Genomic DNA, 143,206 nt, shown 5'->3' with positions numbered 1-143,206 from the left:
AGAAGGTTTGCTCCATGCCAGGGGCACCTGCCTGTCAGGGTCTCCTGTCTGGCGCTCGGTTCAGCTACCTACCGCTGTGTACCCAAGAACCCAGCACCTGGACAGCAAGGTGTCACGACGTTCTCTGACCGTCTGAGGGTCACCTGGGCTCAGGTGGGGAATCCTTGCCTGGAGTAGCCCGTGGGGTCAGGTGGAGGGCAGATGAGAGACCTGAAGATGCCCGGGTCAGAAGTCCCGGAAGGCCATGTCATCACACGGCCACCCCCTTAGCCACTGTGTCTGGAACAAGAACAGTCTGGGGGTCTCTCTCATGCATCTGAAGATTACCTGAAGGGGCAGGCTTCACATGGGGGTTACAGGGTGCCCAGGTGCCCAGGATCCAAGTACCATGGCGTGGGGGCGCTGACTGAAGGCCCGGTGTAAAGCTTGGCCCTGAGGGAGAGGCGCAAGTCCAATCTCCTCTGCAGGAAAAGCAGACCTGCCCAAGGGCTCTGGCGGTGGCCTCGGGGCCTAGCGCAGCCTTGGAGGCGTGGAAAAGGTGCTGCAGAGAAATCGCCCAGCACGGGGCTCCTCACCAACCTGAGAGAGTGGGGACACTTGAAACATACTTAATTTCCCTTAGAAATGACAATCAGTTACACTTCTTGTACCTGAGTGTCAAGAGCAATGAATATCTCTAGCTATTTTAAGTTTCCATAAGCCACAGAGACTGTTAAAAATACTGGGTGGATAGATGGGGGGCTGGAAGCGTAGATGGATAGATGGATGGATGAATATATGGATGGGTGGAGGAATGGATGGATGGATGAGGTAGATGGATGGATGGGTGGGGTAGATGGATGGAGGGATGGATAGATGCAGGGAGGGAGGGAGGGATGGGCAGGTGTTAAATGGACATTTAGGAGCATGACATCTCTCTGAAGATGAGTTTTCTGATCTTAAAAATTCGAATGTGGTCTGTTCACTGACTTGTGATGTCAAATGTGATGTCGTGATGTTTGGAAGAAAATAGTTTCAACTACTCACTTCTTTCCTTCGCACTTCAATGACGCTTTGTCATGTAGAACTGCCTCCTTTTCCACAATATGCGCTCTCGAATCAACCCTGGCACTCCTGAGCACTGCAGACCAGCCTCGTGGGCCAGAGTTGGTCTCCTTGGCCCACCTGCAGTTCTACGCATGGGGCAGCGTGAGTCCGGTGAGACCCAGTGGCCTTGAGATGAGTCAAGTGCGAGTTCAGCCCTTCTCTCTGCAGCTAGCTCTGCAGGCTGGGTCTTCGTCCAGACGCTTGGCCTTTGAAAGTAAGGTGATCTAACTGGGACACAGTCAGGAATGCGCGGCTGGGTGCCCTGCCAGCTGCCTCTGGGAAATGGACAAAAACACATGCCACGCGGGAGAGCGTGTCCCCTCTGGAGTATCAGGTCACTCTGCAGCAGCATCCCCCGTGATTGTGTAAAACGGGAGAGCAGAGCAAACATGCCTAAACACAAACAGGCCAAATGAAGGTAAGGGTTTGGTAGGATTCTCGCTCATTAGGTGTCAGCCTGGGGTGCTCGAGGATGCGTCAGCCACGGGAGCCCTGAAGCCGCCTCCACTTTCCGGGATCTCCAGCGGAGCTTGTCGGACTCCAGGGTGCTCAGGTCCCCGGGGCCTGTGAGAGTGGAGATCTTGTTTCAGGAGGCCAGGGCCGGGCCTGAGCGGCTGCATTCCTCACAAGCTCCAGCTGAGGCTGATACTGCTGTTCATGAGCCACACACAGAGAGCAGGGTGCAAGCCGAGGCGGAAGGGGGCTCTTCTGAGAGGGCCTGGGGGATGGCGGGAGCCCACCTGGTCCTGACGCAGTTGGCACCTGCTCCTTTGCGCCCATCGCCTGCCCCTCTGCGCCTGACTCTGCCCCCTTCTCTTCCCCTGTCACACGGTCTCATCCCACTCACGGCTCAGCTGAAATGTCCCATCACTGGAGGACTCCCCGGGGCGCTGCCCTCGTTCACAGCCCCTGGGACACCGGGGAGTCAGGGACACTGGGTTGTGACCCAGCCCTGGCCCTGCTGCGTAAGCACAGACTGTCGCCGGGCCCGAGTTTTGCGCTTGTACACCCGGAACCGGGCAGGAGCTAACGCTGTAGGAGCAGACGTTCTTCAGAAACTAGTGCAATGTGGAAAAGAGACCTCAGAGTAGATCTGGACCCAAATCAGAATACAGTGTGGACACGAGGGAACTACAGTCGAGAAGCGGAGTGAGATTCAGTGGACGGACAATTATAAGAGCTAACATCGGGGTGAAGGGGCTCTGGCTAAAGCAACCCAACAGGATTCTTGCTGAAGGCAGGCCTGGGAGGTCAGACATCCCCCGGGGTGGTGGTGGTGGGGAGGTAAGGACCCCAATCAGACATGGAAGGTGATTAGACATGGATGGTGGGTTTTTTGGTGAAACTGACCCAGCAGGATTCCTACTAAAAACGGATGTTACGGGGAAATGCACGCATGGGCCCAGGAGAAGGTCTGGGATCCTGACTGACGTCTGCTCGAGCTAAGAATCTCTGCACCGCCTGAGAGGCCAACCTTCTGCACAGAAAGCCCTGGAAAGCTTTATGCAAATTCAAGCGAAGTGAAAGTCGCCCAGTCGTGCCCGACTCATTGCGACCCCATGGACTATACAGTCCATGGAATTCTCCAGGCCAGAACACTGGGATGGGTAGCTTTTCCCTTCTCCAGGGGAATCTTCCAAACCCAGGGATCGAACCCAGGTCTCCCACATTGCAGGCAGATTCTTTACCAGCTGAGCCACAAGGGAAGCCCATTGCAAATTCAAGAGACTGTGAATAATTTTGAGGTCTCTGTCAGAGGGCTTCCCCTCCTTAAGATGCTAGAGGGCGATTGCAGGCCCTGTGGGGCCTCAGCTCAACGCTGTGCAGGAGAAGGGCGCAGCCAGTGCCCCTGGGCCCTGCCCTGTGCCGCTGAGGACAGGACCTTCCCAGAGGACAAGGGGCCTTCACTTTTCTCACCACCCCAGGTCATTGGAGGCCCAGTCGGCGCCCCAGAACCAGGTCGCCCTCCCTGGTTCTCCCTTCCGTCCGGGTGGTGGTTCCGGGTCCTGCACCTGCTGGGGGAGGCGGGCCCGTGGCACACACCGCGACCACAGGGCCGCCCACGCTCGCCGTGGGCCTCCGGGCGGACGCAGGCTCAGCCCCTTGACGAGCCGCACAGGCTGCGGGGATGCGCGGGGGGCCGCGAACCAGCCGGGGGCCTCTGCCGGGAGCTCAGCCCTGAGTAGCACTGGCACCTCAGGGGCTCGGAGGGCGACTCGAGGGATTTCTGCTGCTAGGAAAACGTGGAGTGCTTTCAGATTTGGAGAAGCACAGGCTTCTCAGATCTGCCGCCAGAGACCTCATCCTCTGGTCAGAAGGGACTCTAAATGGATTTTCTCCTCTGGACAGGAGGGAGTTTCCACTCCACAACAGGTGTCTTCCCCAGCCCTGCTGCTCGGGCTCCAGATCAGAATGGTCTAGACTCGGCTCCTGGCCTGGACCACCCAGCTCGTGGGGTCGCAGGCGTCCTCTGGGGGCATCACCTGGCCTCCAAGCCTTCTCTGCCGGGGGGGACAGGACGGAGCTGAGTCGGGCTGGCTGTGGTCGGCTGACTGTTGTGCAGTGGGCGAGTGGACGGTCCTCCCGAGCCCTCTCCCATATAAAATGGAGAGGCCGGAGCAGGCGCGGTCAGAGCCTGTTTCCCGCTGACGTTACGCTCTGTGGACAGGCCTGCCTCTGACACCTCTGTGTTTCCATGTGCCGAGTACATGGGTTTGAATGTGTTTCAACACTGCAGAGAGTGTGTGATGTAAAGTGTACGACTGTGCAGGGTCGTTTGCTCCAACCCCTAACTTTCTCCTTTTACAGGGGCCTCAGGGTCCTTGTATCTGCTGGGCTCAGTCTCTATGCATTTCTTTAAATCGCAGAAGCAATTTGAAAATGTCATTGGCTTGAAAGGACTTCTCTGTGGTGCTTTAGGGAAACAGAAGAGAGAGATGGAGAAGTCTTCCTTGCCCTTCTGATAAAGGCACTAATCCCATCATGGGCCCCACCCTAGTGAGCTCATCTAACCCCAGTCACCCTCTCAGATAGTGCCTCCTAACACCACCACTCTAGGGGCTAGGACCTCAACATGTGAATTTAGGGATGAGACAAACATTCGGTCCATAAGGGTGTTGTTAACAGAAAAAGATATTCTTTTATGATGAACTGTTTCTGTACTGCTGTTATCAGCTTCCTTGTCTGGAGCAATTACAAATATTCATAAAAGTCACTTCTAGAAATGACCCTGGAAGCAGGAACAAATTCCATTCCATGAACACACACACACCCCCACACACGCACACAGCCTGCTGTGAAATTCCAAAATGTGTTACATGCAAACACACGTGTTACCATGCTTCTTCTAAGCTCACCATCACACATGACCATGCACTCCTCAGAATAAGACAGAAGAGTGGGAGACAGCGGAGATTTTCCTGCCGGAAAGTTAGTGTCAACGTCTCAGCGCTGTTTCTGCATCTCCGAGTCAGCCTCGGGACGTGTCCACACCCACCTCTCTCCTCCCTCGGACGCCACCCCTTGCTGGTCCAAACCTGAGATCACCATTTTCCCTGCGGACAGATTCTTTCCCACTGCCAAGCCTTCGTCCCCTTGGCCGATGGCCCCACCCTGCAAGGCTCCCATGGGGCGTCCAGGGCTCCTGTTCCCCACCCACCCCCAGCACCCCACCAAATGTGCTCACCTTCTCCCACCCCTAGAATCCGCCCCTCCCCACTCCAATCAGGGCTCCTGCAAACACCAGGCCCAGATGCCAGGGTTCCTTCCTTTCCCATCCATCCACCCTCCTCCCTCCAGCTGCAAGGGGGAGTTTTCTGAAAGAGGAATCTGTGCTGGACTGTGGCTCCCATGCCCTCCGGATCTCAGCTGTGTCCCCTGACATGCAAGCTCCCGGTGACTTGGGTTTGCCTCCCTCTCCACCACCTTGCTCTTAATGGCCCTGACGTTCGCCCATTCATCAAACGCTCAGGATCTCTAAAGTGTTGAATGAAGAAATGAATGGAGGAATGAATGAAGAGAGCGCTGAGGGCCTCAGCCTCCCAGCATGTCCTCCCATGTCCCCAGCCTGGAATGCTGTCCCTCCTCCCTGCAGGGCTGAGTGTAACCAAGGACCTGGATTGTGCCTGGCTGGATTTCAGAGCTGTGATGGGCCAGGGGCTGCTGCTGCTGCTGAGGCCCTCCCATACCCTTTCAGAAGACAGGGTCTGGAGAGGGCTGTCCCACCTGCCATCGACTAGGCTTGAAGACCCCCGAGTCGTCTTAGCTGGGGCCTCACATAGAGTGGAGCAGAGACAAGTCACCTCCATCCCGCTGGGTCCTGCCTTGATTTCTCACCCACACGAGTGGCAGGAGATGATGAAACAATTGCTGCTTTAAGCTACTCCATCCCAGGTGATTTGTTATTTGGCGAGCGGTAGCTGACACAGCCGTTAATGTTGCAAGTCCCGCCAAGGGCCGGGCAGTGCCCGCAGGGGCCAGTGCCCAGTGAGCTCAGTCGCCACCACTTCCGTGTGGGAGGGGCTGCTACCCACCCAGTCATGGGCGAGGAAACACGTGCAGAGGCTCAGGTGCGCTGCCCAGGGCTCCACAGCCCGTGAGGGCAGACTGAGTGTGACAGTTTTCCAAATGCATCTGAAGAGCTTCAGACTCTTGAAACCAATGGGCCTTGCCTCAATCAGATGTCATGGGGTCATTCGGGTGACCTGCAGCGTCCTTCTCTCTCCTGTTAGCCGAGGGCGGAGGTGATCCCTCATAGGAGGCAGGGTGACCGGCTCCCGTCAGCTGCTGGAAGAGCCTCTGTGCTTTCAGGGAGGCAGGTGTCCAGACCTGCAGAGCATCACCTGGGAACAGGCCTGCTTCCAAGCACCTGCTCTGCTCTCTCATCTCGGCAGTGAGTGAGCCCCCTCCCGAGCCCCGGAGTCTGCCCGCTTCACCCAGGTCCCCTCCCTGCCCCTTCCCCATCACCCACCCCCCACCCAAACTGGCCTCCTCTCCGGCACCCTTCACCTGGAGCTCTGTACACATCATTCACCCACTTGCTCCAGAGACCCTGGGACCCAGGCTCCACCAGAGCAGGACATATCTGGTCTGGTAGGGACATGCCTGATCCCCCAGTGTCACCAGCGCCCAGACCGGAGCCGAGCGCGAACTTTACATTAGCCAATCACTCCCCACTCTCAGGGCACAGACACATGTGCCCCTCTGCGGGATTGCAGCACCGGGGCCGCTGAGGGGGCCGTGAGGGCCTGGGGCCCGTGACTCGATGTGAGCAGGCTGCTGTCCCTGCCAGGCCCCGCTGGAGGGAGGAGCCGGGGGCCGAGCCCAGCCTCGCGAGGACCGCGGCCTCCCGGCACCTGCGGATGCGTCCTGACTCATCTCCAGGCTCCCGGAGGAGAGTCTGGAAGGATGGAGCAGAGACGGGGTGGGGTGAGGGGGACCTCTCTGCGGGCACCGCCCTGGCCAGGACCGTCAGGTGTCGTTGTGAGGACGGTTAACGGGAACAAGCAGCGGACGAGTCAGCCGAGGACACGGCAGCCCCCTTGCCCTCTGTCCTCAGGTCCTGGAGCGCCCGCTGGGTGAGGACGTCCCTCCTTTAAGATGGAATCCTCAGCCTGGAGCGTTTTTTTAATTTATTCATTTAACTGGAGGATAACCACTTTACAATATTGTGACTTTCTGCCATACATCATCATGAATCGGGCATAGGCATACGTGTCCCCTCCATCTTGAACTCTGCTCCTACCTCCCTCCGCACCCCACCCCGCCAGGTGGTCACAGAGCAGCCGCTTTGGGTGTTCTGCGTCAAACATCAAACTTGCACCGGCTATGTTACATTGTTTGGCATTGCCTTTCTTGGGGATTGGAATGAAAACTGACCTTTTCCAGTCCTGTGGCCACTGCTGAGTTTTCCAAATTTGCTGGCATATTGAGTGCAGCACTTTCACAGCATCATCTTTTAGGATTTGAAATAGCTTAGCTGGAATTCCATTGCCTCCACTAGCTTTGTTCACAGTGATGCTTCCTAAGGCCCACTTGATTCTCACTACAGTATGTCTGGCTCTAGGTGAGCTGGATTTAGAAAAGGCAGAGGAACAAGAGATCAAATGGCCGACATCTGAGGGGTCATAAAAAAAGAAGAGAGTTCCAGAAAAACTTCTGCTTTACTGACTATGCTAAAGCCTTTAACTGTATGGATCACAACAAACTGTGGAAAATTCTTAAAGAGATGGGAATATCAGACCACCTGACCTGCCTCTTAAGAAATCTGTATGCAGGTCAGGAAGCAATAGTTAGAACTGGACATGGAACAATAGACTGGCTCCAAATAGGAAAGGAGTATGTCAAGGCTGTATATTGTCACCCTGTTTATTTAACTTATATGTGGAGTATATATCATGTGAAATGCCAGGCTGGATGAAGCATAAGCTGGAATCAAGATTGCCAGAGAAATACCAATAATCTCATACATGCAGATGACACCACCCTTATGGCAGAAAGTGAAGAAGAACTAAAGAGCTTCTTGCTGAAAGTGAAAGAGGAGAGTGAAAAAGCTGACTTAAAACTCAACATTCAAAAAACTAAGATCATGGCATCTGGTCCCATCACTTCATGGCAAATAGATGGGGAAACAATGGAAACAGTGACAGACTTTATTTTCTTGGGCTCAAAAATCACTGCAGATGGTGACTGCAGCCATGAAATTGAAAGATGCTTTCTCCTTGGAAGAAAAGCTATGACCAACCTAGACAGCATATTAAAAAGCAGAGACATTACTTTGCCAACAAGGGTCCATCTAGTCAAAGCTATGGTTTTTCCAGTAGTCGTGTATAGATGCAAGAGTTGGACCATAAAGAAAGCTGAGTGCCGAAGAATTGATGCTTTTGAACTGTGTTGTAGGCGCAGACTCCTGAGAGTCCCTTGGACTGCAAGGGATCCAGCCAGTCAATCCTGAAGGAAATCAGTCCTGAACATTCACTGGGTTAATGCTGATGTTGAAGCTCCAATACTTCGGCCACTTGGTGCAGAGAGCTGACTCATGGACAAGACCCTGATGCTGGGAAAGATTGAAGGCAGGAGGAGAAGGGGATGACAGAGGGTGAGATGGTTGGATGGCATCACTGACTCAAGGGCATGAGTTTGAACAAGCTCCCGGAGTTGGTGATGGACAGGGAAGCCTGGTGTGCTGCAGTCCCTGGGCTCACAAAGAGCAACTGAACCGAACAGGTCTATTTTATATTTGGTAATGCATATGTTTCAGTGCTAGTCTCTCAAATCATGCCGCCTTCTCCTTCCCCCACTGTGTCCACAAATCTGTCCTTTACATCTGTGTCTCCTTTGCTGCCCTGCACATAGGCCCGGAGCGTTTACCCAGACAGGCAGGCAGGGACCAGCGGGCCTCCTGGTCGAACAGAAGTCCCGCCTGCCCCACACGGCTCAGGAGTGAGCAGCACCCCACTTGGAGGTTCAGACACAGGCTGGGACCTCGTGTTACCTCCTTCTCCAGGGTCAGCCTGGCTGGACACCCTGTCGCCCCTTCCCCAGCATTTCTGCAGCTGCCGCCGCCTCGGGGCCTCTCTGGGCAGCAGGTGGGAGTGAGGTGGGCCCAGGTAGGAGGCACCAGGCCCAGTGGGGAGAGGCTCACACTCTTGTCCAGCAACCAGGACAGACGCCAGGCCTCCCCGTGTGTTGCTGAGACGTCCCTGCACAGCAGTGTGGTCCTGGAAGCCACGATCACAGTCCTGCCAGTTTCTCCTTCTTCCGTCGCGACCCCAGAGTCCCGCCACTCCATGGGTGCTCACGGATGGCTTACCTCACACTTCCTGAGCCCTGTCTGCGAAAGGGGCCCTGTCCATTTTAAGAGCTTGAAGGACGCTGTGTCCAAGTTAATCCCCTTCCACGGGAACTGTAAGAGCTTAAATCCTTGCAGCAGAAAGAGAGCATTTGGCAAACCGGGGCTAAAATTCTCAAAACAAACTTATTAGTTAATGCAGCCTGTCACCATGACAACCAAACAGCCTGGAAACAAACCCTTAGCACACGGATTTATTACTGTGGAAGGTTTAGCTAATGCCGTTCCAGAGGTGTATTATTTTCCACTTTCAGTTATAATAAAAAAACTAATTTAAAATCCTGCATGAGAGCACAGTCTGTCAGAGACCTCCGTCCACAAAAGCAAAGCCCCCAGAGCACGCAGCTGGGTATCTGCACCTCCCCGCCCCCAACCGTCTCAGGTGTGCAAGGGGTGCAGGTGCGTCCTCCACAGGTGGCTGCCCTCCTTGGCCAGAGTGACGCACCAGGGGTCAGTAGGGACCACGAGTCCTAGGCCAGGGGCCCAGCTAGGGCTCAGGGCTTCCTTCCCAAGTTCACTCCAGGAGACACCGATGGGACCCAGTCCTGTTTGCAGCTCATGAAGCAGTCACTATGTGACCGGAAGGTGGGATGCCGCTCCTGAACCCTCCCCCACCTTGTTTTGGAACTCTGATTTCTTTCCAGAAGAGGAACCCCACCCTGAGGGGTGTGACCAGGGGTCATGGCACCCCCTTTCCCTCTTGGTGCTGTGACCTTCCCCATGACCTTCCCCCCACTCCCCCGTGGCCCCCCAGAAAGCCCCTCTTTCACCCCACCCTTCCCTTGACCCAACAGCGTCCAGTCCAGCCAGGGTCCTGACCGGGGTCTGACTGTACCACATCCCTGTGAGACCCCAGCCCCTCAGCAGATGGCCCAAGTGCAGGGGAGGGTTTTCAGGGACGGATCTGTAGACTGCAACCCTGCAGGGAATGAAAGGGCCAGGAGATACGAGGCTGGTCACCTTGGAGACCGGGATGGCTGGTGTGGCACCATGGACAGGACTGCCAGGGCAAAGGGTGGTAAGAGTCGGGGCCAGGAGACACGTTGCTGGCTGGGGTCCGTCTGTACTGACCTGGGCCCATCACCACTCTGGTTAACGTTGGCCTTGACCGGGAAGGTGGTGAACAGGGACAAGAATGTACCGTGCTCAGGAGGGGGTCAGTCTCTTTACCTGCCTGAGTCTGACAGCGGGCCTGTGAAATACCGGTAATAACAGCGGGAGTTAGCAGAAGGGTTATGCCGGGTTCTACCGGAAGTGTTCCTCAAGGGTCAGTTCACCTGTCCACCAGGTATCAGGGTCAGGACTGTCGCTACCCCCGATGTACGGATGCCCTGTCTCTGGGCTGAGTGTTTGCCTCCATCCTTGGAGCCCAAGCCCCAGCCAAGTGGAAGGGCCTTAGGGCTCGAGCCGATGGCAGCAGACCCGTGCCGCCGCCCACCTCCCAGAAGCCCGTCAGGCAGGCCTGGAGCTCTGGGGGCCGATGGAAATCAGGGCTGGAGTACAACAGGGAAGGCTGGAGCAGCTGACACTGAGCGGCCAGCCCCTGCTGCCTCCCAACCCCAAGCTCAACACTAAGCCCCATCCCACTGGGCACCCCCATCCACAGCCTGACATGATGGCATCCGCCTCTAGGGCAGCGGGGACAGCTGCCCACCCCCAGACCTTCCCCAGCAGTGGCCACAGTGGTGGGAGGGACTGGCCACTGAGTTTGATACGTATCACCCCCCACTCCTCCTCCAAGCTGGATGGGGCCATCACCCGAGGGCACTGCTGGGCCAGGCCCACTGCTGGGCCAGGACTTGGCCAGAGGGAAGGTGGACACACGGAGCCCTGGGGCCTACACCAAGGCGGGAGCAGGTGGGACCCAGGGTGCCTGCATGACGGACTGCCTTTCTGGGCTGGGCCTGGAAATGCAGACACGAGTAGGAGTCTAGAACAGAGCTTCTCTCCTGGACAAGGAGGTGTCCGACCTGAGGGGAAAATCCAGGATCCTGGGCTGAAGCTGGGAAACGGTGGGGCTGGCAGGAGGTTAGAAGGTTTAGACCAAAGAGGCAGGAAGGCCATATCCAGATGGGAGACACCGAGAGAAGGAGCATCCTTAGAAGAGGCAGGTCCTGAAGAGGGGAGGAGGGAGGTCAGAGGTCAGACGGGACCTAGGGATGGTGGGGAGGGGCAGGCGTCCAGATCTCCAGAGCCTGGAGGTCACAGGGTCAGAGGAGCCTTGGGGGGTGGGGTAGGGGGCAGCCCCCTGCAAGGACATGAACGCAACAGAAATGAGGTGACGATCAGTGGAAATGGTCCGTAAAGAGCTGGGGGTGGATCCAGGACACAGGAGGGATCTCCACGAAGGGGAGGGCTGCAGGGAGGTTCCCAGTGGGGCTGAAGGACAGTGGGCAGGGTCTCCCCTGAGCCAACCACTCAGAGGAGTGTAGCACCAGGGCCTCTGCAGAGAGGGCAGGAAGCTGAGGCAAGAGTCTCTGAGCAGAGAGCGGGATCTTTTCTCCTGAGGGGCAGGAGAGAGACAGAGATTCCTGCGCAGCCCCGGGGGCAGCCGGGCCTGGAGCGCCTGCGCAGCCCCGGGGGCAGCCGGGCCTGGAGCGCCTGCGCACTGGGCGCCGAGGGCTGGTGTCTGCATTTCACCCGGCTGAGGTCAGCATCCTGAGAGATGAGCGGGCAGGGGAAGGGACGTGGGGTCCCGGTACTAGTGGACCGGCAGTGGTGGGAGCGGCTGCTGTGGATGAAAACGTTCCTGCCGAATCAGGAGACAGGAGGCTGCAGCCATCAAGCCATCACACAACAGCCGCCCCCAGAGGTGCACCTGCGAGGACTCAGGATGAGACAGCTGAGGACGCTGACCCCAGGAGCTGAGTGCACAACCAAGGAACGGTTGCAGTGAGCCCGGACCCCTGCATCTTCCCATCCACAGAAGATCGTTTAATTCTTTAACTTGAGATGTCTTTGCCACGCTCAGTCACTCAATCGTGTCCGACTTTCTGCGACTCTTTGCGACCCACTCTTTGTGGACCCACGTCTCCTGCATGGCAGGCAGATTCTTTACCATCTGAGCCAACATGGAGGTTCCCAATAGTAGGCTCTATAGGCCATATGTCTTGCATAGTTGCAGATACTCTACTCTGCAATAGAATTCTCAACACAAGAATTCTATCAGCTTCCTGATGGCTCCAATGGCAAAGAGTCTGCCTGGGTTTGATTCTTGGGTTGGGAAGATTCTGGGTTGGGAAGATCCCCTGAAAAAGGAAATGGCAACCCACTCCAATATTCTTGCCTGGAAAATCCCATGGATGGAGAAGCCTGGTGGGCTACAGTTCATGGGGTCTCAAAGAGTCAGACACAACTGAGTGGCTGATACACACACTCTCTACTCTGCCATGGAATTCTCCAGGCAAGAATACTGGAATGGGTTGTCATCCCTTCTCCAGGGGATCTTCCTGACCCAGGGATTGAACCCAGGTCTCCTACATTGCAGACAGATTCTTTACCATCTCAGCCACCAGGGAAGCTCATGGTGTCTAGTTTTCTTTAATTAACAGTAATCCTTTGATGTTCCAACTACCTGGCCTTGGTTGCAAAAACTCCTATACATCCTGCCCCGCTCCCCTCTCCCACCATGCCTTGTCTCTTTGGAGCTGTCTACCAGAGTCACCTGAGATGCTGTGTCCCACATTTAAGGCCTCAATTTTGCCCACCAAATGAAACATAACTCTTGTCTTTTATGCTGTGCGTTTCTTTCCAGTTGACACTCCAGAGGGACTACTGCTCGGTCCTCCACTTGTATTGAGCAAAGCGCCTTCACTTGGCTCTGGGGAGGAAGCAGTCAGGGGGGCATCATTGGAGAGGGCGTGCTGTGGGTGCCACTGGGTGAAAACAGCAAAGGCCTGAGGCCACGAGAGACATCGAGAGATGGATGAACACGACCCCGTCATTTTTCATTTTATTGCCAAGCCTGTTTTCCCATCACCTTCCTTGTAGGAGCAACACCCAGCTTCTCTAGGGTAATTCCTCCCCCCTCTCCATCCCACTTGGCTCTGCAAGGACCAAAGGCTGTTGTGGACTTTGCCGTTTTCATCTGGGCTCATTCTGACCTTGTGGCAAACGCTTTGTTCTGTCAAAGACAGAGGCTCATTCATCGTTAGTGAAAGAACTGAATGAGACGTAAAATTCAGTTGTGGACAAGAGCAATTATCCAAGGGTAATTACATGCCATTTTTTCAGTACTAGCTAAAAAAAAAAAGCATTGGATTTTCCCCCCAATTCAAATGTATTATTATTGGTAGAAATAACATAAAATAAAGTCAACAAAAATTGAAATTGCATGCAATAAAAATTGTTATAGATAAAAATTGAACAACAAAAAAAGTCATTGTTAATATTGGGAACTATGAAACTGAACCAGGGAAAATGAGAGCTGGTAGAAATAATTAACAGAAAATGAAACTGACATTACGTAAAAATACACATGTTAAATTCGTTGATTCAGATTGACAGAAGAATAAAAAAAATTCTTAAAATTTTGATCTGTGCAAATTACCCAAGAAATTTGGCTTTGTGGAAATAATGGCCACAAAAGAATACACATTAGCAGAAGATACAATTGTTGAAATTAGAGATCATTAAAAAACAAAAACAAAAGCCTAAAAAACCCCACAAGAATGGGTGAATCAAATTGTCACTGAAAAATGAAAATGGAAAGAGTCTGGTTAACTGCTCTGTGTAGAAACTGATCCCAGAAGTAAACCGACTGAATGGGATCAGCTTCAGAAAACGCTTTCCTGGCAGACCTCCAGAGCTGCTGGTACAATTCTGATGAAGATGATGGTGCATGGACGTGGAGTCAGAAACTTTCTCAGGATGAAAAAGTCTACTGGTCAAAATGGTGAGGCCAGACAGCTTAACTGGACGGACCCTCAGTGACCAGCCAGGCTTCCCCTCAGTACTGGTGGGGTTGGTCCTGCCATGCCTGCAGCCATGACCGGTCCAGTGACCACGTGAGAGCCAAGCACAGCCGGTGAGAGCGCTTTGATGAGATTTAACACTCGACCTCCGCCAGAAGGAAAGTCTCTTTCTTTATTCAGGGTCGCAAGCCAGAAGAATCCAGAATTGGGCTCCAGTGGCCACCGTGGCAGCCAGGTGGAGACATGCTTGAAGAACAAAGTCTGTCCAAACTGAGACAGAGGAGGAGAGGGGACAGGAGAGGGGGGCCTAGAAAGAACAGACCACCTCCCCCGAGCCCACAGGTCCAGCTGCGCTTGCGGCCTTCCGTTCTGTTTTGGGCAAGCCAGTCACTGAAGTTGGGTTTCTGTGACTTGTGACCCAAAGGGTCTGAACAGTACAGGAGTTGACCTCTGGCTCAGGTCACAGGGCAGGTGTCAGAGGGTGAAGATGCAGGAGGCAGGAGGCTGTGGTAGAGACCATGGGTACAGATCCAAGTCTCAGTGTGATGCCAAGACACAGCTCAAGGTCATGAGCATGTCTGCTTGGATAATGGTGAAGGTCAATAATCTTCAGGAAGCTGCGGGGCTGGAGCGAGGATGGGGAATGTGCGGCCCACGGGGGCCTCAGCATCGTCCAGAACGGTGCCTGCATTTGGTGGAGGGATGATAAACTGGCCTCTGTGGTCCCTGGAGGTTGGGGGAGGGCTGGTCAGGAGCTCTGCCGGTGGCAGTGAGGAAGGGCCAAGGGCCGCATCCTTGGATATCACGTGGACACGAAGGAGGGCCACTCACGGGTCTGATTGGCAGAGTCCTGTGACGGTCACTTCACCTACTAGGTTACCGTGGGCTGCATTGTGTTCCCGTCAGGATTCACTGTGTGTGTGTGTGTGTGTGTGTGTGTGTGTGTGTGCTCAGTCAAGGCCAACTCTTTTTGACCTCATGGACTGCAGTCCACCAGGCTCCTCTGACTGTGAAATTGCCCAGGCCAGAATACTGGAGCAGGAAGGGGACGTATGTATACCCATGGCTGATCCATGTGGATGTTTGCCAGAAACCAACACAATACTATAAACAGTTATCCTTCAATTAAAAATAAATAAATTTTCATTAAAAAAAAAAAAAAAAGAACACTGGAGGATGTTGCCATTTCCCTCTCCAGGGATCTTCCCAACCCAGGGATCAAACCCTCGACTCTTGCATCTCCTGCGTTGGCAGGTGGATTCTTTACCCCTAGCACCACCTGGGAAGATCCTCAAAATTCACATTTTGAACTCCTGACCCCCCAGGATGTTAGCAGTGACCTGATTTGGGAACAGGGTCATTGTTGATGTTATTAGCTAGGATAAGAGTGGTGTGGATTAGTTACGCTAGAGTAGTGTGGTCCTGAATCCAACATGACTGGTATTCTCATAAAAAGGGGAAGTTGGGGCCAAAACAGGCCCCCAGAGAGAGTCCTGACTGAAGATGGAGACGGAGGTCCACCTGCCAAGGACCACACAGCTCATCAGCAAACTCAGAAACAGGAGGGACGCCTGGAACAGGTTCTCCGCGTAGCTCAGAAGGAGTGTCGCTCTTGGACTTCCAGCCTGCAGATGGTGAGGGAACGTGCTCATGGGAGGTAGGCCTCCGCTGGGGCCCTTGCTACGTCAGCCCTGGGGAACTAAAGCAAAAATATCCCTCCACGGGGAGTGCTCCCGTCAGAAGGAGTATGATGTCCAGATGGGCGTGTGTGCGCGGCAATGGGGAGCGGGGGAGGAGGGTCTCGAACTGGAAGCACACTGACGTCACGAACACACGTGGACAGACAAGTGACCCTTGGGTGAGCGTGTCGGCCCCTGACTTGGGTTCCCGGGGGCCGAAGCAGAGGTGGCAGCTGAGCGGGGGCTGCCCGCCAGGTGGGGGCGGCCGTCTGGGGAGGGAGCGCGAGTCTTCCCGGGGAAAGCGGATGCAGGAGGGATGGGGGGTACAGAGGCGCTGGGGACGAAGGGGAGCCCCGGCCCGCCTGGGCAGGACCCCAGCCGGTGGGTTTACGTCTGCTTGCCACAGCCCCCCTCTCTCAGCGACCGCTCCGGGAGGCCACTATCACCGCCCCAGTCCGAGACGGTCCTCAGAGCCGCGCGGCCGTGCCTGCTTCGCACGCCCCCATTCACAGGGCAGACCCTCCGCCCCGCTTTGGTCTGGGAAGACCCAGCTCCTGGCTCCTCCTCGCATGGTCCCTCAACCCCGCAGCCTGAGAAGCCTGAGCTCAGGCCCCCTGCCCAGGGCAGGGCTTTGACCCCTCAGCTCCGACAGGCTCTGGGGGTTCAGACAAATCTCCCAGGGCTCTGGAATGGTCCCTTCCCGTGTAAAACAGAGAGCTGGGATTCTGGAGGTCCCTTCTGTACAGTGATCACTGTGTCACCATCCCCATCTCCCTGCGATTTGTTCCCCTCCCACCAGGGTACCCCCTCCCGGGGTCCTGTGAGCAGAGGCAGCACCTTGTGGTGGGGCGGCGAGGATGCTACTGACGGCAGGGCACCGGGTTCAGGCAAGGACAGGGCCAGGCTGGGGGGCCCGAGCCGGGTTCCGCGCCCTCCTTTCCCCTCACAAATACTCAAGCCCAGCCCGGCGCACACCCCCGGGGTGCCCTGCAGGCTCTGCGTCCCCAGCCCAGACTCTCCAGGAGGCCTGGCCCTTTGTCCTCACCCTCCGCCCCCCGGGGAAGCCAGCCCAGGAAGGAAAAGTCTCACAGACCAGCCGCACTCAAGGACGCAGTGTGCTTTGTTTTCTCTCTGAGCCCAGGCATACTTCATTTCTGGCAGGATCGCCCAGATAATTCATCACTCGAGACAATTCTCATTTTCATTTAATGGGAAACCAGAGGTGTCCCCAGGTCACCGGCCCTAACTTTGGACTAACGTCATGGGAGGTGAAACAGGACGGAGGGGGGCTGCGTCAGTTACTTTTCTGCGATTGGTGGATGACTAGCGCCTTCTTCTTCATACAAAAACCCTTCCTTTCATGCCAGAGAAAGCCCAATAATGAGGAATGTGTTCTTTTAGGGAAGAGTGGAGCATTTGCGAGCATGGGGCTGCTTCCCTGAGAGCCTGGGACCTGACCTGAGAGGCTGTCATCCCCACCCCCAGCCCCTCACTGGCAGCTACACGGTTTGCTGCTCGGCCTTCAGCTGTTTTTGAGAAATAATTGCCATCTGTCCACAGGCACGTTGCTGTGTGTCCCAATCTAGGGACACGAGCCATTGTTGCAGTGCTGTGTGCAGGAGGCTGCTTCGGGGACATCTCCCAGCCCTGCCTGTCCTGCTCTCAGGCCAATCTGCAGGGAGTGTCTGGGGGAATGGGGGGAATGGGGGGCCTCGATTCATCAGGAGTCGGCAGTGCCAATGGGCACACCGAGGGCTGATGGAACCTTAGGGCGCGTGCCTTGGGGCGAGTTATACGGAAGTGATCTGCAGGTCTTGGTGGATGGCGACAACTAGCTTTCTGCCATCCCCTGGCTATGGCACCGTGTTTGCTAGCAGAGTCTGGGCTACAGTATCTAATAGACCAGCCCGTAAAAAGGAAATCATGGTGGGGGTGGCTCCAGGAGTGGGCAGGGAGGTGGTCTTTGACTCCATATGGTCACTCAGGGATCCAGGCAAGGAGGGGCTGCCATCTGGAACAGGAGGCTTCCAAGAGCACCCTGGTATCTCTCTCCCAGGAAGGAAGCAGCACAAGTGGGATCTTCCTGGGACAGGTCTGGAGGAAACCCAAACGGCTCCCCACATTCCACTGGCCAGAACTTGAGTCACAGTATTTCCTATAAGCACTGCATGCTGGGAAGTATAGTCCCTAACACGGTGGGATGCTGGGAAGTGTAGTCCATATCAGCAGGGGATGCTGGGAAATGTAGTCCGGCTGTGAGTTGGGGTGGTGGGTCTGTGGTCATGGCCTCCCAGAACACCTAGGATGGGGCAGCAGACGAGGTCCAGAGGCTCTGCCCCGTGAGGCCCAGGTGAGAGAGCTGAGGACACTCATCCAGGAGAAGGAAACTCAAGTGTGTTTGCATCCATGTAGTTGAAAGTCTGAAACAAATGGACTCGGTAGGTGAGAACACAAAGGGAAGTGTAGAAAGGACAAAATGCACGGAGAGCCATTCTGAGTCCGAGGAACAGCTGCTCGGTGAAGAAGGACCTCGCGCTGCGTGGACGGAGCCCCCAGGACTCAGAGAGCCGAGGGCCCAAACTGCAAAGCGGGGCTCTTCCCACGTTAACTGCTGTTAAAACAGATCTTCTGCACGTCCCTCTTTCCTCTCCTCCATCCATCCTGTTTCATCCTTTGCTCTGCAAACCCCTGCTCCTCAATCTCGGAGCAGCAGTCTGGGGCCCGGCCTGCAGAGCCGGGTTTATCCAGTTGTGTCTCCACTTGGGCAAGCCCTCAGCATCTACTGGACTCCTAGTTCTTTCCCGGAACATAAAAAATAATAATAATTGGGGAGGGGGAGGTTACTGAAGGCCACCGGCTGACCTTCGAAACAGACAAGCAATACCACAGAGCTGTATCTGCAAACCACTGTGAGCTAACAAACAGGGCTACCCGACATGCTCAGTCCTGTCCGACTCTGCGACCCCATGGACTGTACCCGCCAGGCTCCTCCATCCATGGGATCTTCCAGGCAAGAATACAAGAGTGGGTTGCTATGGCCTCCTCCAGGGGATCTTCTCAACCCAAGGATCGAACCCAGGTCTTCTTCATTGGCAGGCAGAGTCTTTACCGCTGAGCCATCGGGAAGTGCCACGTATGTTATTGTTGCCAAATATTTCCCCACAGTGTTCACAGCTGTGACCTGGGCAGGCAGGCGAACTGAGGCACCAGTGGGCACATGGGTGGAGGGCAGGCAGAGGGCAGGCCTGGATGCATCCTTCTCTCGACAGAGAAGGAGCCTGGAGCGGCCAGCAAAGCCTTCTGCTCCCACAGGACCTGGCAGCCCCTCTCCTGCTGGGCACTGGAACTTGGCTCGAAATGGGGTGGTGGTCAGATCACACCTTTCAGACTGGACAAGATGCCCTTGAACTCAGCCTGGGCCACCATGTGGCAAAGGTGGCCTGGTGACAAAAGGAGCCAGCGGGGTGGGGGTGGGGGCAAGACTCCCCCATCTCCTTGGGAGCTCCCCAGCAGCGCCCCCTGCTCCTGGGGCTCATCCACACCTTAGTCTCAGAAACCAAGTGGCTGCAGGGGCGTCCCCACCAGGTGTGCAGGCCTAAGGATCCGACACAACAGGGGGTGCAGAGCTCAGCCCTGCACCCAGGATGAGGGCTCCGGCACCTCAGTCACGCTCAGGGACATTGAGCATACGGCTCCTTCAGGGTCACCGTCACCCACAGCTGTGCAGGCCACGCCTGATGTTCACCACCAGAGAGCCAAGGGGCCACTTCCAGGAACTTTACTCCTTGGGTAGGTGTACCTCTAATGTGTTGCTGTTGTCGTTCAGTCGTTCAGTCGTGTCCAACTCTTTGCAAACCCCATGGACTGTAGCCAAGCTCCTCTGCCCATGGGATTCTCCAGGCAAGAGTACTGGAGGGGGTTGCTGTTCCCTCCTCCAGGATCTCTTCCCAACCCAGGGATCCACCCCACATCTCCTGCTTGGCAGGTGCATTCTTTCCAACTGAGCCACCAGGGAAGCCCCGTACCTTTTAATATCAGTTCCCAAATGCCCTACTCCTGTGGAAAAAACACAGAAGCCACCTCTGAAGACCCCAAACAAATCCTGGAGCCTGCTTGCCTCCAGATGGGCCAGAGAAATGAGCAGACCTCATGTACACCCCCGCCGCGGGCAGCAGGGCCCACCTGGCAGGGCCAGGCCCCGCACTGACCGCCCAGCATGCACTGAGTTCTGGGGAGCTATGCACCTGCCCACAGCCGGCGGAGGCCCCAGGATGAGTCCCTGCATCGGAGCAGCTGGGGGCCCCCTGCCGGCCCCTCCTGCGTCCACCGGCAACATGACCTGGCCTACTTCGTTTCTAGGTTGTTTATCTCCTGGCACAGAACACGCATTCCTGAGCGTGTGTTTAAATCCATAGAGTCCAAAGGGCAACCAGAACTGTTTATCCACAGCTGGGCCTCCTTAAACCATTGTCTGACGCAGCCCCCTTTTCCAAGCCGTTTCCTATTTTCCTGCTGATACCAGGAAAACCTGACATTTTTCAGAAGGCTGTGAGCGCCCGGAATGGCAGACAGCTGGCCTGAAGCTGGAGACGCAGTTAGAGGATCAATGGCCCACAGGAAACGGACGATTAGGCTCCTCAGATCAGCTGCTGCAGTTGATAAAGGACCCCTCCCCGCTACACACCCTCACCCACCACTGGGCACCGGCCACCGACCCTCAGGGCGGGGAGGGTAGAGGGTCGCACCCCAGCCAGGCCTGGCCTGACCGTTCCTCACCAGCCCTTTCGAAGAGACCCGGGGGGCCCCCTGTGCCGAGGGGCGGGGCTGAGCACAGGGGTCGCCGTGATCCTGTTATATGATGACAAGGCAGGGCCCGCCGCGGGAGGTGCCACAGCTCTGTGGGCCCCTGGTGAGGCGGTGCAGCCGCTACGTGCTGGGTCACGGACTGCTCCGCACGGCAGATGCCTTCTGAAACCTTAAGAACTCTAGGTGCAATGCCCTTTCCCATACAAATGCACCTTTACCCCAGAGCAGAAGCGACAGTTCAAAGTCACATTTGTTCATTCAGTAAACATCTCTTGAGCACCAACTATATGCCAGGCACTGGAATGCGGGGCTGAGCAGTCAGGGTTGGGGGAGCCTCAGTGGGGAAGGCGGAGGGTGCTCACCCTTTTACAAGCTGAAAGGCAAGAAGCAGGAATGGGCGGACAGGGCGCCTGCGCCAGAAGGGGGCTCCTCCTACCTCGCCCCTCCCACCCCGGCTCCTCCCACCCCGGCTCCTCCCACCTCGCCCCTCCCACCCCCGGCTCCCACCTGACCCCTACTCTCTGCCCCCACAGGCTCCGGGTTAACCAATCCAGACTGGGCCCAGGAATCTGTATTTTAAGGAGAACTCCAGGAAATTCTCTCCAAAGAGGTTTGGGAAGTGCATCAGTGCTGGGGTTCCCGGTGCCTCCAGAGATCAACTGCCCCGCAGAGACCCCATTAAAATGGGTGCTCCCCGGCATGAGGGTCTCTGAAAGCACCCAGAGGGCCTGGTAAGCAACGCGGCCGCTGGGTGGGAGGCTCCACTCGACAGACTGGAGGTAGTGTGGTGTTCACGTCTCCACACATTGCTGCCTGCACACACGGAGGAACCATGGGTGTTCAGGAGGGGTCTGGACGAAGACCCCGGCCCTCTCGCCCGGCTGGCATCAGACTGTGTTTCATGACCCACGCATAACGGGCTGGTTTCAGCTCCCAGGCACCCCTGCAGACGGGCAGAATCCAGCCATCGGACACACTAGGGCTTCTTTGCAAGCACGTCACACCCAATGGCGCGAGAGCTTCACAGAGAACATACTGCCTCTGAATTTTACTAAGAGTCATTAAAAAAAAAAAAAAAAAAAAGGCAGAAAATAATGAATTAAAGCGAAGCCAAGACAATAAACGTTAGCTGTGGATCAGAAACCTCACTGAGACAACTACCGAGGGTGCGGAGCGTCAGGCCCAGGGCTGCGTCCTCTGCAGGTGGGACGGTCCCCTAGTCCGGCCCCTGGCGAGCTCAGGCCAGTCAGTGAGGACGGGCGCAGGCGGGCAGCGGCTGCCCGGAGAGGGGCTCTGGGGGGCTGGGTCTGCCCAGGGGGTGAGACGCAGTCTTCCCCTGCAGGGCCTTGGAGCACTGTGTTAATGCTTTTCACTGACACCGAGAGTCCCACAGTGTGAAAGACCGGAGGGTCAGCCCTGTCTGTATCTGCAGGGTTTGGATGTTGTGCTTTGTTCTGATTCTTTTCAAACCATGTTGTCACGTGTAGCAATCCTAGTACAATGTGTGAGAGCTTCTCCAGGCTGGAGAGCTAGGAGCTGAATTGGAGGTAAACTGCCAGTTTTGAAGAAAATGCCAGGGCACTCCTAGAGGAGCTGTGGTGTAGTTGTTGTTCAGACGCTCAGTCGTGTCCGACTCTGCAGCCCCATGATGCAGCACGCCAAGTTTCCCTGTCCTTCACCATCTCCTAGAGTTTGCTCAAATTCCTATCCATTGAGTCGGTGATGCCATCCAACCGTCTCATCCTCTGCCCTTCTCCTCCTGCCCTCAATCTTTCCCAGAATCAGGGTCTTTTCCAATGAGCTTTGGTCTTTTCCTGATGCTGTTTGCATCAGGTGGCCAAAATACTGGAGCTTCAGCTTCAGCAACAGTTTTTCCAAAGAATATTCAATGTTGATTTTTTTTAGGATTGATTGGTTTGATCTCTTTGCTGTCCAAGGGACTTTCAAGAGTCTTCAACACCACAGTTCAGAAGCATCAATTTTTCATCACTTAGCCTTCTTTCTGGTCCAACTCTCACATCCATACATCATTTTGCCATAAATTCTCTCTTTGAAGGAGGATTCCCACATGTCAATAGCAGAACATACTCTTTCCTCTATAGAAATAGTTTTAGAACTCCTTATTTCTTCACAGTTAAGTTTTTAATAAGTGTATCTGGAATTCATCTGTGTGTATGGTGTGAGGCAGGAATGTAATCTTTCCTATAAAGTAGTCACTTTTCCAAGTTATCTGGTGAATGGCCACCTGCCCTCCCTGGATCTGTTAAGCTCTGGTTCACAATATAAATGGCCTCTTTCCGGGTCTTCCTGGTCCTGTTTGCACGACCCCCACACTCGTGTAAGTACAGGACGCTGTGCCTTAACAGCTGGTGGGACAGAAAACAAAAAAATAAATAAATAAAAACAAAACCAAAAACATCCTTCGCTTTTCCAATTTAAAACTGCTTGCAATTTATACTTCCATACGAATTTTAGAATCGCTTTGTCAAGTTCCCTGAAAAGTCTTTTTTTCCTGTTACATCTGTGGGGTTTCAAGTAGATTTGCTTTGATTTTACAAGTTAATCGGGGGGTGAACGAGTATGTTTAGAACAGAGTCTGCCCACCATCTGACGTGGCATCATCCTCGATTTTTTCAGGTCCTTATATCTGTCAGCAAAGTTTTATGACTTTCCCGGAAAGCTATTCTTAGGCCTGTTTCTAAGGACACATTTCTGCAGGGGTTTCAAACACGCCCTGTGCTTCCACCCTGATCTCAAGTTGGCTTCTGCAGGGCACAGACAGGCTGGGTTCTGCACAGAGACTGCGTGACCCCTGTGCTTCGGATCGCTGATCGAGTCCTTGCTTCAAACCATCAGCCCAAATGCTTTTGAAAAATAGAATCTGATTGAGAGCCCCACTAACAGAACCGATGAAAATGTTGAGTGGGTCTTTGATGTGTTTGACGCCCTCCTGGTTTGGCTGAAGAACAGGAGGGCTGGCCAGCAAGGCTGGCCTGGAGCCTGGTCCCCAGCCTTGTGTCCCCACAGGTCCACCTGGAGGGAACCCGGGGCATCTGCCCTCCTGGCCCCCTGGACGATCACACAGGTGAGGGAGGGGAGTGGACTGGGGCCACCCCAGGCCCTCTGACCTCCAGGCACACCTTCCCTGGGGTGGAGGTTGGGGGGGGTGCAGTTGGTGGCAGAACCCAACGATCAAGGTCATTTTGGCCAGAGAATTTTTTTTCCTTTTTAGTTCTCAGAGTCAGTGTGGTCTCATCTCCGATTTCCACCTGGACACTTCTTGGTCTAAATATTATGTCAGATTTAGATTTATAACTAGCTGCCCATCTCATCTGATTTCTCCTGGCAGACAGGTTTAATGGAAGGTTTCCCTTCTGACTTTTAGATAACTCCACCTTAATCCAAGGCGGCCCGTCCCCTGTTCCCGACACAACTCTGGGGGGGCCATGGGGACCTTCAGGGTCACGGCCATATGGGATCAGGGTCCATCCCAATGGCCCATCTGAGCTTGAGCCTCTGCAAAGACCCTGCTCCTCAGTAAGGTCACCTTCACAGGCCCTGGGGTTAGGACCCAGCCTTTCTCAGGGGAGACAATCCACCCCTTGGGGGTCTGTAGGGGCAACAGCTCAGCTGCAGGGCTGTATGTCATGGGGATCCCCGAGACATGCTGTCCAAGGGTCGAGGGCAGGGGTGCGGGTGAGTCTCTTGGGGGGTTATTCATCCCCCAGCCAGTCTAGGGACTCAAGGCTCTGTCTGCCAGGAGGTGAGTGACCTGGCCGCTGGCCTGGGATCCCGGAGTACCCACACTACAGTTTCAGGGACCCAGCAGCCTCTGGACGGCCCTTATCCTGGTGGCCAGATTTCCTGCCTCTGTGAAGCCCGAGTGTGTGTGGACCTGAGGCCCTTTGGTTGATTCCATTCTCCTAGTTTGTGACCCTGTGGTTTAAGGGGAATAAAGGAAAATAAAACCTGACTTAGTCCTGCACTCAGACGTCATTGTTAGTGTAACAGGAGATGCCAGTTCAGTCCACTGACCAACTGGACGGTGAGACCCAGAAGTCTCACTGTCAGGCCTCAGGGTGGGGGGCGGCATTCAGGCGGGCAGGAGGTTGAGTCAAGCATACTGCATCGCCCCCAGTGGAACCACCCGGAGGGGGTGGTTATCACCTCCAGGGGACACAACCCCCGGGGGGATACCACCTCCAGGGGTCATCACCTTCAGAGGTTGTCTGTCACCTCTAGGGATGTCCCTGGGGGTGGTGCCCCCCGACAGAGCCCACACACTTCATTCTTCAGCATCTGGGGAAATGTCCTTTGTCACCAAGCATCAGTCACTTCCTTATGCCCCACGTTTTTCTTAAAGGGGACCTTGACTTCTGAGAAAACTGGGCAGCATGGTTGCCCTGGACCCTGCACAGGCCTTGGAAGGTTCTCAGCTCTCCGTGGGCAAGACCACATGCTGTGAAGCTGGGGGGCGGGAAGGAGGTGGGCACCTCTCCGCCCCCTTCTCCAGGGGTGCCCTGCTGCCCAGCGCCACTGTGTGCAGCCTCTCCCTGTCGATCATTTGCTCTCTGCACCCCTGTTCCCCATTCACTTCCCTGCCTTGCAGGTCCCGCCTCCCGACCTCAGCTGACAAGCGCATGGAGCCAGCCCGGGTCTCAGCACCAGCAGCGGGAGGTGAGGGTGTCCGGGTCTGCTTCTCTCTGTCACTGACTCCTGATGGTGGAGACGCCTGGACATGGGGCCTTCCCTGTGCTATGTGGTGCAGAGACTATCGAGGAGGGACGTAGAGAGCCCCATCCTTCCACCTCCTCCACCTGGGCTCGCGGGCACCTCAGACCATCTCTGGGGAGGAGGGGGTTTTCTGCACTCGGGTCCACACATCCCACTGGAACCTGCCTGAAGCCCCGATGGGAGCAAGGACATCCTGAACACACTGAGTGCTCCATCACATGTAGGAAGGGCTAGGCGGGCGGGCAGCGAGGTTTTGACTTTTCAAGATGGGATCATCAGCAAAGAAATCACCCCAAAAGGAGGATGGCTGGCTTGCTGAGAGGTCTTCGTGCAGACAGCTGCCTGCCTCCCAGCAGGTCCCCAACCCCACACGGTCGTCCTGCTAAGAGATCGCCCACTAGGTCAGGAGGCAGGGGAGATCTCATATTCTCAGGGAGCACACACTCTTCCCCTGCTTCTTAGTGGGTTTTGAAAGCCCCAATCCTATTTTCCAGGTGCTCACTCTCCCAGCCTCCCTTACAGCAAGGAACAGGCATATGATGCACCTAAGCCAAGGGAGATGTAAGCAGGAGACTTCAGGGAGACTTCTGGGCAGGCTTTTCTCTCCTCCTAAGAAGTATAGATACAAGAGGAGAGTTCCCTGGTGCTTCTCCTCCCTCTTTTCTCTGCCCTGGAATGTAGACGTGATTCCTCACTAGCGGCAGCCATCTTGCAACTGTGCGGTATAGGCATAAGGTTGAAAAGCTTTCACGGTCAGAAGATAAAAAGCATCTGGATCTCTGAGGGCATTACTGAGCTGCCAGACTAACCTTGAGACTATTTAAACCTAGAATTCTTATTGACATCTTGACAGATATCCTGATGCTTCAGACCATGCTGTTGGATTTTCCATCACTTGTAGCTGTAAATACCCAAACTGATCTGTCGTTTATAAGTTCTACGCATCAAGTGCTACTGCTGATACAGGGAGGTATCAGTGGAGACCTCCAGGGGGTCAAGAACTCCTGTCCCCGCCCTGCAGTAGCCAGGATCCCTGCCCCCAGGGGTCAATGGAGGTCAGGTAGGGAACCTGGATTTCTTCCCACCTGGAAGTAATGAGGCAATGCCTCCACCTCCCTTGCAAAAGCAGCATCACAGGAAATCACCTAAAAGAGAAGATTTAAATAAGATCCAGGGTTTCATAACATAATACACAAAGAATCCGGATAAGCTGAAAGTCGTTTGTCATACCAAGAGCCAGGAAATCTCAAACTGAAGAAAACAAGAAAATCAAAACATTCCAACAATTAGATGACAGAGATATCAGAATTATCTGACAAAGATTTCAAAGCAGCCATCATGAAAATACTTTCATAAGCAATTAAAAATATGCTTGAAATAAATAAAAAACTAAAAGTTTTCAGAAAATAAACTAGAAAGTCCCTACAATGAAATAGATGATGTAAAGAAAACTCAACAGAAATTTTAGAACTTAAAATGACTAAATTTTAAAGAATTTAAAAAGAACAATGGATGGGCCCAAGCAGAAGAATGGGGGAGACAGAAGAAAAATAAGTGAACTGGAAAAGAGAATATAGAGATCACCCAATCTGAATAACAGAACATTTAACTAAAAGTAATAATAACAGAATTGCAAGGACCGGTGGGACTCTAAAAAGATTGAGGACTTGTGCCATCGGAGCCTCAGAAAAAAAGGAGAAGGGAAGAGGGGCCAAAAAAAAAGTACTTGAAGAAACAATGGCAAAAAACTTTCAAATTTAGCAAAAGACATTAACCTACAGATTCAAGAGGCTGAACAAACTCTGAACAGAATAAACCACGAATAGTCCACACAAAGACAGCACCATAGTCAAACCTGTTGTTTCTGTTCAGTCACTAAATCGCACCCGACATTTTGAAACCCCATGGACTGCAGCACACCAGGCTGCCGTGTCCTTCACTATTTCCCAGAGTCTGCTCAAATTCATGTCCATTGAGTGGGTGATGCCATCCAACCATCTCATCCTCTGTCATCCACTTCTCCTCCTGCCCTCAATCTTTCCCAGCATCAGGGTCTTTTCTAATAAGCTGGCTCTTTGCATCAGTTGGCCAAAGTATTAGAGTTTCAGCTTCAGCATCAGTCCTTCTGATGACTATTCAGGACTGATTTCCTTTAGGATTCAGTTCAATTCAGTCACTCAGTAATGTCCGACTCTTTGCGACCCCATGGACTGCAGCACACAAGGCCTCCCTGTCCATCACCAACTCCTGGAGTTTACTCAAACTCAAGTCTATTGAGTTGGTGATGCCATCAAACCAGCTCATCCTCTGTTGTCCCCTTCTCCTCCTGCCTTCAATCTTTCCCAGCATCAGAGTCTTTTCCAGTGAGTCATTTCTTGGTGTCAGGTGGCCAAAATATTGGAGTTTCAGCTTCAGCATCAGTTCTTCCAATGCATATTCAGGACAGGCTTCCTTTGGGATGGACTGGAGTAAAATCTGACAAAGAAAAAGTTTTGAAAGCTACCAGATGGAAATGAAGCATTACTAACAAGGGTGGGGGAGGCCAGGGGTGGGGGAAACCATTTAAATGACTGAATTTATCCTCAGAGACCGTGGAACCCAGAAAGAAAAAGTAGTAAAACATTTTCCCATGCTGAAGGAAAGAGCTGTCAACCCAGAGTCCTAGATCCACCAGAAATAAGCTTCAGGGATGAAGGGAAATGAAGACATTCTCGAATGAAAAAAAACTCAGACAACTTTAGCACCAGCAGATCTACCCTGAAAAAATGGCTGAATGAAACCCTCTATACAGAAAAGATAAAAGTGGGAAACTTGGGGTACCAGTAAGAAAGAAAGGGGCTTCCCTGGTCACTCAGCTGGTAAAGAATCTACCTGCAATGCAGGAGACCCCAGTTCGATTCCTGGGTCAGGAAGACCCCCTGGAGAAGGGATAGGCTACCCACTCCAGTATTCTTGGGCTTCCTTGGTGACTCAGATGGTGGACACCCTCCGGTCCCTCAGTCCCTGCAATGCGGGAGACCTGGGTTCCATCCCTAAGTTGGGAAGATCCCTTGGATCAGGGCATGTCAACCCACTCCAGTATTTTTCTTGCCTGGAGAATCCCCATGGACAGAGGAACCTGGCGGGCTACAGTCCATGGGTTGCAAAGAGTTGGACGTGACTGAACGACTAAGCACAGCAAAGCGCAAGGAAGAAATAACAGGTAAGCAAACAGTGGGTAAACACAACAGATTTTCCTTTCATTCATGAGTTTCTGCAAAGTATGGTTGGAGAATAAGCAAACGCTGTAACTGACACAGTTCCAAGTGTATTCACAGGAAATATTTAAGACAGTGATGCTATAAATGGGAAGGGGTAAAGGTTTGTAGGGGGACGTGACTCAAATTGGCAACTAATGGCACCGTTAAACTTGGTGTTATGTATGTGCAATATAACACCTAAAATAGCCACTGAAAAAACTACAGAGATGCACAACCAAAACACCATAGACAAATCAACACGGGATGCTGAAAACTTGCCATGTAACCTACGGAAATGCAGGAACAAGAAACAAAAAACGTATCTGGCAGAAAACAAAAATTAAATTGGGAGCCACAGCCTTCACATACCCATGACTGCATTAAGTACAAAGAGTCTCAGTACGCCAGTTAAAGGACAGAGATTGGAAGACTGGATAAACAAACCATACCCAACTCTAGGCGACAGCAAGAAATTCATGTCAACATAACGACATAGAAAGGGTGAAATTAAAACACTGATAAGAGGGACTTCCCTGATGGTCCAGTGGTTGGCAGTCCACCTGCCGATGAATGGGACGTGGGTTCGATCCCCTGTCTGGGAAGATCCCACAGGCGTCCAGCACAACTAATTCTGTGTGCCACGACTTCTGGGGCCGCACTCTAGAGCCCGTCTCCAAGCCACGCAGAGTCCCGAGAGCCCCTGGGGAGAGGGACCCCGGTCACGGGACCCACAGTGAGCAAGCTGCCCAGCAAGGGGAGTGACGGGTGGCGGCCACAGTGTCTGCCCTGCTGCCCACGGCCGGGCCAGCAGCCACGCCCGGTGGAGGGGGCGGCCAGCCCTCCAGCCCCTCAGGCCCTGCACCGACACCCAGCTCAGCAGCAGCACTTCCTCAAACGGAGCCTTTCTTTTTTTTATTTTAATGTTTAAATTTATTTATTTTAATTAGAGGCTAATTACTTTACAATATTGTATTGGTTTTGCCATACATCAACATGAATCCACCACGGGTGTGCACGTGTTCCCAATCCTGAACCCCCCTCCCTCCCCATACCATCCCTCTGGGTTATCCCAGTGCACCAGCCCCAAGCATCCTGTATCCTGCGTGGAACCTGGACTGGCGATTCGTTCTAAGACACCGCCAGGCCCGCGCACAGAACAAAGGGCTGAACAGAACTAAATGGAGCCTTTCATTTGCACAGCGCTTGGCTGCACCATTCAAGGGTTTCCAGGGAATGCACATCTTGAGATCATAGCAAGGAGTGCCAAAAGGCGAGCCTGCTGCTTTCCCAGGGCCCCTCCGCTCCAATCAGAAGCTGAATCCCCCACGAACATCCCCTCCACCACCACGCCCCCACCTCCTCCCAGGGGAGCCCAGTCCCGGGCTCTGCCCATGCCCGGCCCAGAGCATCTTTACAGACTCAGTGACAGAACAAGTGAATGCATCTTCAAAACACAAAGATTCTTGAAATATCAAAGAAAGAGAAGCAGGTAAACGAGGGAAATCGAGAGGCATTCCTTACCACCAGGGAACACCTGGCCAGGTGCCCAGAACCCCAGAAAGCCCCAGCCAACTCCCACCAGCGTCCTGGCCAGTGGTCCGGGCCCCTCCAGCTGGATTCTGTGAGCAACAGGCTCGGCCCCTGTCTCCACCAGCCCCGTGTTTCTAAGGCACGTTTTCTTCTCCAGTCTCTCGGACTCCCCCCAACCCCAGGCCCAGCAAACCCCACGGGGGTGAGATTGTATCTCTGTTTGTTTTGGTCGATTGAACAGTTTCTTTCCTTGTTCAACATTTTTCAGATTTCTGGGGATTGTTTTCCACCTCTTGATGTTGTCTGGGCCCCGGCCAACGGAAACACACGCCGTCTGCCTGCGGCTGCAGGAGCAGAGCGGAAGCTGAGGGCTGAAATGCTTGTTAAATTTAGCTTCTCTTGGGCAGATTTATCTCCATTAATCATAACCCAGCAGAGTCTGATTTCCCTAAATCTAGCCCCCTGTGTGGATACGTGCGTCCCTCCAGAGCGCATTTCCTGGAGCGAACACCCACACAGACCCCTTAAGAGTCCAGTGGCCACAGCAAAGGGCGGAATCCAGGGGACGCAGGTGCTGGGCGCTTCTCACTGGTGCTAGGGGCCGGGAGGCGGGAAGCACACAAGGCCAGGCTCCTGGGACCTGCGGTGGGGGTCCCAGCTGGAAGGGGACAGTCACAGGGCGGCTGAGATGCCTTTCCTTGCACCTCTGGGTGGTGGGCACACAGGCGAGGGTTTTTATACTTGGGGAAGAGCTTCATACTTGGAAAGGAAATGAAATCCACAAGACTTTGGATTCACACACGCCCCACGTGACAGGTCACCTTCTGCCTAACTGAGTACTAAGGTCACTGTTGACCAGATGACACCTGCCTCGCAGCTCCAGGCCTCCAGAGGCTTCCAGGTGGTGCAGATCATTCCGGACTGACCAGCGTGCAGGAGGTGATATGACCCCCCCACACTGGGTCCTCCACCTCGCTTAGGGTGCCTGGACAGCCCACCTGCCGGGGAGCTCGCCCCCACCCCGCCGGGCACACCACCCCAGTTCTGTGCCCAGAGCTCAGAGCCAGCGTCCACTGGTGGTGGCGGCCACACCGGGGAGCAGGCAGAGGCGCTGCAGGAGGTCAGCATCAGAGGATGGAACAGGTTGGAGGCTTCCAGCGTGGACGTCTGGACCAAGGGGAGTGTGCTGGCCTGAAAAAGACTTTCCAAGAAGGTTTCCACCATGCTCGTCTACGAGCGGCCCAGGCAGGCTGCGAAAACCCCCCATTGTGCAAAGCAGAAGCCTTTACCAACACAGAACAGATGGCACCCTCTACCCCGCCGAGCTCAGCACCCAGGTGAGCGGCCAGTCATGAGCAGAGACTGAGAAGGAAGAAGGTCACTTCACCATCAAACAGGAAGCAAATCGATTCAGAGTCGCTGCAGCTGAACTCAGGTGACCGGGTTGAGGGCACCCAGCACCGGGTGCCAGGTCTGTGGCCAGTGCTCTGCTGTCCAGGACTGAAGCCTCGCCCCCTGCAGGCAGCACTGCCATGTCAACAGCTCTGGCCACTGGGTCACACAAGGAGAGGCACTTGTGACACCTGAGCACCACTGCCCTCCACCTCCTGCTGGCACCAAGGTCACCCTTCCCAGGAAGGGGAGGAGACGCCAAAGACACAGGGCCAGGTCACGGCCAGGCTGAGCCCCTGGCTGCGATCAGGCCTGGGAGGGGCGAGTCCACAAGCTGTGGACTCTGTGCCATGGATAAACCTCTGTCCGATCCATCTTGTTGCCATGGCGTGGACCTGGCTCAGCCAGGTGCCACCACGGCCTGGTGATGAGCTGAGAGCCCAGAGGTCAGACAAGCCTGGCCCTGCTCTGAGTCTGCTTCCCTCCCACTGGCTGCAGGACCACCAGCATGGTTAGCAAAGACCCACGAGAAAGCAGGAACTTTCAGGCTGTGTGGACAGGGAGCCAGGCAAGACCACCCCAGCAGCAGGGCTGGGGTTCCAGGTATATGACTCTGTATCTGAGGCCCAGGGAGCGTACCTGTGATCGGGGATTATAAGACACTTGCCTCACATTCTAGGAATCAGCGAACTAAAATGGACTGGAATGGGTGAATTTAACTCAGATGACCATTATATCTACTACTGCGGGCAGGAATCCCGCAGAAGAAATGGAGTAGCCATCATGGTCAACAAAAGAGTCAGTGATGCAGTACTTGGATGCAATCTCAAAAACGACAGAATGATCTCTGTTTGTTTCCAAGGCAAACCATTCAATATCACAGTAATCCAAGTCTATGCCCCAACCAGTAACGCTGAAGAAGCTGAAGTTGAATGGTTCTATGAAGACCTACAAGACCTTTTAGAACTAACACCCAAAAAAGATGTCCTTTTCATTATAGGGGACTGGAATGCAAAAGTAGGAAGTCAAGAAACACCTGGAGTAACAGGCAAATTTGGCCTTGGAATACGGAATGAAGCAGGGCAAAGACTAATAGAGTTTTGCCAAAATGCACTGGTCATAACAAACACCCTCTTCCAACAATACAAGAGAAAACTCTACACATGGACATCACCAGATGGTCAACACCAAAATCAGATTGATTATATTCTTTGTAGCCAAAGATGGAGAAGCTCTATACAGTCAACAAAAACAAGAATGGGGGCTGACTGTGGCTCAGATCATGAACTCCTTATTGCCAAATTCAGACTTAAATTGAAGAAAGTAGGGAAAACCACTAGACCATTCAGGTATGACCTAAATCAAATCCCTTATGATTATACAGTGGAAGTGAGAAATAGATTTAAGGGCCTAGATCTGATAGAGTGCCTGATGAACTATGGAATGAGGTTCGTGACACTGTACAGGAGACAGGGATCAAGACCATCCCCATGGAAAAGAAATGCAAAAAAGCAAAATGGCTGTCTGGGGAGGCCTTACAAATAGCTGTGAAAAGAAGAGAAGTGAAAAGCAAAGGAGAAAAGGAAAGATATAAGCATCTGAATGCAGAGTTCCAAAGAATAGCAAGAAGAGATAACAAAGCCTTCTTCAGCAATCAATGCAAAGAAATAGAGGAAAACAACAGAATGGGAAAGACTAGAGATCTCTTCAAGAAAATTAGAGATACCAAGGGAACATTTCATGCAAAGATGGGCTCGATAAAGGACAGAAATGGTATGGACCTAACAGAAGCAGAAGATATTAAGAAGAGGTGGCAAGAATACACATTTCTGTGTATTCTGTACAAAAAAGATCTTCACGACCCAGATAATCATGATGGTGTGATCACTGACCTAGAGCCAGACATCCTGGAATGTGAAGTCAAGTGGGCCTTAGAAAGCATTATTATGAACAAAGCTAGTGGAGGTGATGGCATTCCAGTTGAGCTCTTTCAAATCCTGAAAGATGATGCTGTGAAAGTGCTGCACTCAATATGCCAGCAAATTTGGAAAACTCAGCAGTGGCCACAGGACTGGAAAAAGTCAGTTTTCATTCCAATCCCACAGAAAGGCAATGCCAAAGAATGCTCAAGCTACCGCACAATTGGACTCATCTCACATGCTAGTAAAGTAATGCTCAAAATTCTCCAAGCCAGGTTTCAGCAATATGTGAACTGTGAACTTCCTGATGTTCAAGCTGGTTTTAGAAAAGGCAGAGGAACCAGAGATCAAATTGCCAACATCTGCTGGATCATGGAAAAAGCAAGAGAGTTCCAGAAAAACATCTATTTCTGCTTTATTGATTATGCCAAAGCCTTTGACTGTGTGGATCACAATAAACTGGAAAATTCTGAAAGAGATGGGAATACCAGACCACTTGATCTACCTCTTGAGAAATTTGTATGCAGGTCGGGAAGCAACAGTTAGAAGTGGACATGGAACAACAGACTGGTTCCAAATAGGAAAAGGAGTATGTCAAGGCTGTATATTGTCACCATGCTTATTTAACTTATATGTAGAGTACATCATGAGAAACGCTGGACTGGAAGAAACACAAGCTGGAATCAAGACTGCCGGGAGAAATATAAATAACCTCAGATATGCAGATGACACCACCCTTATGGCAGAAAGTGAAGAGGAACTCAAAAGCCTCTTGATGAAAGTGAAAGTGGAGAGTGAAAAAGTTGGCTTAAAGCTCAACATTCAGAAAACGAAGTTCATGGTATCTGGTCCCATCACTTCATGGGAAATAGATGGGGAAACAGTGCAAACAGTGTCAGACTTTATTTTTCTGGGCTCCAAAATCACTGCAGATGGTGACTGCAGCCATGAAATTAAAAGATGCTTACTCCTTGGAAGGAAAGTTATGACCAACCTAGATAGCATATTGAAAAGCAGAGACATTACTTTGCCAACAAAAGTCCATCTAGTCAAGGCTATGGTTTTTCCCAGTGGTCATGTATGGATGGGAGAGTTGGACTGTGAAGAAGGCTGAGCGCCGAAGAATTGATGCTTTTGAACTGTGGTGTTGGAGAAGACTCTTGAGAGTCCCTTGGACTGCAAGGAGATCCAACCAGTCCATTCTGAAGGAGATAGCCCTGGGATTTCTTTGGGAGGAATGATGCTAAAGCTGAAACTCCAGTACTTTGGCCACCTCATGCGAAGAGTTGACTCATTGGAAAAGACTCTGATGCTGGGAGGGATTGGGGGCAGGAGGAGAAGAGGACGACAGAGGATGAGATGGCTGGATGGCATCACTGAGTCGATGGATGTGAGTCTGGGTGAACTCCGAAAGTTGATGATGGACTGGGAGGCCTGGTGTGCTGCAAGTCATGGGGTCGCAAAGAGTCGGACATGACTGAGCGACTGAACTGAACTGAACTGCCTCACAAGTGCGAGGCACAAGCTGTCTTTGTGAGACACACTTTAGATCAAAGATGCAGGCAGATTGTAAATCCATGGAACTACATGATGGAAAATTACAGCACGTGGCAGCAGTCACAAGGAGGCTGGAGTGTCCGCTTTAATAACAAAATTGAATTGTAAACAAAAATACTACTAGGGATAAACAGTGACACTTTAAAACAGGGAAAGGGTCAACCCATCGGGAAGAGTACCTGACAATAGACAGTGCTGCTCAGGAAGCAAAAATGAGCAGAAACGAGGAGAAAAGAGGCACCTCCACACTCCAACAGTAGCTGGAGGTCTCAGTGCCCCCGCTGTCAACCATGGGGAAACAGAGGGAAGATTTAAATATCGCGGTGACAGATGTGTGAGGAGGCCACGCCCAGCAGCTGCAGGGCACGCCCGCCTCCGGAAGGCGCATGGACACTAAGAGGGAGCGCATGCTCGGCCACCAGTCAACCTCCGTGAACGCAGCTGGACAGAAACACGACTGCGTTCAGGGACCACGATGGAATGGACGTCAACAGCAGAAAGAAATCTGGGAGAGGTGCAAATATGTGGGAATTAAATAAGCTGAAGAAGAAAGCAAAAGGACATCTTGAAATTCTTCGGGATAAATGATAACCTGACATGACACAGCAAGACGCGGGGCGCGGCTGAGGCAGAGCTCAGGAGCAAGTGCATTGTCATCGGTGACTACGCCGAGAAGGAAATGTCCCCACCTTTCTAACCTTCCTCCTTAAGACACTGAAGAAAGAAAGACACATTGGCTCTTGAAAAAGCAGAGGAAAGGAAACATTGCTAGTCTGGAAATGAACGAAACAGGGACTAGAGAAGCAATGGAGAAAAATCAATGCAGCCAAAACTGGTTCCTGAAAACAGCAAACAGAAGCAACAAGCTAATAGCCAGACTGGCCAAGAGAAAAACGGGAGAGGAAAACTTCTAGAATCAGAAAAGAAAACGAGGGGCCATGGCGCCCAATCTCACAAAAATACAAAGAATTATAAAGGAACGCCAGTGTGGCTGAGCATGAGGAGAAATCAGGCTGTCTGTGCACTGCGGCCGGGGGGTGGGAAGGTAAATGGTGCAATCACTTCAGAAAACGGTCCGGCATCTCCGCAGGTAAACACAGAAGCACCATCGTGCATGCCTTGTGCTCTGTGCTCAGTGGGGTCCAACTCTGAGGGACTGTGTGGACTGTAGCCCGCCAGGCTCCTCTGTCCATGGGATTCTCCAGGCAAGCATACTGCAGTGGGCTGCCATTTCCTCCTCCGGGGATTTTCCCAACCCAGGGATCAAACCTGAGAGTCCTGTGTCTCCTGCATTGGCAGGCAGATTCTTGACCGCTGAATCACCTGGGAAGTCCCATACAACACAGCAGTTCCACTCACAGGGAAACAATCGGGAGAAATGAAAACACACATCCCCACGAAAACGTGCACATGAACGCTTGTATCGGCGTTATTCACAGTTCTCAGAGGGTGGGAAGAAGCCAAAAGTGCATCAGCTCATGATGGATGGACACAATGTGGTCCATCCGCACAGTGGAATACCATTTAAGCACAAAAGGGAAAGACAGACTAACAGATTCTATAGCATCATTCGAAGTGAAAGAAGCCAGTCCCCAAAGAAATGTTCAGAAAAGGCAAATAAGCACAGGCAGAAAGTAGATTATGCTTGGTGGGGGGATGGGAGGATGATGCGGATGATAGCTAAAGGGTTTGGGATTTCTTTCGGGAGTCATGAAATGTTCTACAATTTACTATGGATGGTTGTATATACCTGTGAATATACTGAAAACCACTGGACTGTACACTTACTTGTTTTACATAAGTAAAACACACACACACAACACAGCCAGATGAACACAACAAGACTCAGATAGGAAAACAACTCACACCTGAAAAAATGGGAAAAGCTTAGCAGGACTCCTGCAGTGCAACAGAGAAGCATGGAAAGTAACTGCCAGGACGTGAGGTTAGCCCAGAGCAACAGTGAAGCCCTTCAGGTGCTAAGCAGTGGCTGGAACGTGGCTCTGAGACTTGGACCATCCAGATTGAAGGGCAGAACACGTGCTGGCCCCGTCCTGCTCTGAGGTCTGGCTGGTCTTGGCTTCAGGAACCCCACTTATAAAGGTGAGCCTGGAGCCCCATCCCACGGGTGTCCATGGGACCCACTCATGTCTGGCCCAGCCTCATACAGGCCTTGCCTTCCTGCCCTGAAACTGTCATAAGAAAAGGCCAACCACAGGGCTGAAATTCCATCCCTCAAGCACTCAAGTATGTGGCTCTCCCCAGGGGAGCCCTGGCTCTGTCCCTTCAAGGCCCACCCCAGCTGCCTCCTTTCTACCAGATAGCAGTATTTGGGTGCCTACTCTTCTGAGTGAGGTCTTAATAGCACCTTGGGGACCTGTTTATATGAGTGCCTGCAGGTGGAGGCCTGCCTGGAGCTTAGTTCAGACCATCACCCTGCATGCAAACAAGAGTCATGAGGGACATAGACTTGGGCTGGGGCCAAGTCTCCCACCAGAGTCCCCACCATGTTGACCAGAGGGCAAGGGCTCATCTTCCTTGGATCTAAACCATTCAAACATGAGCAGAGTGGAGCTCCAGCAGGGGTCAGGGTCCTGGCCTTGGGGAATTTGATGGTGACACTCTCAAAGTCAAGGTCAGGGTCCAGGGGTGGCCTCCACCCCCATATCCCAGCCAACGCAAGCTCTGCCAAGGCACACAGGAAGGCCGAGAAGTCTGGAATCACAGCTGCTCCAGGTGGCCAGCCTTTCAGATGTGCCCACCAGCCCTGAGTGAAGCCCTGAGAAAGCCTGTGGATAGTGTTGGCAGATGCCCGCTGAAGTGGTAGAGGAGGCCTGATGTCACTGTCCCCAAAGATCAAGGCTGAAGCCATCTCAGGACACAAAGCAGAACGAGCAACCTCTATTTGGGGTCAGTCAACAGCCAGCGCTCCAAGAATTGATTCATAAACAAAACACCTGTTGTTACCTTAGAAACACAAGCTAGGACCAAGCTGCTGCTGCTTCTCATGCATGAGAAGAGTGGACAGAGCTGGCAGTTCTGTGGAAGATGGAAGATTAGACACTGAGGATGGGAATAAGTAATTTCGTGAGCCTGTAGTAAAAAGGAGATGTGGGAATTAGTCGAGAATTACAGAAGGGCTGTAAGACCGGGAACAAAAACAGAATGGGGAGCAGACAGACAGGATCACATCTTCCAAAGAAGAACAGGTGGACATGTGTTCACTTGCAACACCATCCAGGGTTTAGCACCGCTGCACACCTTGCATTTCAATAAAGCAGAGCAAAGAAGGGGAGGAGAAACTCTGGGTACCTTGTCCCCAGCATCACAGCAGCTTCTGCAGCTGTGTGGACAGCATCCAGCCACAGCTGGGGGCATTGTGGCACCGCTGTCTCTGCTAACTCAGGAAGCCCTGGGTTGGAACTTCTAAGCTACAACACAACAGAGTGGACAGGTTTTGTTATGTTTTCCTTTAATGTCTAAAGAAAGCAGCAGCACCTGCATGTTTGACTGTGGCTCATAAAATAAGCATGCTTGATATCTTCTGGGGTGTTCCTGATCCCACTCAGCACATGACTGAGGAAAGATGCTCCTCAGTCAGCCCTCACACGGAGAAACTGCTCTAACTGGGCTCTTGGTGGAGAGTCCAGGAGCCCCTTGGAGTGATCACAAATATCAGTGTTGAAAACACATTTCTCACCATCTTCACATGAAACCCAACTTCAGTTATTATTCACATTCCCAAGTGCTTTTTGTGTACCTGAAAAACAGCTTGGCCGGGACATCAGATTTTGTATGAAATTGTTCACTGGCCAAGTTGACTGTGACCCATCATGACATGGACATTTCAGATCTAAACTGACCTCCAAGAAGTAGTTATTACATTCTCAGCCTTTCCTCTGGGTTCCAGCACAGCCTTCAAAATGAGGAGGACCCAGGACTAATGTCAGCAGGGCCCAGGGGCCCAGGAGGCACGTAGATCGTCAAATGGATGGAAGGTGCTGAAGACAGGAGGCAAGAGGCAAGGGAGCCCTAGAAATTCTGCAAAAACTCATCCTGGTTCACAGTCACACCAGCAGAGTTCAGCTCTCCTCCTGTTTTGAGTTGGCCAGCGTCTTCTCTGCGTGAACTCTGGGCACGCCTGTGTCCTGCCACAGGACGTCCTTCTCCAGCGGCCTGAGTCATCCCTGCTTCGTTCTGTAATGAGCGCCTTTCTCTCTGGTACCCGCAGTCAACATCTTACAATGCTGGATGTGTGGAAAAGTTAACAGCTGAAAGGGGGGCACGCATGCCAAAGCCGCCTGACCCGTTTCTAGACTTTCTGTTCTGTGGTGACGTGTCAGCTGGGACTTTCAGTTGCACAGAAGAGAACAAACTGTGGTGATTTAAGCCGAAAAGCAAATTTATGCAGGGATTTGGGGGACAGCTCTGAGTACAAGGGCGGGGACCAGAGAAGGGAGAAGCCTGTCCCCCAGCTCCTCACTCTGGGTCTCCTTCATCGGCCTCACTCCCAGCCCATGAGCCACTGGGCTTGCCTCAGTGCCTTAGCTCTGCCACCCAGGCAAGTTCCGAGTCTTCTCCTCTGCTCTGGTTCACCATCTCCATGGGAGACCAGGGTCCCGACAGAAATCAGACGGCACAGTCCATTAGGGTACTTCAGGGGGCGCTTATTACATAGACCGTCTGGGTGGACACACAGAGGGTAAGTGAAGTACAGGTGAGAGCCCAGGTCCGAGGGTAGTGCGGAGGGCAACAGCTCCCCTGGCCAGAGGTGTGAGTGCTGATCCACGGAGCTGCTGCCCCGGGGGGCTGTGACCAGGGAGAGGAAACCACCCGGAGTGCAGCCAGCAGGGAACAAGTACCCTGACTGGTGGGACCTCTCCTCCAGTCTCCTGCTGGGCTTTCCCACCTGCCAGACCCAACAAAGAGCCAGAAGGCAGGGAGAGTGACGCTGGCCAAACATCTCCACTTCCCACGCAGCAAGTGGCTGGAAAGGCCTTACGGCACCTGCAGGGACAGTGCGGAATCTGCACGGAAGGGCCCTGATTGGACTGCTTTGGGTCACGTGCTCATCCCTGATCCAATTGGCTGAGACCAGGGGTGGGGTCTAGTGTGCCAATATGGCAGCCCCCATGTGACCGAGGATGTTGGCGGTGCGGAGGGCGAGTGCTGGGAGTGGCGCGTGTCTGAGCTCCGCCCTCCCACTCTCTCGTGGTCCCCCCCTCCCGCTGGCCCTGGCCTCCCTTGTCCACCGCCCCACCTCTCACTGCTCCAGAGGGCGAGAGTCAGGTCGCTGCTTCCCCCAGACCTCCGTGCCCTCAGCCCCCAGTCTCACGTTTGTCTCCAAGGCCTGCATCTTCTACCTCATTAGTGGTTCTGGCCTGTGTCCTCTTCTCACTTCCAACGGGCCCCTTCAGGGCGTGCTTCTGTCTGCTTCTCCGCCCATGTTGCTCCGTCAGCACCCCCCCCCCCCCGCCCCCATCCCTGTGATGGCACCACCTCTCAGCTGTCCTCTGGTCTCTGCGACTCTCCCTTTTCACCTCTCCATGGACCCCCTGTTCTAACATCCTCACCTCTTCTCTGCCCATGAGTCTCTTGATGATGTCCCATCTTTCTCACGGCACAGGCTGAAACTTAGGGGCCACCAATTGCCCCACGAGGTGCCCTCTTCTATGATGGGTGGGTCTACAGCAAGGCTCCTGAAGTACCTGAAATTCAGCAGGTCCCCAGTAGATCCTGCAGTTGCTACCCAACAAACCTGACCCCCTTCTCCAGGCACTCCTTCTGCCCAGTCACCCAAACCAGAAACCTGGAACCTGTTTCCCCTTCCTCTTCTCCCCAACACCCATTCTAGCCCCAAGGCTGACTGTGCCCTGAAGAGAAGAGCCTTGGCTTCATCCTCTTCTTCATCCCTAGCATTGCCAGTCCAGTTCACACCTCATTCTTCCTCCCCAGGATGCCTGTGAGGACCCTTGCTTCCATTCGCTGAGTTGTTCACAGGCACTTAGGTGTCTTCTCCATGACCAGTCCATGCTGAGCACAGGGAACCCAGGAGACAGCTGAGCACAGCTGACCCATCTGTGCCCTGGGTCAGCTGGGATCCAGAGATGAATATTCTATGCCAGGGGATGTAGTGACCTCCCCTGCCCCATGGACATCCCCAACAAGGCTGCCTAACCTCACATATGTCTTTATCAAGATTGATGGCAAAACCAAGAATATTTCTGTCTCATAAATGTTCAGAAGAAAAACAACTTAGCTTCCATTGAATACCACCTGAGTTACTGGTCATTCTTGGCCTTATTATAAGTGGAACAACCAGGTACCACAAACATCAAGATTCGATATGTTAAGACGTCCATAGCATCACCTACTCAATGTTCTCTAAAAATGAACCTGAAAGCAACTCAGCCTCTAGTCCTAATTGCAACTTGCAGGAAATGTGGAGAGAGAGGAACAAGCTGAATGACACAGCAAGGACACAGGTAAGCAAATCCAGATCATGGGACACTCCGCAGGGTCTGTGACCTGTTTTCTCCAAGAAGTCCAGGGCACAGGGAATGAAAGGAAGGGGAGAAGAGAGAGTAAAGGACACTTCACAGCCTACTGCAAGGTGGGTTGTTTGAATCTTGATTCAGATCACCTATGAAACACCTTCTTGGGTAATTTTTGTTGTTGTTCAGTCGCTCGGTCATATCCGACTCTGCAAACTTTTGGACTGCAGCACGCTAGGCTTCCCTGTCCTTCACTGTCTCCCAGAGTTTGCTCAAACTCATGTCTGTTGAGTCGATGATGAGTGGATGATTAGGGACATTTGAACATGAACTTGTGTTTGATGGTATAAAGCAAGTCTTATTAACTTAGTCAGATGACAAAAGTGTGTGTGGTGGTTGTGGAGGAAAAATCTTTATCAATTAAAGATGCAAGCGGAAGTGTCTACAGGCAAAATGACAGGATGTTTGACATTTAATCGATTTTAGAAAAGGGGGCAAGGGAATGGATGAAACAAGATTGGAAACATTTAAAACGTTTGCATCTGGGTTATAGGTACATCATTTTATTCTCTCTACTTTTTAAAGTGTTTTTAAATTTTCTGTAATGGAGAGAAGGAAAACAAAACATTTATCATTTTTATTATGTGTTTTTAAAGAACAAACATTTTCTCTTAATTTGTAAGGAATTCTATTTTCAACACTGAATTATCTTTTTTTTGCAACAAATTATTAAGCAGTTAATGAAAATACTTAAATTCTCCCATCAATGCCTGAGGATCCTGGCATGAAAATACTTTGTCTCAACTTGGTAGCTGTCTTTTCATTGCTTAGAGCAATGTGGAAATCTTCTCAGTGCTCAGATGTGCTTGAACATTCTTTCTTTAAAATGTAAATATACACATCTAAGTGGCTAATTATTCAAGTTTCTATTAAATAACAGATTCTATTTTTATTAAAAAATCTATCATTAAAATTATGTGAGATGAATTACCTTCGATGACTTTTCAAGAACAGAGAAAAACAATTTTAATATCCTATTTTCTCTCATAGTGAAAAACATGAATGTGCTTACATTACAGATGAGCAAATTAGAGAAGCTTGAGAACAGAAGTAGATTGAACCTGATTAAATTTGGCCTTAATAAAGCCAGAGGGATAAAGTTAACTGTTTTTTTGTTGTGCAGTGTCTGTTTATCTGGAAAAGTAGCCATATATGATAAAGATGTCTGGAAAATCCTTAGAATAGACAGAGTAGCAAACAGTGAGTCAAAGATTGTCATACTTTTCCTGATAAACTCTGAAGTACTTATTTTGAAGTAGCTCAGCCAGAAGTTCCCTCAAAAGAAGCACTGCTGGTGCTAAGGCACTTCAGTCGTGTCCGACTCTGTGCGACCCCATAGACGGCAGCCCACCAGGCTCCCCTGTCCCTGGGATTCTCCAGGCAAGAACACTGGAGTGGGTTCAAAAGAAGCAGTAGTCCACCTCTAGTTTTCATTTATTTGTTTTTATTCACTCGCTAAGTCACATCCAACATATCCAACTTTTTGCGGCCCCTTGGACTGCTGCACACCAGGCTTCCCTGCCCTTCACTATCTCCTAGAGTTTGCTCAGATTCTAGTCCATTGAATCGGTGATGCTATCTAAATATCTGATCCTTGGTGGCCCTCTTCTCCTTTTGCCTCATCTTTCCCACCATCAGGGTGTTTTCCAGTGAGTCGGCTCTTCCCACCAGGTGGCCGAAGTATTGGAGCTTCGGCTTCAGCATCAGTCCTTCCAATGAAGATTCAGGGTTAATTTCCTTTAGTATTGATTGGTTTGAGTACTTGCCGTCCAAGGAACTCTCAAGAGTCTTCTCCGGCACCACAGTTCAAAAGCATAAATTCTTCGGAAGTCAGCCTTCTTTATGGTCCAACTCTTACATCCATTCATGACTGCTGGAAAAACCATAGCTCTGACTAGATGGGCCTTTGTCGGCAAAGTGACATCTTCACCTTTTAATATGCTGTCTCAGTTTGTCATAGGTTTCCTTCCAAGGAGCAAGCATCTTTTAATTTCACGGCTGCAGTCAATGTCCCCAGTGACTTTGGAGCCCAAGAAAATAAAATCTGTCACTGCTTCTACTTTTTCCCGGCTACATGCCATGAAGTGATAGGACTGGATGCCATGATCTTAGTTTTTTGAATGCTGAGTTTTAAGCCAGCTTTTTCACTCTCCTCTTTCACCCTCATCAAGAGGTTCTTTAGTTCCTCTTCAATTTCTGCCACTAGAGTGGTATCATCTTCATATCCGAGTCTGTTGATACTTCTGGCAGTCTTGATTCCAGATTGTGATTCATCCAGCCCATATTTTGCATGATGTACTCTGTGTATAAGTAAAATAAACAGGGTGATAATATATAGCCTTGTCATACTCCTTTCCCAATTTTGAACTAGTCATTCCATATAAGGTTCTAACTATTGTTTCTTGACCCACATACAGGTTTCTCAGGAGAAAGATAAGGTGGTCTAGTATTCCCTTCTTTTTAAGAATTTTCCACAGTTTGTTTTTATTGATACAGTCAAAGTCTTTAGCTTAGTCAATGAAGTGGAAATAGAAGTTTTTCTGGAATATCCTTGATTTCTCTGTGAGCCAGTGGATGTTGCCAATTTGATCTCTAGTTCCTTTGCCTTTTCTGAACCCAGCTTGTACGTCTGGAAGTTCTCAGTTCATGTAGTGCTGAAGCCTGGCTTGAAAGGTTTTGAGCATCACCTTACAGCATGGGAAATGAGCACAGCTGTGCAGCAGTGTGAGCATTCTTTGGCATTGCCCTTCTTTGGGATTGACTTCCCCGGTGGCTCAGATGGTAAAGCGTTTGCCTACAATGCAGGAGACCTGGGTTCGATCCCTGGGTTGGGAAGATCCCCTGGAGAAGGAAATGGCAACCCACTCCAGTACTCTTGCCTGGAAAATCCCATGGATGGAGGAGCCTGGTAGGCTACAGCCCATGGGGTTGCAAAGAGTCAGACATGACTGAGTGAGTTCACTTCTTTGGGGTTGGAATAAAAACTGACCTTTTCCAGTCCTGTAGCCATTGCTGAGTTTTCCAAATTTGCTGACATATTGAGTGCAGCACTTTAGCAGCAGCATCTTCTAGGATTTTAAATAATTCAGCTGGAATTCCATCACCTCCACTAGCTTTGTTTGCTGTGATGCTTCCTAAGGCCCACTTGACTTCACACTCCAGGATATCAGGCTCTAGGTGAGTGACAACACCATTATGGTTATCTGGGTCATTAAGGCCTTTTTTTGTATAGTTCTTCTGTGTATTCTTGCCACCTCTTTTTACTGTCTTCTGCTTCTGTTGGGGCTTTATCGTTTCTGTCCTTTATTGTGCCCATCCTTTCATGAAATGTTCCCTTGATATCATCAATTTTTTTGAATAGATCTCTAGTCTTTTCCATTCTGTTGTTTTCCTTTATTTTTTGTACTGTTCACTGAGGAAGGCAATATATATCCAGGAAGGCAAAATGGTTGTCTTACAAATAGGTTAGGGTTAGGGTTAGGGAGGTCTTACAAATAGCTGTGAAAAAAAGAGAAGCGAAAGGCAAAGGAGAAAAGGAAAGATATACCCATTTGAATGCAAAATTCCAAAGAATAGCAAGGAGAGGTAAGAAAGAAAGCCTTCCTCAGTGATCAATGCAAAGAAATAGAGGAAAATAATAGAATGGGAAAGACTAGAGATTCTTCAAGAAAATGAGAGATACCAAGGGAACATTTCATGCAAAGATGGGCTGGATAAAGGACAGAAATGGTATGCACCTAACAGAAGCGCGGGCGGCTGTGACCGGCACATTTAAGCTCGGCCAAGAGGAGGTACCCCACATCCAAGGTCAGGGGCAGTGGCCGAGAGTCCCAGGCTGCGATGGCACAGGAACGGCCGAGAAGAGCTACCAAAGTCTGAGGTCAGGGGCGGCAGCTGAGAGGAGCTACCCCACGCCCGAGGCCAGGGGCAGCGGCCGGGAGGACCAACCCCATGTCCAAGGAGCAGTGGCTGCACAGGCGCAGGAGGGCCTAGAGGAGCTATCCCACATTGAGGGTCAAGAAGGGCGGCAGTGAGGAGATACCCCTCGTCCAAGGTAAGGAGCAGCAACTGCACTTTGCTGGAGCAGCCATGAAGAGATACCCCAAGTCCAAGGTAAGAGAAACCCAAGTAAGATGGTAGGCATTGCAAGAGGACATCAGAGGGCAGACACACTGAAACCATACTCACAGGAAACTAGTCAATCTAATCACACTAGGACCACAGCCTTGTCTAACTCAGTGAAACTAAGCCATGCCCGTGGGGCCACCCAAGACAGGCGGGTCATGATGGAGAGATCTGACAGAATGTGGTCCACTGGAGAAGGGAATGGCAAACCACTTCAGTATTCTTGCCTTGAGAACCCCATGAACAGTATGAAAAGGCAAAATGATAGGATACTGAAAGAGGAACTCCCCAGGTCAGTAGGGGCCCAATATTCTACTGGAGATCAGTGGAGAAATAACTCCAAAAAGAATGAAGGGATGGAGCCAAAGCAAAAAGAATACCCAGCTGTGGATGTGACTGGTGATAGAAGCAAGGTCCGATGCTGTAAAGAGCAATACTGCATAGGAACCTGGAATGTCAGGTCCATGAATCAAGGCAAATTGGAAGTGGTCAAACAAGAGATGGCAAGAGTGAATGTTGACATTCTAGGAATCAGCGAACTCAAATTGACTGGAATGGGTGAATTTAACTCAGATGACCATTACATCTACTACTGCAGACAGGAATCCCGCAGAAGAAATGGAGTAGCCATCATGGTCAACAAAAGAGTCAGTGATGCAGTACTTGGATGCAATCTCAAAAACGACAGAATGATCTCTGTTTGTTTCCAAGGCAAACCATTCAATATCACAGTAATCCAAGTCTATGCCCCAACCAGTAACGCTGAAGAAGCTGAAGTTGAATGGTTCTATGAAGACCTACAAGACCTTTTAGAACTAACACCCAAAAACGATGTCCTTTTCATTATAGGGGACTGGAATGCAAAAGTAGGAAGTCCAGAAACACCTGGAGTAACAGGCAAATTTGGCCTTGGAATATGGAATGAAGCAGGGCAAAGATTAATAGAGTTTTTCCAAGAAAATGTACTGGTCATACCAAACACCCTCTTCAAACAACACAAGAGAAGACTCTACACATGGACATCACCCAGATGGTCAACACCAAAATCAGATTGATTATATTCTTTGCAGCCAAAGATGGAGAAGCTCTATACAGTCAATAAAAACAAGACCAGGAGCTGACTGTGGCTCAGATCATGAGCTCCTTATTACCAAATTCAGACTTAAATTGAAGAAAGTAGGGAAAACCACTAGACCATTCAGGTATGACCTAAATCAAATCCATTATGATTATACAGTGGAAGTGAGAAATAGATTTAAGGGACTAGATCTGATAGTAGAGTGCCTGATGAGCTATGGAATGAGGTTCATGACATTGTACAGGAGACAGGGATCAAGACCATCCCCATGGAAAAGAAATGCAAAAAAGCAAAATGGCTGTCTGGGGAGGCCTTACAAATAGCTGTGAAAAGAAGAGAAGCGAAAAGCAAAGGAGAAAAGGAAAGATATAAGCATCTGAATGCAGAGTTCCAAAGAATAGCAAGAAGACATAAAAAAGCCTTCCTCAGCAATCAGTGCAAAGAAATGGAGGAAAACAACAGAATGGGAAAGACTAGAGATCTCTTCAAGAAAATTAGAGATACCAAGGGAACATTTCATGCAAAGATGGGCTCAATAAAGGACAGAAATGGTAGGGACCTAACAGAAGCAGAAGATATTAAGAAGAGGTGGCAAGAATACACATTTCTGTGTATTCTGTACAAAAAAGATCTTCACGACCCAGATAATCACGATGGTGTGATCACTGATCTAGAGCCAGACATCCTAGAATGTGAGAAGTCAAGTGGGCCTTAGAAAGCATCACTACAAACAAAGTTGGTGGAGGTGATAGAACTCCAGTTGAGCTATTTCAAATCCTGAAAGATGATGCTGTGAAAGTGCTGCACTCAATATGCCAGCAAATTTGGAAAACTCAGCAGTGGCCACAGGACTGGAAAAGGTCAGTTTTCATTCCAATCCCAAGAAAAGGCAATGCCAAAGAATGCTCAAACTACCACACAATTGCACTCATCTCACATGCTAGTAAAGCAATGCTCAAAATTCTCCAAGCCGGGCTTCAGCAGTACATGAACAGTGGACTTCCTGATGTTCAAGCTGGTTTTAGAAAAGGCAGAGGAACCAGAGATCAAATTGCCAACATCTGCTGGATCATGGAAAAAGCAAGAGAGTTCCAGAAAAACATCTATTTCTGCTTTATTGACTATGCCAAAGCCTTTGTGTGGATCACAATAAACTGTGGGAAATTCTGAAAGAGATGGGACTACCAGACCACCTGACCTGCCTCTTGAGAAATCTGTATGCAGGTCAGGGAGCAACAGTTAGAACTGGACATGGAACAACAGACTGGTTCCAAATAGGAAAAGGAGTACGTCAAGGCTGTATATTGTCACCATGCTTATTTAACTTCTATGCAGAGTACATCATGAGAAATGCTGGACTGGAAGAAGCACAAGCTGGAATCAAGATTGCCAGGAGAAATATCAATCACCTCAGATATGCAGATGACACCACCCTTATGGCAGAAAGTGAAGAGGAACTCAAAAGCCTCTTGATGAAAGTGAAAGAGGAGAGTGAAAAAGTTAGCTTTAAGCTCAACATTCAGAAAACGAAGATCATGACATCTGGTCCCATCACTTTATGGGAAATAGATGGGGAAACAGTGCAAACAGTGTCAGACTTTATTTTTCTGGGCTCCAAAATCACTGCAGATGGTGACTGCAGCCATCAAATTAAAAGATGCTTACTCCTCGGAAGGAAAGTTATGACCAACCTAGATAGCATATTGAAAAGCAGAGACATAACTTTGCCAACAAAGGTCCATCTAGTCAAGGCTATGGTTTTTCCTGTGGTCATGTATGGATGTGAGAGTTGGACTGTGAAGAAGGCTGTGTGCCAAAGAATTGATGCTTTTGAACTGTGGTGTTGGAGAAGACTCTTGAGAGTCCCTGGACTGCAAGGAGATCCAACCAGTCCATTCTGAAGGAGATCAGTCCTGGGTGTTCTTTGGAAGGAATGATGCTAAAGCTGAAACTCCAATACTTTGGCCACCTCGTGCGAAGAGTTGACTCATTGGAAAAGACTCTGATGCTGGGAGGGATTGGGGGCAGGAGGAGAAGGGGATGACAGAGGATGAGATGGCTGGATGGCATCACTGACTTGATGGACATGAGTCTGAGTGAACTCCGGGAGTTGGTGATGGACAGGGAGGCCTGGCATGCTGCTATTCATGGGGTCGCAAAGAATCGGACATGACTGAGCAACTGAACTGAACTGAACTGAACAGAAGCAGAAGATATTAAGAAGAGGTGGCAAGAATACACAGAACTATACAAAAAAGATCTTCATGACCCAGATAACCATGACAGTGTGATCACTCATCTAGAACTAGACATCCTGGAGTGTGAAGTCAAGTGGGCCTTAGGAAGCATCATGATGCACAAAGTTAGTGGAGGTGATGGAATTCCAGTTGAGCTATTTCAAATCCTAAAAGATGATGCTGTGCAAGTGTTGCACTCAATATGCCAGCACATTTGGAAAACCAATCAGTAGCCACAGAACTGGAAAAGGTCAGTTTTCATTCCAATCCCAAGAAAAGGTAATGCCAAAGAATGCTCAAACTACCACACAATTGCATTTGTCTCACACACTAGCAAAGTAATGCTCAAAATTCTCCAAGCCAGGCTTCAACAGTACATGAACCATGAACTTCCAGATGTTCAAGCTGGATTTAGAAAAAGCATAGGAACCAGAGATCAAAGTGCTAACATCTGCTGGGTCATCAAAAAGGCAAGAGTTCCAGAAAAACATCTATTTCTGCTTTATTGACTATGCCAAAGCCTTTGTGTGGATCACAACAAACTGTGGAAAGTTCTTAAAGAGATAGGAACATCAGACCACCTGACCTGCCTCTTGAGAAATCTGTATGCAGGTTAAGAAGCAACAGTTAGAACAGACTGGTTCCAAATTGGGAAAGGAGTACGTCAAGGCTGTATATTATTACCCTGCTTATTTAACTTACATGCAGAGTACCTCATGAGAAATGCTGGACTGGAAGAAGCAGAAGCTGAAATCAAGATTGCTGGGAGAAATATCAAGAACCTTAGATATGCAGATGACACCACCCTTATGGCAGAAAGTGAAGAGGAACTCAAAAGCCTCTTGATGAAAGTGAAAGAGGAGAGTGAAAAAGTTGGCTTAAAGCTCAACATTCAGAAAACTAAGATCATGGCATCTGGTCCCATCACTTCATGGCAAATAGATGGGGAAACAATGGAAACAGTGACAGATTTTATTTTGGGGGGCTCAAAAATCACTGCAGATGGTGGCTGCAGCCATGCAATTAAAAGACACTTGCTCCTTGGAAGAAAAGTTATGACCAACCTAGACAGCATATTAAAAAGCAGAGACATTACTTTGCCAACAAAGGTCCATCTAGTCAAAGCTTTGGTTTTCCCAGTGGTCATGTATGGATGGAGAGTTGGACTCTAAAGCAATCTGAGCACCGAAAAATTGACGCTTTTGAACTGTGGTGTTGGAGAAGACTCTTGAGAGTCCCTTGGACTGCAAGGAGATATAACCAGTCCATCCTAAAGGAAATCAGTCCTGAATATTCAGTGGAAGGACTGATGCTGAAGCTGAAACTCCAATACTTTGGCCACGTGATGCAAAGAACTCACTCATTGGAAAAGACTCTGATGCTGGGCAAGATTGAAGGCAGGAGGAGGAGATGACAGAGGATGAGATGGTTGGATAGCATCACCAACTCAATAGATATGAGTTTGAGTAAGCTCCAGGAGTTGCTGATGTACAGAGAAGCCTGGTATGCTTCAGTCCATGGGGTTGCAAGGAGTCAGACACGACTGAGTGACTGAACTGAACTAACCATTATATCTACTACTGTGGGTAAGAATCCCTTAGAATAAATGGAGTAGCCCTGAGTCAACAAAAGAGTCCAAAATGCAGTACTTGGGTGCAATCTTAAAAATGCCAGAATGATCTCAATTTTTTCCCTGGCAAATATTTCAACATCAGGCTAATCCACGTCTATGTCTCAACCACTGATGCTGAAGAAGCTGAAGTTGACCAGTTCCATGAAGACCTACAAGACCTTCTAGAATGATGACCAAAAAAAAAGATGTCCTTTTCATCATAGGGGACGGGAATGCAAAAGTAGGAAGTCAAGAGATACCTGGAGTAACAGGGAAGTTTGGCTTTGGAGTACAAAATGAAGCAGGTCAAAAGCTAACAGAGTTTTGCCAAGAGAAAGCACTGGTCATAGCAAACACCCTCTTCCAACAACACGAAGGATGACTCTACACATGGACATCACCAGATGGCCAAAACCAAAATCAGATTGATTATATTCTTCGCAGCCAAAGATGGAGCTCTATACAGTCAGCAAAAACAAGACCAGGAGCTGACCGTGGCTCAGATGATGTACTCCTTATTGCCCAATTCAGACTTAAATGGAAAAAAGTAGGGAAATTCGGGTATAACCTAAATTCAGTAGGTCATTCAAGTATAACCAAAATCTAACCCCTCATGATATTACAGTGTAAATGACCAATAGATGCAAGGGGATTAGTTCTGATAGACAGAGTGCCTGAAGGACTATGGACAGAGGATTGTAACGTTGTTCAGGAGGCAGTGACCAAAACCATCCCCAAGAAAAAGAAATGCAAGAAGGCAATGTGGTTGTCTGAGGCGGCCTTACAAATAGCTGATAAAAGATGAGGAGCAGAAAGCAATGGAGAAAGGGAAATGGCAAACCATTTTCCTCCTGTCTTGGAGGAGGACATGGAAAACCACTCCAGTGTTCTTGCTGTGAGAACCCCATGAACAGTACGAAGAGCTACAATGAATTCTGTAGAAAAGCAGACGTCTCAACTGTGCTTTGAATTTCAGTTGAGTCTTCCAGAAACATGACCATAATAACTACGGACGTCGTGTGTGTATTCCTCACTGAGCGTGGAGCAGGGAGTCCCCTCATGAACCTTGTCTGGACACGACCAGGAGGGCGGTGGCGCTCAGCTGTCAGTGATGAGAACAGATCCCTCCTCCGCAGCTCCCAGGTTGAAGACCTGCTCTTCCACAAGGCACGGATGAAACATGAGCACGTCTGGCCCTGCTGGACAAGCAGGGCATTCACCCACCAGCCTTCTTAAGGAAAGACATAAATGATCCCTGTTACACGTGTGGTCAGGGCTGTCCCTGGCTCCATCATGTCCTCCCATTTCCTGCAGTTTCCTCTCCCGCCGTCTAGCCGCTCTGAGAGCCGGTCTCGTCCCTGCTCACAAATGGCCGTGCTAGCCCCGCTGAAACAGAACTGCTGGGGCAGCAGGGGCCAGGGAGATTGCAGCTCTCCTAAGTCCAGGGCACTGGGAGGTCTTCATGGCCTTGACGCCTGGGGCCTTGCCACCGCAGAGGTAGGTGTGTGGCATGGGCTGCAGGGAGCTGGCCCCAGGAGGGCAGCGTGGGGCGCCCTGTGACGGGCCTCTCAGGCGAGCAAGGCCCCCTCTGCGCTGCAGGGATTTTCTTGCTAGGCCCACTTCTCCCCGTTCTGTCCAGGCCGAGGCAGCTGGGGCCCAGGTGGAGGATGTCTGAATAGCTGGTCTCCCCCTAGAAATGCTTCTCCAGGTGACGGGCAGCAAGCGGGGCTCAGGGCTTGGACCCCATCACCTGGAGGGGCCCCGAGGCCCCAAGTGGCTCGTAGCCTGGGCGGGTCCTCTGCCGCAGGCCTGCTCCCAGGAAGACGGTGCCTTGGGCCAGGGCTAGCCCTCTGAGGAGCGGGAAGAGTGAGCCCCAACTGTCGGGGCGGCAGCCGGCCTGCTGCCATCAAAGCCCCTCGGTGCTCCGGGAGGCTGTGCACTGGGCCTTGGTGTCAGCTCTGTCCAGAAGCGCCTCTGGCTAGGCCAGCCCAAGCTCTCCCTGTCAGCCCCAGGTCTCCTTGATGACAGAGAAGCAGAGACCCTGGTCCTGTGAGCCTCTTGTCACCTCCTCAAGCTGGAAACACACATGGAGCCTCAGGTCCCTGGAAGGACACAGAGGCTCAGCCAGCAGCCGCCACCTGGAGACAGTCTCCACTCAGCTGACATTGACAAAGGCCTCGGTAACATGCAGATTGGATCCCATTAACTTGATCTTTTTCCACTGTTTTTTTTTTAACAGCTTTATAGAGGCATAACTCACATACCATAAAATTCACCTATTTTAAGAACGCAACTTAATGACTTTTCACCAGTTGACAGAGTCGTGCAGCAATCCAACGCTAGAACATTCCCCCTACCCCAAGGGACCCCTCCTGCCCTCTGGCCATCACCCCACCCCCACCACCCACCCAGCCCCTGGCAACCACTAACTGCCTTCTGCCTCTCTGGCTTTGAAACTCTGAATGTTTGAAATAAAGGCGTCCCTGCAAAGCATGCTCTTTCTCTGAGTGGCTTTGTCCATGCAGTGTCACGTTTCAGGCCTCACCCATGCCGTGTCGAGTTATCAGGGTGTCAGGGACTCCGGGGGCCCCCCTTGGCTGCTTGAACGCCCCTGTGCAGGGGTTTGTGTGCACTTGTGCTTCCATTTCACTCGAGTGTAAACCTAGGGGTGGAACTCCCGGGTCACGGGTGACTCGCTGTCTATGGAACAGCTGCCCGTTTCCATTGCCATCATCTGCACACCAGGAGTCCAGCTTCTTCACATCCATGCCAACACTTGTTACTGTCTGAGTCTGTTTTCAACCACTCCGGTGGGAGCTCACTAACCTTCTTTGTAGTAGATTGTGACACGCCTCACAGCTGCTCCCAGCACCCTGATTCAGCACACTGTCACCATGGGGTCCCCAGGTCACAGTCCCCGCCCTGGAGAGCAGCGTCTAGCTCCCAGCCTTCTCACGCCAGGTCCCCAGTACCTGTTCGCGTTGTTGGGACGTTTGTGTTGCTGCTGCTGAAACACACCTGACCAGGCTGGCCACCCAAGATCTTCAGCTGTCAGCCGTGCTGGCAGATAATGACCCAGTGCCCAGACCTAGTATCACTGCCAAAGAGTTCACGGGGTCACAAGCTGTCATGCGTGTCCTGTGGCTCATCTAATGGGGGGCTCGCTCCCCATTTGACCAGAGGCTGTACAGGTAGTGCAGGAAGGGATCCCGTGTCTATACGGAGGACACATCCACTCCCTGCCCCCTGGGCTCCAGGCAGTTGCTGCCTTGGGTCCCGCCAAGCTGCAGGGCCATGCTGCTAGACGGGGACACAGGGGCATTGGCCAGGTCGAGTTCCAGCTTGTAGTCCTGCGAGGTTGCACCCCTAGACCAGGGTGGCCAGGGGAGATGGGCTGCCTGGGGCTTGCAGGCAGGGGTGCAGGAGTGTCCACTGGCAAGCTTGTGCCCATAAACACCCGATGGTGATGCAGACCAGCAGGGCCTCCGATCCACCATCTGGTTCCTGTTCAGTCATAAAGCTGGGAGAAACATCACTTGGTGGAGGGACCATCACACAGGCGGCCCTGAGCATCCAGACAGGGCAGGTCTGGGGCCTGCATCCAGTCAGGGTCCCGGCAGATGGCACCCATCCTCCCTGGGGGTCGCCGAGGAGGGAGAGAGGCCATGCCCCAGGGTCCACAGGGCTTCAGCTTCGCAGGCCCCACCCTCCCGGTGCCTTCCAACAATTCTCCCAGGAGTAGACTTGGGCAGCCCTCCTCCCTGCACAGGGCGGCTGCTGAAATGACTGTGGGTTTGGGGGGAGCAGGTGGGCAGGGCTCCATGGAAGGAGAGAGGCAGAAACACCCGTCAGCGAGGCTCACATGTCCAGGAAGAGACGCTGCCAAACCCAGAGCGGCTGCCCGGCATTCGCTCATCCCGAGGCTTCTGTCGTTGCACAAAGCAATTCTGTGCTTGCCACACACTTGTGTGTACCTTTAAGAAAATTCTCATTCGGGGGGTAAAGATTATGCAGGTTCATTAAAAAGGGTTCCAGACCTGCAGAAACACTTAAGAAATAGCAGGAGGTATTTGTAATGTGCACAGTTGCTAGAATAGAAAAGGATTTTCTCTACATCAGCAAGAAAGGGGCAGCTCTGCCAGCCAGAAAGGGGCTGAGAACGCAGTGGGCAACTCGGGAGAAACCCGAGGTCAGTGTGAAGCAGAGTCCTGAAGGCGGAGCCCGTGGGACACTGGCCTTGGGAGCAGGGCTCTGCGGGGAGCAGCGGTCAGGGAGGGGACGGGCCCGGCGCGTAGGGTGGGCTGCGCTGGGGAGCAGCCCGGATCGCCACGTGCAGACCGAGCAGGCAGATCCAAGCGGCTGCCCGGCAGAGGGCTGGATCCCAGACAGGCCTCGAGCTTGGGTGGCAAGTGGGTCTGCTTCACGTGATGGACGCTCCCCCACCCCAGATGGGTGAGCAAGACTCCTGTCTGCTGTAAAGATCCATCACTGCCTGGCAGAAGTGCCAGGCTGCGTTCCAATAAAGCATTATTTACAAACACGGGTGGTGAGTCATCCCGCGGGCCACAGTCAGCTGACCCCTGATCTAGAGCATCACCCATCCCCAGGACCAGGGAAGCGATTCTCTCATCAGGGGGGCCCTTCTGCCTTGGACACGCTGTGTCCCCTCTTCTCCTGGCCTGGTGGGGTCGGGTGCCCAGCGGAGGGGTGCCTCTGCTGTGAGGCACAGGAGGGTGGGGAGAGCAGACCTTGGTGACATTGGCGTCGACCAGCGATGCCTGGCCCGTCAGCCAGCTCTTCCTCTGACATGCTTCCCACAGAGCTTCACACAGCTTCATGAGGAGACAGGCCCCCTCTGGGGACAAGAGAACCTGCAGAAAGAAAGTCAGGTCAGGTCTCCCCTGGGAGACATAGAAAATGGAACACATTGGAGACTTTATTCTACTCACTCTAAGAATCAGACTGGTTCAAAGAGAACCCAGGGAACTGACGCCGATGGACCCGGGTTGATGGGCTGAGGACGCTGTGCGTGGAGGTGGCAGTGAGCGGTCCTGAGCAGCCACGGACGGCGGGGAGCGGGACGCGCCTGGGAAACAGCCCAAAGCTGTGACGGGCGAGAATCAGGGGACCTGGGCCGTGTTCTCTGGACAACATACCCTTGAGTATTGAAGCGGGAACACCCTGCTCAGCTGCGGGCTGTCCTCGCAGCCTTGCCTGAGTGTCCATCCCCACAGAAGGAATGGCACCACCAGTTCCCCTGGGGCAGGTGCACACAGCGAGGACAGACCTTAAATACACAGCGGGGGTGAAACATCCAGGAAGCAGAAGGGGCCAAGGATCCCGTAGCCACGTGTGTGCATCAAAATGCACACACACAACACACACAGCACAGATGTGCACACAATACACACACGGCACAGATGTGCACACAACACACACGCAGCACAGGTGTGCACACAACACACAGCACAGATGTACACACAACACACAATATAGATGTGCACACAACACACAGCACAGATGTGCACACAACACACATGGCACAGATGTGCACACAACACACAGCACAGATGTGCACACAACACACAATACAGATGTGCACACAACACACAATACAGATGTGCACACAACACACACGGCACAGATGTGCACACAACACACAGCACAGATGTGCACACAACACACAAAACAGATGTGCACACAACACACAGCACAGATGTGCACACAACACACACGGCACAGATGTGCACACAACACACACGGCACAGATGTCCACACAACACACAATACAGATGTGCACACAACACGCAGCACAGATGTGCACACAACACACACGGCACAGATGTGCACACAACACACACGGCACAGATGTGCACACAACACACACGGCACAGATGTGCACACAACACACAGCACAGATGTGCACAAAACACACAATACAGATGTGCACACAACACACAATACAGATGTACACACAACACAGATGTGCACACAACACACACACAGCACAGATGTGCACACAACACACACGGCACAGATGTCCACACAACACACACACGGCACAGATGTGCACACAACACACACGGCACAGATGTCCACACAACACACAATACAGATGTGCACACAACACACAGCACAGGTGTGCACACAACACACACACACACAGCACAGATATGCACACAACACACAATACAGATGTACACACGGCACAGATGTGCACACAACACACAGCACAGATGTGCACACAACACACACGGCACAGATGTGCACACAACACACAATACAGATGTGCACACAACACACAATACAGATGTGCACACAACACACACACGGCACAGATGTGCTCAGCACAGGAGCATGGCCCCTTTTGCTCGGGTGACTCAGGACATAAAAACGTCAGCAAATGACTGAGGAGGGCTGTGGTACAGCCGTGACTGCGGGCCCGGAACGAGAGCCTGGTCACCTCGATCCCTGGTGTCAGACATCCCTCCACGCCATCCACACCACAGAACCACGTGGGGAAGAAGGGAAACCGGCCAAGTTCTTCTCTTCAGCAAGACCGCCATTAACATAAGTGAGCCTGATACGCTGAAGTGTGTACCAATAGGAGGGCAGCTGCACTCTCGTAAAATGGAATCTTACTATGGATGCTCTCAACACTTTAAAATATATTTAATTTCACTTAACATCAGTTTTAACATAACAAGCAGAACTACTGCATTTTCTAAACGTGAAATACTTCCGTATCACAACAGTGTGTCCCTTGTTATTGATTCATGCACGTATTTATGGCTGTGCCAGCTCTTGGTTGCTGCGTGCGGGCCTTCTCTAGCTGCAGGGAGCAGGGGCCGCTCTAGTTGTGAGCAGGCTCTAGGGTGAGCAGGCTCAGTTGTTGTGGCACGCACTCTTAGTTGCCCTGGGGCACGTGCCCATCTACCAGACCAGGCATCGAACATGTGTCCCCTGCTTTGGCAGGCTGTCTCCCAACCACTGTACTACCAGGGAAGTCTGGCGGTCTGTACTTCTGATTAAAAAAAAAAATCCCTTGAAATGGGAAAAAAACCCTAAAATGGCTTTGTATTTTGAAAGATCACATCATGTATGCACACACACACACATGCACACACACACACACACACACACACACACACCCTGTATGTGTACACAGAGCCACTACACACATGCATGCAGATGTACACATACGCATACAGGTGTATGCATGCACACTCACACGTGTACACCCCACAAGTGTACACACAGCCACGAAACGTGTGCACACGCATGCATGTACATGCACCCCCCACAGGTACACTTTTTCTGCTCCATTTGCTGGGTGCATTACTTCAAGAGCACCAGTTATCCTTATGTTGGGTTGTCTTGTTTATTCTTAATGTGATTTAGGTTTACAAAACTCGTAATAAACACCTCTTGTTTTACTTCATTTACTGGGTCATCTGAAACCTTTCTGAGGCCAGTGGTTCCCACACAGTGGCCTCGGCGTCACGTTGAAGGCCTGTCGGTCCACAGGCTGCTGGCCCCGCCCTTCTGAGAATCTGAGTTTGTGACAGAATGCTGACACCGTGGGCCCAGGGACCACACTCTGAGAACACAGCTCTGTGTCAACGGCTCAATTTCCACCTTGTCCGTTTTGCTCTTCGCTGTCTGTAATTCATTTGCTGGTTCTTTATTGACACTGTCTGGTTTCAGTTTGTTTTCTGACGTCTGGAGTCCAGTTTTCAGATCTTAGCCTTTTGTATATTTTTGATGTTTATCTCCCGAGTCCCTGTTCTTATCAAATCCCTCAGGCAGAAGGTGGGACGAGACTTGGTTCTGTTCGCTGGCTGTTTATCCCAAGTCGGCCTTGTAGTCATCTTGCTATGACCCTATCCTGTGCACTGAGTCACTTATTTTCCTGTGGCTATTTGCACACCCCTGGCCTCCCCACACCTTCCCATCTTGTTCAAGCCTGAGCGACTGTCCACGTGTCCGTGTGTTGGTAACCCTCGTCCCTCAAAGCCTGGCGATGGTTTGCTTTCCCATCGGAGGCACGAATACTTGTGTTCTGGACGCCATGGGAAGCTCGGGGAGGGGGGTGCTGGTGGCAGAAGGGAGATCTAGAAGGAGGAGTGTTGTTAGAAGCAGCCTAGCCTTGCTTCCTCCTGCAATCTGTGAGATGTCCTGGACTCACAGCGGGAGGGCAGTGTGTACAGTCCTGGATCCTGGGCCCATGGCTGGTGTGCCTGGAGCCGCCATGCCCTCCTGGGAGGGTCAGCCCACAACCACCCCGTTTCTGCTGTTCCATGACTTCCCAGGGTCAGTATGTGCAGATGAATCAGGGCTCCTGGCGCCCAGTCACTGGCTGGCATGGCTCTGGGGCAGGGGGCGGCCCAGGGACCATGCGGTCTGTGCCTCTGATCCGCGGGGGAGCTGTCCCCTCCTTGCTCAGCACCCAGTGTCTGAAGCTTGTGTTCTTGCTTGTTTTTTGCTGGGATTCTTCTCTGATTTTTCCTAGTTATTTCCTTTCTATTCATCCTGGGGCAGGAGATTCTGCCTCACCACTGTCTCTGACATTCTCTTCGAATACCCACAAGCAGGGACGACTCTTGGCCCCATAAGAACATACCTGGCTTGGGGGACGCTAGGAACGTCCACGAGAAGGAGCACCTTGGTGCTTTCAGAGCCAGAGTGCCCGAAATCCAGGTCAGAAAAACAGACAGGAACATCAAGACCAAGAAGGGAGATGTCCCCCTGGCAGGTTCCGGATCTGCCAGCGCCCTCCCGGGCAGGACACACGCTCTATGGCAAGCAAGGTGCTTCTCGGGTGCCCTCCGGCTGTTGAACCCTGGGCGGGTGGGCTAAACAACGATGCCGGCAGAACCTGGAACAGCCCGGGCACATAGCTGCCCCGGCACGGCCCTCACCCGCCCGCCCTCCTCCACGCCCGTCCCTTCGGACCTCACACCCGCTCTGCAGCCGCACCGACCTTCCAAACACACCACAGGTCCTGTCCCTCCTGGGAATGGGCTCCCGGGCGCCCAGCACGCCCGCCCTCCCTGCCGTGGACCCCTTCCTGGATGCCGGCCCATCTGGGGACCACCCACGCCCCACATCGTTGCTTCAGCTTCTCACGAGTGACAGCTGGGTTCCTGTGCATCCTCCAGTCGGGCCCTGGGGCCTCGGGCCTCTGTGGGACAGGGAGCCGCCAGCCTGCGGCGGCCTTTCCTCCCCATCACCTCTCTGTGACACCTTCCTGCCTCCTCTGCTCCTCGCTTCAGGGCTGGGGTCCCTACACGCCTTCCCAGGGATGGACCTTGGCACGTGGGTGCTTGGGGCTGGAAGCTGAGGGCGCCCTGGCAACCACAGCCAGGCGACCTCGGGCTCCAGGTCCCGGCTCCTTCCTTCCCGTGTGTCACAGGCACCCCAGCAGCCTGAGGGTGCAAGGCAGCCTTGGCTGGTCCTCCCAAGGATGCAGGGCACAGATCCAGACCCAGGCTGCTGGCAGGCTGGCCACTCCCTGCCCGGGCACTGGGTATCCTGAGGCCAGGCCTGAAGGGACCCACGACGCTGAAGCCTTTCCCATCAAGGACATAACAGGAAAGCAGCCCACGGGGTAGGGGGGGCCTCTGCAGTCCCTCAGGGGTGCCCTGAGCTCCGAGGCCCAGGCTGGAGACTTGCTGTCAAGGAGCCCACAGGGTCGCACAGAGTCGGACACGACTGAAGCGACTTAGCAGCAGCAGCAGCAGCCCACAGGGCTGGGGCTTCTCTCCTACAGTAGTTCAGCCCGGGCCTGGACCAGCCAGGGAAGCGGGGCGCTCCCACCACACCAGCCTGGGAGTGTTTTTCTTCACCAGGACTGGCAGCCTGCAATTAGACGGAAGCCAGGGCTTCCCAAGAAACGGGATCAAACTCGGGGAACACGGCTCCACCACCGCCCCCTGGTGGCCCTGGGGCCGCTGTCCACTCGCAGTGGGGTCCTGGGTCTGGGCCCTGACCAGGCCCGAGGGCCGTGCTGGCTGTGGAGGGAAACGCGCTTCCCCCGTCCACGGTGCGGTGGTATCAGGGCAGGGGAGGAGGGTGGTAAACACAGCATATGCTGACGCTCCAGGTGGGCTGCGGCAGGTCCCCACGCCCGGCCCTGCCCTCCGGTGCTCTGCCTGGTTGTCACCCGGCGAAGCAGCGGGTGTGGGGAGGGCGTGCCCCTGCAGCCCGCAGGCAGTGCCGGGTGGGGGCCCTGCCCAGCTGGGGGTTGCGGTGCTGCCAGCACTCAGGCCGGGGCTCTGGGGCCTGGCGCGCCCCACTGAGCCTCCACTCTGGCCCGTGGTCCTCACGAGGTCTGCACACGGGGTACCCCGCGGGCCTGGCCCATGCCGTCATGCCATGTGGCCTGAGGCTGTCAGAGGAGCTGGTCTGCAGGTGGACAGGGGTGTGGGCCCTGGGACAGACAGGCTGCAGGCGGGGCGGGCGGGGGAGCACAGAGTGGGGGCCCCCGAGGGGACAGGGCTCTGGCCTCGGCGACACTGGGTTCTTTTTCTGGCTTTTCTTCAACTTCCATGCTGAGTCGAGGCCATCACTGCCTCCTGGAAGACCCCTGCCCCCTGAGCAGCCTCTGCACCAGGCGAGCCCCTGGAGACCCTCCTTCAAGTCACAGGGTGACTGCTCAGACTCGCCCCCAAGGATATGAGCTGCACAGGGGCAGCTGGCCTGGGTCAGGGCAGGGTCCCGGGGAGGGGAGGGCAGGGAGCCCCGGGAGGGGACACTGGGGAGGGGAGGAGCCCCGGGGACGGGGAGGGGCGCAGGGCGGGCCCAGCAGCAGCATCCCCAGGCCACCCGCTGTCCTTAGATGGCCTTCCTGTTGTTGCATAGTGGGGCTCGTGCGGGAGTGTCGGGCTCCAGACGTCCACATCCTGCCCCTGGAACCCATGGCCATGACAGCACATGGTGGGTGGGGTGGGGGCCCTGCAGGTGTGACCGTGGGCCTGGAGTTGGCCACTCCGCATTTTCTGGGGCTGCATTCTCACGGGGCCCTTGGACAGAGGCTCCGGAGGGCCAGGCTCAGGGAAGGAGGCCAGGGACCCAAGGAGCGGCTGTGAACCCTGGGACCTGGGCGGCGTCCCGAAGCTGGAAATGTCAGGGAAACGGATCCCCTGTGGACAGCTGGCCCCGAGGCCTCCTGCGAGAGGACACGGGTGTGGTTCAAGCCGCTGAGTCCCAGTCACTTGTGACGGCACCACAGGCCACTGCAGGCTCAGTGGTGGCCCCATTGAGACCAGGTGGGATCAGCCCCGGGGGGCTGGGTCCCGGCTAAGACACGCTGCTGAGCGCCCCACCCTGAGGCCCTCGCCGTGACCTCATCGGGGCTGCAGCTCTGGACACTGCCCTTCTCGGGGCGTCAGCTCACCACCCCTTTCACAGGCTGGAGGCCGCTGGAGGCTGCTGCAGGCCGTGTGGACAACCTCCAGGCAGGGGCTGGGGTGTGCCCAGACCCCAGGGAAGGCTCTGCATGGTTACAGCACTGCACTCACATGCCCGCCTCCCAACGCCTCCAGAAAGATCTCATGGAGGACACGCTGCCTCCCCAGGGATCCCGGGCCTGGGCCTGCGGTGTCCCCACGGCACCCGCAGTGGCGTCCTCTGGGGGCCGTCTCAGCCCTGAGGGGCTCCTGCCAGCCAGCTTGAGGAGCAGAGGGCACCGAGAAGTGAAAGCGGCTTTTAAGGAGGGCGTGGTGACTGAGCACAGGCCGGCCCTGCACCTTCCAGGGAAGCGGCAGAGACAGGCCCGGGCTCACCAGACAAACAAACCTGATGACACTTGCCGGAGCGGAGACGGGGGCTGTTTCATTCTAAAGCCAAGAAAAAAGCCTGGAGTCTTTCCAGTCACTTCTGACCAGGTAAAAAAATTTATCATTAGATTTTTTTTTTTTTGTACTCTCAAATGTAAATTGGTTAACTGTCAGAAAAGGCCAGAGCCAGACCAGAGATGATGCTTTTGAACTGTGGGGTTGGAGAAGATTCTTGAGAGTCCCTTGGATTGCGAGGAGATCCAACCAGTCCATCCTAAAGGAGATCAGTCCTGGGTGTTCACTGGAAGGACTGATGCTGATGCTGAAGCTCCAATACTTTGGCCACTTCATTCGAAGAGCTGACTCACTGGAAAAGACCCTGACACTGGGAGGGATTGGGGGCAGGAGGAGAAGGGGATGACAAAGGATAAGATGGTTGGATGGCATCACCGACTCGATGGAGATGAGTTTGAGTTAAGTCCAGGAGATGGTGAAAGACAGGGAGGCCTGGCGTGCTGCAGCCCACGGGATCAAAAATAACTGGACACGACTGAGTAACTGAACAAGAAGACTGGACATGCCCAAGTGCACAGCATGCTGGCAGGCAGTGACTCACTGACAGGAAATCAGGGTCCTAAGTCCAGGGCTCACCCCGCCATCGCCGCCGCCTCCCAGCCACAGACGGCCACGCGACCGCAGGTAAGTGGCTCACTTGCTGGCTTCATGCAGTGGGGACCTCTAGCCACCGGAATTCCTTCTTCATCTACATCACTTCTCTCAGCAAGATTTTCCCTCTTTACAGAAGGGATCCATTTTCATTTCGGCTTCGGCTGGTGCATTGCAGAGTCTTCTTGCTTTTTATTTCAACAGAAATGAGTTTATTAAATTCATCTCTTACGAAAGCAAGCTTCACGTTAAGTATGCAAATACTATAGACCTAAGTACGTGGAAAACCGCACTGGGAGCAGGGCTGCTCGGCAACCGCAGCGTTTGCGGGGCTGGGGGAGCAAGACCCTCTGAGAGCGTGGAGGGGCCAGAGCAGGGTGGAGGGCATTGGCTGTGCGAGGTCCAAGCCAGTGGAGACGTGCAGGCCTCCGACGGCAGAGGCCTTACAACAGCGGGACTGCGACACGGAACCTGGTGCTGGGCGCCAGCCCTTCTGGTGTGGGTCCAGCCCGCAAGGTGGACTCTGAGGGGCTGCACTGGGACCGCCTGGCCAGCTCCAGGCCCACTGCCCTCCTCCGAAGCAGCACAGCGCTGCGTCTGTGCTGGGATGCCCCGGGGCCTGCCTGGACCTCCAGTTGCCCCTCTTCTCCCCACGAGGGACCCCGCATCTGCAGCTGCAGCCGGGGTCTGTGTCCTTTCTGCCCCGTCCAGGGCTGCAAACGGCGGCTGGGACCCAGGAGGCTAAACACACACACGCACGTACTGAAGAGCCCGCCGCCGACCAACACATGTTCCCTGCTTGCTTCTTGGTGTTGACATGTGCACCGCTAAGAACGACCAGCCCAGAAACAGGTCACTGGTAAGGGAACAGGACACAGAGACCCCGGGCCAAACTGGTGGCCAACGGGCTTTTGACAAACAAAATGGGCTTCAGTAGGCAAGGCAAGAGCACGTCTCCTTCCTGTCGTATCACAGATCCCGGCCCGGGACGAGACGAGGACAGGTAAGCGGCATCCTTGGGTCACCTGCCCCGCGTTGGGCCACACGCCTGGTCAGCGCTGGGCCCAGTGACCTGCCAGCTCGGGTGGACGTAAGGACCTGTCTGCCACCCGCTCTAAGCAGCTGGGGGCCTCACCCCCCTGGTGACAAAACCTGAGAGAAAAGGTGCGTTACGGGAAACTGACGTCTTCTTGGAGCCTCCCTCCTGGAGACACACACACATGCGCGGTTGTGACAACAGGCTTCCTCCCCGAGCCTGGGGCAGGAGAGGCTGGAAGCGCTGTGACCTGCCCCCGGGGTTTCTTGCGGCTGTGGGCCTTCCTGTGAGACGCAGCCGCGGTAGCTCCCTGGGCCTTCTGTGCGTGCAGAGGCTCGGACACGCGCTCTTCTGCCCAACCTCCCAGGAAAAGAAACCCCGAGCACGACGTGATCCCCTCCTCAGCCCACAGATCACACCTGCGGCCTGGAGGGAGCAGGGTCACCGGGTTAGCACTGACCGTCCTGCCTGAGGCCTGTCACTGGCCTGACTGCTGACCTCAGGCCCGCGGCCGTGACAGTGAGTGCTGGCTCCTTATGGAGCAGGGTCACCAGGTCAGCACTGACCATCCTGCCCAAGGCCCGTCACCGGCCTGCCCACTGACGTCAGGCCCACAGCTGTGACAGTGAGTGCTGGCTCCTTACAGAGCAGGGTCATAGGGTCAGCACTGACCGTCCTGCCCGAGGCCCATCACAGGCCTGCCCACTGACCTCAGGCCCGTGGCTGTGACAGTGAGAGCAGTGAGCGCTGGCTCCTTACAGAGCAGGGTCATAGGGTCAGCACTGACCGTCCTGCCCGAGGCCCGTCACAGGCCTGCCCGCTGACCTCAGGCCTGCGGCCGTGACAGTAGGCGCAGTGAGCGCTGGCTCTTTAGGCCAAGATGCTGGCAGATAATCAGACGAGTTTCCTTCCCTTCCTCTCCTCCCCTTGCCTTCCTCTCCTCCAAGGGGTCTGTGAGGGGCTCCAGGACTGGCCCCCTGCCTGGCGCACTCACTTTTAATGACAAAAGCAGCTTTTTTGAGAAATGCCTCTGGATTCCAACCCAGAAACTGCTGGCAAACTTTTTAATCCTTAAAACCTGACCAGAGCGAGGCCAGCGAGGGCGGGAGGACGGGGAGAGAGGGGAAGGAGGGGGCGGGTGGGCGGGTAGGCAGGCGGCGGGGCTCCTGCAGCAACCCCCGTCCAGGACTGGAGCCACAGGCCACGCGGTGAGGAAGCACCTGAACTGAGCCCGACACTGACGGGATCTCACCTCACTTACGTTTCAGCAGTCACCTGTGGCTTGGAGCTGTGTGCTGAACACGTGGAGCCCTGGGGCAGAAAACCTGACTGAGCGGTTCTGCAGCTTAACAGCTCAACTCCTGAGGAGCACACGGGGACAATTAGCCTGCAGGAAATCTCGCTTCTGTTTTCCAAGTTTCAATGGAGGTGAATAAAGAAGCGTGACTTGCTCTCGCGTGACTCGTTTCTGAAAACTGGACTTCCAGGCGATGAAGGCGTAGGTACACTGATTTGCTTTTGCGGTTTACCCCACCGCCATCCTCTGTGTGAACCTCCCCTGGAAAGAAGGAGTCACGAGGTTGGCTGACCACGGTCCTCGCAGGAGACTTCCAGAGCTCTGCTACAAGTGCCCAGCTCCATATATCGGGGGGAATTTCTCCCTCCTCTGGCTATTTCCTCCGTTCTTTCTCCTTTTCCTCTAACGCGGCAACTACGTTCTAAAACACACAAAATAAGCGCTTCAGGACCACCTTCAGTCCTGAAACAGGTCTTAACCAAACCAAACCACACCCAAGCAAACTGTGAGCTAATGGTGTGCACACACACACATATGTGTCACGTATGTGCGCGTGCAGACGCATCACGGAGAGAGGTGCCACAGAAACAGTTTTATTTCTCGAAGTCTGAAGACACAGGCGCAGACTGGGCCCGACACAGCCGGGCTGTGGGGAAGGAGACGCTCCAGGCGGTGCCTGCTCTCTCACAGCGGACGCTGCTTGCCCAGGGACAAGCGCTGTAGAAGGAAGCTGGGCCCCCTAACTGGGGGGCTTCTGTCTGCACCCCTGCCCCCCAGCGTGAGGCTAGCGGAGTGCAGGAGCTGGGGGCCTGGGCGTGTCTTCGTCCCTGCAAGGCGGCCTCCGGGAGGCGTCACTTCAGCCAGATCCACTTGTCCCCCACGTCCTCGTTGTACCCGGCGCGGTACTTGCGGCCTGGCAGCTGTGGAACGGAGAGTGTGGTTACCAGCAGTTTACAGCAGACACACGTCCCCCGCTCACCGATAGCCTCCCTGCTCCGTCCCTCGTGCCCCAGGACAGGGGGGCCTGCCCCTGGGGCTTCCTGCTGCAAGGGTGAGGAGCTCCTTGGGAATAAAACACGACAGGACCCCGCCCCCGGGAGCTTCCACCCTGGTGGGGCGCTATAAACACAAATACTATCAACACCAACCCAAGCGCTGCCTTGCTGTCACGAGGGGGCCGTGGAGCCACGGGCAGAAACAGTTCTGGCCCAGGGGAGCCGCAGCCACGCGGGAAGGGTGGCGGCAGGGGATGTGTCAGCCCTTCCCCCAACCCTCCCATCTCCTGCCTGCGCCTCCCGCAGGGACCGCACGGCCGGTCGGGGCGGGGGCCCGAGGACACAGGGTGGGAAGCGGGAGCGGCCACGAAGCAGGAGCTGCAGGCACGTCTCCCCTCCCCACTCTCGTCCACGAGGCGCTCCCAGCCAACTGTCGCACAAACACGGCGCTGTAGCAGGAACAGTCTAAGACGTTGGCACGCCTTCAAGTTTATCACGTCAGAAAGTAACGTTTCATCTGAATGACGGACTGCAGCCTCACGTCCAGAGAACAGAGTTCGGATCTCAGGGACGCCCTGAGAGGCTCTCCAGCCTCCATAACAGCAGCAGACCCCGCCAGGCCAGCCGCCAGCACTGCAGGACGGTCCAGGAAGGCTCTGCCGTCTTCTTTGTGAATCGGATATTAAACCACAGAGCAGAGAATAAACACGAGCAGAGTCTGGAGCCGCAGAGCCTGCCAGCCTCTAGTAACTGCGCCACAGTATGCCCTCTGGCCCTCTCTGGGCAGCCCTGATTGGCCGTGGGCACCGAGTGGGGTCCCCAGATCCCAGCAGCCCTCTCAGTGGAGAGAAGTCGGCAGAGAACCCCAGGAGGTTTCCGTCTGCAGTGTTTCATAGTGAGACCCAAAACTAGCTTCTTCCTTTTTCTCACTCCATATCCCCTTTCCACCAACCTGCGCCTCCACCACCAATTCAGTTCCTCACTTGCACACCCCCTCCGTGGAGCCGTGAAGGCAGAGGTCACAGGGCCGCCCGGCACGTCCCTCAGGAGGTGCCTGACAAGCCAGCAGGAGCACAGCCCCTGGCCTGGCTGGAGCTCAGCGCTCTGGCCGGCGTGGGCCCGCCCTGATCGGGGGAGCCGGCAGGGACGGTGGGTGTGAGTTCTGAGTGGGGCCCAGCGGGAGCGGGAACAAACTGATGCGCCGAGTCTGACCATGGGGCATCTGAGGCCCTGGAGAGCCCTGACGCCAGGGGAGGCCCCAGCTCCACCTGCTCCAGCCTGGACAGCAAGGCATCTGAGGCCCTGGAGAGCCCTGACGCCAGGGGAGGCCCCAGCTCCACCTGCTCCAGCCTGGACAGCAAGAGTGCCGGAAGGGGCTCGAGAGGTCCGAGGCCACAGAGGCTGCTCCGGGTGCTTAGAGATGCCGGCACAGGCTGAGTTAGCCAGCTGCTCAGACACCAGCCAACTGAGAAAACAAACACATATCCACTCATTCTCCTGGAGGAAACAGATTCTTCCACCTCTGGCGCACTGTGTCCTAGCGGCTTTGAGAGACATGAACGCCAGTCCTATGTTCTCTAAGCTTGGAAAATACACAGAACACATGAGCCAGTCGGGAAGTGGGACAGCAGCAGGTGGAAAGCGCTGGAGGGCCTGAGTGCCCCCTGCCCAACGGGACATGGGAGAAGGGGATGCAGTGCAGGACAGGCAGAGCACCCACTGCGAATACACCCACGCTAGAGGCTCATCCTCACACCGCAGGGTCGCAGTGCCATACAGGTAAACGTCTTAACTCCACTCAACTCACATGAGCTGAAAAGGAAGCTCCTAACTCAATACCTGTTCAAACACCTGAGAATAGGACGTTCCTAAAAATCCTAAAACAGAAGTGACAACTGAACACGAGTGAAGTGTGGGCGCCCCGGCCGGCCAGGCTGTGGGCGAAAGGCTGCCCTTCTCTTCAGAGCCGCAGGCCCCCAGGAAACCCGCACCTCTGCACAAACCGGTGCACCTGGCAGGATGTCTACCTTTGACGCTGACTCTCCTCTCCGAGGGACACACATTATTTCCTACACACAGCAATGCAAATAATGGGACAGGCAGACTAACGCTGAACTGCAACAGCAGCTTTCCGCGGGGACCAAGGCGCGGTGCGGGGAGAGAGGCAGGTCTTAGAGCCTCTTCCAGCCACAGCTAACGAAGGGCAGACTGAAAGCGTCAGACATCTACTCAAGTCAAACAGCCTCTAACCAAGAATGGGCATTTCAGCACAAAAAACAGATGCCGAATTAGTCCTAACTAAGGTCTGAATGTCGAGAGGAAGTACGAAACAGCCACGTCTGTACCTGTCTTCTTCAGCAGATTTAGATAAACTGATCCTAAGGCTTTTCTGTGTATTGCAAGTTTGTCCTTAGTAAAGTGAACTTTGTAAAGGCAAGAACATACAACATTAACATATTAAAGTTATTGAACAACTCTATTTTTAAAACTGGTAAAGGAGAACTTGACACTGAAAATGAAGATAGCGAGCTGAGGTGCTAAGGAAATGCAAACAGCAGGAGAGAAAGCTGAAGACCCTGCTATCCTAGCCACTGTCTTGGACACGATCTGACTCATGGAGGGAACACAGTATCTTAATAGCATCTGGCCTCCTTAAATTGGAAAGGGACAGAATCGGTAAAGTGGAAACCAATTCCCGGTTTGTCTACCCCAAGGAAGGGCTGTGAAGAAATAAAAAGCGACCTGATGCAGCATTTGAAAATGGCTTAAAAAAATTAGTAGGCACTCATGCACACATTCAGTATTTATATGAATTTGTTTACAGGGTCACTTCCAACTTCAGAGCTGGGGGCAGTGTGTGCATGGAAAACGTGCTGATAAATGGCTCTCACGTCCCTCTGAGACTCCAGGCAGTCCCTGGAGACTGCATGGAGGCGAAGGCCAGCGGGAGCCCGGCCAGGGCCGCCACAGGTCTGCAAACAAGCACCCAGGCCACAGGTCAGCGAAACCAAACCAAACCATTCATTCTTAGCACATGAAACTCCGAGACCCTTTCTCTCCTAAAAAGCTCACCACTAGTCAAGGCCCCTGTATCACGGCAGGTGAAGTGGCAGAGCCCACACAAGGACTGACAAGCGAGGCACCAGCTCAGTCTCGGGAGGTCGTCCTGCCAGAGCCTTGGGGGGCCTCCCTGGGCCGCACTCTCACTGACAGAGCCCTCCTCTCCTGCACGCTGCCTACCCCTCTCCCCGCCGCACGGAGGCTTCCATTCCTGGAATGAGCTGAGCCTGCCTCTACCTCCCAGGACCACTGCCCCCCGCCCCAAGTGCGGCAGGGACACCAACACCCACGCGGGCAGGCACCCAAGACCCCACCCGAGTCCCTCAGCACTCAGAGGCCCTGCTACGCACTCCCCTACGCACTCCCCGCTAACTCTTATCCCTCCACGGCCCCAGCGCCAAGAACAGCAAACAGCGCTGGAAACAAGAAACACGTGACAGACGCCAGGGGCGTGCCTCGCGGAGCAGGGGCTGGGGGAGCGTGGCCCCCACCATTCAGCGCCCTCGAGACGCCGCAGCTCTCTGGAGCATCACAGCGCAAGGCTTCCCTCACGCGCCCTGAACTGGGGCTCAACGGTTCTCTGTCCACTGAGCAAAGGGAGACCCAGCTCCCTGCTCGGACCCTCTGCGGAGGGGACATGGAAGACCCAGCTCCAAATCAGCTTTCAGATCACAAACAAAAACAGAGAAGCCTTCCGCTTCCAGCAAAACAACAGCCCAGTACCCTGAAAAACCTCCAGAAACGCATTTAGCTGCACTGCTGAGCAATGTGAGATTTCACCTGGGGCTGAAACGGAGAGGGAGCGGGAAAGCAGCGTTGAGTGGCAGGCTCCACCCCCGGGGCTTCGGGCAAGTGGTCGTGGTGATGCACCTCCGGGCAGCTCAGAAATGGCTGGGGGGCAGGGAGAGGGGAAGGGAGGGAGGCGGGTGGAGAATGCACAAGGAGGTCTCGACGGGGACCTTAAGAATTCACTGCCTCAGCCGGTCCTCACACAAGTGTGGGCTCCTGATCCTTACCATCGGGGCCTGGGATCCCACAAGCAGCAAAGGAAGCTTCAACCCTAGCACTTCCTGAATCCCTGGGCCTGGAGCCAGCACAGTCCATCTAGGAGCAGGGCCGTCAGCATCAGCGGACAACACAGGATGCCCCGTGAATGAAATACCCTGGCAGGAGTACACCCAGCTACGAACCAAGGTAACTGATTTCCAGACAGTCTGGGTTCACCTGAATTCAAAACTTCCTGAACCATCCTGTCCTGAGGAGGGCCAGGGGTAAACACCCACAAAGCATGAACTCAGGGTCCAAGGTCTCCAAAGGCAGCAGGAAGTAAGCCACCACGGGTAGGAATCAGAGAAAACGGTAAAAGATGGAGTCAGGCTCCAGCCCCTACACCACACACGGAATACAGCGACTGCGTTCACGATGTTTAGAGTAAGAAACTGAAGATGGAAGCAAGGAGGAAGACCCTACCAACGAATCAGAAGGTGTCAGCTGAACAAAAAAGAAATGTCTTTTTCCAAGAATTGGAAGCACTACCCAGGCATCTCCAACCACAGCGTCAACAAGCTCAGCCTCCCCCGCAGGACCTAAGTCCCGCCTCTCCACTACCATCACAATGGGTGTGTCTTGAGAACACCACCCCCTCCTAGTTCCCAGGCCCCCACAGGCGCAGGGCCAGAGCTCCTCAGGCTTCTGAGGAGACCATGATGCAGGTTTCGGCTTATTACCTTTACTATGTTAATCAGGATGATACAGCTGACCCTTGAACACCGCGGCGGAACCACAGACCGCGGAAATGGAGGGGGCCACCTGTAAGATCTTGCCCCACACTGTAAAGGGCCGACTGGACAAACCGCTCATATTCAGACGGCTAGACACTCATTTTTAAATGCTGCTTTCCTGGACAGGGAAACCAGGTAACTCACTTCAGCAGGCTATCGCCATAGAAAGCACCCTGCCGACTCTCGCTTATTCCAGGAAGTAAACGGCCGCAAACCACCCTCTGCTCTAGTACTGAATCAATCCGGCTGGGAAAGAAGCAATCCCTTAAAATGTCCCCACGCCGCTCGCTCACCCCTGCACGGAGCCACCCCTGTCTCGGGGTCTCAGAGGACAGCGGCCTCGCTGGCTGCTAGCTCGGCCATTTCTAGAACTATGCTCATAGCCGGGCCAGGGAACCTTCAGGGAGAGAAAAATCTTTCTGGATACAGACCACTGGAGGAGAAATTCACAGACGGGTTTTATCTGTTCGTCTTTAATTCCCCGCAACGCCCTTTCCACAGTGAAATTTGGCAATAACTCTTGCTCACGTCTTTAAGGTCCAAACAAAATTCTGTGAATGAAGAGATACACTCACTATTATTTACATTCTAATTTCAACTTACCATTTTTTAAAAATTCAGACTTAAATTGAAGAAAGTAAGGCAAACCACTAGACCATTCAGGTATGACCTAAATCAAACGCCTTACGATTATACAGTGGAAGTGACAAACAAATCCAAGGGATTAGATCTGATAGAAAGAGTGCCTGAAGAACTATGGACGGAGGTCTGTAACACTGTACAAGATGTGGTGATCAAAACCATCCCCAAGAGGGAGAAATGCAAAAAGGCAAATTGGGTTGTCTGAGGAGGCCTTACAAATAGCTGAGAAAAGAAGAGATGTGAAAGGCAAAAGGGAAAAGAAAAGATATACCCATTTGAATGCAGAGTTCAAACAATAGCAAGGAGAGATAAGAAAGCCTTCCTTAGTGATCAATGCAAAGAAACAGAAGAAAACAATAGAATGGGAAAGACTAGAGATCTCTTCAAGAAAATTAGAGATACAAAGGGAACATTTCATGCAAAGATGGGCAAAATAAAGGACAGAAATGGCATGGACCTAACAGAAGCAGAAAGTCTTAAGAAGAGGTGGCAAGAATACACAGAACTATACAAAAAAGATCTTCATGACCTGGATAACCATGATGGTGTGATCACTGACCTAGAGCCAGACATCCTGGAATGTGAAGTCAAGTGGGCCTTAGATCACTATGAACAAAGCTAGTGGAGGTGATAGAATTCCAGTTGAGCTATTCCAAATCCTGAAAGATGATGCTGTGAAAGTGCTGCACTCAATATGCCAGCAAATTTGGAAAACTCAGCAGTGGCCACAGGACTGGAAAAGGTCAGTTTTCATTCCAATCCCAAAGAAAGGCAATGCCAAAGAATGCTCAAACTACCGCACAATTGCACTCATCTCACACGCTAGTAAAGTAATGCTTAAAATTCTCCAAGCCAGGCTTCAGGAATATGTGAACGGTGAACTTCCTGATGTTCAAGCTGGTTTTAGAAAAGGCAGAGGAACCAGAGATCAAATTGCCAACATCTGCTGGATCATGGAAAAAGCAAGAGAGTTCCAGAAAAGCATCTATTTCTGCTTTATTGACTATGCCAAAGCCTTTGACTGTGTGGATCACAATAAACTGTGGAAAATTCTGAAAGACATGGAATACCAGACCACCTGATCTGCCTCTTGAGAAATTTGTATGCAGGTCAAGAAGCAACAGTTAGAACTAGACATGAAACAACAGACTGGTTCCAAATAGGAAAAGGAGTACATCAAGGCTGTATATTGTCACCCTGTTTACTTAACTTATATGCAGAGTACATCATGAGAAACGCTGGACTAGAAGAAGCACAAGCTGGAATCAAGACTGCTGGGAGAAATATAAATAACCTCAGATATGCAGATGACACCACCCTTATGGCAGAAAGTGAAGAGGAACTAAAAAGCCTCTTGATGAAAGTGAAAGTGGAGAGTGAAAAAGTTGGCTTAAAGCTCAACATTCAGAAAATGAAGATCATGGCATCTGGTTCCATCACTTCATGGGAAATAGATGGGGAAACAGTGGAAACAGTGTCAGACTTTATTTTTCTGGACTCCAAAATCACTGCAGATGGTGACTGCAGCCACGAAATTAAAAGATGGTTACTCCTTGGAAGGAAAGTTATGACCAATCTAGATAGCATATTCAAAAGCAGAGACATTACTTTGCCAACAAAGGTTCGTCTAGTCAAGGCTATGGTTTTTCCTGTGGTCATGTATGGATGTGAGAATTGGAGTGTGAAGAAGGCTGAGCGCCGAAGAATTGATGCTTTTGAACTGTGTTGTTGGAGAAGACTCTTGAGAGTCCCTTGGACTGCAAGGAGATACAACCAGTCCATTCTGAAGGAGATCAGGCCTGGGATTTCTTTGGAAGGAATGATACTAAAGCTGAAACTCCAGTACTTTGGCCACCTCATGCGAAGAGTTGACTCATTGGAAAAGACTCTGATGCTGGGAGGGACTGGGGGCAAGAGGAGAAGAGGACGACAGAGGATGAGATGGCTGAATGGCATCACTGACTCGATGGATGTGAGTCTGGGTAAACTCTGGGAGTTGGTGATGGACAGGGAGGCCTGGCGTGCTGCGTTTCATGGGGTCGCAAAGAGTCGGACACGACTGAGCAAGTGATCTGATCTGACTGGATCACAGAAAAGCAAGACAATTCTGGAAAAATATCTGCTTCAATGACTATGCTAAAGCCTTCGACTGTGTGGATCACAACAAACTGTGGAAAATTCTTAGAGAGATGGGAACAGCAGACCACCTGACCTGCCTCCTGAGAAATCTGTATGCAGGTCAGGAAACAGAACTGGACATGGAACGATGGACTGGTTCCAAATTGGGAAAGGAGTCACCTTGCTCCTGTGCAGAGCACATTATGCTAAATGTCAGACTGGATAAAGTGCAAGCTGGAATCAAGATTGCTGGGAGAAATATCAAGAACCTCAGATACGCAGATGACACCACCCTTATGGCTGAAAGCAAAGAGGAACTAAAGAGCCTCTTGATGAAAGTGAAAAAGGGGAGTGAAAAAGCGGGCTTAAAACTCAACATTCAAAAAAACTAAGATCATGGCATCTGGTCCCATCACTTCATGGCAAATAGATGGGAAACAATGGAAACAGTGACAGAGTTTATTTCCTGGGCTCCAAAATCACTGCAGATGGTGACTGCAGCCATGAAATTAAAAGACGCCTGCTCCTTGGAAGAAAACCTATGACAAACCTAGACAGCATATTAAAAAGCAGAGACATCACTTTAATGACAAAGGTCCAGCTAAGTCAAAGCTATGGTTTTTCCAGTGGTCATGTATGGATATGAGAGTTGGACCATAAAGAAGGCTGAGCACCGAAGAACTGATGCTTTTGAGTTGTGTTGGAGAAGACTCTTGAGAGTCCCCTGGACTGCAAGAAGATCCAACCAGTCAATCATAAAGGAAATCAGTCCTGAATATTCATTCATTGGAAGGACTGATGCTGAAGCTCCAATACTTTGGCCACCTGATGTGAAGAGCTGACTCATTAGAAAAGACCCTGATGCAGGGAAAGATTGAGGGCAGGAGGAGAAGGGGACAGACAGAGGATGAGATGGTTGACTGGCATCACTAACACGATGGACATGAGTTTGAGCAAGCTCAGGGAGACAGTGAAGGACAAGGAAGCCTGGCATGCTGCAGTCCACAGGGTCGCAAGGAGTTGGCCACAACTGAACAGCAACAACAAGAACCCTCTGTGTGCGCACGCTCGGTCGTGTCCGGCTCTTTGCCACCCCGTGGACTGTAACCCTCCAGACTGCTCTGTCCATGGGGTTTCCCAGGCAAGAACACTGGAGTGCGCTGACCTTTCCTACTCCAGGAGATCTTCCTGACTCAGGAGCAGCCCACATCTCTCATGTCTCCCACACTGGCGGGCGGAGTCTTCACCACTGTGCCACCTGGGAAGCCCTCTCTAATATCATCCTAATTTTTCATAAGTGTAAAATTATTCTTAAAAAATGAAGTTATTTTTTAAAAACTTAAGAATTTTATGAACTAGACTTCCCCAATCATTTAAATATTGACTAAAAATCCCAACATTTCTAACCACTATAATCCTAAGTCCAATATAGCAGCCTCCCTTTAATGGTCACAGATTAAAAATAAGAGAAAACACAACAGTGATGAAGAGCTGCCACACAGGCTCACTGAGTTGCTCGGCGAAATGACGAATATGTCCAGCTTCTGGTGGACGAGCACAGGCCCAGTCCACCCCGAGCCACTGTGAAAAATGGACAACATTTGTAAAACAATGTGTGCCAAGACATCAAACGCAGGGAAGTTCCAAGGCCCCAGAAGAGGATGGCAAAGGCGGGGCTGACTGCATCCAGGGGCCCCGCCTGCACTTACTGGCAGGAGTCAGAAGCCCAGTGGGCCCCCAGCAGGGGTCAAGCGCCGCCCCCCGCAGAGAAGCAGTCCAGCACAAGGGCTCCATCAGGAAGCACACACGGGAGACACGCCAGGCCTCTCAAACCCCAGAGCAGCGCCCGCCGGCGGGGCCTCTGACGGACACGGGGGCCTGCCAACTGACATGCTGCCGGACAACAGACAGCACAGCGCCGCAGCCTCACACCATCTTAACTGTTCCTCCAAAATAACGACTGGCATTTAAAAAAATACCAGTATACCAAAACATAAGATTAGATGTCCCCAAACGAAAAGACCAGAGGGAGAATGAGTTTAAACAGATCTAACAGAGGTCCAAATATTACAGTTACCAGATAACTTTTTGACTGATACGCAAGAGAAATTAGATAACAAAATAATTTCGACAGATGACTTGAAATTATTTAGAAAAAAAAGAATGAAATTCTAAAATCAAAAACAAGTACGATGAAAGTTAAAATCTCAAATATAGAAAATACAGGCCTAAGAGCAGATCCAGAAGAGCTGAAGAGAGTCAGTGATTAGGACAGAGTGAAGGGCACATCTGGGCTGAAGGTCACAGAGCAAACAGCAAAAAGACAGGAAGGAGCACACAGAACATGGCAGAAAGGGCCCAGCGTGTGGCGCCAAGGAGAGGAGAGAAACGGGGGCAAGCCAGACTGCTCCAAACCCGGCAACATGCATCAGCCAAAGAATGCCGTGAACTCTAAGCAGAGCAGACACAAAGGTACAGACGCACACCCCCCGAGACAGCACAGATGCTCAGAACCAAGTCAGAAACACTGCCCCCAAACACAGCAAGACCCTGCCAGAGGTATACGGAAAAGCCTTTCAAAAGAGGTCAGCAGCTCCAGGGGTCGGAGCAGGCACTGAGGGGCGGCACCAGGCTCCACGAGGGCTGTGCAATGGGGCAGAGGCAGCAGGGGAGGGAGCGTGGTGATGCCCGAGGGCGCGGCCGGGAAGGAAACGCTGAACCGAGGGGGCCAGGTGTCTGGCTGCCTGAGCAGGATGGGGACGGGGACAATGAGGAGGAGCCTGGAATTAAAGGTGAGCACTCGTGGCTGTCAGTACACTCAGACAAGTGAATACAGACACACGGGTATAAAATAGCAATCTCGGGAATCCAGTGATACCAATGTATAAATGAATAAGCAGAGAGGGGAGAGACCATCTCTTCACAGCAGAACAGTAACTAATGATGTAGAAGGAATGATGGAATCTGGATAATTACGCTTTGATAGCTGTCACATTAACCATTAATTCAGCCAAGAAAATGCTCAGATGCCAACTACCAGGTCAGAGTCTGATGAGGAAACGGACATTTACATGGTTTCAAGGAACTTCCACTGTAAATATTTATTAATTACAAAGAGTAAAACAGTTAACTTTACAGTGAGAACAGCACCTCAGTCAGGTGACCAGAGTTAACAGAACCCGTGACAGGACAAACAGGAATCACATGCTGCCTGACAGAGCAAAGGCATCTAAAGCAAGGTAATGGATTGCATTTAGTTTTCTTGTCTCTTTAGAATCTATGAATATGATCAGTTCTTCAGACTTTCCTTGATATTCAAGACGTTGGCACTTTGAAGATCACAGGATGGTTATTTTTTAATATCCCTCAATTTGGTTTGGTTTGGATGTTTTCCCATGATCAGACTTAGGTTTTGTGTGGTTTTTGTAGGGATGTTAGGGAACTTACTGCATCTTATCAGGCAGCACGTGAACCTTCCTGGGACAGCTGATGAGCTCTGAACAAGGTCTGTGGATCAGAGGCAGTAATGCATGAATGTTAATTTCCTAACCTTGACAGCTGTATTGTGGTTATGTGGGAGAATGTCCTTGTTTGTAAGAATTACACATTAAAGCCATGGTTCTCAAACCTTAGTGTGTACCAGAACTGGCTGGAGGACTCCCTAAAACAGGCTCCAGGCCCCATCACCAGGGACTGCTCCAGGGCTGGGGCCTGAGAACTGGCATTCCTCATGGGCGCCCAGGTGCCCTGACACGCGACCACACTCTGAGAATCCGTGTGTCAGGACGGCTGAAGATCACGGGCGTGATGCTCATCACTGACAGAGGTTCGGAAGTTAGTTTTCTGTTCCTGTTACTTTTGTAAATTTGAAAAATTCCAAGATGAAAATCAGAACAGCTTAAAGAACATCTTAACCAATAAGGGTGAGACTCTGCTGTCAGCAAAACTTCCTCAGACAGAAGGACCACGACCTACAGGAAGGTGTGCAGACCAGGGAGGCTTCAGCAGCAGGGCAGCCAGGGCTCAGTGTGTGTGAACTGACCGCGTGAACAATAACCACAGTGTCCCGAAGGTCTACACAGACAGTGACAGCAACAGCACACAGGACCGGGTAAAGGGAAGCAGAAGTGCTCCAGGGGTGGACGCTGTGGGACTAGAGGATCACCAATGCCCGTGAGAAGTCAGCGAGTCAAGGGTGAGCGCTGATGACCAGGCCGCCACGAAGAAACTGTGGGAGAAGCCGTAACTAGTGAGCGAGCAGAAGAGGAGACGGAATAAAATGTTACAAACAACAGCACTCTAATCCACAAGCAGGCAAGACAAAAAATATACAAAGAAGAGGTAGGAAAATATAAAATATACAGTTAACATAAACTATTTAAACACAAATGTATCAGCAATTGCACTAAATGTGAACACATAAATATCCCCCATAGTTAGACTGGGCAAAAACTAAAGACAAAGTTCTCAGGTTAGAAGGTGTCCACCGGAAATACAAAGATACGGAAAGAATGAAATTGAAAGACGTGGAAAAAGCACCACCATGCAAATATTAACCAAAGGAGGGCTGTGGACGCCACCGAAGTGAGCAGTGAAGTGCCCCGAAGTAAGAACCGGCACCAGTGATGCAAGGAGAGTTTAATCACACAGAGAGAGACTGATGCTGAAGCTCCAAAACTCTGGCCGCCTGATGTGAAGAGCCAACTCACTGGATAAGACCCTGATGCTGGGAAAGGTTGAGGGCAGGAGAAGAAGGGGGAGATAGAAGATGAGAGGTTGCATGGCATCACTGACTCAATGGACGTGAGTCTGAGCAAGCTCCGGCAGACAGTGGAGGGCAGAGAAGCCTGGTGTGCTGCAGTCCATGGCGTCGCAAAGAGTCGGACATGATTTAGCTATTGAACAACAAAAGGGTGACTCTATTAGGAAAGTGCAGCAATTCTAAATGTGTGTAAGTCTAATAATGCAACCTCAAGATATACACAAAGCAAAACCTGCCAGAACTAAAGGAGGAACAGACCCACAGACAGCGGCAGCCTCCCCAGACCTCTCACGGCAAACTGACAGAGGAAGCAAAAAGAGTCAGTGAGGAGAGAGACCATCTGAGTAACGTGACTAACAGACTTCCTTTCAAGGGCGCTGCAAGAGCCCAGCACACGACGGGCGGAATGGCCTTCTCCTCCAGAACCATGAATCGCCGCCAAGGTGATCAATGCTGAGCCGAAAAGTCAGTCTCAGCCGCCTTCCAAGGACTGAAGTCACAAGGCTATTTGTGACTAGAGAGGAGTTAAGCCAGAAACCAGCAACAAAAAGACCATTAGAAACACTCCGCGTGTTTCTAAATTATCTAATATAATTCAAATTAGCACAATAGCCAAAAAAGAAATCAGACTAAAATTAGAAAATATTTTGAATTGAATGATAATGAAAACAGAACATCAAGAACTATGAGATCTAGTTAATTAAGCCAAATTTAGAGGGCAATGTGACCAGCTTTACATGCATATATTCAAAAGCACGACAGGCAGAAAATCAATGATCCACCCACTCATACTAAGAAGTTAGAAAAACAGCAAATGAAAGGGGAAAAATAAGGAGTAGTCATCAGTGATGGAACGTACAACAGTACAAGCAAGAAGCTGGTTCCCTGAATAACGAGCTGCTTTCAAGAGTCTGAAACAGAAGGAGGGAAAACACCAGGACTGGTAACAGGATGGAGAAGCGGACAGGGTCACCATCAATGTGATCGAATGAAAAACGCTAAAAAGGACATTTTGAACAACTTCACGCCAAGAAATTAGAAAATATGAAACAGAGGCAAATTCTTCAACAAACACAGCTTTGAAAACCCAAGAAGAATCCTGAATATTCCGCATGAAAGAAAGTTATGATGAAAAGCATTTCCGTGCAGCTCCCCCCAGTCAAGCGTTTTCAACACTGTAGCAAGGAGTCATGACGACCGTGAGCAAATCCTTCCAGAGAGCTGAAATGAGGACCCCCTCTCAACTTAGTGCTCGATGTCAGCATGATCTTGCTGACAAATCTGACTAGGATACTATAAGAAGCTCACAGTAGGACTTCTCCGGGAAACCAAGGTTGGCCTTGCACTAGAAAATCAACCAGTGTAATTTTATGACCACAGTAACAGAAAGAAGAGAAAATCACCCATGACAAAAAGTGTGATAACGCTCAACATCCATACTCAACAGCAGCCCCCTGGAAACTCCTACTAAAACGGAACTTCCCTGACCGGGGAAAGAGGTTCTACGACTGACCTGGCTACTCGGCGCTTTGGTGGATCACTGAGAACTCTCTCCGTGAGATCAGAGGCAAGAGAAGGGTGAGCACTGTCACCACGTCTATCCAGCCAGGAACCAGAGGCACCCCACACAGTAACGTTAAGAAAAAGCCTGAAGATTAGAAAGACACTGTCCTCCTTTGCTGGCACGCGCTCCCCTTCTCCCACGGGGACTGTCAATGCCCGCTTGCCCGCAGCTTTAATTCCTGAGAGCCCCAGTGCCTCCCGCAGTCACCACGATGCTGGCGCGGCTGCTGCACCCGTCTCCCACATCTGCCAGTGCAGAATTCAGCGGCGTGGCTGCGCTGTGCTAGTCTTCCTGCCGTTTATGAGGAGTGGCAGTGGCTTTTCACTTGCATTACTGACATAAAGTTTCCTTTTAAAATAAATTTGTGGGGAAAAAAAGGTACCACATTTTTTTAATGTGAACGGCAGGGCACCTGACCTGCAGCTGTGACCTGACGGGCAAGGTGCCGTTGGACACTTGAGTAGGCACCTCTGCTGACTCGGGTTCTGCAGGCGCCAGCGCCTTCGTGCATTTACTCTGTTTGTTAGTTCAATGATTTATTCCGCTAAATGTTCACTGAGTGCGTACCAGGCGCCAGAGCTGTCCCAGGCCCTGGGAACAATGCTGTGCGTGACACAGACAAGAATTCCTGACCTCAGACAGGCACTGACATCAGAGTGGGAGGAAACAGAAAATAAACAGAAGGTAAGACAGAGAACCTTAAATGACGATGGCAACTGCTGGGGAGAAAACCGAATTCCCAGAAGAGGGTAGGGCAGAGCCGCCGTGAGCTGGGGGAGCTGAAGCTCAGGTCTTGGTCATGGTCCAGGAAGACCTTGCCGAGAAGGTGACAGGTGAGCAGAGGTGGGCAGGGGCGAGGGGGGTGGATGGGGTGCTGGGGGAGAACCGTACAGGTCCACGCAGGGATGCAGAGTGCAGCTCAGTGCTCCTGGGACATTCATGAGGTAGGAAGGAGGCCCCTGCGGCTGGAGCAGAGGGAGGTCTCCAGTTGTCGAGAGGGCTCTGGCTTGTCCTCTGCAGGATACAGGGAGGTAAAAAGATGGGTGTGATGTACTTGGTGGGAATGTCCTGGTCTCTGGTTAAAAAACAGGCTGTACGGGGAGCGGGCAGAAGCAGGGCAGTTAGCTGGGAGGCATGCCAGTGTGGACCAGGGCGGTCACTGCGGATGTTCTGAACGGTGCTCAGACTGCGGACAGAACCAAGAGTATTGAACTTTTATATTCTGTCCAGCCTGTACTGGAAAGTGAGAAAGAGGTCGGCTGACTTCTGGGTTTCTGGCCTCAGGAGCTGGAACTCCGGAGCTGGGCGTGGCAGGATGAGCTCAAGCAGGAAGGCCGCGGCCACCACGTGGGGCAGCCCTGATGCCAGGCTTGTCAAGGCTGCTGGGTCACCACGTGAGGGGCACGGACAGCACTCGGGGGCAAGGCCCCTGGCCCGGCAGAGCAGCGTGGAGACAGCAGGTGTGGTGACGGGCCACTCAGCCCCCTACCCACGCCCGCCAGCTCCTCTCAGAGGACGTGAAACACAGACGCGCATCCGGAAGAAAGAAACACGAACCGCAGGGACCTCGAGCGACAGCTTTACACTTTCATGGTCCTCCCCAAATATCTGTGCTGAAAGTCACTTCGAAAGCCACCAAAGAACTTACTTAAAAGCGAATGCTAAGTATCTCATGTAAGAAGGAAAGCAGTGGATGTCCTCGGGCACCAGTCAGTGCTGTGCCAGCAATGTGCAGACACAACTCAGAGAACTACAGTCACACAACAATGCTGAACTCAGATGCCAACTCGTCCGTGCACTGACCGCCCTTGCCCAGAGACTCCCATGGACAGAGGAGCCTGGTGGGCTACAGCCCATGGGACTTGGAAGAGTTGGACATGACTGAGCAAGTAACACACGTGAGCACTGACCGCCCAGCTTGAAGTTCTGATTTAAATACAGTTATTCTGCGCTTCTGCTGATAACCAATCACAGCCACTGCGGACATTCTCACTATCCCACTGGAGCTGTGACTCAGGAGTGATCACTGCCGGCCAGGTTCCAGCATACTTTCAGCCCCGACGACTCTCCACGCCACTCTGAACGAAGCCCATGGACCTGTCCAGCTCTCACGCCTGCCCTCGTCCTCCCCAAGGGCGCCCGTGCACCCTAGGCCTCTGCGGAAACGCACACCTCCCCTCCTTGAGGATGACACACCGTGACGCCAGGAGTGAGAACTGACGGGAAAGGACAGAGAGAAACTGAGGAGCAACGAGAGGCCGGCCCAGACGGCTTCCCAGGAGAGCAGCGCCCTGCGTGTGGCCCTGCTGCTGGAGGGGCTGCACAGCAGAGATGAAGGGGGACAGGAGAATCACTTCAGCGAAAATGGAGCTTGCTCACGGAAACAGACCCACAGACAGCACGCTCCAGAACTGACTTTGCACAGGCTGTCTGACACCCACTGCTCGAGGGCCTTACCTCTGTGAACTCCTGGAAGACCTGGTCACTCTGGTGGGCACCGACGGTGACCTCTGGGAGGAAGACAGGGATGGATGTGTAATTCAGCACCTCCAACTTATCCTGAACCCTGGAAAGTCAGACAGATGTCAGACAGACCGAACATCAAAATCAATACAGTAACATCAATAATCAATACAATAAACTCTGGAAAGTCGGACAGATGTCAGATAGACCGAACATCAAAATCAATACAGTAACATCAATAATCAATACAATAAATCCAGGAAAGTCAGATGTCATACAGACCAAACATCAAAATCAATACAGTAACATCAATAATCAATATGGCACACAAAACACCAAAGTCAATACAATAAAGTAAGCTATTAGGCTGATTGTTTAAAATATCCACCCCCTTCACCTCAGAAGCCAAACTTTCCCCAAAGAGCCTGTGGGGCTGTGGGAGCCACCCTCCCAACACCACTCTCAGGACAGACGGTCTTTTAAGAGTCCCACGGCCACAGGCGACTCCCTTTGGGGAAAGGACACAGATGTGAAAACATGAAGCAGGACCTGCATGTGCTCTGAATACAGACACAGCAGGGATACAAAGGTGAGAGCCAGCACCACCTGTTACAGGGCTGCTCGTGTGGCCAGCGCCCACGAAAAGCCTGCACGACTGATGACGCCTGAGGGACCGAGCGGAGAGCCACTGTCGTCGCTGGAACGCCACTGCCAGCTCAGCACTCTGCCTGGGGGCCCCCGCAGTGTGGGGACCAATTCCAGGAGCGGAGGCTGAACAGGGCACGTGGAGGAGGCTGGGGCGGGGAGAGCCCCGCGGGATGCCTCCTGCTTTTCTCAGCGCTGAGACACACCATCAGAGGACTCATTCCCTGTCTTGCCATTTTATTCTGAATGCTAAAATGTTTATGCTTTGTTATAATTTGCTTACTTTAAATTTACTCTGACTATAACTACTAGAAGATGAAAAGCATTTTGAGTGCTTTTAGGAAGAAATGTTAAGTCTCCTTTCTTCAGGGCTCAAAACCAAGAAAATGATTATTTTAAAAGGCCCTTTTCCCATTAATGACTTATAATGGCAGAAGATGCCTCCGCTGAAATGGCCCAGATGGAAGCTAAGTGGATCTGGCTCTCGGCCACGCTGTGAGGACCTTGGGTGGGCCCGGCTCCTCCTCCCCGGGGACCACAGGGCACTGAGAACCTGCGACAGGCCGCATGCGAGTGACCGGAGGCGGAAGCCTGCCCCAGCATCACTCGCAGGACCGACAACGCTGTAACCAGACACCGTCCCCAGGGCACGCTGCTGGGACGACTGCTTCCCTAAGTGTGCTCACATGGGTGTCACTGGTCGTGCACACAGCTATCACATACACTCAATATGAGCGTTTTCTCTTCCTTTTAACTGTAAACTGGTTTACAGAATATCTTTCATAAGCCTGTGTCAATAAAGTACATGTCCTCACTTTAACACAAATGCAATTATTCTATGCTTATTATATGCTGATGTGCTCAGTCGTGGCTGACTCTTTGCGACCCCATAGACTGCAGCCTGCCAGGATCCTCTGTCCACGGAATTTTCCAGGCAAGAATACTGGAGTGGGTTGCCATTTCCTTCTCCAATACTTATTATATAGTAAGGATATTTTTTAAGGTGATCTCACTGTAAACAATTTCAAATAAAAATGAATCTTGTGTTTTTAAATATTAATAAATATCAAACTGGGGTATGATTTGGTTTTGTCTATAGTTTTGAAAACCTAAAAACATACTGAAGAACTGAAAAGAACAAACTGGCCTAGGAACGCGTGTGACAGAGACCAACAGCGCCATCTACATTTAATCTGGAAGAACTACAGTTCACATACCCCCTTACAGAAAAGGTGGTGTTCAGTCACTAAGTCCTGCCTGGCTCTTTTTGCAACACCACGGACTGTAGCCCACCAGGCTCCTCTGTTGCTCTGCCCGTGGGATCTGCCAGGCAAGAATACTGAAGTGAGTTGCCATTTCCTTCTCCAGGGGATCTTCCTGACCCAGGGATTAAACCCACCTCTCCTGCACTGGTAGGCAGATTCTTTACCACTGAGCCACCTGAGGAGCTCTCAAAGAGGGTGTATCTTTGAACAAATATCTTCAAACCACTTTTGAAGATTAAAAAAATAATCTATAGAGACTGTTCTACCACATACTCAGCCTTGTGTAAACTGCTCATTCACTCTGAGCTTCCGCGATGACTAAGCAAAGCCCTTGGAGCCTCTCTCCCGTAAACCCAACTCTGGGCCTCCAGAAACTACAGACACATTCCAGACTGAAGATAAGCAGGGGACGGACACAACAGGACACATTTCATGACTCAGGAAGCTAAAGCGGTGAAAGGAAACATTCTGTTCACAGAGCATTTAGTCTAATTAAGGAGAGTCAAACACTGACAGAACATCCCCTTCACATCCCAGCCCAAAGTGTCCCCGTGAGAAGACAGTGCGTCCCCGAGGCTGATTCACAGAACGAGGTGCTCTGCCACGTAATTTCAAAACAACAGTGAGGCAAGAAGGGAAAGAAAAACAGTAAATCATGACTTACAACTCAACTGTTTCCCAATTAACGGAATGCTTACACTTTCTCCTAAAGCATGTCCAAAGCTATCTTTTAGCTTCTCCTGAGCGGCAAAGTTCTGCATGAAACCCTACAATTCTGATACCAAACGCCTACCCTCCAGTTTCGTCGCACTGGAATTCCCTTGGAAAGACAGCCTCCAGAAGTCGTAGAAAACACACGTCCCTGTGATGAGGCAGCAGGGGCAACAAGGGAGCCCCAGCTCCGGAAGAGGTGGGCCCGCAGCCCTGCATGGAGAAGGCCCGACTGGGAACGCGTCTCCAGCACAAAAATGAAGCAAGCAGGGCAGCAGCGGTCAGTTACGGATTACGGACATGAACACAAAACACTATCAAGGTTGAATAGGTACTCACACATACATGATTACACACAACACACGTTCTGAGACGCACAAAAGTGCTCTAAACCAATAATCTGGTCAGATTCTGAACAGAATGAGTATAGCTGGAAAATGGCAGGTTTACTGTAATTATCTTAGAAAATGGTCATAATTTTGCTTGAGTCGCCCACATTAAGAAATGGCACTTAAGTGAAAATAAGCAGAATTACCGTTGTAAATTGTTATGAATTATCCTTGGGAGGCAGAGGAGAAAAAACTGGGATGAGGAAGAAGCAATCCCGTTGAAGAAGCGGTAAGTCACCCACATGGCTCAGCCCCGTTGATGAAGAAGCGGTAAGTCACCCACATGGCTCAGCCCCGTTGATGAAGAAGCGGTAAGTCACCCACATGGCTCAGCCCGGCAAATGTCAGGGCTGGGACAGCACCGTTTTGTTTTTCTAGTACTCTGCCCAGCAGGAGCTGGTATGACAAGAATCATGCATATGCCCGCGTCAAATCAAAGTCTGGAAAAGTCAGAGGGGCGCAGGAGAAAAGAAGGCGCACAGGGCGAGCCTAGGAAAATGCTCAGGCCCTGAGGGGGTTACTGGGCAGGTGGGGAGGCCACAGGCTCAGGACACCCTGCATCCTGACGGCAGAGGCAGGGCAGACGATGAGGACTCTGAACTAATTCTGGGAAATGGAACCTGGATTCACGCCTCGACAGGCACGCCACAGAAAGGTTCTGAGAAAAGGGAACACGGGGTCACTGTGACACTCGTGAAGATTAGCTGGCGGGCAGGCACACAGGGATGGGTGGGATGAAGAACAATGAATCGAGGAGCGGAGATCCAGAACCAGGGCCTGCGGCCCCACCCTAGCGGCGGGACCTGGGGAAGGGGCGGGGTCAGGAGGGAAAAGGCGGGTTTAGGCAGATGATCCCAGGGGATGAGGCAATGACCCCACCAGGACCCCAAACAAAACCTCCCCAACCATATACAACACCCTAACAAACGCAAAAGACCTGGAATCACACGAACTGTGTTCTCAGACCACAACAGAATTAAACTAGAGCAATATTTATAGCACCAAATGCATATATTGGAAAGGAAGAAAGATCTAAAACCAATCACCTAAGCTTCTACCTTAGGAAACTGGAGAAAGAAGAGCAATTGAAGTCTAAAAAAAGCAGATTAAAAAAAAATAACAACAAAAACTGGAATAGATGTCATGGAAACTGAAAATAAGGAAACAGAGAAAATAAGGACTTCCACAATACAGGTTCAAGTGTGCAAGCTGGCACACATTTTCTGGAGAACAATTTCAAAACACACAGTAGCCATAAAATGCGTTCACATAATCTGACCCATAACTCCAGTTTCATACTTTAGAAAAGTAACCTGAAATGGAATAAAAATAAGTACAATATGCTCATTACTGTTATTATAAATATGAAGAAGTGAAAATAACCCCAAAGACTGATATTAAAGAAATGAAAAGGACTGTGCCTATATTTCAGAGATCAACTTTTTCTGTAAAGGGCCTATGTATGGCTTCATATATGTACCTTGTTTTTCTTATAATCCTTTAAAAATGTGAGGACCATTATTGGCAGCTGAGGCCTGGATGGGCCCCCAGGCCATGGTCCCCCACCGCTGACTTGCTTCTTTCAGAAGATTTATGAGGCATGAGTAGCCATTAAAAAACTGATTTTAAATATTTAACAAAATAGGGACACACTCTTATTAAAAGTTACCGTACAAAGACATATGCAGGACAATTTTTATTTAGAAATACAGGAACACACAAACACTTTAAGAAAGATAGGAAGAAGCCGCATTAAACTCTGACACCTCCCACAATGCGGGTCCAGCCTGGACTTGGGTTTCATGGCTCTGACCTCCCCGGCTTGAGCCCACAGCGCTCCTCCCCGTTAAACTCCTCATCGCACACTCGCGCCCGGCCTCCTGCCCTTGCCCACTCACAGCCCCTCCAGAGCTCGGCCTCCCCGCGACAGTCTTCTCCCCACCCCTGGGCAGCACCCCGGACCCGGACCCGCTCCTCCCTCAAGCCTCCAACACGGCCTCCCGCCCTCGCAGCCACTCTGGACTGATGACCTGTCTCTCACCTCACTCTGAAGACAGGAGCCACCTGCGGAGAGCTCTGAGAGCCCAGGTCCTGGCCCCCAGGCCTGCCCCACCCAGGCCCCTCCCCTCCTCTCCCCACCCCGCCCCGCCAGAACTCACAGCATCCTCAGTTTGTGCAACTTGCGGTCGTTCTGATCCAGCCACGGGCCTTTGTCGTACTTCAGGTACTCAATATCCTCGACCACCTGCGTGCAGGGATTTAACAGAGGACTTAACAGAGAACATTCAGCGCACGACAAACCACAGACCCCGGCAGGAAGGATCACGCCCTGAGGGTCAGAAAGAAAGGTCTGATGGTCAGCCTTCAGTGAAGTGGGGGGGGAGAGGTGAGCCCCATGCGGGCGCCGGGCCGGCTGAGCCCCGGTGGAGTGGCAATTCCCCACAGGCTGGGAGGACGGGGCAGGCCTGGGCGTGGGCAGACTGGAGAGGGCAGGGGCTGGGGCGCAGAGGGGAGCCAGGCCTCCTCCAGACTCATTTCCTCCCACAACTTGACTCCAGGAGGCAAGCTCATCCACTAAAGCAGCAACAGGACAAGAGGATGCACACAATTCCTAGAGCTCCAAGAGCCCACACTCCTCAGCCCGCAGTCTGGACAGCCGGACCTCCCAGTGGGCCGGCCTTTTCAAACACATTCTCCCCAAAACACGCCAAACTCAGGGACTTCTTAAGGTTCCAAGAATGTGAGCACATTCAGTTATGAACTCCAGTGATAACAGTCTCGGGGAACACGCACGACTCTTCTGCCCAGACCCATGCCATGTAAAGCCTCTGCCAGAGGGACAGAAATAACCTGAACACAAGGAAACGGACATCACAGACAGAGCAGCCTGGAAGGAAACGAAGTGCAGCCTCGTTTCCAGGCAGAAAGAAGCAAGCCTAAGAGAACCCCCAGAGCTGGGCCAGAGCCTGCCTGGACCGTGGGCCCCCACGCCCCTGCTGTGGAGAAAGGCCGGCTCTCTCCCCACGCGGGGGAGGCGCCGAGGCTCTGCTGTCCTTAAAGCAGCTGCCTCTGCTAAGCTGTCTGCCGTCACCATCTACTCCTCAACTCCAGACCAAAAGCCTGTACTTTCTTTTAGAATTTTTAAACTTTTTAAAATAAGTTATTGGCTTCCCTGGTACCTCAGCTGATAAAGAATCTGCCTGCAATGCAGGAGATCCCACTTCAATTCTGGGTTGGGAAGATCCCCTGGCAAAGGGAAAGGCTTCCCATTCCAGTATTCTGGCCTGGAAAATGTGTATAGTCCATGGGGTCATAAAGAGACAGACATGCCTGAGTGATTTCACTTTTCAATTGATACTTAATATAAAATGAGGGATTTTTTTTAACCAGATGATGCTGATTCGCCTCAACACCATGTAAGAGATAACCCAGTCTCCTCTACTGTTATCACCGTTTAAAGCGCTGACTTTTCCAACCGTGGGCACAGTGCACCTGTTTCTGGACTCTGCTCTGTTAAACCGCCTATTATCTCCTTTATTAATAGCGCAGTGCCTTCATTACCGTAAATCTGTAATATGTTTTTACACTTGGGAAGGAAAATGTTATTCTTTTCCAAAAACTGTTTTTAAGCTGGAGGATACTGTCTTACGATGCCCTGCTGGTTTCTGAAGTGCAACACGGAGACTCATCTGTAACCGTGTAAAGCCCTCCCAAGCCTCTCCCTCCTCCCTTCCCGCTCCCGCATCCCACCCTCCAGGTCGTCACAGAGACAGGCTGGGCTCCCTGTGTCATACGCCACCTTCCCACCAGCTGCCTATCCAAATGTTTTGATTACTCAAGCTCTCCTGAAAATGGCAGAGGGTGACCTGCACCCACTACTTTGGGGAAAGCTGGTATCTTTATGTGGTCGACCCCAAACAACACGATCCAGAGTCGAAACCCAAGCCTGACCTGGAGGTGGGCCTCCTTGTGCGTGGACAGTGGTTCCTCCACAGCCTTGATGCTGTGAGGCGTTGCCGTGTTTCCTACTGAGGACCGCACGCTGTGCAGCAGTGTGGGGTTTACTACTGAGAAAATCCACGTAAGAGCGGACCCTCGCGGTTGAAACCCCTGTCGTTCAAGGGTCAACGGTCTCAATTAATCTTACCTATTAACTAATCCAATGTTCAATTTTACCATAACCCAAAATTCCTTGCATCTCCACCCTTTCATAATTTTAAGATCCTAGAAAGTGAATACCTTAAAGGAAAATCAACACGTCATGCTCAGAGAAATGTGATGGGAGGGGCGAGGCACTTGTATCAGATCACGAAACACAGATGCTTCTAACATCAGGAGGAGCCGAACTCATCACTTGATTTGCAAAACCCCTACACAGGAGTTAAATTTAAGAAAAATTATAAAATGTTCAGCCGTTTTCTTACCTTTTCTGCATCCTGAGCTTCCCATGCACTGTACTGTAGAACCTCACATTTCTCACTGTAAGAGGAAACGAGATGCTTTCCTGTAAGTCTTCCCAGTGGACGTCACTGCACAGACGAATACCTGACGCCAGGCGCCCACTCTAAACAGAAACGCCCGCATTCTCTGAACTGGCTCTCAGGGAATGGCTGGCCAAGAAGGGCAAACCTGAGGCAGGGCTGTGCCCAAGGCTGGATGGTAGTAGCAGCAGGCCTGTTTTCTGACCCTCACCTGACTGGACCGCCCCCACCGCACAGGCAGGAGGCTGGTGCTTACGGGGCAGGGACACGGGTCAGCTCCGCGGGCACGCAAACCTCCACCGGCGGCAGCATGCATCGCAGGAAGCACAGGGCCCCAGGGCCGCACGGGCCGCACGGACGGCAGCCGGGGGCGGCTCGGGAGGGTGGGGCAGATGGGGTGGCGGAGGGACACGTTACTTGAGCTGCTATAATTTTGGGGAGCCCAGCGTCTGACCATCTGCCCTGCTGGGCGAGGATGTGAACTTTCTTGGCTCCACAGGGGATTCACCAGCCACCAGAGAGCAAGTGCGGGGCTGGGTTCACCTCCTAGGAGGGGGCTGTCTGACCTCCAGCAGGACGCAAAGCAGCCCCTCAGGAGCCCAGGCCCGTGTAGGGGTATGAGCTAACTCCCCACTCAGCTCGCGTACAGAGCATGCAGGAGCGCTGGACGAAGCAATGGACACTCAGAACCCCTGCTGGACACTTCACCAACAGGAGGCTCTGGGTGAGTTCTTGAAAATTAAATGCCAGGTGCAAGAAAACCCTTATTTCATCTGTAAGCCGAATCTAAGACTTCCTTTCCTGACAGCACAGCTCAATGTCCTATTTGGGACTGGCTGGGGAGCCTTTGCTCAGCAGTGACTTTGCAGCTAGAAGATCACCACAAGGAATCTTTGGAACTGAGAGTCTAGGGCCGGCCACCTCTCCCTGACACCTCTCCATGCCCGCCCCGGCAAGATTCATAGGACTTTCTTTCTGCGCTTCTGGCCTTGAAAATAGAGCAGCAGTCTGCTTCTACTACCCATGAGAGAAAAGCTGACCACAAGGAAGCACTGGTTTACGGCTAAAAAACTGCGTTCTAATTCAAGACCTTTCTTCCAAAACTGCTGGACAACACTCTGTTCACAGTTGCGGTTACTTTGAAATTTTAAACAACGAGAGCAAGACATTTTCAGGCATCAAAAAAGGCTGACGCTTTCTAAAAGTCTGAGAAATTCTGCTAGAAACCTTAACAGCGTTACGGAAACATCCTAACTGTAGCTGGACGTGAGTGACGGCAGGAAATGACTGCCGTGTGCCTGACACACGAGGGCCACAGGACGACTGGCCAGAGCGCGCGGGTGCCCCGTGCCATCAGAGGGAGGGAGAAGCAAAGCTGCCAAGGGCCAGTGGTGTTTCCGCCGAACCCAAAGGCCCCTAGAGCAACAGCTTTCAGAAGGGCCGACAGGCGCCGCTGAGCCTTCCCAGTCACAACCACCGAGTCCCTCCAGACACCCTTTCTAGGTAAAAGGGCCACTCAGCTGCCACCGAGAGTGAAAACATGAGTTCTCTAACGTTAAAACCTGTCACCGAACATAGCTTCATCTCACTTCTACTATCAGAATAGCCTAAAGATACGACAAAATAAATACTGGCTAAATTAATAAAACAAACCAACTCCCAGCCGACCAAACCAAACTGAAATGTCTGCTGTCATTCTTGCTTATAAACGTCAGATTAAGGCTCCCCAGACGAGATGGAGTGAAATGAACTAGAAGCGCTCCCGGGGCTGGGGGCCATGTGTGCAGAGCTCCATCTGGCACATAAACCCACCGCACCCCGGCTCACCTCATCTCAGGCAGGAAGGTCCCCTTATAGGCATTCTCGATGTCCTGAAGGTAGGCGGAGGTGATCTTCATCTCGTGTGGCTAAACAAAAGCAGAAAGCAAACGTGGGAAACGTCTGTGCTTATGTAAAGTGTGAGACAAGCGACCAACACGGTGCTCCCAGGACAGCCGTGTGGGGTGCTGCAGGGACGGGGGTGACAGGAAAGAGCTGCAGTGCCAGTTCCAACAGTCCCCTCCTGCCGCCCAGAGCACGGGAGTCCGCCCAGGGAGGCCTGGGCTGCGGCCTTCTCTTCCCAGACTCTAAGATGTGGACTGCGCGCGGCCGCGGCGCCTCCTGTTCCGGGAATGAGAGGTGGCAGGCCGCAGCAGGGGAGGGCCCGCCTCTCCCCCATCCTCACACCCCGCTGTCACCAGCTGTCTCCCCACCCCGCCCACCTCCTCAAGCTCACTTCCCTTTCACATGAAGCTTGCCAAGCACAGAAATGTAAACTTCCAATCGTGAGCGCAACTCTCCACACTGAGAACCTTAGTTTAGCAGTGCTAAGGGCTAGGTTATCTTTCCCCATGTTCAAGTTTCTTCGTGGCGTCTGCATGTTCTATTTCCCTGTTTACTATTAGTATCCGCCATAGGAATACATGTCTAAAAATGACATAATGTTTCTTTGATAAAATGTCTCCTTTTCTTAGACACAGTGGTAGTTTTAACTGGTGACGGTATTCATCAAGTACTGGAAAAACAACAATGTTAATAGATCTAATGTGTTCCTTGAAACTGTCTCTTAAATATTGCTACCCAGATAACAAGAGTTATCTAGAGAACTGTAAATATTAATATATAACTTCCTATTTCTCAATAAATGTCACTTTAATAAGCAAAAGCGTTCCCTAGAGCAATAATTAAATACTCTGACTTGTAGTTCCCATCTTTGGCCACCAGATGGAATGTTCTCCAAAGCACAAAGCACACAGCACACTCGGGAGTAAAGGCTCCAAGGTGCAGCCAGGCCACCAGCAGAGACACAGGTACCCTGAGCACGCGCAAACTGATCGGGGGAGCAAGAGAGTGACCACAGGCTCCTTAAGCCGCATCGAGAGCGCCTGAGCATCTCTGCTGCCCTGGAGAGGACCAGCCCTGAGAGGCACTCGCTGAGCACCCATGTGAGCCCCAGTGCCCAGGACGGACCCTGGGACAACAGATACACAGGCAAGTCCACACTGACATCAGTGTCAAAAAGACAGTGTTTCCTCCCATGAAAAAACACCCTCAGCAGGACTGATCTTTCCAACAAGGACTAGCTGTAAGGGCGACGACGGGCCTGGCCACCATGCACCTCGCCGGTAGGACCAATTTCAAATCGCAGGGCTTCCAAGACCGACTGCCTCAGCACCACTAAGGCAGTGAATGGACGTGTGTGGAGATCCCTCTCTGGGGTCACAGAGTCACTGAGCAGGAGAAAGAGGACAAGGGGCCCAAACCCGTTAGGTGTGAGAGGTAAACTCAAAGGGTGTTAGAGACGACTCAACCTGCAGGAAGCGACAGAGCACGGCCATCAAGAGCAGAAAGGGAGGCCGCGTCAGGGGGCACGCCCGCCCTCAGGGCGCCACGTGTGCAGACGACACAGGTACAGGGGGTGAGGGCATGGCACACCAGGGCCAGGGGGCCCCGGGGAGCAGGGGCAAGCAGGGGGCAGCAGGGCCGCCCGCAGCCCACCACACTGGGACCTGGGGGACGGCACGTGCACACCCAGGTCCCGGGGAGCAGGGGATAAGCAGAGGGCAGCAGCGCCGCCCGCAGCCCCCCATGCCAGCACCTGGGGGACGGCGCGTGCATGCCCAGGTCCCATGGGCCCTTCAGTGAGTCAGTCCCCACCACGAGTAAACACCACCACCGTGAATGCCGACACCCAGGGAGGCGGGTCTAGGACAGGAAGGCTGAGTTACGTTTCCCTTCTTCTGGATCCGGCTCTGGACCTCGGGGACCGGCATGTCCACGTAGACGACCACGTGGGGGGGCAGGTACTCACAGATGGTGACCTTCTTCACCTGGTTGTAGTGGTCCACACCTGGGGGGAGAGAAACGCCTCCTGTCAGCCAGTGGTCCAGACAGCCTTCAGGCACATGTCCCTCTCAGATTGAGGGACAAAGGGGCCGGCAGCTCTCAGAGCTGCGTGTCAACCAGCAGCCGCATGAGTCATGACCGTGACTGCCGGCTACATGCACATCGTGCTGGCTCACAGCGCCCGCAGCCGCCCCCCCACAGCAGGGCTCCCCCCATCACCACAGACCACAAGGATCAGGCCACAGAGACCAGCTGACTACCCCACAGTCAGGGGCTTTCCTGGTGGCTCAGTGGTCAAGAACCTGCCGGCCAATGGAGGACATGCCGGTTTGATCCCTGGGTTGGGAAGATCCCCAGAGGAGAAATGGCAACCCAATCCAGGATTCTTGCTGGAGAATTCCATGGACAGAGAAGCCTGGTGGGTTACAGTCCATGGGGGTCTCAAAGTGTCAGACGTGACTGAGTGACTAAATAACAAGAATCCAAAGTTAGACACTGGGATTTAAACCCAGCCTAGTAACACTTTCACTTCACTTCAAGAGTTCTCTGCAGCCCAGATCTGCACATGCCTTGGCTGCATACAAGGTACAATGGGTAGCGCCATCGGCCCGGTGGTTAGCCCCACTGGCAGGTGGGTCCACTCTATTCCCCTACAGGCTCGCCAAGTGCGCATCCTGGGTGCCTCAGGCCCAGCTGGCCCCGCAGGTGCTCCACTGCCTGTTGCGGGTCTTCCTCTTGTGATGCCCCGTCCAACCCCAACTTCCTACCGAGGGTCTCCTTCTTAACCTCCCTTCCCTGAACACATCCTTCAGACAAACGATCTCAAATGGAACCACACATCTCCCTTGCCTAAACCCGAGGGGCTCCCCTGTGCGTGCCTACCCCCAGCCCCCGGCCCCCCTCTGAGCCTTGCCAGCGCCCGCAGCGCATGCCACTCCCTTGAGGGCAGCACCGTGGCCTAACCAGGGCTCCCTGCTCAGGGGCGCTGCCCCCGAGACCCCATCTCCACGCGGTCAGCCGTTCCCCAGGCTCCCTCGCTCCTTGTGGCCAGGCTAACTGCAGCCAGGAGCCTTTTCCCTTGTCTACTGGCCACTTGTCAGACCTTCAGCACCGCCCACCCGGTGCTACTGGCACTGAAAGCACCAGAACAGCATGTGGGCGCGAAGGTGGCCTTCCCAGGGCCAGGAAGGGCCGTGGTGGCTGCAGGCAGGAGGCTCCAGGACAGGCCGCTCAGGGAGACCGTCTGCTGGGGCTCTCCAGTGCGCTCTCATGGGGAGAGATGACTTTAGGAGGGACAGGGCGGGCAGGGACTGGCTTTCCCTGAGGGAAGGCGGCCTTCCCAGGGCCAGGAAGGGGCCGCGGTGGCTGCAGGCAGGAGGCTTCAGGACAGGCCGCTCAGGGCGACCGTCTGCTGGGGCTCTCCAGTGCGCTCTCACAGGGAGAGATGACTTTAGGAGGGACGGGGCGGGCAGGGACTGGCTTTCCCTGAGGAACGGCATCATTCATCTACTTATTAACAACAGACGCTCACAGAACGTGTACCAGCTGCAGGGTGGGTCTAGCAGGACCTTTACAAAGCCACCCCCGTGCCCACAAGGCCAGCCTGCCGCCGACTCACATTGCTTCCGGATGAAGCCTTGTCGGTACATCGCCTCCAGGAAGACAAAGTCACTGTAGATGGAGCGCTCCAACACCACACCCTGTCCTGTTTAAAAACATGGAAACAAAAATCAGAATCAGAGAATAACTGCAGCAGTGAAAACCAGTCTGTTCACTTTAGAAATGGAAAAAAATTATTTACAACTCCATTTCCATACCAAATATTTTCAAAAGAACACATATCATATATGCACTTCTAAGCAGAAAATCATTTTCTAAAACTAGAATACTCATCCACTTCAGAAATAGAATGTTCTGTTTTGCTCTTTCGCAGATCCAACAGAAACATCAGCTAACAGAGAAAAGGCACTGGTTTTTGAACTGTAGACTCCCCGCCCCCACCCCCATCCTGCCCCCATCCCAACCGCTCAGTGAGACCCTGGGGTCAGCCCCCACCACACCATCGTGGATCTCAAGTATGATCTAATTGGAAAGCCAGAACTTGCCTTGTCAAATACCCCTTAAAAGCAGCTCTACAGAGAGGCAATCTAGGACCGAATTCCGGAAGGGGCCTGAGCGCAGCCTACGCCCAGCAGCCGTCCGCCGCGCAGGGACACGCACCTGTGCTCAGCAGGTGCTCCAGGGCATCCGCGTACTGCAGCAGGCGGCTGGCGTACAGCCAGGCCTGCAGGCGGTAGCTGTTGCCATCGTTGCTTTTCGGGTCGTCGTAAAACTTCTCCAAACTGCAGTTGCCACTGAACTGCACAGGCAGGGGCTTCCCGTCCCCTGTGGTGCTGTCCACATAGTGGATCCCCGCCTCGGGAAAGTGCTTCAGGCCTGAGGAGACAAGCCCCCAGACGAAACGTGACGTGGAAACGTCACAGCCCACAGGGAGCAGCGGGGACCCAGCTGAGCACCATCCCTGCGGCCGGTCAGCTGAGACCGGGGAAAGGTACCCTGATGCCTGCGTTCCTGGTGTGCAGAAGGGAGCGCGTGAGACCCTGGAGACACATGTGCAGGGGCGGCATGAAGCCCAGGGCTGATGACAGCAGGTCCCCCGCAGCCTTGTGTGAGCTGCTCCCGAGAGGGAGAGCTGCCCCTACGTGCGGGCGTCCGCTGCCTGCATGTGGGCACTGGCCTGTCAAATACCAGAGAAGGGGCTCGGACAACACCGGCCCAGAGTCAGAACCGTGGAGACACCTGCCTCTGCACCAGGGAGCTGCGTGCCACCACTTCCTATGAGGGCACGTGTGCGTGAGTGAGGGGACCATCGGCCCTGCTCCAGGGGCTGCTGCACAAGTGAGACTGCTCGTGTTAATGTGCTCAGCTTACACCACCAACATAAAACCCCAGTCCAAACTCACAACCGGCTTGGGCTTCAAAGAGTTTCCCTTATCTGGAAGACTAAAAACAGCTTTTTCAATGAGTGTTTCAAAAACGTAAAATACCTACCTTAGGCCCAATTCTATCTACTCAAAATAAAATCACACCCAGACAAGGAACTGTTTACCTGAGAAGACGCTGTTATTCTGCATAATAACAAGTTCATACCTAGTTTCTCTGCTATTTCTTTCGCAAGCTTGCTTTTTCCAGAACATATATTGCCATCTACAGTTATCAGTTTGCTCTTTTCTGTCATCTTTTTGGTTGCTTTTTCACCAAGTATGTACGCCAACGGGCCATACTGCAGCTTGAACTGGACACTTGTATGAATTCCTCCCTGAAAAACACACACCAAACATCACCACCATAGGAGCATCGTGGTTATTGCAGGCATTAGCAACTTTTAGATATAAATGCCAAGAAGACCCTCGGTGACAAAAGAACCAACATCAACATCTTTATAACCTATTTGTTTAATTACCATCTCCTAGTCCCACCCCCAGCATAAGTTCATAAAGGCAGGATACTGTTTTGACTACTGCTAAATCCTCAGGGCCTGGAACAGGACACATCTACCTTGTTCATTAAAAATTGTATGTGTGTATGTGTGTGTGTGTGTGTGTGGTATGTGTGTGTGTGGTGTGTGTATGTGTGTGTTGTGTGTGTGTGTGTGCTGTCGTGTGTGTGTGTGTGTGGTATGTGTGTGTTGTGTGTGTCTGTGTGGTGTGGTGTGGTGTGTGTGTGTGTGTGTGTGGTGTGGGGGGGGGTGTGTGTGTGTGTGTGTGTGTATGTGTGGTGTGGTGTGTGTGTGTGTGTGGATGAATGAAAGAAAGGTAGGATGGAGGGGAGGTGGGAGGAAGGGGACAGAGAACATTTCTTTGGTTCAGGCCTCAGTCTGTGGAACAGGTTATCTCATGTTTTTAAACAGCTCCCGATGTCCTCAAAGTACTTGAAAGCTAACAGACCTAAAACTGAAATTCAGCATGACCAGACCCCCATCTGCTCCCCTCACAAGCTCCCCTCCACCACCCACCAAGCAGAACAAAGGCAAGAGTCACCTGTGACCCGCTCCTCCTTCCTCCAGCTCCATCACCACACACACAACCCCACTGACCCCAACCCTTAAGTCTCTCTGGCCAGCGGCCCCTCCCTCCCCTCGGCACACTGACTGCAGCCATCTCACATCCCTTGTCTGTAACGCAAAAGCCTGCTTCTCCTGTCTCCAGCATGCAGATCTATTCTCCACACTGAAACTCAAACACCAAGCCTCGCCACTGTCCCCCATCCCAACCAAAAAACCCCACAGATCAGCACAGGGAGGAGCTGGAATGCCCTGTGCAGTACTGGGCTAGAGCTAGAGACATTGGTGTGAACTCATGTCCAGTTCACTACAGACACAGGGGGTCACACAGGGAAACACTCAAGGACACAGGTATTCAGAGGTGCGTACAACGGACTCCCCTGCTCTGTCTGCCAAGAGGGCCTAGAGCAACAACACCCCAGGATCAATTATGCCGAGCACCTAGATCTTGGTTTCTAATGCTGTTCTCCACTCAAAGGAGCAAGGGCTCCCGGGAGAAATGGCTGATTCTATGGCTACCTCTTGCCAGGCCAGGTAGTAAGGAAGTGTTCACACACACACCAGGAGGGGCAGGCTGCAGGGATATAGGAGCCACCTGAACGAGTGCCCAATGGCCACAGCTGGAACAGCCTGAGCAACACAGTACAGCTGCACTGAGTTTTAGCCCGAAATACAAAACAAATATACACAGTCCATACTGGTATAAATATAGAAGTGTGGAAGAGAGACAAGCCTCCCACACGATAGAATTCCAGATAATTCATGAGGATACTCTGCCCTGGGGACAGAGAATAATCCCCACTCCCTGGGTATGGGCTGCACGCAGTGACTTCCCTCCAAAGAGGACTCGACGGAAAGCGGGGAGAAAGAGCAACTTCACAGCAGAGACGCTGCCACTGCCCCAGTCAGGGGACTAAGGTCGACAGTGACAAGTCACATTCATGGTGTACCTTGCACAGTACGTGAGGAGGACGGCACTTGACCTCTGTGCTCTTCCTCCCAGAACACACAACCCCAGTCTAGTCATGAGAAAATATCAGACGAGTCCCATCGAGGGAGAAACTACCTGCCCAGTACTGCCCCAGACTGCTGCAGTCCTCAGACACAGGAGAACCTAAGAAACCCTTGCGACCACAGGAAGCCAACGGGCAGAACGATAGGTATCACAATGCTCCAGAGGTAACGCCTGAAAAGACAAACCACCCAAAGGCCCATCGACAGGAGACCAGTTTAGTAAACGGCAGGGCAGTCTCCGTGTTCCCAAGGTCTCAAATCCCAACAACCAAGAACCTAATTCACTAAGCAGCAGCCGTGTGCCAGTAGGTCAATCATTGATTCATTCAGCAACTGTTTCTTTTTTTTTTTTTATTTTATTTTATTTTTTTCCTTTTTTTATTTTTTTTTTTTTTTATTTTAATTCTCTTTATTACTTTTAAAAAAAAATCACATGCTCCCCATCCTGAACCCTCCTCCCTCCCAACCTCCCCATACCATCCCCCTGGGCCTTCCCAGCGCACCAGCCCCAAGCATCCAGCATCGTGCACTGAACCTGGACTGGCATCTCGTTTCATACATGACATTTCACATGTTTCAATGACATTCTCCCAAATCTTCCCACCCTCTCCCACAGAGTCCATAAGACTGTTCTATACATCAGTGTCTCTTTTGCTGTCTCGTACACAGGGTTATCGTTACCATCTTTCTAAATTCCATATACATGCGTTAGTATACTGTATTTATGTTTTTCCTTCTGGCTTACTTCACTCTGTATAATAGTCTCCAGTTTCATCCACCTCATTAGAACTGATTCAAATGTATTCTTTTTAATGGCTGAGTAATACTCCATTGTGTATATGTACCACAGCTTTCTTATCCATTCATCTGCTGATGGACATCTAGGTTGCTTCCATGTCCTGGCTATTATAAACAGTGCTGCGATGAACATTGGGGTACACGTGTCTCTTTCCCTTCTGGTTTCCTCAGTGTGTATGCCCAGCAGTGGGATTGCTGGATCATAAGGCAGTTCTATTTCCAGTTTTTTAAGGAATCTCCACACTGTTCTCCATAGTGGCTGTACTAATTTGCATTCCCACCAACAGTGTAAGAGGGTTCCCTTTTCTCCACACCCTCTCCAGCATTTATTATTTGTAGACTTTTGGATCGCAGCCATTCTGACTGGTGTGAAATGGTACCTCATAGTGGTTTTGATTTGCATTTCTCTGATAATGAGTGATGTTGAGCATCTTTTCAAGTGTTTGTTAGCCATCTGTATGTCTTCTTTGGAGAAATGTCTATTTAGATCTTTGGCCCATTTTTTGATTGGGTCATTTATTTTTCTGGAGTTGAGCTGTAGGAGTTGCTTGTATATTTTTGAGATTAGTTGTTTGTCGGTTGCTTCATTTGCTATTATTTTCTCCCATTCTGAAGGCTGTCTTTTCACCTTGCTAATAGTTTCCTTTGATGTGCAGAAGCTTTTAAGTTTAATTAGGTCCCATTTGTTTATTTTTGCTTTTATTTCCAATATTCTGGGAGGTGGGTCATAGAGGATCCTGCTGTGATGTATGTCAGAGAGTGTTTTGCCTATGTTCTCCTCTAGGAGTTTTATAGTTTCTGGTCTTATGTTGAGATCTTTAATCCATTTTGAGTTTATTTTTGTATATGGTGTTAGAAAGTGTTCTAGTTTCATTCTTTTACAAGTGGTTGACCAGATTTCCCAGCACCACTTGTTAAAGAGATTGTCTTTAATCCACTGTATATTCTTGCCTCCTTTGTCAAAGATAAGGTGTCCATATGTGCGTGGATTTATCTCTGGGCTTTCTATTTTGTTCCATTGATCTATATTTCTGTCTTTGTGCCAGTACCATACTGTCTTGATAACTGTGGCTATGTAGTAGAGCCTGAAGTCAGGTAGGTTGATTCCTCCAGTTCCATTTTTCTTTCTCAAGATCGCTTTGGCTATTCGAGGTTTTTTGTATTTCCATACGAATTGTGAAATTATTTGTTCTAGCTCTGTGAAGAATACTGTTGGTAGCTTGATAGGGATTGCATTGAATCTATAAATTGCTTTGGGTAGTATACTCATTTTCACTATATTGATTCTTCCAATCCATGAACATGGTATATTTCTCCATCTATTAGTGTCCTCTTTGATTTCTTTCACCAGTGTTTTATAGTTTTCTATATATAGGTCTTTAGTTTCTTTAGGTAGATATATTCCTAAGTATTTTATTCTCTTCGTTGCAATGGTGAATGGAATTGTTTCCTTAATTTCTCTTTCTGTTTTCTCATTATTAGTGTATAGGAATGCAAGGGATTTCTGTGTGTTGATTTTATATCCTGCAACTTTACTATAATCATTGATTAGTTCTAGTAATTTTCTGGTGGAGTCTTTAGGGTTTTCTATGTAGAGGATCATGTCATCTGCAAATAGTGAGAGTTTTACTTCTTCTTTTCCAATTTGGATTCCTTTTATTTCTTTTTCTGCTCTGATTGCTGTAGCCAAAACTTCCAAAACTATGTTGAATAGTAATGGTGAAAGTGGGCACCCTTGTTTTGTTCCTGACTTTAGAGGAAATGCTTTCAATTTTTCACCATTGAGGATAATATTTGCTGTGGGTTTGTCATATATAGCTTTTATTATGTTGAGGTATGTTCCTTCTATTCCTGCTTTCTGGAGAGTTTTTATCATAAATGGGTGTTGAATTTTGTCAAAGGCTTTCTCTGCATCTATTGAGATAATCATATGGTTTTTGTTTTTCAATTTGTTAATGTGGTGTATTACATTGATTGATTTGCGGATATTGAAGAATCCTTGCATCCCTGGGATAAAGCCCACTTGGTCATGGTGTATGATCTTTTTAATGTGTTGTTGGATTCTGATTGCTAGAATTTTGTTTAGGATTTTTGCATCTATGTTCATCAGTGATATTGGCCTATAGTTTTCTTTTTTTGTGGCATCTTTGTCAGGTTTTGGTATTAGGATGATGGTGGCCTCATAGAATGAGTTTGGAAGTTTACCTTCCTCTGCAATTTTCTGGAAGAGTTTGAGCAGGATAGGTGTTAGCTCTTCTCTAAATTTTTGGTAGAATTCAGCTGTGAAGCCGTCTGGACCTGGGCTTTTGTTTGCTGGAAGATTTTTGATTACAGTTTCAATTTCCATGCTTGTGATGGGTCTGTTAAGGTTTTCTATTTCTTCCTGGTCGAGTTTTGGAAAGTTGTACTTTTCTAAGAATTTGTCCATTTCTTCCTCGTTGTCCATTTTATTGGCATATAATTGTTGATAATAGTCTCTTATGATCCTTTGTATTTCTATGTTGTCTGTTGTGATCTCTCCACTGTCATTTCTAATTTTATTGATTTGATTTTTCTCCCTTTGTTTCTTGATGAGTCTGGCTAATGGTTTGTCAATTTTATTTATCCTTTCAAAGAACCAGCTTTTGGCTTTGTTGATTTTTGCTATGGTCTCTTTTGTTTCTTTTGCATTTATTTCTGCTCTAATTTTTAAGATTTCTTTCCTTCTACTAACCCTGGGGTTCTTCATTTCTTCCTTTTCTAGTTGTTTGAGGTGTAGAGTTAGGTTATTTATTTGACTTTTTTCTTGTTTCTTGAGGTGTGCCTGTATTGCTATGAACTTTCCCCTTAGGACTGCTTTTACTGTGTCCCACAGGTTTTGGGTTGTTGTGTTTTCATTTTCATTCGTTTCTATGCAAATTTTGATTTCTTTTTTGATTTCTTCTGTGATTTGTTTGTTATTCAGCAGCGTGTTGTTCAGCCTCCATATGTTGGAATTTTTAATAGTTTTTCTCCTGTAATTGAGATCTAATCTTACTGCATTGTGGTCAGAAAAGATGCTTGGAATGATTTCTATTTTTTTGAATTTACCAAGGCTAGCTTTATGGCCCAGGATGTGATCTATCCTGGAGAAGGTTCCATGTGCGCTTGAGAAAAAGGTGAAATTCATTGTTTTGGGATGAAATGTCCTATAGATATCAATTAGGTCTAACTGGTCTATTGTATCGTTTAAAGTTTGTGTTTCCTTATTAATTTTCTGTTTAGTTGATCTATCCATAGGTGTGAGTGGGGTATTAAAGTCTCCCACTATTATTGTGTTATTGTTAATTTCTCCTTTCATACTTGTTAGCATTTGTCTTACATACTGCGGTGCTCCCGTGTTGGGTGCATATATATTTATAATTGTTATATCTTCTTCTTGGATTGATCCTTTGATCATTATGTAGTGACCTTCTTTGTCTCTTTTCACAGCCTTTGTTTTAAAGTCTATTTTATCTGATATGAGTATTGCTACTCCTGCTTTCTTTTGGTCCCTATTTGCATGGAAAATCTTTTTCCAGCCCTTCACTTTCAGTCTGTATGTGTCCCCTGTTTTGAGGTGGGTCTCCTGTAGACAACATATGTAGGGGTCTTGTTTTTGTATCCATTCAGCCAGTCTTTGTCTTTTGGTTGGGGCATTCAACCCATTTACGTTTAAGGTAATTACTGATAAGTATGATCCCGTTGCCATTTACTTTATTGTTTGGGGTTCGAATTTATACACCATTTTTGTGTTTCCTGTCTAGAGAATATCCTTTAGTATTTGTTGTAGAGCTGGTTTGGTGGTGCAGAATTCTCTCAGCTTTTGCTTATCTGAGAAGCTTTTGATTTCTCCTTCATACTTGAATGAAATCCTTGCTGGGTACAATAATCTGGGCTGTAGGTTATTTTCTTTCATCATTTTAAGTATGTCTTGCCATTCCCTCCTAGCTTGAAGAGTTTCTATTGAAAGATCAGCTGTTATCCTTATGGGAATTCCCTTGTGTGTTATTTGTTGTTTTTCCCTTGCTGCTTTTAATATTTGTTCTTTGTGTTTGATCTTTGTTAATTTGAGTAATATGTGTCTTGGGGTGTTTCACCTTGGGTTTATCCTGTTTGGGATTCTCTGGGTTTCTTGGACTTGGGTGATTATTTCCTTCCCCAGTTTAGGGAAGTTTTCAACTATTATCTCCTCAAGTATTTTCTCATGGTCTTTCTTTTTGTCTTCTTCTTCTGGAACCCCTATGATTCGAATGTTGTAGCGTTTAATATTGTCCTGGAGGTCTCTGAGATTGTCCTCATTTCTTTTAATTCGTTTTTCTTTTATTCTCTCTGATTCATTTATTTCTACCATTCTATCTTCTAATTCACTAATCCTATCTTCTGCCTCTGTTATTCTACTATTTGTTGCCTCCAGAGTGTTTTTAATTTCATTTATTGCATTATTCATTGTATATTGACTCTTTTTTATTTCTTCTAGGTCCTTGTTAAACCTTTCTTGCATCTTCTCAATCCTTGTCTCCAAGCTATTTATCTGTGATTCCATTTTAATTTCTAGATTTTGGATCAATTTCACTATCATTATTTGGAATTCTTTATCAGGTAGATTCCCTATCTCTTCCTCTTTTGTTTGGTTTGGTGGGCATTTATCCTGTTCCTTTATCTGCTGGCTATTCCTCTGTCTCTTCATCTTGTTTAAATTGCTGAGTATGGGGTGTCCTTTCTGTATTCTGGCAGTTTGTGGAGTTCTCTTTATTGTGGCTATTCCTCACTGTGTGTGGGTTTGTACAGGTGGCTTGTCAAGGTTTCCTGGTTAGGGAAGCTTGTGTCAGTGTTCTGATGGGTGGAACTGTATTTCTTCTCTTTGTTCAGTCGCGCTGTGGGGAGGGAGGGAGGGATGCTGCAAGCAAATAACACTGGCGTGCGCTCGCAGTGCCTCAGCCACACTGGGTCTGCCCCCGCTCACTGCGCGTGTAGCCTCCCTGCCCACACTGCTCGGGCTCTAGGTTGTTCCGCCGGGAACAATCCAAGGCTGGCCCTGGGTTGCATGTACCTCCCAGGTCCAAGCCGCTCAGGTTCAGGCACTCGGATAGTCCTGAGGCGCAGACTCAGTTGGGCCTGAGTATTGTGCTCTTCCCAGGTCCGAGCAGCTCAAGTGATGAGGTGTTTGGCGAGCGCCAATGCTGCGACTTATCGCCTCCCCGCCACTCGGTTATCTGGGCGCAAAACCGGCGCACCTTCTTAGGCAGATGTTAACCGTCCAGACCCCCAAGAAGTTTTAGTTAGCAAAGAAGCCTGCTTACAGTTTTATAGATAATGTCTCTCTGGGGCTGCGATTGCCCCCTTCCGGCTCTGGCTGCCTATCACCGGAGGGGGAAGGTCTGCAGCCGGCTATCTCTGTTCAATTCTTTGTTCCGTGCACGGGCCTGGCGGTCTTAGGTTGGGGCTGGCTTTTCGCGTAGTAGATATCCCACAGTCTGGTTTGTTAGCCCAAATTATTTCGCTCAGATAGTGCTCAGGGTATTCAGGCCAGATTCTTACTCTAAGCGATGCAGCCCGCGCTGCGCCTCCCTGCCCAGCCCCCGCTTGTTAATGGCGCCTGCAGGCGTCTGCGCTGCTTCTCCACTGGGGGAGTTACCGTAGGACTCGCAATCTTCGAGTTTTAATTGTTTATTTATTTTTTCTTCCTGTTACGTTGCCCTCTGTGCTTCCAAAGCTCGGCACAGATTCGGCAGTGAGAAGGTTTCCTGGTGTTTGGAAACTTCTCTCTTTTTAAGACTCCCTTCCCGGGACGGAGCTCCGTCCCTCCCTCTTTTGTCTCTTTTTTTGTCTTTTATATTTTTTCCTACCTCCTTTCGAAGAGTTGGATTGCTTTTCTGGGTGCCTGATGTCCTCTGCCGGCATTCAGAAGTTGTTTTGTGGAATTTACTCGACGTTTAAATGCTCTTTTGATGAATTTGTGGGGGAGAAAGTGTTCTCCTTGTCCTACTCCTCCGCCATCTTGGCTCCTCCCTCAGCAACTGTTTCTTGATTCCCGTACCATCCTGTCCTTTTTCTAGACAGGATATGGGGATACGGCAGTGACTCAAAAAGATCCCACAGGATAACAAAGCAAAAAGAAATTACAGAGTGAGTGCTGCAGAGGGAGCACAGTGCATGGGATGGGATGTAAATTAAAACGGATGGTCACAGAACCCTTAGAGATTGATGTCTGAACAAAGACTGGAAGGCAGTGAGGGAACTAGCCACATGGACATCTGGGCAGAGGAACAGTGAGCGCCAACGGCCTGAGGCTAGAGCACTGCAAGGGTCAGCAAGGCCAGAGTAGCTGGTGCCAAGGGGACTGGATGGGGAAAGAGCAGCAGAGGAGACGAGTGAGGGGGTTAATCACATTGGTACCTTGCATCCTGGAAATCAACCACTCTTGCCCCTGGAGAAGGGAAAGGCTCTCCACTCCAGTATTCTGGCCTGGAGAATGCCATGGACTGTATAGTCCATGGGGTCGCAAAGAGTCGGATACAACTGAGACACTTTCACTCACTCACTCCTCCAGACTACCTCTGAGCCATGTGCAAACTGTTCCTTCTCCATGTCCCCAACCTGAAGACACCACAAGCTGTGGCCCAGAGCGGGTGCACAGCAACGTCGTAGAAAGCTATCAGTCACTCTGACTCCAAAATCTTTCCAAAGTGCTTTTTTACATTTATGATAGTCTTTCTGTAATTTCCTATCCTCAGTCTCATTTTTCTGCTCTGTGGAATCACATGGAATAGTGATCTTTCATAACACATTTCCAATTTCTTCAATTATTCCTCAATTATTAGGTTGATGAAAAAGTAAGTGCGGTTTTGGACAGTGAATTTTTTTAAATGATTCTAACTAGGCTCAAACACATCTTTGTTAGTCAAAATAGGAACCATTACAATCAACATGTTTCTGCCAACAATATATAAGTTTGTTTATTCCTATAGGTTAAAAAATCCATGCTTTGGGATTCAATGAACTCTTGGAAAGCATTTTCTGCCTCTTGCTGGTTGGGGAAGTGTTTTCCCTGCAAAAACTCATCAAGGTGCTTGAAGAAGTGGTAGTTGGTTGGCGAGACGTCAGGTGTATATGGTGGACGAGGCAAAACTTTGTAGACCAATTCGTTCAACTTCTAAAGTGTTGGTTGTGTGACGTGCAGCCAGGCGTTGTTGTGAAGAACTGAGCCCGCTCTGCTCCCCAGTGCCGGCTGCAGGTGCTGCAGTCTACTGTGCATCTCATCCATTTGCTGAGCATACTTCTCAGATGAGACGGTTTTGCCAGGATTCAGAAATCCGTAGTGGATCAGACGAGCAGCAGACCACCAAACAGCGATCATGATGTTTTTTTGGTGAAAGCTTGGCCAAATTTGGGAAGTGCTTTGGAGTTTCTTCTCAGTACAACCACTGAGCTGGTCATTGCAGATTGTTATATAAAATACACTTTTTGTCACACGTCACAATCAGATAGGGAAATGGTTCATTGTTATTGCACAGAATAAAAGATGACACTTCAAAATGATGATTTTTTTTTATTTTCAGTCAGCTCATGAGGCACCCACTTTCTGACCTTTTTCCCATTTCCAATTGGCTTCAAATGTCAAACAACCACAGAATGGTCGATGCTGAGTTCTTCAGCAACTTCTCGTGTAGTTGTGAGAGGATCAGCTTTGATGATCCTCTCAACTGGTCACTGTCAATTGCAGCCATGAAATTAAAAGACGCTTACTCCTTAGAAGGAAAGTTATGACTAACCTAGATAGCATATTGAAAAGCAGAGATATTACTTTGCCAACAAAGGTCCATCTAGTCAAGGCTATGGTTTTACCAGTGGTCATGTATGGATGTCAGAGTTGGACTGTGAAGAAAGCTGAGCACTGAAGAATTGATGCTTTTGAACTGTGGTGTTGGAGAAGACTCGAGAGCCCCTTGGACTGCAAGGACATCCAACCAGTCCATCCTAAAGGAGATCGGTCCTGGGTGTTCATTGGAAGGACTGATGCTGAAGCTGAAACTCCAATATTTTGGCCACCTGATGCGAAGAGTTGACTCACTGGAAAAGACCCTGATGCTGGGAGGGATTGGGGGAAGGAGGAGAAGGGGACGACAGAGGATAAGATGGCTGGATGGCATCACTGACTCGATGGACAGGAGTCTGAGTGAACTCTGGGAGTTGGTGATGGACACGGAGGCCTGGCGTGCTGTGATTCAAAGGGTCACAAAGAGTTGGACACGACTGAGTGACTGAACTGAACTTCCGATGGCTAGCCACTGAGCTCGTCTTCCAGGCTCTTGTCTCCTTTGCAACTTCTTGAACCATCATTGCACTGTACGTTCATCAGCAGTTCCTGGGCCAAATGCGTTGATGTTGCAATTTGTCACCACTGCTTTATGACCCATTTTGAACTCAAAAAAAAAAAAAAAAAAATCACTCAAATTTTCTTTTTGTCTAACATCATTTCCCTAGTCTAAAATAAATGTAAAATACACAAGAAGTAATGTTATTAGCAAAGAAACATAAAGTGAGAAATGTGCATTAAAATGATGTATAACATAACCACATTTAAGAATGTATTTCAACAATGTGAAATGAAATTACTTTTGCACCAACCTAATAACAAGCTGCATACTCTTTGCATCCTATTCATTTTCCTCTGGACCTACTGAAGTCCATCTATATTCCCTGCAGGGAGTGATGTTCAGGATGGACACAGTCACAGATGGGTCCATCTAGTGAGCACCCCGCAGCAGAATAGTACCCGCTCTATCCTGGGGCTCTAACTTCCACTAATGCAGGGAAGTATACTGGGTGTTAAACACAACTATCTCTCTCTTTTTCTTCTCTTTTGCAGCCTGAATTATCTCCTAAAGACATTTATATGACTTTTTAATAAGACCACTGCACTGTTCTGTTCAATAACCTTTGCTCATCAAAATCCTAAGCACAGAGGTCAAGTCTCTACAATTTGCCACCAACGTTCCTCCAGTCACTAGGAGCCACAGAAGCTAAGATGCAGTCACTGTCATAAACTGGTTTTCCTGACACAACTCATTTTGCTTGTCTTGCTGGCTCTGCGAACAGTGTCATTCCAGAAGGTCTCCTAATGCTTCCAGATCGGACCTGAACGCCTTCTGCCATTTCTGCTCTCCGTCACTCACCCCTTACCGGCCATTGACAGCGCCGCCTCAGGAGTTAACGAGTGAATGAGCGCGCACGCCCCCGGCTCCGGCTCAACACACCTGTTCACTAGCCCACCCCGCAACCGCTGTAACCTGGCTTTCCCCTGCCGGGCGGCCAGGCAGCCCATTCACCTCCGAGCCCCACGTTCTACTTGGAGCTGAGAGAAAATGGCCTGAAGAAGCTGGCGGCTCTTGCAAGCTCTGCCCTCGCAATGCACGACCAGACACTTCAGAGGACAGTGGGATCCACCGCTAGGAAGGGACCTGGGAAGCCCGGAGAGGCGAGGAAGGGGCGGCGCCAGGAGGACAAAACAGGTTCCCCCCCTCCGCCCCCCGCAGCTCCCGCCCGCCGCCGGCTCACCACGCGCGGTGGGACAAGTCTCAGCAGCCTCAAGGCCATGGCTCCGCTGTCTGCACCGGCTCAAGGACCCGAGGGGACGCGGTCGCGACAGGGTCCTCTCCCGCTGCCGGCGCGCCGCCGTGACGTCACGGCTGGGGTGTCCGCGCCGCGCCTGACGGGAATGTTCCGGCGGCGAATGCAGGCGCACAGCGCGCAGCCGCGGGCTGGTCCGCTAGGGGTCTCCCTTGGCGTCCGCCTCGTCCCGGCGTCTTAGGGCCTGCCTGCAGCCCGAGTTCTGAGGGGTGAGTTCTGAGGGGTTGTCCTCCCGTCGCCCAGGTTCCCAGGGGAGGCTCGACCGCCGCCTGGATTCTGAGGGACGGTCCTCTCGCCGCCTGAATCTTAAAGGGAGGCCCGCCCGCCGCGGGTTTTGAGGTGGCGCAGTGTGGGGAGCTGAAGCCGCCCCGGGCCCGGTAGTTACTACCGCGCCTCACCCGCGTCCAGGGCGCACCCCACCCTCCCGACTCCCCAGGGCTGCAGGGCAACCCAGAGTCATCTTGAAAGTGTCTCCGCAGCTCACAAACCACCGGAGGCTAGGAGGGCGGTCAGCGGGTGAAAGGAGGGCCGGTGTGAGAGCGCACGCCGGACAAGCGTGATCCTCAGAGAGGCTCTCAACGAGGGATCGGGAACAGGATCGCCCTTCCCGGCCCACGGGGCTTGAGATGATTTCTTTCCTACTACACTTGACATTTGAAACTTCTCACAAGCCTCACCCTCCTCCACCTCCTCCTCCTCAGGCGTATTGTTTTTAATACCCTAAGTGTTGTTTAACATTCATTCGGTTTTCAGCTTTTCAGAATGGTCATGGAGTTGTCACAACAAATGTCCTTTCAATGGATGTGTCTCCAGTAAGAGAACTGCTTGTCCAAAATTCAGATCCCCAGCCCCCAATGCCGGAGGGTCTGATTTAGAAGATCTGGGATGGGCTCTAAAATCTGTTTAGCAAGCTTCCAGCTAGTTCTGATGTGAATGACCCACATTGAGAGAAACACGGCTCTATACGTTGTCCGAGATCTGGCTGGCCGTGTCCAGATCCTGCACCACTGTGCCCTCAGCCCCAAGCAGACTCCTCACGCAGCACAGGTGTGCCTCAAATACAGTTAGATGACCAGGTGTGACCAGGTAGCCCCAAGCCATCTGGCCCGGTGGAGTCACCACTTATTACCCAAGTGCTGGCTCCGCATTGTGATGTCTAGAAAGCCCCATGTCCTTGCCAGTATGTCTGAGAAGTTGGGGGTGTGGGGGGTGAGGGTGGGGACGCCTCCCTGTCAGGTTCTCTGGCCTTGTGCCACTAGCCAATTTGCATAGTCGCTCCAGTACTTGGTTGTCTCTCCTGCTTCACCCAAGCAAACACATGTCCTTCTTATCACTTCCCAAGACCAAGTTCTGTGTTTATTAACTTTGTACTGATGGCATAGTGAAAAAGAGAGCGAGATCTTAGTGGAAACAAAATAACCTTAAGTTAAATATCACTGTCCTGAGGTATCACTGTACTAAGTTTTCTCAAACAGCATGTGTGTGTGTGTGTGTGTGTGTGCGTGTATGCGCGCGTGCACGTTTGCACACACGTGCATGCAAACACAGACACAATCATGTCCGACTCTTTGCTAAACCATGCACTGTAGCCTGCCAGGCTCCTCTGTCCAAGGGATTTTCCAGGCAAGCGTACTAGAGCTGTTTGCCATTTCAAGCTCCAGGAGATCTTCCTGACCCAGGCATTGAACCCTCATCTCCTGCATTAGCAGGCAGATTCTTTACCACTGGGGCCAGCTGGAAACAACTCCCCCAAATGGAATCACATGGTCAGTCTCCTTGGCCCCACACCCACCACTCTATTTTGGGAACTGCCTTTCTGTCAAGGGCCTTTCCAGGCCTGGTCTCCTCTTCTCCCTGGTTCCTGCGTCCAACTATAGATCATGAGCAGGAGATGGTGTCCATAGGGGCAGACCTCCTCACGGCTCTTAACCCTAATGTTTATGATGAATATTGTAGGAAGGCATGGTTTGTTATATATAATGTTTCCCCAACTACTTTTTTAAAACCAAACCTTACTCAGTTACACAGAAATACTCTTGTATCTAGAGTAAGTTGAGCTGTTGGTGCACAGAAATAAATGATATGTTCGATGTCCCTAATAGTAACACGTGAATATTTGTTCTGGGATCTGGACAGCCAGCCACGACCAGGTGCTGCCATTCCGTATCCAGAAACAAGGAGAGAAAGCAGTGCGCTTGGGGATGTCCCTTCCAAAGGAGCTCCATTTATGAGTCTCTAGCCTATCTGTCCAGCTTCAGTTGAAGCAATTGTATAATCACTTAACTACAGCAGTGAAACCAAATGAGCAGAAGTTCAATATTAGTTTATAAGAGAGAAAGTTGGATTTTCTGGATCAGTATGAGATACTTTGAAAACAACAATACATTAAGGCCCCTGCACTTGAATGAGTTCTGTTCTGAGTCCTAAGACGTTTCTAGATCCAACCAGGTGACCCTAGATACCCAACTAACACAATTGGCTAATACTGTATAGTAATAGCTTTATAATACTTTTCACAATGTATAAAAAACAAGCAAACAAAAAGCATGTTTAACCTGACAGCACACACAGTGCCTGGAAAAGTGCAGTAGTGCCTACCAACAGCTGGCACGCAAGGGCTGGCATGGACTCAGCAGGCAAGAAGAGCTACTGACTGGAGGAGAGAGAGGAGGTGGGAGACAGTAGAACTGGAGGATCGTCAGCAACGGGAGATGGAGGGTGAGCTGCTGCTTCACTCACACATGACATGGATCACACAGGTTATGTTTCCTTCTTGGATTCAGTTCTATCCAGCCTCTTGGAAAAAAATGATCCAATGATGTCTGGATAGTACCTCTTTTTCTCTTCATAGATGACACAGTAGCATTGGATTGCATTCTGAATAGCTGCTGCAACCTTTGTGTACAGTTCTACTTGTGTGATTGGACACACAAACAAATTGTTGAGAGTTTGCAACTTGAATGTTTGTATGTAGGGGACTTATTGTAACAAAAATATTATAGCTGCATTATCCTGAAATCACATAAGGTGCAACAATTTACTAATTACTTGATAAAAAATATCTATAAAAACCTATAGCAAACCTCATACTTGATAGTGAAAGACTGATGCTTTCCTTCTACTCTTTCTAAAATAAGAAACAGGCTGCAATATCTGCAGGCTTCCTTGGCGGCTCAGCGTTAATCCACCTGCCAATGCAGGAGACATAGGATTGATCCTTGGGTCGGAAAGATTCCCTGGAGGAGGAAATGGCAACCCACTCCAGTATTCTTGCCTGAAGAATCACATGCATGACAGAGGAGCCTGGTGGGTTACAGTCCATGGGGTCCCTAAGAGTTGAACACGGTTGAATGACTAACACTTTCACTTTCAAGGCATAAAGATTGGAAAGGAAGAAGTAAGACTATCTGTATACATAGGTAACATGTATTGTTTATGTAGAAAGCTCAAAGCAACCTACAAAAAACTCCTACAAAAAATCATAAGTGAATTCAGCAAGATTTCAGGTTACAAAATCAACATGAAAATCAACTGCATTTCTATATACTAACAGAAAAACAAAGGGAAACAAAAAGAATGCAATGCCACTTATGATTGCTCTAAAAATGTAATACTTGGGTATAAATCTAGCACAGACATACAAATCTAGCAAAGACATACAAATCTAGCAAAACATACAGGATATGTATGCTGAAAGCTACACAACATGAGAAGACTCAACAGAGAAACAATGAGAACTCTCCCCCAACTGATCTGTAAGTTTAACGCAAGTCCTGTCAAAATATCAACAACGTTTTTATTGATGTAGATGAGCTTGTAATAAAACTCACTTGTCCAGGCCCCAGAAGAGCAGCAGCCATTTGGGAAAGGAAGAGTGAAGTGGGAGGGATCATTCCTCCACTGTTGAGGATTTACTCTGCGTCTACGTTAATCAAGACCATGTGGTCCTGACAGGACTGACACAGAGATCAGAAATAAATCTGCACCAGTATTGTCAACCGATGCTTTCCAAAGATGCAGTGCAGCTCAGCAAAGGAATGACAGGCTTTTGAGCAAATGGCATTACAGCAGCTGGACGTCCATGGACAACAAACCTTAATATGCCCATCACGCCTTATACAAAACTGACTCACAGTGGATCATGGCCCTTCATTGCAGGGGCAAAGCTATGAAGCCTTAGAAAAAAGTCATAGGATAAAACCTTCAGGACTTAGGATTAGGGAAAGAATTCTTGGGCTTGACATCAAGAGCATAATACACATGAATAGACAAACAGACCATGGGACAAAATGAGTCCAAAAAGAGATGAGAATAGATAGATATTTGGTTTATGGAAAGGGTGATTTTGCAGAGGGCAAAGCATTGTCTTTTCAACAAAGAGTGGGTTCTGGTCAGTTTCATATGCATATAGAAAAGAATTAATGCTAACCCAGATCTCATACTGTAAATAAAAATCATTTTCTGATGGACTATAAATCGAGACAAAGGTGAAACAGCAAAGCTTCTGGAGTTACCCAGGAGAGTATCTTCATGATGTTGGAATAGGCAAACAATTCTCAGGTGGAAGATAAGGTGTTACTACCATCATAAATTAGACTATAGAAAAACTGTGCTGCTTTGAAACCTGGCCTAAGACCAGAGCCTTTTCAAGGCACCCTTGAACTCTTTGTTCCTCAGACAGTAGATCAAGGGGTTGATGATTGGGGTGAGGACAGTGTAAACAGCAGAGATGAGCTTGTTGGAGCTCCGGGAATCAATGGCCTGGGGCCGGACGTACATGAAGATCATGGCTGTGTAGAAGAAGGTGACCACAGTGAGGTGAGAAGCGCAAGTGGAGAAGGCTCTCCAGCGGCCCGAGGCCGAGGGGACGTGCAGGACGGCCAGGGTGATGTGCCCGTAGGACAGCACAGTTGCCACGAGCGGGAACACCAGGATGAGGAAGGCCAGGATGAAGTCAACCAGCTCTGCGGTTGAGTAGTCCGTGCAGGCCAGTTTGAGGATGGGGGAGATGTCACAGAAGAAGTGGTTCAGGACGTTGGAACCACAGAACATGGCGCTGGAGATAAAATAGACCTTGATCACGGAGATGGTGAAGCCACTCATGAAGGAGAAGGCCACCAACTGGACACACAGCCCTGTGGTCATGATGGCTTGGTAGCGCAGGGGGTGGCAGATGGCCACGTAGCGGTCGTAGGCCATGGAGGCCAGGAGCACACATTCGGTGCACACCAGGGAGCTGAAGAAGTAGAGCTGGGTCATGCAGCCCACGAAGGAGATGCGCCTCCTCTGCAGGAGGAAGCCGTCCAGCATCTTGGGGATGATGTCAGACTCGTACAACATCTCCAAGAAAGACATGGAGCCCAGAAAGTAGTACATGGGCCTGTGGAGGGAGGGGCTGCCCCAGACGGTGAGGATGATGGCCAGGTTCTCCACCAGCATGAAGAGGTAGGTGAGCAGGAAGAGGAGGAAGAGCAGGTACTGCAGCTGGGGGGCCGTGGGGAAGCCCACCAGGATGAAGGCGCTGACCTGGGTCACATTCTTCCCCCTCATCCTCTTGTGCGGGGCACCCAGGGCCACAAACAACCTTCAGGCCAGATGAGGGCCAAGGACGGCTGGGGAAAGAAAGCAGAGGTCAGCCTGGGGGTGGGTTTTGATCCAAGGAGGTGATGCCTGGTTCCTCAGACAGCAGGGGAGCAATGATAACAGTATTTCCATGTTTTGTGTTAGAAAAGCCCTGCATACATTTAGAGGTAATGACAGAGGACATCTAGGGAGAGTGGACATGCAAGGAGTAGTTGTTTTGACTTAAGAGAGGAGATCCTTTGCACGGCCCATCGGGGTGTGTGTCTGGGACCCAGGATGGGTGTATCGGCCCCGTCTTTGGCTGTAGGGCATGTTTTACAAGAGAACATGAGCCTGGATTCCTCGGCCACCACTAGCATCCACTGCCTCCACCACCTGCATCAGGACGAAGCATGAGGAAAACATATTGAACTTCATTTTTCCCAAGTTTTATGCATGGCAGCTGCTCTTCCACCTCTGCGGTGCCCTGCCCTGGTGCAGAAAGGTGCACAGGGAAGGCAAGTTGGGTGTGACTGGGGTCATGCCTGCCCCTCCCCAGAGGGAAGTGCTCTCAGGGCCTGAGAAGCTGCTGCAGGTGAGCGAGGGTCTCCAGGTCTCTGGTGGTGTGACCTGCCGCTCCCACCCTCAACCCATGCCCCCACCCATGGTCATACCCACACACTCACACGTGCATGCATCACACATACACTCACATTCTCACACCCATACATACACACACACACAGATACACACTGACACGTTCATCCAGTACACCTACACTCAGTCTCACACCCATAAATACACACACACCAGTACACACTGATACATTCATACAACACACCTCCACCATGAGTCTCAAACTGTACATACACACAAATATGCGGTCACACATTCATACAACACACCTAAACTCAGATTGTCACACCCATACATACACAGACACACACTGACGCGTTCATACAGCACACCTACACTCACAGTCTCACAGCCATGTACACACAGATATACACACTGACTTGTGCATACAACACATCTACAGTCTCACAGCCATGTGTACAGACATATAGTTACCCACTGACATGTTCATACAACACACCTACAACCACAGTCTCACACACATACACACTGACACATTCATACGACACACCTACACTCACAGCCTCACACCCAAACACACATACACACAGATACACAGTGACACATTCATGCAACACACCTACAGTCTCACACCCATATGTACACACACACACACAATACACATGATGCATTCATACAGCACACCTACACTCACGGTCTCACACCCATACATACTCACAGACACACAGATGCACACTGATACATTAATACAACACACCTATATTCACAGTCTCATACCCTATGTACAGACTCACACACAGATACACACTAAAACGTTCATACAACACGCCTACATTCACAGCCTCACCCTATATACATAAACACACAGATGCACACTGACACATTCATATGCACACCTACATTCTCACACTCATATATTCACATACACGTGCAGATACGCACTGACACATTCATAAAACTTCCTTACGCTCAGTCTCACACCCATATAAACAGACACACAGATACACACTGACACGTTCACATAGCACACCTACACTCAGAGTCTCACATCCATACATACACACACACACAAATACACACTGACTTATTCATACAACACCTACACTCAGTCTCATCCCATATACATACGCCCACAGATACACTGCCACATTTGTACACACACCTACAGTCTCACACCCATATGTACACACACAGATACACATTGACACATTCATACAGCACAACTACACTCACAGTCTCACACCCATACACACACACACACAGGAAGTCTTGGCTGCCTTTCCTGGCCAGCGCAGACTGTGGGCATGGTGGAGTGAGGGGTTGGGGCAGTGGGTGGGAAGTTGGGGTCAGGGGGAGTGTGGCCAGCACTGGTCTCTATCAGATGGGAAGAAGGGAGCAATCGTCAGGCCTGGAAGCTTCCTTCAGATCTGTTCCATTGATGCTGAGCAGGAAGAAAGGGACCTATAGGAAATTAGGGCCACCAGCCAAAAGGGAAGAACCGCAACTGAGCTTGTAGGGCCGGGGGAGGGTGGAGAAGGTTCCAGGCAAGGGCTGCAGGCTTCAGGAGATCACGGGATGGGCAGAGGCTGAGCCTGGCCTCCGCTGGCCCCCGGGGCTGTCTCCTCAGGTCAACTAGCAGGACATGAAGGGCAGACTGTCCCAGAGGAGGCAGGCAGGGGGTGCCTATGGTAAGGAGGCAGATGTATGGGAGGGCAGAGCCAGTGGCATGTGGAGGGGAGCTAAGGAGACCACTTCTGACAAACACCCAAGATGAAGACTGGCCTGAGGGCAGAGGGTCTTCTCATGGAGCCCGACTCACCTGGTGGCACCACAGGAAAGGAGGCTCTGAGGTGCAAGACCACTGCCTTCCTGCCCCCCTGAGTGTGGACCCCTGGCTCCCACCACCCTCCCACCCGTCCTGCTCCTTGTTCATCTGCTCAGCTCCCCTCTGCCTTAGGAGGTGCCCCTTCTCTCTGCTTCAGCAGAGCAGCCTCGGGCCCTGTCTGAACCTGTTACCCACTTGCCTTCCCTGGACGGCACCTGGGGCTCTTGCCCAACCTCAGGCCCCTGAGTCTTTGACCCAGAAACACAGTGGTGTGTCCATCTCCCTGCCACGCTGTAGGAGGTGATGGATGTGCAGCACCTGGACACCCGACAGGTGTGGGCTTTTATCCCACCACCTGCACCACCCCACAACCATGCTGGGTGCAGGGGACCCAGGCAGAGGGTATGGTGGTGAAGAATAATTCCAGGCATACGTCACTGGAAAAGCCCCTGATGCTGGGGAAAATTGAGGGCAGGAGGAGAAGGGAGCAACAGAGGATGAGATGGTTAGATAGCGACACCAACTCAATGGACATGAGTTGAGCAAACTCCAGGAGATGATGAAGGACAGGGAAGCCTTCTGCGCTGCAGTCGATGGGGTCTCTAAGAGTCAGACATGACTTAGTGACTGAACAACAATAACAACATCTCGATTTGCACATGATGACTTCCTAATACGAGAACAGATGTGCCCAAAGGACACAGTGAGCCTGTGAGAAGACACAGCGTCGCTGGGGAAGCACTAACATGGGAGCCCCGGACTCATAAGGCTTTCCTGGCCTCTGTCTCCATCTGGGAAGAGGCCTCTGTCTCACCAGGTTGGCTCTCATGAGGTCAGATCCCACACGTTTCTTGCCTCCTCCTTGCTATCCTATTTTCCTTTTCTTTGAGACATATTTCTTGAACACATGCTGGGGGCAGGGCCGGAGAGGCAATTGTCCTGTTCCGGATGGCATTTGTGTTCCAGCTGAGGAGGCAGAGGACTCAGAGACGTGCAAAGGTGGCAATAAAACCAAGGAAACCACACTACATACATGGGTTGAGTGTGCACAGCCCAGAACACGGCTCCCTGGCACATTGACCATTCAAAGTGGAAGGAGTTTGAGAAGTGGCAGAGAGAGGAGGGTCATCCTGAACCACCCTACCACCATCTCCCCTGGATCAGGTCATAAGACACTCCCATGAGAGGGGCTCTTCCTGCACCCAGAGGAGAGGAGCATCCTCACTTCCGAGGACAAGCAGATGCTGAGAAGGAGCCAGACAGGCCTGGCTGAGGCTCAGCACTTTCCCTGAGTAGTCCCTGAGCCTTGTGGTCCATGACTGTCCACGTCACACAGCATCAGACTCTAGGTGTGGCCATTTCTTCAGATTACCTTCCCTTATAAAGGCTCCTGTGTTTCACCAAAATGCTATTACATACATGCTTTTCTCCCTCACTTTAGACCCAGTCAGGTACCTAAGACAACATATTAAAAAGCAGAGACATCACTTGTCAACAAAAGTCCATGTGGTCAGACCTGTGGTTATTGCAGTCATCATGTACCGATGTGAGGGATGGACCATAAAAAAGCCTGAGCACTGAAGAATTGATGCTTTTGAACTGAGGAGTTGGAGAATATGCTTGAGAGTCCCTTGGACAGCAAGATCAAACCAGTCAACCCTAAAGGAAATTAAGGCTAAATATTCATTGGAAGAACTGATGCTGAAGCTAAGGTCCAGTACTTTGGCCACCTCGTGGGAAGTGCTGACTCATTGGGAGGACTCTGATGCAGGGAAAGAGAGAGGGCAGGAGTGGAAGGGGGTGACAAAGGATGCAATGCTTGGATGGCATCACTGACTCAATAGACATGAGTTAGGACAAACTTTGGGAGATGGTGAAGAACAGGGCAGCCTGGCACGCTGAAGTCTATGGGGTCACAAAGAGTTGGCCATGACTTAGCCACTGAGCAGCTGATCACCAGTGTGCTGGATAATTCATACTGGATTGTCTGGTTCAGTGAAAAACTGTGTTTACTTAGAAATTCAGGACAACTGGAGCTCATCCTCCTTCCCTGCACTTAGGACAATGGCTGGTTTCTTTTGCAGCAAACCCTTTGTTTGGGAGAATTTTAGACAAGCTGCAAAGATGGTGCAGAGGGACCCAACAGTGACATGCCCGCCGCTCTGAGGGCACATCTCACACAGCACTGGAGCTCCTCTGGTCTCTGGCTTAACCCCAGTGCCCTGCCGCCAACCAGACCCCAGCCCTGCTGGGATTTGGTCTTGCGTCCCTCTCATGGCCCTGTTCCATTCCAGGGTCACACATGGTTTTCAGACAGCCTGCATTTTTGGTGTGCTTGCCCCCACCCCCCACCCCTGCCTGGTCCCCTGCTCAGAGTCCAAGAGCAGTAAGGAGCCTGGGGTTCTCTGTTCCAAAACAAGTTCTCCAGCAGCTGCAGAGAGAAGGCTCCCACCAGGTCAGCAAATGCAAACTCTTTTGGGTCCTTTGGGAAAACCTGAGAGGGGCAAAGGAAGATTCCCTTTCCAGGAAGGATGGATTTACGTGCCTCTGGGGGTCTTAGAGACTTAGTCTTAGAGCAGGGTCTCCCTGATTCCACCGGCACTGGCAGCCTGCAGCCGCTTCCCCCACACCTAGGAACACCTGGACAGCACCTGAGGCAGCATGGGGACAAGTGCCCTTGGTCTTCCCAGTCCATGTGAGGCTGTTGGTGAGGCTGGGGGTGATGTCAGAAACGGGCTTAGCACAGGGCCTACAAGTGTGTAGTCGGCACAGGGCCTACAGGTGTGAGGGCCATTTCTGGAGCACCCTCGAGTCTTGGTGATGGGACTGCAGAGGGGAGTCCTGCACAGCCCCTGCCACAGATTGGCTGTTGTGAGGGGGCAGGCATGGCTGGTGGAGTCTCTCTCTCTCTCACACACACACACAAAATCACTAGCCAGGATGCAGTGTACACACCATGCTCTAGAATCACAGTAAAACAACAGGCATCAACATGGAAGGTGCTGGATCCCACCTGGGGTCCTCTGGTCTTCTCTGTGACTGGCTTCTCCTGGTGTCCAATGACTCACAGGCAAGCCACAGGGACCAGTGTGACTGGGACTCGCTCTGGAGAGGAGAACTGCCTGGGTGGCTGGGAGGCACAGAAGTCTTGGCTTTTTCAGTTGGAGCTCAAGGACTCCAGGGCCCAATTACCCTGCCAGGCAGGCAACACTGCCCACATGGCCAATTAGTGGGTCCTCGGGCCTCTGGGACCAGCTGAGGGCAGGTCTGCGTGTCCACCTTGTGGCCCTCGTTTCACTCCATACAGCTCGGTGGCCGTGTCCTGGGCCAACCTGAGGAGCCGCTGTCCCTGAGTTGTCCCTCGGTCCCACACCTCCATCCCCAGGAGGGTGGCGGGGAGGGACAGCAGGCTGCTGTCAGGAGGGGTGCAGGCCAAAGCCAGAGGCTCGGCTGGCCATGTGTTGACCCCGCAGAGTCACAGGACCGATGGGACAGGCTCAGTCCCTGGTCCTCCCAGCTCAGAACCTCCTCAGTGTCCAGTCCCAAAGGTGGGGCCTGGCAGGGAGGCTGGGCCACCAGTGGGAGCCTGTGTCTCCTCTCTGGTCTCACCCAGACCCTCCTTTTCTCTCTGCTCTAACTCCACTGCCCTGGCCCCTCCCCTTCCCCCCACCTCATGCTCTACAGATGGCCCTGCCCCTCCTCCTGCCTCGAGCTCTGGACTCCTGCTGCCTCTGGACTGTCCTTCCTGAAGCACTTTTCCCCCACACCCACCCAGGACGGTCTTGTTTTCCTCCCTGTGGGATTAGTGTCCTGGGTCCGCAGAAACAAACTACCACAAACTAGGAGGCTTAACACAACAGAAAATGATTCTGAGAGTCCCACATCAGGGGTGGGAGTGCCAGGCTCCTCCCACAAGCCCCAGAGGAGGGTTCTTTCTGCGGCTCCAGGCTCCCTGGCCCGTGGCCGCATCCCTCCCATCTCTACCTCTGTGGTCACAAGGAGTCGTCTTCTGCTGTCTGTGTCTCCCCCTGGACAGCCCACAGGGACCTCTTCATCTCCACATCCTTCCCTGATTCCATCCTGAAGGACTCAGGTCACAATCATGGGCTCTGGGGTGCAGATAACCTTGGGGACCGTCTCCCGGCCCCCTGGGCCTGCTGGGCTTTCCCTCCTTAGCGTGAGCCCCTGAGCACCCCTCTGAGCATGCTACTTGTGTGTGTTGTGTGTTTCCCTACCCATCACAGAAGGCAAGCTGCATGGGGCTGGGTTCTTGTCTGTTTGTTCGTCATCAAACGCCAGTTGTCTGACTCCTGTCTGGCATGTAGGCAGTTCTTGGGCTACACATGCGTGAATGAGTAAATGGTTGAGTCAGTTAGTTGTGACCAGAGAAGGCCATGGACTGAGGGGTTCCCAGGAGACGGAACCGGTTTCTGTCAGCTGCCCATGAGGGAGACAGGCTCTCAGGACCCTGTGCATGGCCTGCAGTCACCTCGGCTGAGCCAGAGCTGTGCTCTGGCTGGTGGAGCAGGAGGACGAGGGGTGGTCCAGGAGGTGCCCTACTCTCTCTGCTAAGTCACATGGGGCCAAGGGGTCTGACCGAGCAGGCCAAGGGTGGACCAGATGCAGATGAGCCGCTTCACAAGGTGGAGGGGGGTCCGGGGCTGTAGCTGACCTCCGCTCCTAGGACCGCCCTCCTCCTGCCCCTGGGGTCTCCCTCCACTGATATCAGGTGCCCGCAGCTCAGTGTCTCCAGGACACACACTTCCTGCCCTTGGGACAGCTGATGCGGGATCCCCGGAGCCCCTCCCCTCTGACCTCCCACCTGCACCTAGGTGGTCCCACTGGGTCTGTTCCCTGCTCAGGCTCCGAGGGGACACTGCACACCCCACCCTGGCTGGGGTTTCATGGTCCACTCAGGCCATCTCTTCCTCGCTAGACCCTGAGGGCTGCCGTGGCTGGCTGAGTCTCCCTCACCTTGTTTATCTGGCATGGACCTTGGACCTGGCACAGAGGGATGACCAGAAAGGGAACCAAATGGTAGCAAATGCACGTGGCTGAAGGGACAAGTGCAGAGCAGAGATGGGCCGGGGGCCCAGGCAGCACCAGGCACCGGCTTTGAAAGCCACTCACTTGGCATCCCCCCATGCTGGTGTGAATCTGATGAATTTTACATGACTCCTAATGAGAGAGTGAATGAGAAAGGGCCTGGGCATGTCTCTATGGGTGCAGGACCCAGGAGGGTTAAGGGGTAGAGACCTCAGGACACAGAGACAAGGTGGAAGCCAAATCTCTGGGGCCTCCACAGAGAGAGGTGATCCATACAGAGCAGTTGAAATGCCCTGAGGTCGTCCGTGGTCTCCATAGCCCATCCCCCTTTCCTCGTGTTTCCAAACCTGGCCCTGGTCGTGTGGGTGCTCCTCAGATTATCTCTTTTTGATCCCAACTGCCTGACTGACCAGGGTTTGAACTCTGCAGCCGATCAGAGCCATGTGGAAAGCTGTCTGATGTTTTGAGAGCCCTGACCTCTCTTGGGCCCACATCCCAAGATTCTGACTCTGCGGTCCCCAGGTGGCAACTTGGTGACCTCGCCCCTGAGGGATGCTGCTTCTAAGATGCCAGCTCCTCTTCAGGACACCTGGTGGGCTCCTTGGAGCATGCGGCTGAGGGGTTAGTGCTCCTGGTTCCTCCCTACAGATGGCTAGAACCTCTTGTTTGTACCTTGGGGAATTCCTTCAATAAATATTGGTGGGTTGCCCACCAGGCACCATGCAGGGCTGCCAGGGTCTCTGCACATGGCTCTCCAGTGGCCTGGGCACCTGGGTGTGTTACAGGTCAACCAGGATCACCTTGTGCGGTAAGAAAACTCATTCTCTCAGCAGTGATAGGTGAGGGGTGGGGGCTTATATACAGAAGACAGAGGGGTGGAGTCTAGCTGGGACCTGAGTGGAACAGGACTTTAACATTTAAACCAAAATCTACAGGCCCTGATGATTCCCAGACACACGTTGCTCTGTGGACATTGGTGCTCGGTTCACTGCCTAGTTCAAGGGCTCCATTCCCCAAAACACCGCACTTTGTTTAGGACGTGAAAACCTCAGATGACCTGATACATTTCACTGTTTCCCAAAAGGCGCAGGGTAATTTCAAAGATGGGGAAGCCTGCCTTTGCCTAGCCATAAAATAAGGAAAAGCTAAAGGCAAAGGAAAAAAGGAAAACTATACCCATTTAAATGAAGAGTTCCAAAGAATAGCAAGGAGAGATAAGAAATGTTTCTTCAGTGATCAATGCAAAGAAATAGAGGAAAATAACAGAATGGGAAACACTAGAGATCGCTTCAAGAAAATTAGAGATACTGAGGGAAATTTTCATGCAAAGGTGGGCAAAATAAAGGACAGAAATGGCATGGACCTAATCGAAGCAGAGGATATTAAAAAGAGGTGGCAAGAATACACAGAAGAACTATACAAAAAAGATCTTCATGACCCAGATAACCATCATGGTGTGATCACTGACCTAGAGCCAGACATCCTGGAATGGGAAGTAAAGTGGGCCTAGGAAGCATCACTACGAACAAAGTTAGTGGAGGTGATGGAATTCCAGTTGAGCTATTTCAAATCCTAAAAGCTAATGCTGTGAAAGTGCTGCACTCAATATGCCAGCAATTTGGAAAACTCAGCAGTGGCCACAGGACTGGAAAAGGTCAGTTTTCATTCCAATCCCAAAGAAGGGCAATGCCAAAGAATGTTCAAACTAATGTACACCTGCACTCATCTCACACACTAGCAAAGTAATTCTCAAAATTCTCCAAGCCAGGCTTCAACAATATGTGAACTGTGATCTTCTAGATGCTCAAGCTGAAGTTAGAAAAGGCAGAGGAACCAGAGATCAAACTGCCAACATCTGCTGGATCATAGAAAATGCAAAGAATTTCAGAAAAAAACATCTGCTTTATTGATTACGTCAAAGCCTTTGAGTATGTAGATCACAACAAGCTGTGGAAAATTCTTCAAGAGATGGGAGTACCAGACCACCTTACCTGCCTCCTGAGAAATCTGTATGCAGGTCAAGAAGAAACAGTTAGAACTGGACATGAAACAACAGACTGGTTCCAAATCAGGGAAGGAGTATATACATCAAGGCTGTATGTTGTCACCTGCTTATTTAACTTCTATACAGAGTACATCGGGTGAAATTCCAGGCTGGATGAATCACAAGCTGGAATCAAAATTTCCAGGAGAAATATCAATAACCTCAGATATGCAGATGTCACCACCATTTTGGCACAAGGTGAAGAGGAACTAAAGAGCCTTTTGATGAAAATGAAAGAGTAGAGTGGCAAAGTTGGCGTAAAGCTCAACATTCAAAAACCAAGATCATGGCATCCAGTCCCATCACTTCATGGCAAGCTGATATGGAAACAGTGACAGACTTTACTTTCTTGAGCTCCAAAATCACTGTGGATGGGGACTGCAGCTGTGAAATTCAAAGACACTTGCTCCTTGGAAGAAATGCTATGACCAACCTACACAGTATATTAAAATGCAGAGACCCAACTTTGTTGACAAAGGTCCATTAGTCAAAGCTATGGGTTTTCCAGTAGTCATGTATGGATGTGAGAGTTGGACTGTAAAGAAAGCTGAGCGCCAAAGAATTGATGCTTTCGAACCATGACATTGGAGAAGAGTCTTGAGAGTCCCTTGGACTGCAAGAAGATCCAACCAGTCCATCCTAAAGGAAATCAATCCTGAATATTCCTTGGAAGGACTGATGCCGAAGTCACTCAGCCACCTGATGTGAAGAGCTGGCTCATTGGAAAACACCACGATGCTGGGAAAAATTGAAGGCAGGAGGAGAAGGGAACAACAGAGGATGAGATGGTTGGATTGCATCACTGACTCAATGGACATGAGTTTGAGCAAACTCTGGGAGTTTTTGATGGACAGGGAAGGCTGGCGTGCTGCAGTTCATGAGTTCACGAAGAGCTGGACGTGATTAAGAAACTGAATTGAACTGAAAATGCAGAAAATAATGGCATTATCATCCCCACAGCTATTGTATCAGCATCCATGAGCTGAAGGGGAAAAACTGATGTGGAAGTAAATTTTAAAATAAATGAAGCACTGCAACGATGCAATGCATTTCCATGATTACAAATAAATGTCCTCAAAGAGAAGAGGTGTATTTTCAGATTCTGTTTCAGATGAACAGAATGAAAGCCCACAACATGTCTGCTACAGTGAAGCTCGACCAAAGCCCAGGGCCATTTTCAAGGCACCCTTGAACTCTTTGTTCCTCAGACAGTAGATCAAGGGGTTGATGATTGGGGTGAGGACAGTGTAAACAGCAGAGATGAGCTTGTTGGAGCTCCGGGAATCAATGGCCCGGGGCCGAACATACGTGAAAAGCAAGGCTGTGTAGAAGAAGGTGACCACGGTGAGGTGAGAAGCGCAGGTGGAGAAGGCTCTCCAGTGGCCCGAGGCCGAGGGGACGCGCAGGACGGCCAGGGTGATGTGCCCGTAGGACAGCACAGTGGCCACGAGCGGGAACACCAGGATGAGGAAGGCCAGGACAAAGTCGACCAGCTCTGCGGTTGAGTAGTCCATGCAGGCCAGTTTGAGGATGGGGGAGATGTCACAGAAGAAGTGGTTCAGGACGTTGGAACCACAGAACGTGGCGCTGGAGATAAAATAGACCTTGATCACGGAGATGGTGAAGCCACTCATGAAGGAGAAGGCCACCAACTGGACACACAGCCCTGTGGTCATGATGGCTTGGTAGCACAGGGGGTGGCAGATGGCCATGTAGCGGTCGTAGGCCATGGAGGCCAGGAGCACACATTCGGTGCACACCAGGGAGCTGAAGAAGTAGAGCTGGGTCATGCAGCCCACGAAGGAGATGCGCCTCCTCTGCAGGAGGAAGCCGTCCAGCATCTTGGGGATGATGTCACACACGTACCAGATCTCCAGGGAAGACATGATGCCCAGAAAGTAGTACATGGGCCTGTGGAGGGAGGGGCTGCCCCAGACGGTGAGGATGATGGCCAGGTTCTCCACCAGCACAAAGAGGTAGGTGAGCAGGAAGAGGAGGAAGAGCAGGTACTGCAGCTGGGGGGCCGTGGGGAAGCCCACCAGGATGAAGGCGCTGACCTGGGTCACATTCTTCCCCCTCATTCTCTTGTGCGGGGCACCCAGGGCCACAAACAACCTTCAGGCCAGATGAGGGCCAAGGACGGCTGGGGAAAGAAAGCAGAGGTCAGCCTGGGGGTGGGTTTTGACCCAAGGAGTGGGCGCCTGTGTCCTTGGACAGCAGGGGAACAGAAACTGTCTCTAAGTTAAGCCTGAAGCATTCAGTGTGGGGGGGGGGGTCTAGGTTTCCTGTGGACTGGACACCCTGAGAGCAGGTGGGGCTCTGGAATAGCCTGCCCATTTCCTCCCCCGGTTGATCTTCAAATCATCTGATTGCTTTTATAAGCTGGACTTTCCCGAAGGCGTCTAATAGCCATAAGGGATGTCCGCAGTCCTTGGCTACATTGGAAGATAGTTGTCCTTCACCTGGTTTCAGAGATGCTTTTGTAAGAGGAAGGGATACCAGGGGCTGGTAAGGTTTATGGGTCTCTCTGAGCAGCCAGACTCCAGACCCATGGCATCTCTCCACAGAGCTGGGGGTGTGAAGAGCAGGAGGAGCCTCCCAGGTCAACAGGAGAGAGTTGTCACCTCAAGCTCCCCTTGAGATCTGGTAAAGGATGAAAAGATAAAGCCCCACAACATCAGAAACTCCTGGGGGGAGTACCAGCAAGGGGAGGTGTCAACGGGGTTCCGGAGGAGAGCAAACAGAAGGCAGAGGGGCTGGGGCAGCAGAGTGGGGGAGTCCAGAACATTCTCGAGGGGCCTGTCACCGCTGAGGGAGGAGCCACCTGCCCAGCGAGCCCATGACCAGGGTTAAGGGGGTGTGTGTGACAGGGGCATAAAGACAGAGCTCTACATGCAGTGTCTGCAGAACAGTCCAGGGGCTGCCCCGGCACGCTTTCTCCACCTGCAGGTGGGTCCCCCAGAGCCAGCCTGTAGACTGTAGCCCACCAGGCTCTTCTGTCCATGGGATCCTCCAGGCCAGGATACTGGAGTGGGTTGCCATTTCCTTCTCCAGGGGATCTTCCCGACCCTAGCCCTTATCATATGTCAGATGTAACTCACATAAATTCCCTCTTGTAACCCCATGGCCATGGGGAAGCAAGGCTCAGATTTTTCACGTGAAAATCTGAGGTTCACGGTGAAAAATTCAGGAACTCACGAAGACACACGGGTCCTCAGACGCTGAGGCCACGACTCTTCCCAAGGGACGTCAACAAGAGAAACAGTGAGCCCATTTGGGTGCAGGCTAGAGACTCGGAATTATTAAGATGGACTGTTAGAGCTTTGGGTTGCCCTCTGACACTATTCTAACAGGCTATAAAACAGAAAGTCACAAAATAAATAGTATCATCAGAAGAAAAGGCAGAGGTTTATGCCGTGGTTTTCTTATAGCTTAATTTCACAGATGAAAATGACATGCCAAGAGCTTAGACAATTCCTAAAGGCACTCATGGGATGGCCAACATTAGAGTCTCAAGGTCTCCACTTTCTGAGAAAGCTGACAAGACAGAAGGCCCCATGTCCCCACGATATAAACACAAGAACTGTTAGAGATGCTTCAGAGACAGCCATGGCCTCAGATGCTGTACCAGAATGAATCTCCCTCTGCTCTCAGGAGCAGAGCTTTCTCGTGGCTTATAAACTGTCGCAGGGTGCGGGGATTTCCCAATTCATTTCACCAAGTGGCAAATTCCTTTCCACGAAAGGAGAACTAGGTGCCAATGACCTAGTGTGTGTGTGTGTGTGTGTGTGTATTTAGTGTAGTTACAAAACTCAAACGAAAAGCCAGGAGGTAGCACCCAGAAGCACGTTCAGACAGCAAATGCCACAGACAAGCAAGCGTGCCCGTGCTCAGAGCGCAAGCTGCTGCCGGGCGATCAAACGTATCAGAGTGATGACAGGAGTCCTGCTGATGCAGAAAGGCTTTGACCAAAAACGATCCCAAACTTTGTATACATTTGCCATCCCCAAATAAGTGATTTATTTGAATATTACTATATAAAAAATCTCTGATTCAACATAGAAAATAACCTTATGGTTACCAAAGGGGTAAGTGGGGGGTACTTTAGGAGTTTGGGATTAACAGATACATACACACTACTATATATAAGATAGAGAACCTTCTTATATCTTATATCTATCTATAAAGGCCTTCTCTGTAGCAAAGGGAACTACACTCAACATCTTGTAATAACCTATAACCGAAAAGAATCTATGGGTGAATTGCCTTCGGGCTTCCCTGGTGGCTCAGAGGGTAAAGCGTCTGCCTGCAATGCAGGAAACCCAGGTTCGATTACTGGGTTGGGAAGATCCCCTGGAGAAGGAAATAGCAACCCACTCCAGTATTCTTGCCTGGAAAATCCCATGGATGGAGAAGCCTGGTAGGCTACAGTCCATGGGGTCGCAAAGAGTCGGACACGACTGAGCAACTTCACTCACTCTTCACTCACACCTGAAACTAACACACCATTATAAATCAACTGGACTCCAGTAAAAATGTAAAAACAAGTCAAAAATGTCAATACCTATTGCAGTAGATTCTCTTAGCAATGACTTCCAATGAATCATGACTTCAGGTAAGAAAAAATATCTCTCACTCAGCCAACAGCCTGTGACATCCCTGTGGTTAGTATCAGAATCACTCACATTCTGCTGAGACTAGGATGAAGATGGGTATTCTTTAAAACCACCAAGAAGTAAGAACGCCGCCCTCTACTACCTACTACAAAAATGGATAAAGAAGTAGACAAAACTGTCATTATTTCCAGATAATGTGTCTTTAACCTAGAAAACCCAGATTATAATTGATTGTTGGTGTTGTTCAGTCACCAGCTGGGTCTGACTCTTTGCGACCCCATGGACTGTAGCACGCCAGGCCTCTGTGTCCCTCACCGTCTCCCGATGCTTGCCCAAGTTCATGCATAATTGATTAAGGGATTTCAAAATGATATTAAAGCTGTAGTCATCCTATATGGCTTCCCAGGTGGCACTGGTGGTAAAGAACCTGCCGATGAAGGAGGCGTAAGAGACACAGGTTCAACCCCTGGGCTACCAGCAATTAATCATGAATATGTCCCTTGAAGATATATTGTAAAGCTGTCAATATTTCCAAGTGGATTTTAAAATTTAACTTGACTATAGTTGTGCATGCATGTGCTAAGTTGCTTCAGTTGTGTCTGACTCTGTCCCACCCCATGGACTGTAGGCCCCCAGACTCCTCTGTCCATGGGATTCTCCAGGCAAGAATACTGGAGTGGGTTGCCATGCCCTTCTCCAGGGGAATCTTCCCCAACCAGGGATCGAGCCCCCATCTCTTACGTCTCCTGCATCTGCTACTAGCACTACCAGGGCAGCTTTGATCACAGTTGAAATCTCACCAAACTTTATTTTCCTTAAAACAGAATGAAATAATCCTTAAAATCATCTTCAAGTAAGAACAGATGGGAATATCAAAGAAGGTTCAGGAAAAAGAAAGGCGAGGATTAGTGAAGAGAACTTGCTATTTTGGAGATGAGAAAATGCAATGAAGTGAAAGTAGAGAGAAAGGCAGTGCCAAAGACCCTCAGACCAGTGCACAGCTGCACGCACCCCACACGCAGCAAAGCGCTGCTCAGAATCCTCCAAGCCAGGCCTCAGCAATATGTGAACCGTGAACTTCCTGATGTTCAAGCTGGTTTTAGAAAAGGCAGAGGAACCAGAGATCAAATTGCCAACATCCGCTGGATCATGGAAAAAGCAAGAGAGTTCCAGAAAAGCATCTATTTCTGCTTTATTGACTATGCCAAAGCCTTTGACTGTGTGGATCACAATAAACTGTGGAAAATTCTGAAAGAGATGGGAATACCAGACCACCTGATCTGCCTCTTGAGAAATTTGTATGCAGGTCAGGAAGCAACAGTTAGAACTGGACATGGAACAACAGACTGGTTCCAAATAGGAAAAGGAGTTTGTCAAGGCTGTATATTGTCACCCTGCTTATTTAACTTATATGCAGAGTACATCATGAGAAATGCTAGGCTGGATGAAGCAAAACTGGAATCAAGATTGCTGGGAGAAATATCAATCACCTCAGATACGCAGATGACACCACCCTTATGGCAGAAAGTGAAGAGGAACTAAAAAGCCTCTTGATGAAAGTGAAAGTGGAGAGTGAAAAAGTTGGCTTAAAGCTCAACATTCAGAAAACGAAGATTATGGCATCTGGTCCCATCACTTCATGGGAAATAGATGGGGAAACAGTGGAAACAGTGGAAACAGTGTCAGACTTTATTTTTCTGGGCTCCAAAGTCACTGCACATGGTAATTGCAGCCATGAAATTAAAAGATGCTTACTCCTTGGAAGGAAAGTTATGACCAACCTAGATAGCATATTGAAAAGCAGAGACATTACTTTGCCAACAAAGGTCTGTCTAGTCAAGGCTATGGTTTTTCCTGTGGTCATGTATGGATGTGAGTGTTGGACTTCGAAGAAAGCTGAGCACTGAAGAATTGATGCTTTTGAACTGTGGTGTTGGAGAAGACTCTTGAGAATCCCTTGGACTGCAAGGAGATCCAACCAGTCCATTCTGAAGGAGATCAGCCCTGGGATTTCTTTGGACGGAATGATGCTAAAGCTGAAACTCCAGTACTCTGGCCACCTCATGCAAAGACTTGACTCATTGGAAAAGACTCTGATGCTGGGAGGGATTGGGGGCAGGAGGAGAAGGGGACGACAGAGGATGAGATGGCTGGATGGCATCACTGACTCGATGGATGTGAGTTTGAGTGAATCCGGGAGCTGGTGATGGACAGGGAGACCTGGCGTGCTGCGATTCATGGGGTTGCAAAGAGTCAGACACGACTGAGCAACTGAACTGAACTGAATGGTTTAATAAAAGAAATGTTAAAAATAATGAGTGCTGCCACTTAGTTGATGGGACAGTGTGAAAACAGTATGTTGTTGTTTAGTTGCTCAGTCGTGTCCGACTCTGTGACCCCATGGGCTGCAGCATGCCAGGCTTCACTGTCCTTCACCATCTCCTAGAGTTTGTTCAAACTCATGTCCATTGAGTTGATGATGCCATTCAACCATCTCATCCTCTGTCATCCCCTTCTCCTGCCCTCAATCTTTCCTAGCATCAGGGTCTTTTCCAAGGAGTCCCCTCTTCAACTATCTCTATCTCTAGTTCTTAGATAGAAAGTTCTAAATCAAATCTCATGGGGTATAATTAGGAAGAAAAGGGAAGATTGCTTAATGAATGATTCCAAGGTCATCTGTTAAATATTTGTTAAAAAACTAAATGAGTCTTTTCTTTATATGTAACACCAGAAAGCAGGGTTCTGATGGATAAGACATCAGTACTCAAAGGTCCACCAGCCCTGTCCTTGTCCACGGACACCATGGAGTGGAGAGCGTGGCCCACATGTGTGGAGGCAGAAGCCACGCTTTGGAATTTGGTTGTTAATGAATAAGTCAAAGATTAAGAGTGACATTTTAAAATACCTGAGAGGTCAGATTTCGTGGTGGGACAGAGGGAAAGCTTAACTGGAGCTGAGCGAGTCCGAGGGTCCCTCCCAGACACCGGCGTGTTATCACACCCACATCTGAAAATTCTTTACACCCTCACTTTGGCCACTGTTTTGGACAGTCGGAACACTGCATGGCGAAGCACAGATTTCTGGTTTCTCTTGAAAAATTAAAAGGTCAGGGGTGGGGACAGCATGGTCGCAGTTCCTGCATGCCCACACAGGCCAGACCCTCAGACAGGCTGAAGCCTAGGATGGTGTGAGAACCACTCCTGCTCCCCAGGCTGCCCTCAAATTGTTCACACCCATGGCGCCTCTGTTACCTGGCTCCAGCCATGGGCGCTAGGCTCCCACAGAGCTGAGCCATCCCCACCGCCCTGCGTGCGCCCTGTGCAGTGTCCTCCTGCTTCTTCTCTCCTTTGCCGTGGACTCTGCGAGCGGTTAGACATCTCTCTGACTCGGCATCCCTGCTGCGCCACCCTCTGTCTCATCTGCAACTGCTCAGCTGCGCCATGGTCTTAGCCCCCATGCCCACAGGCTTCTGTCCCCACACCAGCAGTCCCTCAGGTGCCTGTCACCAGCCCATCCTAATTTCCGGGCCACGATCCAGTTCTTTCTCCACCCGCCTCTCCTCCACGTGTGCTGCCTTGACCCCAGCCATCTTCTCTCACCGTCCATGCTCAGCAAGGCCACCCACTCCCAAGTCTCTACCTGGTGAGGCCCACACCCCCATCTCTCTACCGATCCTGCCCATTGTCCAGCCAATGACGAGAGGCCTCCACTGGCCCTGGAGTCCAAACCCTCCTCCTTGTGTTCGTCATCAGGCAGCGGCACCATCATGCACCCAGCTGCCCCTGGCAGATGCCCAGCTTCAGTTCTTCTCCCCAGCGTGGCTCAGCCAAGGCTGGTCCTAGTCGTCCCGCATCCTTGGCGTCTCTAGAACTGGCTCCCTTGTCTCCACTCTCCTGGGCTTCCGCCCAGCTACCCTGCATTCAGGTTTCATCACCATGCCAGAATGAGGGTCCCTGAACTCTAACTGATCCTCACTCACCTTCCTGACTCCATCTGGTCCACCCTCCACAGGGTGGAGAACAGCATGCGGATCTTCCAGCCACATCCATGCAACATTCCTGGTACGAACTCTGCTTTCCCAACAGACCCGTCTTCTCCCCCCTCACCTCCTCCCCCTCCAACAACAAGAGTCCTGCCCAAGGAGCCACTTTCGGTCCCTGAGAGCACCTTGCTGACCTCAGGTGCCCCTGATGCCCCGCCGAGGCCAGAACTCGGGCATCCATCAGGTCCCGGATGTCTTCTTCCCCAAGGGCTGGCTGGGCCCCCAGTGCTGCTCTGAGACACCCTGAAGGGGAGGCTTCAGGATCTGGGCGCAGAGGGGAGAAAGCATGCTTGCTAGAGAGGGGAAGAAAGAGCTGGGTTTGGGCTGTGCTGGATCTGAGGGACCCCCGTGTCCAGACCCCGCGAGTAGGGCCCTGATGTCGAGACCTCACGGGGTAGGGGGAAGGCAGGGGAGGGGCCAGTCCCTATCCATCTGACACTGAGCGCCCACTACTGGGAAGTTAGGATTGCAAGGCACTTGGGCTCAATCAGGAGAGAAAACAGTCTACAACTTCCGCCTTCATGAAATGCAAGTTCTAGGAGAGGCATAGAAGCAGAAAGAAAGGGACCTACACTTGTAACTTGCAGATCAGTTGCTGAGGGCATTCCCAGGTGATGAGAAGATGTAGGGCAGGTCAGGGCGGGTGGGGCTGGCGATGCTGGGTGTGGGAGTGGGCATGGGTGAGGAGCTGATGCGGTGAGGACTGGCCTGGCAGCTGTGTGGGGAGGACCCTAGGGTGCATCTGAGAGCGGGGAGGACAGCAAGGAGACAAGCCCATTGGAGCAGAGTGGGACAGTGCAGCCTCCGGGAGCTCCGCCACCAAGGGGGGGGGTCACCCCGTGGAGGACGAGAGGGCAGGAGCAGAGGATGCCAGGGTAGCCCTACCCCAAAATCAGGGGTCCCTTCCACTGAGACTCAGGTCTCCCCTGATAGGGGCGGTGGGCAAAGCGGAGGTCTCCCACCGCACCTGCTGTGACAGCAGAAGACAGAGCAGACGTGGACCAGCGTCCCTGTCTGATAACGTCCCTCCCTGTCCATCCCTGTGAGGACAGGAGGGGACAAAAGCAGGGCAGGGAGGCAGGGCCCAGCGGGGGCAGGGGAGACTCAGAGCAGCCTTGAGCAGCCTGGGGTGCCGGCAGGGACAGCTGACCTCTGGTGGACGTGTCCCCCACATTTCTAGAGCAGGGGGACATCTCCTGGCGGACAGAGTGGACGATAGGAGGAGAGCCTGGGACCCTCCATGGATACCTTCAGAGCTCAGGGGGAGGATGCTGGAGATGTGGCTGGGTGGTGGTGGGGGGAGCGTGGGAGGGAGGAAGCCCCCGTCGTGAGATCAGGGAGGGGGACACAGGTCGCAAGGGGCCTCTCAGTCCTGGCCCCGCTCCACACACTCCCAAGACACCGGGTCCAGCGGCCGCCAGACAGGCCCCTCGACCGAGAGGAAGCACCCAGGAACCTACCTAAGGGCCACAGGCGCCGCTGGCTTCCCCCAGCCCAGCACAGGCTGCTGTCGCCCCCTCTGCCCACTGACCCCCAAGCAGACAGCGCCCGTGTGATCTGGCCTTTCCTGAGAGGCAGCTGGCCAGCTCTGGGGCTCTGCTGATTTAAAGGAGGTGCCGGGAAGAAGGCTGTTGGCTTCCTCCCCATCCCTCCCAGACGCGGGGCTCCAGGGTCTAATTACCCTGCCACAGAGACGTAACTGCCCCCACACCACCAATTAGCATGGAGTCTCCCAGCCTGCGCCTCCGGGCCCTGCTGGTGGCATCTGCTGACACAGCCCTGCTGGGCTTCAATGCTGACCCGCCCTCGCCCTGTCCAGGGGTCCAGGCCCTTGATGGAGCTTTTGCCCCTGTCCACTCAGTCTCCCACCACAGAGTGCTGTCTTCACCCCAACCTCTGATACTCCTTCCCGTCATGACTGTGAAGGGGTATGACTCCTGTTTGGGGCCAGGGGGCGCTCCAGGGACAATGACCATGATCTGCTCCAGGGAGATGGACTCAGTGGGGACCCTGTGCTATCTCAGGGTTCATGGACGTTATTATTCATAAAGGGGCAGGGAAATTTGAGTTTTTGATTCAAGAGAAGAACATTTTCCACACATACATAATCAACACACACACCATTGTATCAGTTCAGTTCAGTTGCTCAGTCGTGTCCGACTCTTTGCAACCCCATGGACTGCATGCAGCATGCCAGGCCTCCCTGTCCATCACCAACTCCTGGAGTTTACTCAAACTCATGCCCATTGAGTCGGTGATGCCATCCAACCTTCTCATCCTCTGTCATCCCCTTCTCCTCCTGACCTCAATCTTTCCCAGCATCAGGGTCTTTTCAAATGAGTCAGCTCTCCGCATCAGGTGGCCAAAGTATTGGAGTTTCAGTTTCAACATCAGTCCTTCCAGTGAACACCCAGGACTGATCTCCTTTAGGATGGACTGGTTGGATCTCCCTGCAGTCCAAGGGACTCTCAAGAGTCTTCTCCAACACCACAGTTCAAAAACATCTTCTGTGCTCAGCTTTCTTTACAGTCCAACTCTCACATCCATACATGACCACTGGAAAAACCATAGTCTTGACTAGACGAATCTTTGTTGGCAAAGTAATATCTCTGCTTTTTAATATGCTGTCTAGGTTGGTTATAACTTTCCTTCGAAGGAGAAAGTGTCTTTTAATTTCATGGCTGCAATCACCATCTGCAGTGATTTTGGAGGCCCCCAAAATAAAATCTGCCACTGAGTGATGGGACTGGATACCATGGTCTTAGTTTTCTGAATGTTGAGCTTTAAGCCAACTTTTCCACTCTCTGCATCAAGAGGCTCTTTAGTTCTTCACTTTCCGCCATAAGGGTGGTGTCATCTGCATATCTGAGGTTATTGATATTTCTCCCGGTAATCTTGATTCCAGCTTGTGCTTCTTCCAGCCTAGCATTTCTCATGATGCAGTCTGCATATAAGTTAAATAAGCAGGGTTACAATATACAGCCTTGACGTACTCCTTTTCCTTTTTGGAATCAGGCTGTTGTTCCATGTCCAGTTCTAACTGTTGCTTCCTGACCTGCATACAGGTTTCTCAAGAGGCAGGTCAGGTGGTCTGGTATTCCCATCTCTTTCAAAATTTTCCACAGTTTATTGTGATCCACACAGTCAAAGGCTTTGGCATAGTCAATAAAGCAGAAATAGATGTTTTTTCTGGAACTCTCTTGCTTTCTCGATGATCCAGCAGATGTTGGCAATTTGATCTCTGGTTCCTCTGCCTTTTCTAAAACCAGCTTGAACATCTGGAAGTTCATGGTTCACATATTGCTAAAGCCTGGCTTGGAGAATTTTGAGCATTACTTTACTAGCATGTGAGATGAGTGCAATTGTGTGGTAGTTTGAGCATTCTTTGGCATTGCCTTTCTTTGGGATTGGAATGCAAACTGACCTTTTCCAGTCCTGTGGCCACTGCTGAGTTTTCCAAATTTGCTGGCATATTGAGTGCAGCACTTTCACAGCATCATCTTTTAGAATTTGAAATAGCTCAACTGGAATTCCATCGCCTCCACTAGCTTTGTTCGTAGTGATACTTCCTAAGGCCCACCTGACTTCACATTCCAGGATGTCCGAATGTGGGAGTGATCACACCATCGTGATTATCTGGGTCGTGAAGATCTTTTTTGTACAGTTCTTCAGTGTATTCTTGCCACCTCTTCTTAATATCTTCTGCTTCTGTTAGGTCCATACCATTTCTGTCCTTTATTGAGCTGATCTTTGCATGAAATATTCCCTTGATATCTTGAATTCTCTTGAAGCAGTCTCTAGTCTTTCCCATTCTATTGTTTTCCTCTATTTCTTTGCATTGATCGCTGAGGAAGGCTTTCTTATCTCTCCTTGCTATTCTTTGGAACTCTGCACTCAAATGGGTATATCTTTACTTTTCTTCTTTGCTTTTCACTTCTCTCCTTTTCACAGCTATTTGTAAGGCCTCCTCAGACAGCCATTTTGCTAACTCCTGGGAGAGGGCTAATTAGTCTAAGCCTGCGCGCTTAGCATGGTTATCACATCCGTTTGCCCATCACCATGAAAACAGCAGCACAGCGTTCAGCGCACTGCATTGGCTGGCTCTTCTGTGCTTCAACCAGGGCTTTCCCATCAGTTGGTCATAGGATGGCAGGATTCCAAACAGGATGCTGCCTGTCCACCTGCAGCTGCCCTTCCTAAACCAGGACGCTTGCAGTTGGTCACTCAAGAGCCACTCGTAGGACGTTGTCCATGTGGCAGTGGGGTCTGGCTGCTCGGCAGATGGCCCTAAAGCCAGCCCTGGAGAAAGAGGCACCCAGCTCATGACACCAGGCTCCTGAACGGCCATTTCCGTGTTATCATGGAACTCCCCCCTTATTGCAGTGTTTCTCTGACATCACCCAAGACTTTATGGGTGTCTTGGCTTCAGGATTATTTCACATCATCAGTCCTGGGGACACTTGCACCCAATGCTCAACAGTAGCTGCTGACTGTCCCTCAGATGATAAGTTTCATCATCCCTGGGTCTAAAAGTGCCCTGCCCCAAATCCCGCTGTTTGCCACTAGGTGGCACTCACAGGCTTTAACCATGCGCTCCAGTCCGCAAAAGTGTGACTTACAGATTCTTCCCAAGCCACGTCTGAGACTGTATGCTCTTCAGGGCCAAGGGCACACTGCTGCTGCTAAGTCGCTTCAGTCGTGTCCGGCTCTGCGCGACCCCATAGACAGCAGCGCACCAGGCTCCCCCGTCCCTGGGATTCTCCAGGCAAGAACACTGGAGTGGCTTGCCATTTCCTTCTCCAATAAGGGCACACTAGAGACTCAGATATAAGCTGCTATTGTTCAGCTCCCCTTCAGACATGGCTTCTGTCAGGTGTGGGTAGGAGCCAGCAGTCTTCAAATGTGGCACTTTGCATCCTCTGAACAACCCAACCGTGCATGGCGTTTCTCCTTAGTTCCACGGAGAGGCAAGGACTGCAGTCTGTTTTCAGATGCCTGTGGGATGTCAAGGGTGGCTTCTCCCGTGTCGTTCCTAAGAATTTCTCTGTCTGCTGCGCCCTTCTGTCTTTGCTGGACTCACCTACCAGCTTCTGTTAGTCACGTGTACCAGCAGTGTACGTAAGTCACTCCCAGCTTGCTCTCCAGTGTCTGACATTACTGTGATATCAGTTTAGTGTTTATTACAGTCAGGCCCTGCATCAAGTACAAATGTCCTCCTACCAAATTATGACAGAAAGTTGGCAAATTCAGGAAACCCTGTGACTAGACGGTAAATGTAAAATGGGGTGCTTTCCACATGGAGACACACTGTGGTTGACTTCTATGTAAGACTGAGATAAGAAAAAGGCCATCTGCAAGACCCATCCCTGAGTACACATCTCCTTTAGCTTGCTAGTTTTTTACTTTTTATTTTTTGCATTACTGAAACCATAGGAAGAATTTCTGATGCTATTGGTGGTATGTGTATGCTCTGTCCTTGGGATTTCCCAGGCAAGAATACTGGAGTGGGTTGCTATTTCCTCCTCCAGAGGATCTTTCTGACCAGGGATTGAACCCGCGTCTCCCGTGGATCTTACCCTGGCAGGCAGGTTCTTTACCACTGAGCCACCTGGGAAGCCCCGTTACGGGGGTATTTGAGCCTTAATAGTCTATGTGGTGGAGAAGGCAATGGCACCCCACTCCAGTACTCTTGCCTGGAAAATCCCATGGACGGAGGAGCCTGGTAGGCTGCAGTCCATGGGGTCCCTGAGAGTCGGACATGACTGAGCGACTTCACTTTCACTTTTCACTTTCTTGCATTGGAGAAGGAAATGGCAACCCACTCCAGTATTCTTGCCTGGAGAATCCCAGGGACGGGGGAGCCTGGTGGGCTGCCATCTATGGGGTCGAACAGAGTCGGACAGGACTGAAGTGACTTAGCAGCAGCGGTCTATGTGGGTCTCCACTAGCAGTCTGATTCTCTCACAGGTTGCACAGGGCTGTTGTACAGAAATTTGTTTACAAGCATCCCAGTTTCTAACATGTTATTAACTAAAGTGGTTATCTCTTCTTGTCTACTATACATTCATTTATAATTCTGCACTGTTTCAAGTTAACAACCTGTATGGGCTCAGGCAATTCTTTGGGCACCTGTGTGGTATACTGAATTAACACTGACTGAAGGGCGAGCTTACGCATTTCCCGTATTACAAAACTAGGCAGGGGAAGTGTTGCCAAGTCAGACACAGTATCTATCCCAATAATATAGTCAGGTAAATGTGATGCAGCCACTTCAATGAAGTCCATTCAAGTATTCCAGTTTTCACCCAAACTTCCACCTTAATCCCATCACCGCCCAGTCTAGCTCTATCTCCTCCCAATCTACCTGTATCTTCCAGGTGGGACTCTACCTGGAAGGTTTACCAACAGGTTTTGGAACCAACTCGGGCTCCTATGTCAAGGTTTCCAAGACAAATATTTTCTCCACCCTCTGGTCATTTTTCCAACAACTACACTTATGTGCTAAGTTGCTTCAATCATGTCCAACTCTGCAACCCCACGGACTGTAGCCCGTCAGGCTCCTCTGTCCATGGGATTCTCCAGGCAAGAACACTGGGGTGGATTGCCATGCCCTCCTCCAGGGGATCTTCCCGACCCAGGAATCGAACCCAGATCTCCTGCATTGGCAGGTGGATTCTTTACCATCTGAACAACCAGGGAAGCCCAGATTTCTCCCTTACTCCTGCTTCTGTCTTTTCTCTCTCCCTATATTTATGATGTCTTTTGTAAAAAGTACATAGGTTTTATACAGGTTTTTTTATTTAGCCAATCTGATAATAAAATATTTATTACATTAAAGCTTAGTGTAAATGGTGTATGATTTTATTAACATGTGTTGCTTGTTTTCATTTGGCCCCTCTATTTATATTTTTTATCTACATGCAATTGAATGGATTTTTTTTTAGATTTTTGCTTTCCTCTTATTATTACATTACTGCACACTTTATACTATTATTTTCTTGCTATCTTATGAAAGACAACATGCATTATTCTCTCAGAATAGTCAAAGGAGAACTATCATTTTGTAACTGCTATGATAATGCTAGAGCTTTAAAAGTTCAAGTTCACTTACTCTCTCCCAACTTTTGCAAATTTCCACATAAATCTTAGTCCACATATCATTTGTCTTATTTTTATACAACCAAAAAATTTAATATTTATCCATCTATTTATGCTTAAATTACTCTTCATTGATTTTTACATTATTCTATTTCCATCTGGGATCATTTAAGGGAATTTGAAAAGCCTGAAAGTGAAAGTGTTAGTTGCTCAGCCATGTCTGGCTCTGAGACCCTGTGGACTGCAACCCGCAGGTCCTCTGTCCATGGGATTCTCCAGGCGAGAGCACTGAAATGGGTTGCCACTCCTTTCTCCAGGGGATCCTCCTGATCCAGGAATCGAACTCGGGACTCCTACATTGCAGGCAGATTAAGGGAATTTAGTGTTTGTATTAGAAAAGTATGGACATAATACATTTCTCTATTAGGTCTATTTTAATTTTCCTTTTCAAGGTTCTGCAATTTATAGTGCAGACTTCGTGTATGCCTACTATTAAATTTATTCCTTATTTTTCTACTATCATAAATAGCTTTCACATTAAAATTTTTCCCCCGTTATTTGTTGCTTGTATATCGAAAAGCAGTTCATGTTCTATGGCTTAATTAAGTTCATTATTAGGCTGAATATTTGGGTTGTAGATTCCCAAATACTTTATACAATGAAAATCATATTATTTGTAAATAAATAGCATCTTAAATTTTTGGTCAAAATGGCTACGTCTCATGTCTTTTCTTTGTCTTCTTGCCCTTGTTGAAGTCTCCAGCACAAAGTTAAATGAGGATAGGGGGAGCAGACAGCCATGCTCCACTCCTGATCTTAGGGGAAACATTCCAATTTTCACCGTCATGTGTGATGTTAGCTGTAAGTTTAGAGATGCCCTTTTTGGCCAGATGACATTTTCTTTAGTTATTCTACTCCTACTTTCTCAGATATTTTGAAATGAGCATTGAATTTTGTCAAAGGTTTTTTTTTTCATGCATTTATTGAGATCATCATGTTTTTTTCTCTTCTGTTAACTTGGTAAATTACCATAAAATTTTTTGAACATCCTCCAGCCTGGAATGGACCCTTCTTGGTCATGCCATGACACCCTTCCTGTATTTCTGGGTTCTTTGCTCCCACTTTGAGAGACTTCTGTGACTATGCTAATGAGCAAATGATCTGTTGTCTTCTGCTCTTGTAACGTTTGTGTTTTGGAAGCAGGCTTTTACTAGCTTCAGCCACAGATTTTCTGGCAGTGTCTGTGGAGTGGGTATTATTTTTCATTACCTTTTTATAGAGATTTCTGTGAAATCATATGGACCTAGAATTTTCTTTGTTGGAAGATTTTGTTTACAAGTTCCATATGTTATAACTGAAATCTGTCTATGAATGCTTTCTACTGTGCCCGATGTCATATTTGATACGGTGAATTTCTAAAGTATGTAGATTTTTCATCCAAGTTGTCAAATTTGTTGGTGCTTCCCAAGTGACTCAGTGGTAAAGAATCTGCCTGCCAATGCAGGAGATGCAAGGGATGTGGGTTTGATCCCAGGATCAGTAAGGTCCTCTGGAGGAGAAAATGGCAACCCACTCCAGTGTTCTCGCCTGGAGAATCCCACGGACAGAGGAGCCTAGTGGGCTGCCATCCGTGGGGTCACAAAGAGTCGGACACGACCTAGTGTCGGAACAACAGCAGCAGTGAGAATCTACCGTACGCCCGGGTAACTCGACTCAGCACCGTGGTGACCTAATTGGGAAGGAAGCCCGTAAGAGAGGGCATCTGCGCGCACGCGTGGCTGACGCACCTTGCTGCGCAGCAGACACTAACGCAGCCTTGTAAAGCGCCTACACTCCAGTAAAAACTAGTTTAAACGTGTTGTTAGGCTCCTGGGACTTAGAAGAGGGAATCTTATTAGAGCTTCCGTTCAAAGCAATGTTGTGCTAACACTAACCACATAGATCACATTAGGTTTGACTATGAATTTTGGAGCTAATTGTAGGATGAAAATTGGTTTTGACTGTCCAATTTGTGTTGGGCTGACAATTTTACAGTCAGAAATTTTTGGAGAAAGCTTCTGCTTTCCTTGGCCTACATTCCCCCTTCTTCCTGAGAAAGGGAGAGTGGTAATGTATTCTTCAGCCTTTTCAGTGCATATTTATTTGAGAAGAAAAATGATTGCTCCTATTTTTCAGAGCTTAGAAAGCCACTAAGGAAAGGAGACAGGCCTCTCGGAATTCTTGGATAAGCACAGGGAATCTGTGCCAACAGCACTTTCAAAAAAATATCTGCCTTTTTAAAGCAAGGTTACTGATTTTTAAGTTTAACAGGCTTAAAAAAAATAAAGGCAAGAAGCTGCTGTATTACACAGGGAGCCCAGCCTGGTGCTCTGTGAAGACCTAGAAGGGTGGGAGTCCAGAAGGGACTTATGGGCTACAGTCCGTGAGGTTGCAAGAGTCAGACACAATCGACTGACTGAGCACACACACACAACCAATATCTTACTAAAAGTGGCTTAAATAAAAATGTCCTTATTACCGTGCCAAGGGTACAGCCCAAGAGTAGTTGGACTGAAAGTGCTCCAAGTACTCAAAGATGCAGGCTCCTTCCTCCTTTTGCCACATTCCTCAGAGTATTGAGTATAATACTCAGGGTTTCAACGTGACTATTATAACTCCAAACATCACATCCACCCTCAAACATATCCAGAGAGAGAAAGAAAGGGACCATGGAGGAAAGTGTGTACTATTTAGGATTTGTGAGTGATAGAAAACCCCAAACAACAGTGGCTTAAATAAGAAAAAAAGTTCACTTATTTCTTGTTAACCCTTCCGGGTAGATAGTGCAAGGCTGCTGTGGAGCTCCATGTAGCAAGAACTCACATTTCTCCTTCCTTTTTGCTCCACCCATGTCAATATGAATTCATGGTCCAAGCTGGTAAGATCTGTTATAAATGGAAGGCCAGAGGAAGAGACAAATAAAGAGCAGAGGGTATACGTGTGCCATCTCTTTAGAAAGGTCCTGGGAAATTGTTCAGTTCA

At 51.0% G+C, this 143,206-nt stretch overlaps 3 protein-coding genes and 2 long non-coding RNA genes across 6 annotated transcripts; 1 reads left to right on the top strand and 4 right to left on the bottom strand.

The window, feature by feature from the left end:
* Window positions 1-21,341: 21,341 nt before the first annotated feature.
* Window positions 21,342-29,991, bottom strand: LOC147374843 (uncharacterized). The gene is made up of 2 exons (XR_015154651.1): window positions 29,828-29,991; window positions 21,342-22,699 (listed from the first exon to the last, which is right to left on the bottom strand). It is a non-coding gene; the product is annotated as an uncharacterized LOC147374843 (long non-coding RNA).
* Window positions 29,992-65,666: 35,675 nt separating this feature from the next.
* On the bottom strand, window positions 65,667-109,353 carry NDUFA10 (NADH:ubiquinone oxidoreductase subunit A10). Of its 2 annotated transcripts, XM_086375390.1 has the most exons (10): window positions 109,284-109,353; window positions 97,001-97,169; window positions 96,071-96,286; window positions 95,469-95,555; window positions 93,733-93,854; window positions 91,793-91,872; window positions 89,909-89,963; window positions 87,644-87,729; window positions 82,469-82,577; window positions 65,667-66,009 (listed from the first exon to the last, which is right to left on the bottom strand). In XM_086375390.1, exons 1-10 carry the CDS (start codon window positions 109,320-109,322, stop codon window positions 65,941-65,943), a joined length of 1,032 nt encoding a protein of 343 aa, XP_086231516.1. In that variant the 5' UTR covers window positions 109,323-109,353; the 3' UTR covers window positions 65,667-65,940. The 2 variants fall into 2 exon arrangements, with proteins under 2 accessions (XP_086231516.1, XP_086231527.1); XM_086375401.1 differs by lacking the exon at window positions 82,469-82,577.
* On the top strand, window positions 80,737-81,561 carry LOC147374842 (uncharacterized). Its single transcript, XR_015154650.1, has 2 exons — window positions 80,737-80,844; window positions 81,296-81,561. It is a non-coding gene; the product is annotated as an uncharacterized LOC147374842 (long non-coding RNA).
* Window positions 109,354-113,946: 4,593 nt separating the features above from the next.
* On the bottom strand, window positions 113,947-114,905 carry LOC147374840 (olfactory receptor 6B2-like). Its single transcript, XM_086373775.1, is given in 2 exon segments — window positions 113,947-114,002; window positions 114,005-114,905. Coding segments are annotated over 2 exon segments (957 nt in total).
* Window positions 114,906-125,498: 10,593 nt separating this feature from the next.
* Window positions 125,499-126,571, bottom strand: LOC147374839 (olfactory receptor 6B2-like). Its single transcript, XM_086375379.1, has one exon. The coding sequence runs from the start codon at window positions 126,508-126,510 to the stop codon at window positions 125,572-125,574; it is 939 nt and encodes a 312-aa protein (XP_086231505.1). The 5' UTR covers window positions 126,511-126,571; the 3' UTR covers window positions 125,499-125,571.
* Between the last annotated feature and the right edge of the window lie 16,635 nt (window positions 126,572-143,206).

The sequence above is a fragment of the Bos grunniens genome, chromosome 3, assembly GCF_055505025.1.
Source record: "Bos grunniens cultivar Pamir isolate PY7600 chromosome 3, Bosgru_T2T1.0, whole genome shotgun sequence".
NCBI lineage: Eukaryota > Metazoa > Chordata > Mammalia > Artiodactyla > Bovidae > Bos > Bos grunniens.
Note: the sequence above shows the minus strand (reverse complement) of the source record. Positions and strands in the feature narration are given on the sequence as shown.

What these genes read in the sequence shown, in the direction of transcription:
- NDUFA10 (XM_086375390.1), bottom strand. Translation starts at nt 109,322, where the DNA reads ATGGCCTTGAGGCTGCTGAGACTTGTCCCACCGCGCGTG. An exon ending in AGAAATAGCAGAGAAACTAG is followed by an intron (nt 96,287 to 97,000) that starts GTATGAACTTGT and finishes TTGTCTCCTCAG; the next exon opens with GCCTGAAGCACTTTCCCGAG. An exon ending in AAGCTCAGGATGCAGAAAAG is followed by an intron (nt 87,730 to 89,908) that starts GTAAGAAAACGG and finishes CCCTGCACGCAG; the next exon opens with GTGGTCGAGGATATTGAGTA.
- LOC147374839 (XM_086375379.1), bottom strand. Translation starts at nt 126,510, where the DNA reads ATGAGGGGGAAGAATGTGACCCAGGTCAGCGCCTTCATCCTGGTGGGC.